Source organism: Battus philenor, unplaced genomic scaffold (genome assembly GCF_028537555.1).
Source record: "Battus philenor isolate CCGP_79_NKW_IND1 unplaced genomic scaffold, ilBatPhil1.0.hap1 SCAF_15, whole genome shotgun sequence".
In the NCBI taxonomy this organism is placed as follows: Eukaryota; Metazoa; Arthropoda; class Insecta; order Lepidoptera; family Papilionidae; genus Battus; species Battus philenor.
In genome coordinates, this window is record NW_027181677.1 from 8633243 (window position 1) to 8741303 (window position 108061).

The 108061-nt window shown below is 32.3% G+C and overlaps 3 protein-coding genes across 3 annotated transcripts; all 3 read right to left on the reverse strand.

Moving 5' to 3' along the window:
- Positions 1 to 246: 246 nt before the first annotated feature.
- On the reverse strand, positions 247 to 69290 carry LOC137919052 (uncharacterized). The gene is made up of 4 exons (XM_068762016.1): positions 69135 to 69290; positions 6056 to 6174; positions 1776 to 1869; positions 247 to 408 (listed from the first exon to the last, which is right to left on the reverse strand). Exons 1-4 carry the CDS (start codon positions 69288 to 69290, stop codon positions 247 to 249), a joined length of 531 nt encoding a protein of 176 aa, XP_068618117.1.
- Positions 69291 to 81040: 11750 nt separating this feature from the next.
- Positions 81041 to 82919, reverse strand: LOC137918811 (uncharacterized). Its single transcript, XM_068761724.1, has 3 exons — positions 82702 to 82919; positions 82506 to 82610; positions 81041 to 81360 (listed from the first exon to the last, which is right to left on the reverse strand). The coding sequence occupies exons 1-3, from the start codon at positions 82843 to 82845 to the stop codon at positions 81262 to 81264; spliced, it is 348 nt and encodes a 115-aa protein (XP_068617825.1). The 5' UTR covers positions 82846 to 82919; the 3' UTR covers positions 81041 to 81261.
- A 20728-nt stretch (positions 82920 to 103647) lies between these two features.
- LOC137918754 (clavesin-2-like) lies at positions 103648 to 105659 on the reverse strand. Its single transcript, XM_068761642.1, has one exon. It carries the CDS (start codon positions 105585 to 105587, stop codon positions 104595 to 104597), a length of 993 nt encoding a protein of 330 aa, XP_068617743.1. The 5' UTR covers positions 105588 to 105659; the 3' UTR covers positions 103648 to 104594.
- Positions 105660 to 108061: the final 2402 nt, after the last annotated feature.

Sequence of the window (108061 nt, forward strand, 5' to 3'; positions counted from 1 at the left end):
ATTAATGTCTATTTGTTAATTAAAACCAATTAAATTTGATTATTTACAAAAGCTTAATTCTACAATACACGTTTAAGACACTTACATTTAATACATAACTCCCACTTAAACAGTTTTACGAAGCTCATAATAAATATGACATAAATACTAACAAGGACAATTTAGCTTTCTGCCAGAAATTGAAATACTACTACAGTATACGTAACAAAAATATAATAAATAAAACAAAATTACACTTTTACAGCTTTATGAAGTCTTCAAGTGATGTGATTCGTGGTCGCAGCGTCTGAGCACCGCGAAGTGAGTGACCTGGAACGTGTTTGTGGTTCGGCTGCCACGCTCTAGAGTTCCAGTCATTGTATATCCCATGTTAAAATCCGCTTGAGTCACATTCGTAGTAAGATACAACTGAAATTGTAAACAAGTGTTTAGATACATTCATATAATGATATTAGGGTCTGTAAAAAGGATTTTCGCTGATATTTGCTAATTCTAAATTATTTGTCATCTATAATTATATTCGTTAGGAACCAGATAATGGTATAACGGATCTAAAACAATCTAAATCTTTCAGTACATAGGATTTATACATTTATTCATTCATACCATTATTCCTTTTTAATCGTTTACAGTGATCATTAGTGAGAATGTGTAGTTAAGCAGTGGTAGACCAGCGGCAGAGGACAGAGACGCGATCGTAAGTCGCAGGTTCGATCTCTGGGATAAAATTTCATATGACTTACACTTTGTGCATTAATTATATAGGCTGCCACTACACACTAACAAGTTTTCAGAGGATGGGCAGCGGCGTCCACTGCGTACCAGAGTACCATACTGGGATCGCCAACTGGCCTGCCAAGCGTGGCGATTATGGAGTATGTTGACTCATAGATATCTTTGGAGCAGATCTTTGCAGTGGACCTCTATGTGCTGATACGACGACGCAGACGATCACCAGTGTACGTCAAAAGAAGGATTCCAAAAGAGTCTAATTTGAATGAAGCTAGAAACAAATGGAGATTCATATAAGGGCATTCTCAATTTAAAAGTAGGCCAAGTAGGTTATAAAGTTTGGGTCTGAGTTCACAATAAATTCGATTGGTTTATTTAGTGATACTTTATATCAATATTACACTGAACATATTACATGTAAAATACGAGTAATAATACATGTAATCATTCCATAAGAACACTACCTATGTACTCCTAGAGTTATTCATTTTATTTCTAATAGTTATTTGCTTCAATATATAAACATATAATATATTTAATAATTATTTACCAGTTTTAACAAATGACCATTTATGTTTTATATTTGTTTAATTAAGAAGAAGTAAATAAATGTTTTATGTTTAACATAAAAAAATATTATTGCATACTTAAATTGCATAATCAAAAAAAAAAACAAAGTTATGCAATAATACACGAACTATTATTATAAACTGCAAATTTTATTTGAAACACAAAATATCACGTTTAGATTATGATAACAATTGTTTTCCTTTTTTTACTCATATAAAGTATAACATTAAAGAATTTTCGATGCTTATTCTTATCCATATAAGTAAGTTGTTTTACTTAGTATGTAAGGGAGACGATGTTGAAAAGGTGTTTTTAAAGGCTAGTAAATTTTTTAACGCATGTTAAATATTTTTATGAACCTTATTTGATGTTAAACCTCATTTAATTTAAAACCCTATTGAATTATTATTTATTATTAAGTTATTACAATGTAAATATTTGTGATGTGAAAGACACGTAGACATTCTTTTTACCTTAAAATCAGCGTCGGATCCGAGATGCTTGAAGGTTCCGACGATGTAGACTGCATTCGCTCCGCTGATAACCATTCGCGCTTGTGTGCTGTGCCTAATTATCAGAAGTAATAAAATATTCTATTATTAAGAATGTCAACTTTACTTGATGTACTCCTGGTAAGTTTTATGTTTAGTAAATAAATGCCTGAAAAGTTTTTTTTTTTAAATTCTACAAAAAAAAAACAAGAGCGCTATATTACCAAGTGCGTGAAAAACTAACGATTTAAAAGCATGTGTAAATACATAATTGAATGGAGATGTTTTAAGTTTTTGAAGCTATAATATGCACAAAGATTAAAGATAGGAAAACTTGTGTTATTTCTAATATTTAGAAGTAAGCAAAAAAAAACGCGTTCAACATTTTCAAAATTGATAGACTAAGTTATAATATTCAAGCCTTATTAGCAAGCTCAACGAGTCGAATCAGTAATGAGGATATCCGTAGATGAATGAAAATAACCGATATAGCCCAGAGGATAGGCAAGTTGAAGTTGGAGTGGGTAGGCTATAACACGAAGAACTCATGAACTTTGGGGCCTTAATGTTCACACAAAGTGGACAAATAACCTTGTCCAAACCTATAAAAATTAAAGGAGTCGGTTTTACCACTAAAACGAGGTTGATGACGATGTATTAGGTGAATTTTTAGTTCTTAAAAATATTTCTTATTTATTAAAAAATTAAACTGTATTATATATGGTGACTATTCAATAAATAAGATTAAGGTGTATTTTTAATAACCACGATGTCAGGTAGCAAGCGTTCAGGCAAACGCAAAATCCGCAAGGGCGAGCGACGTTACTAGAAACCACACAGAGTTCGTACGCCCCTCCCTGCTACTCATATTTTAGGGCTTAACTATCTCGTTATTAATAGCTGGTTGTTGAAACTAATTTATAGTCACTTGATAATATTGATATGACGAGTCCAAGTTGGCTGTTATTATATAGACAATAACTTAACTCCTTGAGAATCCACAAGGTTCATCTCTATTATGTTATTAATGTTCATAAATTTATTGAGAGAAAAAAATACAGTTTATAAAGTTGCTATAACTAGCATTGCATTCTTTCGGGTGTTCCTTCTAGCCTGGCAGGCTTTTGTAGTTTATTCGGACCTGCGTCCACAAAATTTTAAAATCTACTGACCCGATCTTATCCTAGTTGAACGTTGATGACCACATGTAGGTAGGAGGCTGTACATATGTGAGTGTAGAGTGCAGTGAGTGTAGAAGTGCGACTGGAGATGACAGCAAGGACTATTTGGATACGGATTCCATCTCGGATCGCACTTGCTATACGTGGAGGCGGGGGTGAGAAACCGTTCTCGAAAGAGAAGCAATTTTATATATATATATATAGCTTTAGCTATTAAACAAATATTGGTAGAGGTCTCATTAACTCAATGCTGTCAATTCGCAATTATTTGAGCTGTCGAGAGATGGACCTCTTTCTCTTTTTTCTCTTTATTGGGTTAGTTATATGCACCATGTTTAACAAATGTGTAAAATGAGTGCAATGACCATAAGTATGATGCTCTCTGGAACTTTGAAGGAAACCGCTGTCGTTAGTGTGGACAACCCTTTAACTACAGGAGACAATAACCTACAATTATTACAAATACACGCCTTGTTGGAGTTTCTTTTGTGTTTTTTTTTCTCTCAGCGCTAATGTTTCCAGGAGTGTATTGTGAGCCAAGTGCAGCATCAGCCAACAGCCATCTCGGGCCCTCAAATCTAGGTGCTAAATACATACCTAATGGATTTTGGATCCAATATGTTACAAGGAACCAGTTTCAAAATTTTGTCAAAATTAACAAATTTACTTTAACCTTTACATAATATATAAACAAATGTACATAAGTGAGCATTTAAATTTAAATTATTAGCAAAAAATTAAAAGTATTAATTGAATAAGAATGGGTAAAACATGGGAGTCTATTATTGATCCAATAAAAAGATTTTTGTTATGTATACGCACTGACCTCGCTTCTCTACAGAGACGCGTGGGCAGTGCCTTTTAATTCGTACTGCTTTTTAACGAAGAGACTAACAAAGATATCGAATCGCTAGTAAAGCTTCGTGAATAGTAGGATGACTCCCACTACGTAACACACTTCAAGGCTTCTACATTCGCTGCACGTCCCGTCCGCACCAGCGCGTGTGCCCTGCACGTACTGAACCCGGCCCTAACGGCTTATGTAATGGCAGCTTGCTCTTTAATAGCCGCAAACATCTCTCCGAGGCCCTTAAACATTTCCCACGTACAAATTAAAAACGTTTATGAGCTTCTCTGAAGCACTCTCTTCCTCGTTATTGGCATTTAGCGCCTGTAAAGATCTGAAAATTTTCACGGAATAAACTCAGATATTTTTGCTATTTTTTGCGCCTGAAGCATAAATGCTTAAAAAGTATTATTAATGTTATAAGAAACATCGAAATAAACACTGAAGTTATGTTTTAATGAACCTGGGAGAAGAGTTTAACTTGATGTTTTTCTTTTACTTAATAAGCATATGATAACAACTTTTGTTAGGTGATTAATAATGATCAGCCAACGTTATAGCATCTTGTGTTAGAAGTTGGATCTCAGGTCAGTTTTTAGCATCGCATGCGGTGTATTTACTGCATATGCTAGAGTTTTCCCTCCCCTTCTACTCCAAGTGCTAAATTTTCTCCATTATTCCGAAAAGTTATAATGGTAGCCCCGCAACAGTATTAAAAAAATGTAGGTTTGGATTTCTCTAGCACTCTTGGATCGGAATGCTAAATACAATTCCCGCGTCAGCCCAAAATAAGTTTTACTCTTGCGAGAGGAAAACTTGGCTTACTTAGTTGTATTCACTTCAAGCTAGCGCCAGATCTAAGAGCTCAGTGGCCTTTTGGAAAAAAATCAATGTAACATGAGATACAAAAGGGTATGAATGGGTGATATTCGGTTCTTCCTCATGGAAAAACCACTAATTTAAAAAGTACACAAGAATTAGAAATAACAGTACTTAACGCTTTAACCTAAACTACTTTTTTGCTGGTTGCAAATCTTCTTGACAACGTAATTATTACCTGTAAAAATATCGTGGCGATATATTTTTCTCATAGATATTTCTTGTGCATTTGCTACCAACAACATATTAATATATATTTTAAAAGCATTAAAAAACGATTTAATATTATGTATTTATGATTTCTTATCGCGCATCTTAAATAATTTAAGTAAATTCGTTAAAGTTGGTCAAAATATTCAGCTAGACAAAGTCTTAATGTATGGCCGCGTGCTTATTTACGAGGCACTTGCACCGCGCCCCGGCGGCGGCGCTAGTATCGCGTGCCGGCGCGGCCCTCGCGACCTCCGGCCGTTTGTCAGCCGACGATGCGCTAACCTGAACCGGGCGTTGCTTAATTACGAACAGCACGGCTAATGTTTCTTCCAGGTGATAAACTGTTTCCTTTCGAGATACTTATGAACATTTTCAGCTTTTTAAATTCCTCTGCTGGAAATATAATTCATTTTACCGTTGTAGATAGACATGATTTAATACATTAGGCTGTACATTATGTGTTAGAATAAACAAAAATATTTATCATTTAAACATTTGTATCTAACGATTTCTGATAATATGTGGCAGTGGGCGGAGCACATCGCTCGTGCACATCGCGCATCGACGGCCTTTGGGTCTCAATTGGCGACCAGACTGTGAATACGAGCAGCGCAAGAACGGTCATCGCGGCGAACGTTGAGGGAGGCCTACATTACAGTAAGTGTCTATCGGCTGATATGATTATGACGAACTAACAATAAAGCCATTTTTTAATTAACAGTGGACAAGCGGTCTTACATGTTGAGTGGCCATAAATCTTTCGCTGATAAAACGTACTTTTATATTAAAACCTCCGTTAACTTTTCTTTTAAAGATGAAAGAAGAAAAAAAGACGTAGACAATAATCAAACGAATTGCTTCATTTCTATTCACAATTTCTTAGCATTTTATTATACATGAATATTTTAAAGATTTTTAAACGACACATTACAAAGAAAAATTAATTTTAATTTAACTTTTTTATTATTTGTAAATTCTTCATTCTCTTTTTTTCTATGATGATTGGTCATGAAATTTTTAATATTTGTTAAAACTTTTAAATGACTTTTTTAAGTGTTTCTTATCATTATTTAATCTGGCTGTGAGTTTACCTAAAATAATAAATAAACGTATGTTTATTTATAAAGAAAATGTTAAAGCACCTTTTAGTTCCAGCAACTTCGATAACCTTGCACCGTGATCTGCGCCACCAGCAGGGTTGTAATGTCCAGTACGAAGAAGAAGCACTTCGAGCCCAGCCCTCTTCAGGGAACATAAGTACCTGCAAAATGATAACAATCTCACTAAATGTGATAAAATATATCTTTGATTTTGATGACTATTAGTCGCTTTAATTAATTGTAATTATGATTTTAGAGAGCTAGATCATGTTTCTGGTTATGTTAAAAATTACAGATAAGTAAAGGCTTAAAACATTTCAGACATAATTATGAATTTGTAATAATTATGTTTCAATTATACAAGTAATCAAAACAAAATGAAATTCACAAAAGCCAACTTAAATCGAATGCTTTTACAACTGAATACAATTTTATTAAATTAGAAAACTTTGGAGGTTTTCGACGGCGGGTTGAAAAATAGCTTTTTGGCTAAAACTAATATAACAGGCCAGAAACAAAACAGAGCGGAGTTGTAACGAAGTTGTTCCGAGCGCTCGAGTTTACAACCGCGGGCGATGGGAGTCTGTAAATCGTTCGTCTCGTGTTTACGTTTCGAGCCCGAAGTACTTCCCGGAGCAAAGTCAGCGATAACGTAAACGCGGAAGCATATTGGCTGCTAGAGCTCTAACGCTCGATTGCTTTCCGGGCGTACCGTCCTCTCATTCTGCGACGCGATTCGGGAAATATTTTTTTTTCTAAAGAAGTTTTCCCGCTTTCGTCAATATTGCTCTGGTTTCAAAGGCGCAGCCGTTGAGGGTAAAATCGCTTTCTCGTTGGGTGAACACACTAATGATAGAGTTCCGGACACGGGGACGTTTCGCAAGGACAATGCTCTCAGTCGTCGTGCGTCCCTGGTACCCTTGACGAATCTGACTATAGTTTAATGGTTTTAAAAGCATTTCTATGTTGTGAATTTACATCGCTTATGGGCTTACAAACTGTTCTAATTTATTTAATAGACAATATCGTTTATATCCCGGAATGCGTTATTGTATTGCTCTATCATAATAATGCTTAGAAAATGAAGATTAACAACAGGGACTAAGACTTGAATAGCGAAACAAATAATTAAATAACATTTACTCCACAGATGATTTATATTCATAGCTTCCAGACGAAATCGCTTGACTGTTTTTGCTTTTTAATATTCAACGGTGCTTGAAGTCCAACGCGCCCGTCCTCACCTTTTGACAGAATCGATCTATCATTTCGCGCCCTGTCGATGATAGAGAGTTGTCCAATTACGACGCATCCTTGTCACGGTTTTTGTTTATAATTGCTTTGCTTTTGAAATCTTCTGAAGCGATAGATCGCTCTCGATAGAAATTTCAATACAGCGCACTCATCATATTCTACAAATAATAAGTTTACAAATGTTAATAGAATAAAATGGGTTTATACAAATCACTGTCTTCTGATAACAGTAATTAATATAAACACAATGATTATTAAAAGTGAAAATATAACCTTAATCTTTTCAAAGGTGTAGTAAATTATAAAGATGTTAAATGCTGTGACAAGTGTAAGAGGTCAAAATAATAAAATTACTTAAAGAAATTGATAAAGAACGATTTGATATGCGCAATTAAATAAACAGAGATTTTCGGCAGTTAAGGATAAATAAAAAAAAAGAAAATCATATACACCTAAGTTATTTAATTAAATTAAGATTCCTTTTAAGCACATCTTAGTAGACAAACTGAGATGTCAATTCTATTTTTATAATAAAGCCCTTTATTCTGAAATTAGTATTTACAAAATAATGTATTGCTACACATTTTAAAAAAACAAACACGAACGCAACTAAACACAAATCAAGTTTTTGGAGAGGCCTATGCCAATAGGCACACTGAAATTAGAGTTACTTTAAAAATAAATTTAGTTTTAAAATGTGTAGCAATTATATTTTTGCGAATATACAATTATTATGATATTTAATTTTCAATACGTAGTCGGCAAAAATTTAATATAAATTATACAATTTCATCAGATATGGATTTTTTATAAAATATTTGTAGCAAGGTTTAGAAAGAAACAGGATTTTAATTTCAATTTTGCTGTCGATTCGGGATTACGATGCTGTGAAGTCGATAGTCACGTCCTGGCACTCGACGCCACTTGACTGTTGGCGTTTGTGCCCAATGCCTCCGCGTTCAGTCTGGACTCACGGGACTTTTACGTTAACTGGAAAAGCTCTTAGATAGAAAAATACATTGTTAATTTATGTAAATATTTTTAAAATAATATTTGAAGCGAATTATTGGATAAAATAAGAGAGACGTTTCTGTATTTTTCGCTTTTTATTATCTGTTTATCAAGTAGTATAGTAATAGCAACAAAAGCAAACAGCGTTGATTTCTATCGAAACCACATAATATATAAGAAAATTTCTTTTCTCATTCAATTATTCGAATGAATATGATACTATTGGAAGCCACATTTTATATTGTGTTACAATAGTCTGACCCGTTGACTCATTAAATTATTTAATTCTTACGCAATGGCTAACTCAAAACAATTTTAGTACTAATTTAATAACTAAACATATTTCATGTTGACATTATATTCTAACTATTTCGTTTGTTTCATTTCGTGTCTATGCATAGTTAAATAATTAATATCATTTATTTCTAAAAGAATTGATTTTCACTTTAAATTTGAATAACCTATCGATACAACATATCGTCGGCGCGCACTCGATACCTAGAATTATGTCACTTTCAGTCGGCGAGCGGTAATTCCGCGACCCTTCCTCGGAGTTGGTGCTCTTCGCTTTAATTGGATTTAGTCTGCACTATGAATACGAAGCGAGGATTGCCGCTTTACAGATTTACTAACAAAAATAAATAGAACAACTTGCTTTTACAATTATCAAAAATGTTTACTTGTATTAATATTGTGTACGACCTACGTTTCCGGGAAACTGACAATTTTTTTTCTGTTTTTTGTTAAAAGTATACCATAATTATTAATTGACGGTTGAAATTACCTGCAAACACTTTATATTTTAAAACCATAATATGTATAAATTGTAGTGAAAACATTGTAATTTTCGAACCATTGTACCACGGATAGCAGCAGTATTGAGGTCTTCCAAAAGAGCAGTAAAATTAGTCGACAACGGTCACTCCAACACTTTCATATTGAGAATGTATAATATTCATATAGTATACTGTGATGGTTTAAAATTGAAGACTCAAAAGAGTTTTTGACTTGTTTTGGATCTGTACGTACTATTTTACATCTAATAGACCAATCAATTATCACTTGAATAAAGACGATTTTCTTTGTATTAATAATAAAAGGATTAACATTGTTTTATATGACACTCAAGGGTTGATGATATTTCTGTAACTAAGCAAAAATATGTTAAAGTAAGTAATAATATGTTTTGGCTTGTAGGGCGCCATAGCAAATTACTAGGGTAATGAATATTAATTTTATGACGTATATTTGTGGGCGAAAGGTGGCATTTTTTTAATTAGGCATTTAAAAGGCCTGGGCAATATGCATTGTTATGAATAGATATTAATGCCGATAGATTAATTTTAGACACACAAAAAAAAATTGGACCTTTTTGTATGGATACTTCTGACTTTAAACAGTACCGCGATTCTCGAATTATTGTTCATTAGATTCTTATGCGTTTTTTGCGACAACCCAACCAAGGTTTGGAGAAGGCCGTGTATTTTAAATTCTTGCAACATCAGAGTGGTCGTATGCGTGTGTGTATGATGTATGTGCATGACCCTGAAGGAATTTTACATGCACTTCTTTAAGAACCTAATTCAGGAGCTCATAGAATAACAAATTGTACGTACTAAGAAAGGAAATAACTCTGGGGTCTTTGGCTATATACTCGTATAGCGGAGATTGTTTGTGTGCCCGGCGTACTCTACTAACAATGGCTTAATGAAACTTTTTATTGTTTAATGGCATGATTAGAACATTATAACGCTAATAAAAAATACACGAGGAAACAAATATTTAATATTTTCCTCTGACGAATTATACATATTGAAATAATTCAAAAACTAATAACTCTACACATAGAGTAATAAATATTTATTACACATAGTTATTAATTCATATGAATTGTTTCTTTGAGCCGGTAAAGTTAAAAATCGTGACAGCTGTACTTATTTTTAATTTTGCGACGTAATTATTTTATTTATTTTTGTAATTACCAGTCATAATTTAAGAGCGCCTAATTATTTTTCGGTTAGCGCAACGTTTACGCGATACAAAGCAACATGTTTGTGTCGGTTATATTGAAAGTTTTTTGAATTGGCCAGTTTAATAACAACATTAAAAAATATTGTATTATATGCTATAATATAATTTTCATGACATTACACGTTTTTTAAATTATTTTAACTAATTAGCGACATGGTTTACCGTTACATATATTGACAATAATTTATAAGTTGTACTGTGTTCTTCAGATGACAGATAATTATATAATTTACTTATTAGACAAGGCTACTAAATAATTTATTCGAGAAGAAATAAAAGTCTGTAAATCTTATTAAATTTCATTTCTTATCAACAGCAAAAGTGACAACTAGTGTAGCGTGTAGTTGATCTGTTTACTTTCTTTATTCTTTACGATATTGTTTGCTCTTTTAAGTGTGTTTGCTTGGGGCTCTCTTGTACAATTGATTTATGATAGCGACCGAAGCCGATACGTGACAATATGATGTTGTAAAGCCTTTTGTTTACCCGATTGTATACTGTAGACAATGAGACAGGGGAAAAGTATACGAAAATACAGTTCACATAAATTTTAGGTTCTTAATAACGTTCCACTAAAATACTATTAGCGTACACACACACACACACAAACATATATATATATATATGTATGTATATAAATGTGTATATATATATATATATATATATATATATATATATATACAGCAAGTCTGTATGAATATGACGGAGAGAGCAGTGGCTTCCAAGGAAGAATGAAGGGCCAGCTTTGCCGACATCACTAATATAAGTTCGGTGATTCACAGACACACTTCCAATGCAACACATTTCCCAAAAATCTTCTTTCAGCGCAAATAAAGAGACAACTCTTTCCATAGTGCCGACGGAACGTCGTTATTTATGTCGTCATAACTAACAAGAAACTTATATTCGTCCACCCTGGGTAATTACTATTCAACAATGACTATCATTTTCGTTTCAGTCGTAACCAACATAGCCATGGATTTCAGATAGAACTGGTTGGAAGCGGTCCGCATCTTTCGACGATCTTAACAAGATTGTCTGATCATGGGTATTGGATTTGTTGTGCTGCACTTTAATGTTTTTACACCTATTTACAATCACCGTGTATAAAGTGATCACTTTGAAATATGTTTTGCTAATTTCTTTTTTATGTTAGAATGCAACAGGCTAATAGCTTCTGCTAATACAAAGACTGCAGGGACAGATAGTAAACAATAATTAATATTAAAATATAGTAATTCGAACTTTAAGAAGCTTTTTCTTATATTCTTATGATTACGATATTTATTATTTCAGAAACCAATATTTATGAATAGGGTGTACCACAAATTAATTGCTATATATTCACTACTTTCGCACTTTTACACCTATAAATAGTCATGCTGTACAGGCTTCCGAAAGAGAATAGACATATTCATTCCATTTGTAAATTGTGTAACTTATATGTTTGCTTAAATAGGTCTCTGATGATTCTAGTTTAAGCAAATAAATGAAATGGTGGTTTTGTCGTTACAGCTCGTGCACCCTCTTCACGTAACGTCCATGCAAAATAATTATTTCGCTTGACTGACACTTAGCGTACGTACAGAGGACGCGGCGCCGGATCTAGTGTCAGTATTTAATTAACTCGAGCGCGGCTCGCTGGCTAGCTGCTAGGTTCACTTCGTTACCTTTCATTAACCTTTGCGAGACGATACCGTTACACCTTAATTATCGACACTTTAAGTAAACTATTTAATATTATTGTGATTATCGTTATATCCGGATCGATTTAATAAAAGCGGCCAATATATAAAGCAGTGTAGAGATATGTATATGTAGGAAGATGTGTACATCTGATAGAAAAAAACACAATATGTGACTGTGTGTGTGTTAACTGTTTATTAGATGTTTAAAATATTACTAACATAAAACTAATTAAGAAAAAAACCGTGTAGCAAAAAAGTTATCAGTGAATAATTTTGTAGCGTAATTGTTAGATGTCATTTATATTTCTCCCTGCTTATGTAAAAAATAGACAAGTCATCGTATTTTATCCTGAGAGGACGGCAATAACCTTAGTATTTTTTGAAATATCAGCGGGGAGTCCATCGCCTAAGGCGAGTCGGCGACTAAACTGCCAATTTGTAGGTTGATGACGCGACAAAGGGTCGCATCGCGGACGTCCGACACCGACATAACTCAATTCCGTGCGCGCTGCAATTCAGCCACAAAGAGTCGGTACCATTTCGTCGGACATTTCCGCTATGACTATCCTCTTCCTTTGGATATCATGCCATACAAAGATAAATAGACATACATTTCGTAATACGAATTCCATTATTAAATGATGAACATTTTATTTATAGTTTCGGATGAAACGATGGTGCTTTGATATACGTGCTATGAAATAAAATAGTGTATAATAAAAAATATGTTTATTAAATTGAATTTTAAGTTGTAAAAATATATAACAAAGCGTAAGCTTTATATCTTTTGACGAGTAATTTGCGATAACTTTATAGCGTAACAAGTAAAATATATATGATACAAGAAACTTTTACTGAGCAGATCTCTTAGAACGTTGTTACCCTGTTAGTCGAATATAAGATTGTCTGAATCTGTGTTGTATTGGAAGTGTAAAAAAGAATTTTACAAAATCAAACACATAACGTCACACGGTGATATTAAATTATATTATAAAACGTTATCGGTTAATAAATAATTTGTTGCCTCTGCCTTTTTAAAAAAAAAAAACATGTTTGTATTACTTACTTCGTGTTTATTTATTATTGCCTAACCTATTTGTACCATTAAATCGAAAATGTTTCACGAATTACATGTTATAACCCACTAGGAGGGAGGACATAAATTGGAAATTTTGATGAATGTGCGGGGCACCCGTAATTATATTTACCGTTCGATTGAGAGTTTCTTATAGAGGCGTTTCCATGGAAACAGGGATGACAACAAGAGCGTATACGATGACGAAGGGGTGATGTGGCTTATCAGATAATTGAGTGCGGGTTCTAGTATAGCGAGCAGTAGTAGTCCAGCGGTAGAGGATTGACACATGCGATCGTTGGTCGCTGGTTCGATTCACGGGACACAATCTAATCGCGCACTGGGATACAAAACCCACAAACTTCCTTCGCAAGAGATTCAATTAAAAATATCGTTTTTGGCAACACAGACAGAGATGTCAATAATCATTAAGCAACATTTATTTGTTCTTAAGACAAACTCCCCGTGAATAAATAGTTATAGTATATATTTTAACGTATTTTTTGTATACATAGACATAAATAAATTTGAAAACGCATATTAACCAGCACTTGCAGCCTGTGTATAGTTGAGCAGTAATAGACCAAAGGACTGATACCTGCAAACGTAGGTCGTGTAGGTTTTATTTCTGGGATATATTTTCGGCAATACACATTTTGTGCATATTAACGATTGTCACAAACAAGTTTCAATAGGATATGCAGCAGCCTCCTTTTCGTGATATAATACAACATTGCTAATCGTGGCGGTTATGGTGTACCCCTCTATAGCGACGTATATTTATAACGACAAAAGCGACGTGTATAGTATAAATGTTTATTTACCTTGATAAATATAAAAAAATATGTTGTAAATAAATTATACTTTTCCATATTGATTTTCAGTTGAAGTAATTCTTATCTGTTATTTATCAGGTGTTTGAGTGTGACAATGGGCGGGAAACGTCGTTGGATGACCAATAGACTTTGGGGGCCGAATGTTTCTCGAGTGGCGTGGGTAAAGAGAGTTTTCATTAGGTGGATTGACGTCATAGTTAAGGCCGGGGAAAGCCGCGGGATACGGGCACCGTAACACCACGAGTGTCTCGGGCTAATTCAAGTCCGGCGAAGCTGATCTAAATTGACCAATGTACTCTGAATATATGTTTAATCCAAATGAATAGCAAGTATCATAAGGCTTGTTAGGATAAGTTTACGTAAAGTTCCTAGATTTAATTTCTCCATACCAAACAGGACAAAACGACAGGAAAAAAACATGACCGATCTCATTCTGTTAGTTTCTGTAAAAATTAACACTCGTATTTCATATACATTTATTCATTTTTTTTTATAATAATTTTGTTCATATAAACTTTTTTCTCCATTAGTCGCTCGATGAAATCGTGTTCCATATCGAACTATTCTCTGTGGACAATAGGTGGGAGGATAAGAAATTCTTTTGATGTGCTATTGTCCGTAGGTAAGACTATCCGCAGGATGACTCTATTGTACGTTTTAATGGGGCGCGTCTCTCATTCCAGAGATGTCTTTCGAATATCACCATTTTATTCGAAATTTCGAAACATGAGTCAACGCTTGTTTTATTTCATACTATTGTAGTTAGAAATACTAATCAATCAATAATTAATAAACTATTACAAAATCAACATCACCATGTTAGCCGATAGAGGCTTACTGCAAGGCATAGGGCTCGTCCAAAGACCGCCTCGATGAATGGCCTTGCGCTGCCCTTATCTAGTAACCAAAGGTCATAGAGACCTTGATTATCCGTTTACCGTCGTCGGTCCACCCAGTGTATGGCCTGCGCACGACGCATCCACCGGCTCGTCGATGCCATTCGAAAACCTTTCGATCCCAAAAGCTTGCGTGAGCGATATGCTCCGCCCACTACCAATTATAAATTATGCCATAAAAATTATTAAACCAAATGAAAATACAAAGAATTCGCTTTTATATTTATTTTCAAACCAACAACCATACTAGATATTACAACGTAAAAATTTACATAGTTGAGTCATAATACTCGGTAAAAAAAACATATATGCATGGCTTGTTGGCTTCCTATCATTTATTTTATAAAGTTGTACAACTTACGAATGTCCCATATGGACAATTGGTACAGAATGGGTTCAATTAATACGATCAATCTTATAAATTATAACTAGTTTAAATAATAATACCATTCTTTATTATGCCCCAGAATAATAAAAAACTCGCAATAGAACGAAACGGTAATGGTCTGGGTCTAGTAGCGCTAAATGGCGCATTCGTGTACTGAAAAGCGACGGGTGTTGAGTGAATTTGTGTGCAGATGTGTGTTGCGAGTGTGTGTGGGTGTGAGCATTGCGCCCGCGGCAACATTGGCACAGCGTAATGCACAAAGGGCGTTAAGTGCTGGCTGAACCTCGTCAGTGAAACAAGGGAGCAATCGAACGAATGCCTAGCGAAATGAACTGCTATTTTCGTTTCACTTCTTTTTTGTCGTTATTTAAATTCTCATAATAATCATCTTAGATAACACTTTTTGATGTTTGTTTTACTGATTTTTTTAACATAAAATTTGTTTTACATATTTATAAGAACAACTATCTCAAGCAAAAATTGCTCTAGAAAATTTATCTCAAAAATCAACGCAAAGCCGAAATTGGGTGATAGAGTGAGTAGCAGCTAACCCCAGAAACGTAATTAAAATCTAAATCACATTTTTATGGTCGGTTAAAGTTAAATAATATATCATTTTCAATAATTTTGAATATCAAAGTATAGTTTTGTCCTTCATTTACAATAGGTTTTTATACACACATTAATATTAAAGTGAAAAAAATTGTAAAAGTTAGAACTCGTAGTGATGGAAAGAATATTATTTATTTACATGGGAATAATTTTAAATATAGAAAACAGTTTTTAAATAAAATTTCAGAGCGGTGAAAGACGTAAGGTGAAAGGCCATGTTGTGGCTAACCACAACCTGGCCTTTCACCATATTTCACAGCACCTTGAATATGAGACACCTCGTACAAATCGATCGCAACGTTTTCTTTAAAATTAACAAACATATCTCTTAATTAATATCCCGCTAAAACCTAGGCTGCACCACAATAATTGGTTATATTTTTAATTAGTGCACATAATATTTAACCAGAGGTCTGTGCACGACGTGGTTAAATGCGCATCGTAAAGTTAAAACAGCAACGGCGAAACAAAAACATTAAAAGCGGTGTAAGTACATTGTTGTCCGACGTAAATAGAACTAAAGCGCCGACGTTGAATTTGGTCTCGCGTGCCACGATCCTTAGATGCAATGTTACCTTTAATCTTAGATTTAAAACAACAATTCTCTAAATTGGTGCTTTTTTTACTGCCTTCCTCCTTTAACAGAAATCATATAAATTGTACATGTTGTTAATTGTTTCCAAATATGTCTTTTTGGTCTGTATTTTAAATTACTATTTTATTGAATTAAAATAATACCTACGATTTTCTTGTATTTTTGCGCCATACATATTTTAAATTCTTGCATTTTACTTAAAAGTGTTTGTAGAAATCGCAATACCTTTTTTTATAATGAAACCTTGAAATCCTTATTAGTTTCGTTATAGTTAATTAGAAATTATTCTCAATCGTAATTTATATTGTATACAGGTATTAGATTATAGTTTGCCTTGTTTAATTAAGAAATTAGTAAAGTAAATCATACTCAAAGAATCCGTAAAAGAGTAAAGTAAATGAAGACACATTGAATAAGTAATGACCCAGGCATAGAGACTTAGCGATTGCATAGGATATTTCGGACTGTTATATAGATAGATGTACCGCTTTATTACATCATAATCATCATACAAGTTGTTTTCTATCATCGCCTGTAGACGAATGACGATTGCTCATCAGTCACACAGTGTTTAGGCGTTTGATAAAACTATTTGTGTATAATTTTTCAATTGGTTTTTTTGTTAATAATTTATTGGTACAGAGTTAATCAAACTTCATTTTAATCCCCTACGGGAATGTAGCGAAATTTTATAAATTGTCAATTAAAATAATTCGATGTCACGGGTTAACACCTGATCGTTTTTCGAAACTTCCCGCGTACCAATGGCGTAATTGACGCAGTAATCCACCTCCATCGGCGGCTTTATGTTGCACATCGTATAAATCCCAATGCTAACAAGCGACGGACACCGTAGGCATAACGCGCTCGTTTGGTATGCGGGTTTAATAGCTGCACATAATTCAATTGTTCCGGACTACCGGCCTGCGAAACTATATTCCTTTTGCGTCAGGGGCCTCGCGGATAATCGTTCCGGTTTGTGCAGGGCTTGTTCATTTAGAGCTTTCAACGATGTAAATTAAAAAAAAAACCGCCAAACACAAATCTTGTACAAATAAAATCATTAATTCATCATGTAGATGTAGTTACGATTTGTTTAAGAAAGGGTATAAATTTTTAATTGCTCTTCCTTTTTTTTTAATTTACACAACTTTTTATCTAATGAGGTATACATAAAAAGATTATGAAAAACCAAGACATGTAGACAAACAGCTTTAATGGTAAACAATTTCTCTTAGGAAAGATTTGTTAAAAAGCTCTAATAAGAGTTTTAAGATAGTAAGTTAACCAATAAACCGCATTTACTGCTTATTTGATAATCTGTTTTTAACACATAATGATACTAGCTTTCTCGTGTAGGATTGTACGTAAAACGGTCAATGTAAGTTTTATCTCTCTGATAAAAACCAGACTATAATAATAAGAAAAAGTATTCATTGATGGTTATATTACAACTCATCTAACTATTAAACACTAACTTTAGAGTGTTGTATACTAATAAATATATACTAAAAATACTAATAATAAACCTAGATTTTTACTGCCGATTGTATCATATATCCAATGCATATAGTGTAATATTTAAATTCGTTACACAAATTATATAATTATATGTACTATTACTGAGTTGCCCTAAAAACAAAGAGATGTGGTGACAGTTAATCTATGCCTATCAATATAGGAAAGTTAGGAAAGAATCTCCTCAATTAATTAAAATTAACATAATCATCTATGTTTCTAACGGTATTAAGTTATGAGAAAGTATGTATATAATTAAAAAAATTGAAAATAAACGAAAACAAACAACGAGTTTGAAGAAAGGAAGCTTGAGACCGCCATTTCCTGTTTCAAATACGTGCCTACAATAACATAATGAATGCCATCAAAATAAAATTGGAAATGATTGTGCGAGAGTATTGGCTCGAGGGTCGCTTTTAGATATATTTAATACATATGACTCCTATCGTGTACTCGGGGTAAAATCGCAAGGAAAATAAATTTTAGAAACGAAAATATTTTATAAAAATAAAATTTTGTATAATATATTTGTTATAAAATCCATTTTAGTTCCATCGTGATTATTTCTAATATTTCATTGTTACGCAGTAGGGACCTGCCTGGAATCTAACATCAGAATTTAAAGAAAATTGTACAATTTACAATTCATGGACGAATAATTCGATTTATCCAACCCGTTGATGCCGGGGCGATAATAGAACGATTCCGACAAATAAATGTCCAGGACAAACCACTAGAATTTCAATGTTATCCTTTCACCGCATGTGTTGTGCTTTAAATATAAAAGAAACCATTGTCACAGAACTTGGTCTTTGTAAATCTTGAACATATTATGTCCCTAGCCTGTAGATTACTTTAAACTTATAGTGTTTTGTATTAGTTGGTGTATAGTTTTAAAAATGTATTGTTTTTTTTTTTAATTTATATTTAAAATACATATCCTATTTACAAAATGAGCGCGCTATTTGATTCGGTGCAGTTATAATCTATTCATATAACTTTTAGTGTACTGCGATTTTGTGTTAAATCCATTTAGAAATTGTTTCGGTGTAGTTTCATATTTTAAAAGTGTTGAAATTTTTTTATGTTTTCATCAAATAAAGTGCTAGAAATGGATGTTTTTTCCCTAAACTTTTTCGGTCTGACTAACAAAATATTATTCGCATTTTTATTGATGCTTTTGTTATATCTTGAAGGTAATGTACATAAACTAAGATTGCATGGAATTTTAGGATATATTTGTGTTTTCTAACAAACATTTTTAAGAGCAGTTTCAGTTTCATTCAACAGTTAATTTAGAAGTTAGATCGTTTAAAATTAAGGTTACTAACCTAATTATACATAATAAAACTAATAAATGTACGTTTTATGTTTATGAATTTTGTTTTTATTTATATAATACACTTAAACGTGTTTATCGATTTCCTGAATGCATCCAAGCGTCTAATCAGGCGATATTTTTCACAAGCGCTGGCGTGCTTCTGTCAGTCAAAAAATAACGCGCTTAAATACGCACTCGAACACAAAAACAATACATCCATGAAGTGCAATAATTATTTTGTATTCAGTCAACTTTAACTTTGTTTGTTGTTGCAATGAAAACGTGTAATCATTGGGAAGATTAATAAATTATTTAAGTTCAAAAAGACTCAAAATACACATTGATGATTAATTCGACTGCGACTATTATTATTTTAAGGATATTTTACGAAAATATTTTTTCTGTTTTGAGAGGAATAAAATATTTGTATGCGTGGGCCATGAATTTGAAGATTTTCAATGGTTTTATGATAACAATATCATAAAACCATTAAATACATTTAACTATATTATCTAAATGACCTTCATTTTGATTATTTCAAATACACGAGTATATAATAATTTCAGTAAAGAGACCGCGAGAACCAAAACAATTTTTTTTAGTTGAGGTAGCGTATTTGGTTTACGGAGTCTGTTAGGGATAGATCTGGGCTTCTGAATGGCCATGGCATATCACCTCGTCTGGAAATCAGCTTTTCCGCAAACATTTCTTTGACCACCGACAAGGGCTCGTTAGATATGTGTCATGTGGCTCCATCCTGCTTAAACTATGTATTATAATTTTAGATAGCAATAAGTATAGTCTAATAGCATCGGTGCCAAGAACTCGCTGGTTAATATGTGTTACAAAAGAACTGGGCAGAAACTGTTCAATCGATCATTTAGTCGTACACAGAATTTTTAAATAGATCATTTGAATTATGCTATAATTATATTTACTTGTAACAAGATTCATATAATATACACTTAATAGTTAATGATTTTTTTTTGCTGTAACACAAAAATTTGGAAAGAAAATAAATTGAAATTTCAAAAATTTTGACATATGAATGATGAATCCTGCGGAGATAAAATAACCACCCATTACTAATGTTCAGTGATAAATTAATCTAAATGAAAGTGAAACGTAGTCAGGTTGGCAGGAGGCAAAATGTTTTGCAGTGTCATGGGCCGCCAGTTCGGAACAATTAAATTATGTGCGGATATGAAATTCGCCGAAGCATCGGCCTGCGCCGAGTCGTACGGTACTATGCCCGTAGAGCACGCGTAACATTTCTCAACGTTATGAACACTAAATAAAAAAACTTAAATACTAGTTGAGACGAAATTATCACTTTTTAATGCAAAAAAAATTGCTGTAGGTTTTATTAAAAGATTTCCCAAAAAATAATCTATATTATCGATATTCATAACGGAAATAATTAAAATAAGTGAATATTACAGTACATGTTTTCGTCGTCGTTAGTATTTTGCGTTCAAAAATTTTCTCCATAGGGACAAAAGCTATTTCAATTCAATTCAGCTGTTAAACTCACACATTCTTTGAATTTTTGAGCCCAAAATATGGATTTATAATTGCGTAATCGCAAAACTTTTCCTCGTTGATTCTTATTAATCGAAATACATTCAAAAAGTTCTCACCTCATTCCTCTTTCACTGTTTTTTACAATTTATTAATAAATCAATCTAATCTACTAGTCATAAGTTATATTTTATTTAATCTACTCGGTAGGAGAGTGCAGCAGGTACATGTAGGTATTCATTGCGTATTTAATTTCTAAATGAAATTATTGCATCCTAGTAATTTATATATTATATACTGATGCCTGCCTTGTCTAAAAATATTTCACCTTTAAGTATTTTTTATTTTTCATTGTTTGTCTATTGCTGCGTAAAAAATGTAATTAATGATGATTGAGTACCTTTATTGTGTCATCAGTTCAGAATATAAAAGACCCGTATAGTATAGAAATTTTGTGTTATCAAAATGGTCATGACATACGTTTTAGTTGGTATTTCATTCCACTTTTCAAAACAGCAAAAAATTTAATACAAAAATTATAAATTAAGTATATTTGTATAAACATATGTACATATATATATTAATGTGTATATATGTATATATTTATATATATATATATGTACATATAAATATAAATAATCCATGTTTTGGGCTCAAAAATTCAAAGAATGTGTGAGTTTTACAGCTGAATTGAATTGAAACAGCTTTTGTACCTATGGAGAAAATTTTTGAACGCAAAATACTAACGACGACGAAAACATGTGCTGTAATATTCACTTATTTTAATTATTTCCGTTATGAATGTAGACAAATAGTAAAAGGTGCATATGCTGCTCATAACCGTCTCCTCCGTATACTACTTTTAATTTTTATTCAGATATTTAAGGAAACAAAGCGTCGCTAATGAGGAAATAATTTAAACATGAACAGGCTGAGAAGTTCTAAATGTAATTAAGTCCATCTACGAAATTTATTTTGGCTCGACTAAAGTGGAAAACTTCAGACTTGTTGAAGACTTCTTTTTTGCGGCAAAGCTATCTAAACTTTTACGCCTTTCATGGCCGTTATTGTCATTTAAATGATGCGCCCTCGGCTCTGTTTTAATTAAGCGAAACGTGTGTTTACTATTTTTCTCTCTATAACTCGTTGATAATAGATCATTGTTGAATATGTTCACAATAAGTCATACGTAATTAAGAGGACTAAATAAAGCGGTAATTACCAACTAATGTGTACACAAAATTAAATCAAAACTTGTGTAATTTAAAGTAAAAAAAGCCGAGCAGGAGCTTATCTGTGTAATAATTAAAAAAAAAGCTCGGAGGCAATTTCTCCGCACTTGCCGGCTGCCGGCGGCTTATTGGTGATTTTGTGACAAAGCCTGCTAATAAGCGGCCATTGAGAGGAGAGTAAAAGTTTTCATTACATTTTCTATAAAAAAATCGTGGAAGTGCAAAATTAAAAACTTTGAAACTAGTATTTGTGAACAAACAATGAAAATGCTAACCAGTGATATTCATCATCATCTTAGCCGTAGAAAGTCTATAAATAAGCCTCTTCCATAGATTTACGATAGGACCTTAACCAGATCGACTGTCCATCTTGTGGAAGGACGTCATACGCTTGTTGGTTCTCTTGTGCAAGCTATGTGGCCTGTACTATCACTTGAACTTGCCAGTCTGCTGAATTATGTTAGTTACGTATTGATTGTGTTCAACTTGTGTTCCAATTTGAAGATGTTTCGCGCAGAAGTACAACCATAGAACTAATGTTTAGATCGTTTTATTTTTTATCTTCAATCCATAGATTTCCAATAGGGCTAGCAGGAAGCGGCTAGCTTCTAGCGTCTTCCGACGGTTTTAACAAGGTCGTCTGTCCATTATAAATATTAATGATATCGAACAATCATTCATAATTTATTTATCATTTTGTAAAAAAATATTTTTATCTTGATTATTATCACAGTGATTGAGGCTTAGATAAAAAATGCTCCCGCTCTTGTGGGCAGATATACAATATGTTAAAATATGATATTACAGTATAAAGTTTCAGTTTTAAAGTTTTGTTTTTGAATTAGGTTATGAGTGGAACGTGAATATGTATGTGATATTTTAATACATTTGCATTTCGTACCATAACAAGCGATTTCGCCTATCACAAATAATGTAAATTTTGAAATACAGTAATGTCTGTAGGGATTTAAACTTTTGAAGTGGATCATTTGCAAGTTTTGTACGTACTAGCTTTTCTCTTTTCGCATGTTCCGTCAAAAATAATGTAAGAATATTTTTAAGCTTCGAATAGCACTGGATGGTATTTGCTTAAAATATTTAACGAACCGAGACAGAGTTGTTATGCAAAATGCTAATTACTGTGATCGACATCATTAGCACGCATTCAGTTCTGTGGTCATCGTGCTCTTTGCAATAATGTATTTTAAATATGATATTGTCAATAGAGATCGATAAATCTGATACTTACAAGGCTAAATTTTAAATGTGTTATTTTAGATAAATTGGCATGAAAAGTATGGCTTTAGTAAGTTAGCTATAGGTGTATTAAGAAAAAGAACTATTGTCTTAGACTTTACTTGGCATTCGTAAGTGTTGTTGTAAAAGCTATTCGTCTTACTCGCCTTTTAGCGACATACTTTTAAAAAATGGTATTTATAATGAAGTATGTATCTAATAACCAAGTATGTATGAGACACAATTTATTTCCACTTGTTACAGATTTTTTAGTGTTTTTAAAAATCAATTTTAACAAAATTATTTCTATTGTTCGCGCAACTTCTTTAGAACTGAGTTCCGACAAAGTTGTAAAAACCCGCGGATTAACAGCATCTACTTCAACCGAAACTAAATAGCGATTATGGAGGTAGCTAGGGGAGAAAGATAGGGAATAATATCTAATATTAATTACACGACATTTTTCGACAATTTCTCTGACAAATACGCAGTCGGTTAACGAGCCACGAAGAGAGCTATGCTCTGGATTTTCTACGGAAGCTTATCAGTTAGGAGATCCACAAATTAAAGTCACCGACCTTGCCTAGCTGATTGATAACTTGAAGTGGCAGGTCACATAGCACGCAGAGCTAATGGCCACAGTTACCTTAAGGTTGAGGCCTCCAAGAGTGGAGACTATAATAGCAAGCGCAGCGTAGAGTATCCACAAGGTAGACAGACAATCTTGTTAGTAGTTGGAAGATAGTTGAAGGGAGCTTTCAACTGGTCCTATTGGATATCAAAGGCGGAGACAAATATCGAGTCGACGTTTAATTTGTTATTTGTTAAAAGTTAATGTAAGTTATAGAGCTGTTACAATAATATACATAAAATAGTCTATGTTTACAATAATAGTATAGCTATGTTACAGTCAAGTAGATACCATTAGTATGTACAAGTATTGTAATGGCGTGAGCCCGTAGCGCTTGGCCGCCGGCCGTAGTGAATAATGCTCAATTTACAATTCGTGTAGCTGTAATTTGATTTATCCGACTCACTGTGACTCCCCATTGCTACCGAAATGATCACATTGCGTAAGAAGTAAATAAGGAAAATGAAGGAACTTCTTGAAAGTCGTATTTATATAACAAACATTCTTAAAATGAAAAATAAATGTATCTACATGAACAGGAACGATTCAATAAATGTTTTGTTGAACGTAAAATTTATAAACGGCCAATCGAACCTTTTTTTTTAATTTCCGTTAAGGCACGAGGCAGGTTCTTATGGAGAGATAAAAGGTAAAATTGAAAGAAAATTAGTTGAAACGCAAGAGAAGCATTGTCAAATATTTGATGTCAATCAAAACTAAAAAGGCGCTTTAATATGTATTCAAACAAGAATATTATGTACCGTAAAGAATTACAATGAAGACAATCATATGATAACTAAAATCACTAAGTGCAATTTACCTAATAGAAGTAATGTTTTTGTAAGTAATTGTTGTTTATTAAGACTAAATTAAGATTAAATCGACAAATAAATTGATTACCCTAAAGTACAATTTATTTTTACTTGTACGGAGTCCGACGAGACTGTCAATTACAATTTACTGGCATCATTTTGAAAGCAATTTTCATTAGTAATTAATGTAAAAGTAAATTTCATTAATTTTTGATGAAAATTACTTTTAAAATAACAAGCAGTGACGGGTTTGTGAATTTTAGCACATCGCAGCGGCTCACAATAGTAGACAGTTAATCGGCATTTTTGAGAACAAAAACTCAAAAGACACGTGAGTTTCGATAATTCACACTTAGCCCATAGTGTATTACGACCCCTACTCTGTCTTATTTTGAAGGCTTGTATCGCAGCATTGTAAATATTAAAACGCTTTTACAGTACAATATATACTAACAAAAAAGTGCGGAAAAACAGAAGCGTGTGGAATTAAATGTTGATTTTGTTTTAAATGAAATTTAACATTGAGCTCAACGCGAAATTAGTGGGATGTAATGTTGGCTTGTTGCTAACATTGGACATTTGTAAAGCCGACACAACAAAACTACTAACATTTTGGATGTGCACCATGAGAATAGAATTTGTGCTATTTCGGAGTAAATAGTTGTCCTCGTCGGTGAAATTGCATTGCGTCGATAGCAAGCTGACAACAGTCAATGATGGAGACTTAATGAGATGATATTCGTTTTAATGTACAGTTATATACGTACTTTACAATGTAAATAATCCAAAGTGTGACTACAAGTAACCCTCAAAATAAATAATATTTGCTGTAATTCTTATTCGTATTATATGTAGCGGTACAAAATATATTTTTAATTTATCTGACTTTATAAATACAACTCCTTTTGATGCTGGCAACTTTGGTCTTGGTGGGAAACTTTCTGTGTAGTACGTATCTAAACTTTTATGCTTTTTACGTTAAAATGAGCCATTAAAATGGCACGCCTCAATATGTTCTTATTTTTAGTAGTTTTAGACAGCAGTAGACTTTATTGGAATTATAATGTGTTTAGATTTTTTCCACTGTTACATATGTATTACATGTTAGCAAATGTAGGTCTTTTTTACTAAACGCCTGTGTCTCGGAGTTATACATGGAATATTATTGCAGCGCCTATTCAGTTCATTTATTCTTGTCAAAACGTCCACTGCAAGACATAGGTCACTCCCAAAGATGGAAATAAAAACCAGTCTTGACCAGTTACCAATATTAAATGGCAAATTTTGAAAAAAGCTAAATACGTAGTTAATAAGTGGTGGTGGCGGCGTTAATAATTTATCTATGACTTATCAAACCGAACGCCGAAAAAGCTTCTTCCTTCTTCGTAGGTTTTCCCAAAGTCAAACCATTGACTACCTATATTTATGCCAATATTCCAAAATCAAACTGAGCAACGAATGGGCTCTAAGTATGAATTATTCATGTAAAAAAGATCAAAAAGGGGTTTTTCATTCTTAAGTTTATAAAATTTGTGACTGAGGTTCATGGAGAGTAAATGTTGATTGTTGTAAATTTAAAACATTGGCATCTCAAAGCCCATATTACCACTGTCTAAGTTTGTAGTTTGGGAACTTCAGAGAGGTGTAAAGATAATGTTCAATTTACAATTCATGCGGCCGTAATTTCATTTATTTATCCTTCAATGCCCCCGGCACGCAACGGAGAAATGTCTTAGGAAAAATGTTTGGAATTGTTTTTCTTTTGTTGCTTTTGTGTAAAGTTATAAAATAATGCTCAAAGGTACATTATATCGATAGAAATATACACAATATTTACGGTCCTTTTTGCATTTTCATTCTACTCAAAAGTTAATTATAATCAGTAACTTTAAATTAACATTTGATTTCATTGATACAAATTTACTTAAATAGGTATGTATATATCCATTTATTGATTCTAATCTATAGTAAAATACATTCTTACAAGCTCATAATTAATATTAAAATAGTTATCTCTTCTGGTTTATTCATATTCATCGAATATATAACACATACTCGTTACTATCTAAAAACTAATTCAAAGCGATAATTATTGTAATCTTGTACAGACTGCATATTTTATTTTTGTTTATTATTATATTTATAAGCTATTTAAAATTTTATCTTCTGTAATAAAGGAATTTTGTAGCAATTACTTGATTAATTATCTATGATTAAAAACGGTAAATAACCGTTATCTCGTAACAGACTTATTAAGAAAGTGATTATAGTTAATTTGAATTACAGAGCTGCGGCCTTGCTTATCTGCAGGATTATTCAGATTATACTCGAAAGCTTTTTCTTTAGGATTTCAAAAGGCTGTGTCCTTATTTAAAAAAAAAAACTTTATTGTATTATTTTGACAGTAGTTGGACTGTACTAAAGAATTCTATTTAGCTAGGTAATCAAGAGCATAGATGTGATATGCTAGACGACGAAACCTAAATCACATCTCGAAGACCATCACTAGAACTAAGGTGGTCTGCGAAAACTATGGGAGACTGTAGCATTATTTACTTAAACTAAAAGGAATGTTCACGTAATCTCTTTCTTTGCTTCAGTAGAAGTATAACTCTTGTAATATTTGCCTGTGAGGAACGAAAACTGGTTAAACTCCCACTGGTTTCTATTTGTAGAGCTAAGTGGCCATTGCCTGGCCATGAAAGAAACAGTCACTAAAAATAGTCTATCTTGGATGCATAATGAAGTATAGCTTAACTATGGTTTTCCCTGCTCGTAAGGCAATGCGATAAATGAAAATAATATACACTTTTAGTTTGATATTATTCTGTTCATTTGTATCAACAACCATAGTGTCACAAAAAATTCTCCTCTGCGATATTAAAACCGAAAGTTACTTATAGATGATAATTACGCAACGACTTGACACGCAAGTGTTGCATATAGTTATGAAGTTTCACGATGTATGCATAATGAGTACACGCAAGTAAATCTACATACGAATTTAACTTATAAATAATTTGCATATCACTGATCTACTTGCCTTACTATTTACATGAAATTATTTCTAGTTATGTTATGTTTGAAAGTAGAAATTTGTATATACAAACATATCCGGTGTTTATTAAATTTAATGAAACGAACAAATGTGGATATATTAGGGGAACCAGAAATTAATGTCGCTTTCTTGAGTTAAATTCACACGACTACATTTTTCACAAGTTTTTATTTTTATTCAACAATATATTCACCTTTGTTATCAACAACCTTTTGCCATCTGGTATACAAATTTTCAATGCAGGAGCGGTCTTTCAAATATGTCGATAGAAACGACATATTTTTCCGGTCTCCTTAATAAATATATAACATTTATATCTACAACAATTCATAAACATTAAAATTGTTAAAATAAAATCGAAATAAATCCGTGATAATGACTCTCTATCTAATTACTTCTATACAACCATACGTAGTCGGGTCATAAGTTCAGCAACATATTGTTTAATTGATATATAATCGTTTATCGAAAAGAACATTTTAAATAAAGAAATAACAAAATAACTAAGGACATATTAGTAGAACTACGATAATTTATCAACGATCTTAGTTTTGACAACTTTGAGAAAAAGTGCTTGGGAAAACTCGGTTTCCTGTTGATCGTCCGTTAATCAATTTTGAATAAAAATCATTGCTGTATTCAGAAGCTCTGATAAGTTAAATCACATAAACAACTATCGACAATAGGTTAATCATAAATTAAGATTGATTGCCCTTTCGGAAACTGTGGGTTGATCATAAAGCTATGTTAGTTTAGATGGTCAATTTATTGAACATGAAACAGGGAAGAGTAATACTGTAATGTAAGTTAATATATAAATTCGCGACAGATGCGGAATATTAATTTACTTATAATATAATGAACTTATTTAAAAAGAATCTTCGTCAACAATCATTAATGGAAGCTTATTAACATTTGTGATAGTATATGTAAGAAACATTTTTGAATAAAATGAGTCCCACGAACAGATAATCCTATTTTTCTATACTTACGTATACATTTATTATGCTTGCATTCATCACAATAGCAAATACGTGCGTTGATTAAAAAACAAATTGGTGGCTATAATATACACTCCATGCAAATAGTTGAAAAGTTTCATTGTTTGCATAATAAGCTATCAACCGCTACATCAGCATTACACAGACAGCGAATGCAAAAAGTTACAAAAGGTTAGTTATTATTTTCAGACTCTTCCTTTGCCAGATAATGAAAAAGTTAAAATCCATATTAATTCGACATCATAAGAAGTTGAAAACGTGATGCATTATTTTATACATAAATATTAAATATTTGAACATGCATTTTAATAATTGAGCAAGTTTGCAATACTTTATGGTGCTACAGTTTTTAGAATATTAATAATTTGCTGTAACTGTCATTTTGACCGCTCCAATTTTATTTACGTTATATCCAACTACATTAAAACATTTTTGATGTGTTAAGTTTCCTAATCCGTATGATTGTGTATCCTGAATTAAAGCAACGTAAAATTTATAGAAAGGAGACTAAAAGTAAGCACATTTAAAATTTACTTTGATCGTCCGCGGCTCTCTCGATCACTTACGTACGCTAATATTGGTTGAATCTAACAAAATTGAAGCTTTCATCCCAAAAATTCACAGTTCAAAAGAGTTTTTTTGAAATCCTATTCACAATTGCGAGTATTTAAATAATTATCGCAACTTTTATTTATTGGTAAAGACAACTCTCTGAAAGCAGCATATTCAAAATTAAAGCTTCATACAGTGAAGGACACTGTGTGGTGTAGTAAGATTTGATTTATTACTTATAATAGACCAGTTTGTCTATAGATTTTTCGAATGCATAGTCCATGACGTACTGTTGTAGTTTTAAGATAGCTGATAGGATTCTCTGTAAAATATAATTAATCTCCTTAATTAACTAAAATAAACATAAACATTCCTTAAAATTTATGGTATAAAACATTTAAACCGTGCTTGATTTGATGAATAATTCGTAAGTTAATTAATATTAAAATATACAGTTACAAACCAGATTTGTTTAAGATGAAAAAATATATTACGTATAGTATTTTATCCAATTTTGCTTGGTACTATTTTACAATAAATTAAAATATACTGATGTAATTCAAACTGCTCGTTTCGTTAAGAGACACCAACAGTTAGTGTCTTGAACACCCAAGCACTTGTAGTGTTTGAGAGCAGAGGGAATGACAGTAACGTATGAGAGCATTAGCCTTCACCCTATAAACAGTGGAATAATAACAATGGCAAAACGTCGGACTGGTCTTGAATAAAAAATATTTTACATTCACACAAAGCCCCCGGCCATTACGACTGTGCAAGTGAATAGTGTCATAAATAATATAATATGCATGCGATGCACTGTCTCTATACATAAGTTACAACAGAAACAGCGCGAAATATTTTCGGCTCTATTCGAATAAAATATATGTCACGGTCATATTGTACGTGCAAGTGATAAATATTAATAATATTAAAACACTATTTCACTAACTTTTTAAAATTTTTAAACTGGTAATTTTATAATAAAAAAAAAACCTATTTCCTGATCGATGATAGATACGTTACTAATAATAAGTACCATCAAGTTCAAAATAAAAAAATCGACCTAAAAACAAAACACTTATTTGGTATAAGGCAGGAAAAAATACCTGCTTTTGCCAGCAAAAAAAATCTCTTCTCGTTATACATTTCATCCTATAGACGCCTACAATAAGGCATAGGCCTCCCGAAAAGATCGCGCAATGATCGGTCTTGCGCTGCTCAAATCTTGCGACCTCCCGCGTCGTCGGTCCACCTAATCTATTGTCTATTGTCTCGTGTGAAGTTTTTCCTGTCACCCTTTTTCTGCTCCATCGGAAACAAGTTCCAAAACGGAAGGGTCCGTGAGGAACCTAGTAAATGGCCTAGCTACGCCCCGTCTCCCGGCTTATGGTCGCCACTTGAGAATGGTTGCACGAGCGATGTACTCCGCCCATTGCTACTTCAGATGAGCAATTCTTCTCATCATATCTTATTCGATCTGGTAGGAAAACTCTGAGCATAGTTCCGTCCATTGCTTTTAGGGTGATCTTGAGCATTCTTGAAAAGCCTACTGTACGCGACCACTTCTCGGATCGGTAAGCTATCACCGACAACACACGCTGGCCAAAGTCCTTTGTCTTCAGGCATTGAGCTTCCCGAACACTGTCTATTCGAGTTGGATTCAGTGAGTGATTTCTTTCTCAAAGTTGGACTTACCAAGCTGGATGGTTTGTCCAAGGTATATATAATTATCTACAACTTTGAGCATAGCATATCAGACAACTACTACAGTAGCACGACATGGACATAAGACATTAACTTCGTCTTGTCTATATTTATTTTAAAACCAACCAGTCACTGCATTGTACCCAGGTCTGTCATAGTTTGAACCATTATGACTATTTCATTGGCAAATCGAAGGTGAGAGATGTACTTGCCGTTTATGTGGATGCCGAGCAAGCACCAGTCTGTGGGCTAGAAGACATCTTCCATTGCATTGGTGGACAGTTTCGGAAAGTATTTCATACAACAGTTAAATTATAAATAATTAGAATACAACAATTTATTTATTAACGGTTAAGGTATGATGTACCGACATCATTTATCTATCGAACTGATTAACTCTTCTAATTTCTTTATCAAAACTGCTTATTTAATCATAATGCAATTTTAAAATCAGACTTAATTTGAGTGTCAAAAATAAACGACAGTATTGTACATTTTAATAATATTATTATAACATTAAAACCTGCTATATATAATTAAAGTTAATTACCGTACGTGTATAAATGTTTACATATTACCCAGAACAAAAGTATATTCAGGGTAATAGTGAACGACAATAAAAAACATACATTCGCTATTCCCATTAGTTGGGTATGATGACTCGACGAAGTATCCGCGCACACCCACGCAAATGTGATTATACTGAGGTCGTACCCGGCCGACTAATGTTTGAAAACAGACTAAGAAAAGGGTACGCGTACATCAAACATTTTGGAATGAAAATATGACAATATGCAAATTATAAAAAAAACTGTCGAGATTACGTGACTTGTTATATATTTAAACGACTAATGATAGGGGTCTTACAGTCATTATCTTTCTTTTTCCCCAAACAATCCCCTGTACGCGACATGTCTGGAACAGGGGGAAATAGCTGTTCACGTAAGTGTATAGGGTAACATCTCTCAGGCTCAAAATTGGGCTGGCTAGATTAGCTAGATAAAGCTAACTCAGAGATTGCTCTGTTAATTAAGTCAATTATAACTTACACACATATTTCAAAATAAGAGACCTTGTAAAGTAAGTACAATTTTTAATCGAGACTATAAAAAAGACTCACAAACAAGCGTCCGTGACATCTTTGGTTATTTGACTTAGCCCGAGTTATTTCATTGCAAACTACATATTTACAATCGAAACAAAATATTTTTGTGAATCTAAGGTAGAAGAACTGGTTTTTTTTAATGGCCCCCGCTGTGGTAACCCTTCGTACCCCTATCTATTGTGGGACAGGGACTTTGTTTTATTTAAAAAAAAATCATGTAATATTTTTACTTTCGCGCTCTTCTATTCTTCCTCCTATGATCTTTCATTCTTTTATTTTCTTTCTTTCCACAATTCTTCTACCTTTACCTTTCATATTTATTTTTCCTTTTATTCGATACCATTCTTTTTTCTCCTCCTACCTTAACTATTACAATTTCTTTGTTTCTATTCTTTATCAAATTTTTTATCTATTCTAGGTATACATTTTTATATGCATTAGTTTAATTGCCTATTTTTACACTTTTATTTACAATTTTTAATTTTAGCTTAACTTTTGTTTTTTATCACGTTTTTCGTAATTGTTGATTTTTAGGAACGTTGGTCTTGCCTCCGTGTCTTTCATTAGCGAGGCCATAGAGTCCTCACTAACCTTAATGCTTAACCGGCATTCGGAGTCGATCCGGAGTCCTCCGAATGCGGGACAAGGAGAACTGGTTTGACGATTGGTATTTAAAAGTTTGGGTACAAAACTTACATATGCTTACAATTTTACGACAGGAATGAATTACTATAAAAGCTAAAGGAAAAGATAAGCAAAAACATTTAAAAGTTTCGTTTAAAATTGTCGTTCGTTGGGAGGCTATATGTTTACGCGTACTATCAGAATTATTATAACAAGTAACCGATGTCTAATGGAACATAAAATATGTATTAGTTTTCGTATATTATGTGGAGGGTTTTATATCAACCTTTCATAAAAACTTATTATAAAGTAGAAAAAATACCTGCAAAGGTCTTCTTATTATTTACTGTTCACAAAACACGAATCAATCATCATTCAAAAAGTGTAAGTTGTTCACAGAGAGACGTTTATCAAATAAATGCAAAGACGTTGAGGTACCGATCAGTATTCAAAGAAGTGCTCGGCAATTGCAGAAGGGTCTATAGAAGCGCGTGTACAATGTCTTCGAAATTTTGTTTAGGTATTGGCAGTTCTATAAGAGAAAAAGTAAAAGTTGCGCTGTTGCTAGTGATATAGTCTCGCTTCAACTTCTTTTACTTAGGAAAATACTTTTCTTAATATTGTTATCGACAAAGTATTACCTGTAATTCTATATGACGTTGAAAGATAATATGAGTCTTCGTTGATTAATAAAGATTTCTAAACCTCTTTTTATATCACCAACAAAATGTTCGAAAAATCATGTGTTTCCTTCAAAGATTTAATTAACAAATTATTTATAGCAGTATTTGAAGGAAATATTAATATATTAATTTAATGTAAGTAAAAAAGCCGATGTGAAATTTTTTGCCCGCATGCCGCTAAAGAAAGGATGTAGGTTTTCCTTATCTAACAAAATTATGATATATACTCGTGTAGAAAATGTACAAAGATTTATAAAGATTAAAAAAATTAAATGGCCGGCCGTATCACTTTGTTTATGGACAGACATAGTATTGAAATAGTAGAAGGACAACTAGCGTGTAGTCGTAGTGTACATACAAACTTATATATATTTATTACTATACGTATACATTTATAATTCGTTATAATACAACAATTTGTACTTGCCAAAAAAAGGAAAACTACCATTATTAATCTATTTACTAATTTCTTCAATGATAATATTATTTAGGTATCAATTAAGTCTATAAGATAATTTGCATCAACAATCAATTAATTTTATTTATCAGAATCTAGTACAAACGTGTTCCAAATATCACTTGGTTCAAACTAAGACATTTCAATGACTTTTTTATTATTTACTTTAGTGTAAAATATTTCGGTCGTCGATCACGATCAAGATTTTATACGTACGTATGAAAAGATTCTTTTGTTATTTGATGGATAGTTACATATAAAAGAGAACAATAAATACATAAACAAATATCATCGTGGTTTTATAAAAAGGATCCTTCGTCCATTTCTTTCGAGGGGAAATTCAGAATACAATAAAACTCACTTTCGGCACGCTACGCGTCAATGCAAAACAGCAAAAAGCGATACATTATACTTAGACACATGTATATATTTTATACATGCTACTTTTAAAACTAAAAGTGGTCAACGCTAAAACTTCGTTGTGATTTTATTTATTTATTTTTCATGTAACTCTGTAATTCCACTATTAGATCGTAACCCCCATATATAACCCCATTGATATCTTTGTGGAAGGCCTATACCTTCCAGCAGACGTCTATAGGCTGAAACAACGATGTAATAATTTACAGTCACAATCTCTCATTTACCTGAAAGGCAGGTAACGAATTTTCGACCACTATATCCGTCGACCGCAATAAGCTTATAATGATTTCTGGATAGTTTTTTTTACAATTTATTTGTTATAATTGATCATGCTCTGTTTTTGTAGGCCCCCGTCTTGCCGCGCTTTCCTAACACGCGGTACATCGGCTTCGGTATCACTATGCTAATTTTATTTATTATCGTTCAGTTCAATGTTTTGTGTTTGTTACTTTAGGTTATATTCAGATAATTATTTTACATACTGAAATATTTGACTAATATTATAATATATATGGTAATAAATTATTATTGTTAGAGCACTAATACTACAGCGCTATGGGGCTGAGATTTGCGATCGCAAGTCGCTGGTTCTATTCCCGGAATTCAATTTTATATAATTCACACATTGTGCATTATTTATATAAAATCACTACTAACTCCAATCCTTGTACTTGTAAAAACAAGTTTCCAGAGGATTGGAAGCAACGTCCTCCGCGGACCGTAATACCAATTGGCGATCGCCAACCCGCCTACCAAATGTGGTCATTACAGTATATTCCCCATTGATATCTCAGTTGGAGGTCTATGCCATCGAGTGAGCGTCTAGAGACTGTAACGACCAGATTTTTGTTATCAGTGTCATACGGCGCATGGTAACTCAAATTTCATTTGCAGCGCTCTCAATTGCGTCTTAGAATTTAACGAACTGCGACGAAATCGATTTATGTCTAAGAAGAAAGATTTAAAAATGTGAATAACCTCGTGATGAAATTACGTTAACATCGCAGTGAGTAATGTAAACATAATCACGGTATAGCAACATTTTATCCTATAAGAATTTTGTAGACTATAAGTTAGCTTCTAATAAAAAAGGGAAAATAAATGGTTACTTGTTTTCAACAAAAGGCACCGTGAGACTCGATTATTTTTGATTTCTTCTATAGTACTATATAGATGAGATCACACTAGAACTACTATCTAAATAGAAGCATTAATGCGATTTAAAGTAGTGGTAATGCTAGGTAATACCAACAGACCGAAGCGTCCTTGAGTCGGAATCCTAAATGGGTTTTATTGATGAAGGATAGCCCAAGCCGAGCCTGAGCCTGGTCACTCCATGGTGCGTCAGCCGAAGCGGCCTCTCATTACGGTGAAATTATAGTATGAATTGAGACAACCTTGGGGCCTTTCAAGCTTCGCTACCTCAGCGTACTATCGCGACATACCTAGGTCTTAGTGAACCTGGGCCATAATCATTACGGACCGCGAGGAACGCCCACGCGTCCCCTTACTCTCCAAGCTGAAAACGCTTTGGTATAGTGCGATAAGGTTATGGTTTATTAGGTTAACTTTATAATATATTTGAAATTTTTTAAGAGATCTTTCGTTTTGTATGACTTTAAAAAGTATTGCTTGACTTCTTTAATTGTAGAGTAAAATCATATACAGATTTATAACTCATGCAACATCAATAGCAGAATAATTTTTTTATAATAAGTAATAAAGTTATTTTGAATCGATAAACATATGAAATCGAGTGTATACAATTCCTAACATTTGCAGCCAATCATAGTTGTTAGTCCCCGCTGGGCGCCAATTACGCTTCGGAATTGGAGTGATTGCTCGGAAAATTGCTCGTTAAACCTGTATACAAGTATTAATGCCGACGACTGTACTATACTGAACTGTAATGTTCGATATTTAATTTTAAATCCATCGATATTTGAATATAAATATTAACAAATACTTCTAGGCTGGCTAATTATAAAAAATTTTTATATCGGAACCATATATTTAGGGCGCAGAGACATAAACGTGCATGATGCTTGAGCGACTACTGTTCACGTCATCTTTTCATAGATGTATATATTAAAGAAACTATAAAATCTAAGACATTGCAATCATTTTCAAATATAATGTAGTAAGAATTCTTGATAACCCAAACGAAGATCAAGTATTTGAAATTCGAATGTCTAGACATGTAAATTTAATCGAATTTATATTTACTGGATGTTCTTGTAAAAGCTTTTCAAGGGTGAATTTTTAGTTTACTGTCAATTAATGCTTTAAAAAACCAAAAAATCAATGGTTTTAGAAATAATATATAACGAAAAGTTAACATAGTAAGAAAAAGCGTTTTCAAAATTCGGTTTGCTATATATTGTTTACTATCTGACTGACTATGCCGATTTTGTACTGTTAGAAGTTATTAGCTTGTAGTGTTCCAAATCAAAAAATATATAAATGTAACATAATATATTGCTTTTTGCTAAGAAATTTGCTATAGATAAATTGGTGCTCTATCGACGTGTTCTCCCAATTGCATTATTAACAAGATAAGATTTAATGCATATTTTTGCATTTACACTATCCGGGCAGAATTTGTTAACACCATATAAAATAAATATGATATCAAGCGCTAAACTTATTTCAAGTAGCACGATTATTGTTGTTTTGTTTCATCAGCTTCTACATAAGTTAAAACTGTATCAATATTTTATCAATAATAATGACGATCGATAGGGGTCGTGCAAAAGTTCCAATTTTCAATGAATTATTTTTATTTTTATCTTTATCACGTATAATGATGGTGCTGATATATATCCTACGTATTATGTCATATTTTTTGTTTGACTAGAATATATTTTTTTATATATTGATGGTGGAGCTAAGTAAATAAATGAACATTAATCGTGAAAGGGGAAAGGGAGGATTCGATTCTCTTCAGACCGCACAGATACAGGACAGGAGAAACTACAAATTAAAGTGGCGCGATTGGCCATTATTCCAAATGATCCGTAGCTTCCAACAAAATTAATTACCGTCGGGTCATTGTCCCCTTATTGGACGAAGGGAATCAATGAACTGCGAAGAAAGGCACCGAGGAATTGGTTTGATTTAAATCTCTTAATATATGAAACGAATGCAGGAAACTTTTTATGTAAAGAATTTATTGTAAATGAGAATCACTTTATATACGAGTTAATTCGCCAACTTTACAATTAATGTATAAATATGAAGAATTATTTTTAGTATGGATCACAAAATACAGGTTGATTAGTTATAGGTGTAAAAGGTTGAACGTACATATACACTTTCTATTAATGTATAGTCCACTTTATCTTAAAATTAATGGTTTTAGAAATATAAATAACATAATGATAACACAGCAACAAAAAGCAGAGCAATTAAGATTACTACACCTTAAAATTAATTGTTTACTATCTGTTTTAAGCCTGTTGCATTCCTACATAAACAAATGAATATGCCATATTGAGAAATTTCCCGTTTATACAAAATGATCGGAAACGGGTATAGAAGCTTTAAAACTTTTTACTCACAAATGGACTATACGTTCAAGCCTTGATAGCTTTTACATCTATATCCAATTACCTTGTATACTAATAAATTCAAAAATATTTGAATCGATTGTAAAAAAATAATTCCATTAATTGTGAATTTAAAAAAAAATATGTAAAAATAAAAATTATGGTACATATCAAAATGTAAGTATGAATCAATCAATGTTTATTGAATAAGGAAATGGTTGCATTTTCCGGTACGGTTTCGGTACGTGTATATTTTGGGAAGTGATTGAGCAGCAGAGGCAATAGACGCCCCTAAGTGTTTACCCGGCACTTCAACCTCCGATGGGATAATGACAGTCCTCGATTGGCAACGAGTGCGGCCAAATTTCGTATTGGTTGCAATTAAGTCTGATCAAATGATTTATATCCTCCATTATGATCGACCGTATACATATCTTAATCTAAAAATGTCTTTGTTGATAGAACTTTTTAATAGAAAATATTTCTGATCACATTTTTAATTAATATATGATTATTAATCGTCTTACTTTTCCGTTAGCCGGGCGCAAGTCAAATAATATGTAATTCTCCCAAATTTCTTACAGTTATAATGAGAATGTTTAATCAGAGCTGTGTGTGTTATTTTCTGAATTCATTCAAAACAAATAACGTTTTATTTTTTACGCTTTTGTTTTTTTTTTTAAAAAGGCAAATATTAAAGATTTAGTTAAAACTGAAATAAATGCAGAAGGCTCTATTTTCAAGGTACATTGGCAAAGGGTGCCACATGCGATAAGAATCAATAGGTTGGGTTAAGTTTTAAATAAATGTTAATGTATTATTTTCAAAATAGTTTTCCCGAAAGAGTAAGCTAATTACGCATTATTGTTAAGTGCACAATTAGTGAGGTTGCGCTCGGCTAACGGAAAAGCCTTTATTGCGTTATTATGTTTCAAAATTACCTCAGCTATGTACACCTATGTGTTTCAATTTATAACACAGGATTAAAAAATAAATTTTCAAATTTTCCATTTGATATTATATGTCTACCCTTGTAAGACTGGGCTAACTAAACAGTTTAGTAATCCATTTGCAGACTTACGACTCGACAAATACGTCTTGATACACATATCTTTTCTTAAAAGTTTCTCAGCGGAGTTATTATTAAATATAGCTCTGAGTATAGAAAGAAGAATTAATTGTTCATCATTATAAAACAACTATCTCTTTTTAAATCAACTGATGTTTCAAAATGGCTTTCAGTGTTACCAGGAGGATCTACGATGACGTCTAAGAAGGCCGATCGACTCGTATATAGTAGGTTCAGGTAAATCATTGAATATTAATTTATAAACAGTCTAAAAAGTTTCAATCCAATTATTTTGATAAAGAAAAAACCTCTTGAAAGTCCCTATTAGTATTCTAACGAAAAACGAGGGACGGTCAAAAAGGCGCGGAAACATTGTTTTAGAATTTTTGTTCATTGAACCTATAAAGTTGCGCGACTTAGAATTCAAAGCACGCGGAGACCGCTAATGAAAGACTTACTTAAGTAACGGTAAGGATTAAAATTAAGAAGTTCGAAATATAAATGAGCGATGAAAGACGTAGGCAAAGTGTAATTTTGCGTGGGTTATAAATTGCCTCATAAAATTTTGTTAAAAATTTGTTTTATGTTATACTCGTACTATTAGAATAATTAGTGATAAAATGAATATGACGAATTAGTAAAAGGATTTTTTCTAAAAAAATTAGATCAATGTCAACATTTGCCAGTCTTTTTAAGTCCTGGTTTATATTATTTCTTTCTGAAACAGTAATTTGTTACAAACGAACTCAACCAAACTCATCAAAAGATCAAAAAATAAAAAATGGAGCTTCCTATTAGCAACTCTCGCTTCACTACGTGCCTATCGAGGTGATAAAGGAGTAGTGAGATTGTTGGAGAGTTTGATATCTATATTATATATACTCCCAGTGCCAAAGTACCCACGTCCGGTATGGTGATGATGAAGAATTAATAAACACAGAAAATATTGAAAATAGACTTAAAATTTTAATATGTTCTATCATAATATTATATTTATATATTCACACGATGTGTCTCACCAATATGAATGTGAGCGAGAATAATATCACTGGAGCGCCAAGTCAGACAAATGAGAAGGTCAATTTAGTCAGAGGAACATATCAGTCATATCAGTATATTTTATCATCATCCAATCCCTATACATAACTATATTGTTATCACCAAGGGTTATCAGGTGAACATCTTTCCGTCTCTTAAAAGCTACTCTGACTTAAATAAACATGGCATGCAAGACATTTCGCAACAAATTTCTTCGTGTTCTATTATTCGGCTTTACGGTTAATCTAATTTAAAGTTATATAATTTAAGTCAAGAGAAGTTAGTAATTCTTGAACAAGCTGTATGCGCAGCCGCGATCCGTAAACATAATATCTCATTTTCTTAACATTCGTAATCACGTCCAATAACGTAAATTTTAAGACATAAACATTTATATAAGTTATAAATAATTTTTTACTGTATATAATTTTTTATTACTTTATCTGTGCTAATGCAAGAATATTTATTTATTTATTACTACATATTTATTATTAATAGTACCACGGTAGTTTATCTACGCAAATCTTTAATAGAACTGTAGTTCATAACTAGTACTACTAAATTACTAAACGGACTTTCATATTCATCTTATCACTATCTAATACAAAAATCTAGCCTTTCAAATATTAAACGTCTATATCACACATGTTTTTTAACTCTTGTGATTGGACTTGATATTAAAAGACAGTTCTTCGGAAGATTGAAGTGACAACTTGGCGACTTACAATAGGCCAAAAGGGCTTTTCTTCGAAATTTTTAATTTAAACCATCTGTACTACAGCAATTTTATTAGCTTTTATGTTTAGTTATAGCAGTCATGAAATATAAAACGTTTGGTTGAAGATGTAACCCGTAATAAGGACTCAATGGAACAATTGGTGGTGCAAAGCAAAGTGGAAGGCAAGATCTCGTAGACGGTGTCCAATAAAATGGACAGATCTCCTCAAAATTGTCACTAAAAAGTCAATAAATGAATGCTCTCCCTCCGAGAAACACCGAGCAACATAGCGATGCATCATGAGAGCAGTGGGGGCACCAGAACTGAAGCATGAGCACCACTCTGACAAGAGTGCGTGAATGAGAGAAAGAATATAAAATGATGATCAAGAACGTGTATAATATATAATTTTACTTAGTTATAAAAAAATAATATATTGTATTTTAAGAAATGTGAAAAATAAATGCTATTATCTATATAATATTGATATATTATCTGTGATATATTAAAACATACAGTTCTGTGATCAGCTAGTCCACTTGTGTTTGCAAGTCCGTGTTGAATAATGGAAATATTTTTCTATCTTCAAACTTACCGAGGTACCTGAAGAATAAACTAAGCAATTTCACTTTAGAGAAAACGATGTCTGGAAAGAAAATAAAGGCAACGAGACCACTACTCTGGTCAAGGTAAACATCGCTTAGGAACTTCAAAAATATTTTATGTTATTCAAATACTTGAAAATAGATATACGAGCCAACGTTGCAATTTAGATATTTTTATGAAATATGTTTAGTTACTAGATGTTCTCCTAAACTATGTAAGATGTTCTATCAGTAGGAACTTGTATAGAATGTAATAATGTAATAGTGTCGAAGAGAAGGAACCGATTTTTCCATAAATATTTCAAATCTTCATGTATAACATTTTCACTTTTTTTGTGAACGCATTTTAGGTAATAATTGATAATTTTACCACTTTATAATTTAACTTCGAAAATACCTTAGTATTCCTTCGTTAAGAACGATATAAATATAATTAACATTGTCATTATCATTTACCGGAGTTATATATAGATTTAAACGGAGAATTTTCAAAGTTTTGAATTCAAAATAGGAATGTTATAATAATACAGGCTAGTTGAAAATTTCTTAATAAAGTTCTGTTATCTAGATAGGACTAATGTCTTTAGCCTTATAGCACCTCTAAGTGTTTCCACTTTAGATTATTCCAGTAGATAGAACTTTAAACTTTAGACTTGAGTTTCTTAATGGAAATAATTTCAATTAAGATTTTTTATGGGAATCATTAAACAAAAGCACTTTAAACAATAAACTATTATGAATCAGTTTAGTTGTGTCAATTTAATCATTAAAAGAAATTCTATCTATTCTACTACAACTTTTTGTTAAGTCCAAAACAATATTTGCGCGTTTCATTATGACTTTCGCGTTTCATTTTGACGAAAATTCAGGACTTGGGTACTTTATGTAAATAAATGATTTTTTTTTCAACGGCGGTTTTTAACGGCCATGACAATAATAACGTATTTCTTATTAGGTTAATCATTAATAATAAAGAAATACAAACGACACGTTTTTAATGGAAAAGTGCTGTCCGAGAGTTGAATAGTGTTAGCAGTTCAAGGCTAGGCGTATAGTAGATTACTATAAGCAAAGCGTTCTATATTTTGCTTCGGTGTAATAGCAACCAAGGTTCCCAAGGGGGCATAATTACTAATGAAAGGTGTAGGCATAGCGTTCTTAACATTCTGCTGCCTTCAATCTATTGATACTGTAAATTTTGACAGGACAAACAAGAAAAAAAAGCTTACTAAACAAAGAAGCAATGTAAATGCAATATTCTGACCAAGTTGGTGAATAAATGTAAATAGAAACTTATACAGATGTGTTAGAATAGAAGGGTACCGTGGGGGTAATGTAAAACACTTTTATCCCGGCAAGCGCCGACAAACAGGGGTGACGAAATGTATATAAGGCTTTCGTATTCTTTTACTGTGAATACGGAGACCTCATTATATAATTTATTTATTACATACAATGAAGTCAGCATTATATATCAGTTTTACTGTGAAAGCTTGTGCATCTCACAATTCCTTCTCTTAATAAATGACATTTATGTTGCATTTATACTGCATATCACATACATTGTTGTGAGATAACACATAGTAACTTCCCTTGTGTGTCCAAAGTTGCTAGCGATAAGCATGGTAAGCACGTTATGTGCCGGTATGTGCGATAAATAAGCTTGTGTATCTTTTAAGTTATCTGAATATTATGTGTTATATGTGTTTATACTATGTAGCTAGAAACGTAGTAGGATTTCTGCACTTTATTTAGCTCTAATATTTCTTTACAATAATAGCGAAGAAAACTATAGTTTGATTTCACATATCTTAAACCCCTCAAGATTTAGTAGTTATTAGATTATAATTTTATGTCTCGAATCATGAAAATTAATATATAAAAAGTTTAGTTTTGACATATTTCAATAATATTTTGTAAAAAGTAGTCAAAAGTGGCATTACTATTGGCAAAAAGATTTTAACTTAAATTTTAAAATCCTTGAAGAAACAACCATGTGAAATTTCAACTGCAATAAGTAATTCAACGTGGAAAGATAAAAAATTACATATTGATTATTAATTATTATTTTCTATAATGTTTATACACCTGCCTACTTTTATCTCTGCACCACTCTAGGACGACTGATAGAGAATGTCTATAAAGCATTATGTCCGCCATTGTAACCAGTAATATCGTCATCATTATGTCAGCCGATAGAGGCATACTGAAAGATATTGGCCTCCCCAAAGATATTTCTAAGCAACTCTCTGAACGAATTTTTAAAGGCTAAGAATTGGCCATATTGCAATAGATGTTAAAATTAAAAGGATTAAATAGCAGTTTTTAACGACCTGTATCGGACTTAACATGTATCTAAGTCTAAGCGTCTTGGATTTTTGTAATACTTCAGTTGAGAAGTTAAAAGTATGTAAATTTTTAACTTGGACATTAAAACTTTTACAAATACTGATGCCTTTTTTGGGATAAAGGGTTATTGGAAATGCTCGGGTAACTTCTTATGTATATGATTATATCTTTAAAAGTATTTGAACACTGTGTTCGTGTTCGTCAATGTCGTTAACATAAATTGTTTATACCTTGTCATTCAAATTCGTGACACATTTGTTAGATTTTGATATGCCGACTGAAGTAATAAAGTTTTAAACGCTAGAGTGTTCTGAAAAGACAATTTTCCGGCGAGACGGGAAAAGAACTACAGCAAACAACGCAAAGGAGCCTGTTCAACTAAAGTTTAGCCGCAACGCCAAGCCAAGGCTCAGAATTAACCAACTATATATAACCGAAATATCCTTATATTTACAGTTTTTTATTTCTTTATTTAAGGAACAAGTGGACAGTTACGCAATATTAATTATAACAAGAATAAGATTAAAAAAAAACAGTCGTAACCCACAACTTTGACCACAGATCACATATGTAATTAACATGCTAAAAGCGGGTGAAATTAATATAAGTGAAAGTCACAAAATAATAAAAAAAGAAAAACTTGACGCCGAATATAATAAAATAAGTCCGCCATCACATTCTAAAATTTAGCATAATATTACAGACCCAGATAATTAAAAAAAAATTATAAAAAATGATTAAACATTGAAATGAAATCTCACATCTTTCTGTTTTGTATTTTTCTCGTAAGATTTTTCAATGATTTGACTATGATATATTAATTGATAAAATATCATAGTCAATATTCAGCATAAAACGGATGCGATATCATGTAAAAGTAATGCAAATTAAACTACGAAAAAAAAATTGTCAACTTTCTAATGAGATATTTTGTAAAGATTATACATAGCTATGATCCAATAGTAAAAATTGTCATTATATCAATTAAATAAGGGTTACTCTAAAAATGAATCATTAAAATAAAAACTATTAAATGTTTACAAATATTCTTACGAATACGTTACTTAAAGATTTCTACAAAGATTAAATGATATACATCAAGTAGTTTTACTTTAAGTTTTGTTTTAGTTAAAAAAGCTACGAAAACTTTTTATGGTCATGATATTTACAACACGTTTTGTACATTTTTAGACTTTTTTATCAACAAGTCAACATATGGTTGCAATTCTGACATTCAATGCCGATACCTTATAATTTCAGAAGTCAATAATAGTTAAACATTGTTTGTAATAATCTTTTTTAGAAGAAATAAAGAAATGCATGATAACAACATAAGCAATTTTGCATAAGCTTTGAGTTCCTTTATTAAACAACATCTGCTGGGTGAATGTTATAAGTGCAAATAGAAATTCAATCCAATTTAATTATTAGCATAGCAGTTTGTAGTACAAAGAGCTTCATTTGCACTACACCTGACGTGACACGCGCCTTTATTAAAAGGAGGTGCATTATTTAGCACAAACGAGTGGGCCATATTGAAACTGCAGGCGTGCTTGAGTTTGTCGACCATAACGTATATTAATATATTTTTAATATTAAGCAATTACGATTACTTAATTTATATAATTATTCTCTTAACTATTTATTTTAAGCTCATGTAATTGTTCTTTACGTGTCTCGGTGTATTTTTATACAATCTAGACTTTGCGCTTCATTGACAAGATCACAGACGCTTAACAATCCGTGGAGAGGGGATTTCCCTAGACCAAATTAGGAATTAGGAGATTCGACGAACGAAGGTATGCGACATAGCGGATTGCAAGCAAGTTGATAAGGCAGTTGGCAGTGACAGCTGCTGTGTGACTTAAGGTTCTGGAGAGACTACGGACATGAATATTCGACGTAGAACGTTCACCTAGAAGGTGGACAGACCTTGTTTAGGCCACCGAAAGACGCAGGATACAGGCCGCTTCAAATCCGTCCTAATAGTAACTTATGGTGCATGACCTCTGACCAGCAGTGAACGCCTCACATGATTATAACTAGCATTTAATATATCAACATTGGAAACTTAAAGTTAACGCGCAGATGATGGTCTACCAATGTCTAGAAAACTTTATAGTTGACAGTAAACGTTTTTAATCAGAACATTGTATTCTAATGGATATAGAAAACATAAACCTGTATTTTTGTCAAAACAATTAATTTATTACAAAACCGAAATTTCGTGTATGAAAAAGTATTACACTTGTTATTATTATTAGGAAATATTTTATTTTAATGTCAATAATAACATATTCACTATTTCATTAATAGCTTCATTTGAAACGGGTTTTTATTCTGTTGAATTAAATACGTAACAGTAATTAATGTGCTACGTGGTTACTTATTGCTTTCAAAAAATACCTTATAAATTGTTTTCTTTAACAACAGTCTGCTTTTTGTTTTTCACTTTTTCGTGAATTTGTTAGCCTCGGCAAAAAATCGAGAGCTTTTAATTTTAAATGCGGTAACTCTGCACTTATCCTGCTAAGGGATTTTTTTTATTATGCAAAGCCTAATTTAATGAGCGTACTTTTAAGAGACTGGCTTGACTCTGACTTGATTTTAAGTTATTTTTAGGAAATATCGTAATATTTACTTTATTATTATTTCTTAAATAGCTCTTAAATAGCAAACACTTAAAATTGAAAAAAAAATGTAAATATATCGTTTTCTTTGGTATAAAATAATTGTTAATGTTTTTGTCCTATAAATGGCGATAAGAAAATACCGCTAAACATCGCGAGCCGTTGACACTTGTTTAAAGTTGCATGATAATTTGAGAGTTTATGCGAATCAAATGTTATGTATAAATTATACTTCTGTGACGCTTCGTTGTTTTCACTGGCTTTTTATTTATACACTAGCTGTTATGACAGATTTTGTACTGCAATGAAGTACTGTTCTGTCACATTCCAAGATAAGAATATAAAAAAAAATTGCATATTTCAAAGGGATCGTCTATTTTGATTAAATGTTATGTAAATTAATTAATTAATGTTGCGATCATTACGTACTGACAGGTAAAAGCTGTTAAATGACAATATAAGTTTAACCTGTTCCCTATATTTTCTAAATTTTTCTAGTTTTTGCGTAATTTTCTATTTATTTAAAAACAATCTTTTATAAAGTATAAATAAAAAAGTAAAAAATAAATGAATTTTAAAAAAACGTTCCCAAATTATGGCTTAACCAATGGAAGTAGAGATTTTTTTTATATCCATACATGTACATACAAACAATATCATTTTTTTAATATAATTTTATTATTGTAAACAATATCAAATATTGAAAATTTAAACGAATTCTTGCATGCCGCTAAAGATCTAAAATTCTTATTATTAGAGTTTGGTATCAGTACATTTGGAACACTAAATATATAAAATATTACTTAATATTTGTAATACTTTATCGAAATATATTCTTGGATAGTCGTTATTACTCAACTGCCCAATATTAGGACCGTGTAGGAAAAGAGACGCTACGAGAAAGTCGGAACATGTCAAAAGAATTGAAAGATATTATAATTGCATACAAAGTCAGTGAATTCGAATAGAGGTGCGTGGTAGAGTTAGTCTTTATCTATCAACCCTTCCATTAGACTTGTTTGTTTAAAAATATTGCTAGAATAGATTTTTCGACTTGAATTCAATAAAGCACATATAATTTTACTGTTATATTTCTGTTCACTTATTCGTTAAATATTTTTAATGTATTATTATAGGACATTAAAGTGGAAAAAAAAACACTTATTATTTTTAATAAACATTCTTTTGGAGATGCAAAGCTAATTTGTTATATACTTCCATGTCACAGTTGAAAATCAATCAATCAATATGGCTGCTCGCTGTACTGACAAACGTGTGAGTCACGGGCTATAAGCTACAAAATTACAAAGCGGTTGAATTGCAAAGAAACTCGCGTGGCGATTTTAAAGTGAGATGAAAGACGATGACATGAGGTCGCCAATCTACAAATACACGCATGTGCTCGAAAGTATGTTTGCCCCTTGAGAACTTATAAGGCCGAGCAATGCAATATGGCGCGGTACAGCGGATTGAAAGTTGAAATTTTCGATGTAATAGTGAAATAGCTGCATTTTGGCAAAAAGCGCTTATAATTATCAATTAATTAATCGACACCTGTGTGCGTAGTTTGTGGCGGATTTCAATTCGATATTAATTTTATTTTTGAATCGTCTAACGTGATTGTTTACAATACAAAAGAATGTTTAATTTCGTATTAACAATTTCTAAAATTTTAATTTTTGAAACTCAGTTTTGTTCCATAAATTCTCTATTACTATGAAATATTTCTTAGAAATAGATATATGAGGAAAATAAAATTCAACGACGCTTGACGCCAGAAACGGATGGCAACTTTGTATGACGGCATGACCTGGACTTGTGTTGTAAAAGTGTTTACAATAGGTTATTACATTTTATCCTTATTTCAATACACATGTATGAGCTATGTCTGACCATAAACATTTTTCTTTTTTTTGTCCAGCGTTTAAAGCAGTAGAGAAAGTTAAAGAATATTAGTAGCACATAATTTACGTCCCAAATAGTACCCGCAACATATGTTTAGAGGTTGCGTTCGTGTGAATAAAAATCACACTCACACAAAATGTATAACCAGGGCCTTTTTAAATGTAACTTTCGCTTAAAAGTTTTGTATCTTGTAGCTAGTTGAACCAGTGTTCTGGAAAATATGCTCCAATAGTTTATTTTAAGAGATAATTTAATAATTATTTAAACGATGATGAAGTTGAAATTAGACTTTTTAGTTATTGTTAAACCTTTTTTATTTTGAGTCGGAAGTAAATGAAACGACGCAAGATTTATTTTTAAAAACCTTTTTCAGCTTCGAGAGTCGAAATGAAAATGGCTCTGTAGTACTTAATAACACAAAGGACCTTTCTCAAACAAACATTGAACTTTATCGAAAACATTTAGAGAATTATAAATCAGCTTGTTCACCTTAAAGGAAATTCTATATCCGAGCTGTCCACAAGAAAATATTTGATTCGAAATTGTTTATAACACCCTGTTATGTATGTAGGTATGTAAAAAATTATTTTAATCGTTCAATAAATTTCAAATTCTAGTAGATTAAAGAATTGATGTATTAAAAATTAAACAATGAATAAATGTTTATATCATCATCTAATAAATGTGAGTTCACAGTTAATGAGAGCTTGTTTAGTCTCCTTTTAAATATATATTGTACATTTGTTGTACTTGTTTTAAGATACTGTTTTTCCTTAAACAGACACCGAAAAAAAAGTCACGCATACATTTTTGACTATGTGACCATTTATTTGATGTTCATTAACATAAAATGATATGAAGTATTGTTTTTTGATTGTCACTAATTAAATATTAAGAACAGTTCTGTTTCTTAATATCATGATTGTTAAAGTTACGTATTTTTGACGATGCCGTGAAGGACTTGAGCGTACCAACCATTATTCGAAGAAATAACCGACATGTTTTTAGAATTCTACCATAGCTTAAGACTATATTGGAAGATACTTTTTAATTTAACCACATTAAAACTACCAAAAAGTACATATTGATAATAATTGTAATAATTCGACCGCATCCGTCTGCGGCTGTGCATGTGGGAAACCACCTTGTTATCAATCACGCTAGATATGAAGCAAATTGATACATTATATTTATGGTAATTTAAATTTACATAAATATCTCTGCGCGCTGAATGAATACATAAATAGGCTAAAATTATTTTTGATAACTTGAAACTATTTATAATTAATATATATGAAAGCATATAACTGATGATGATATTTTAAATAACTATCCAGGTAATATGTTTACCTGTCAATGTCGAGTTCCACTATTAAATATTACATCTGTACAACATCACTGTAATCTAATGAATATACTTTCTTTCTTATACCTAATTTCAATTGAAAAAATAATATAATATGAAATACAATATGTGCCTTCGTAAACAGAACCAGTGATGCGATGGATAATCTATATATATTTATTTTTTGAGAGCATATTATTAAAAATGGAAAACCTTTATTGTAAAATATGGCGTCAACTGTAACACTAAATCTTTGAATATACTTGCTTAAGTGGTTTTCGATTGTAAGCGAGATTATACACTATAGTTTACATTATAATTTCCACTCATTTCAAAGACAATTACAGTAATAAACATTCAGACATATTTCTAATTTATGATTATAATCTAGAAAATCGTTTACTATCAAGGTTTTAATTAATTATTATTACATTCAACCAAAACAAACAACGTTGTAGAGTCATTTTAATTCAACATTTGTAATACCTCATGTTGTATCTTTCATTTTAAATATATTTTGAGCGTTAATTCTTTAAAATTTCTTCGGTAAAAATCGCAAAGTTGTTTGAAAAGCTTATAATTCCCCCTTTTAATAACAAACTAAAACACAAATTCTTTAGGGTTGTTTAATCATATGCAAAGCTTTATTAATTGGTGTATTGATTTTTTTACTAAGTAAACACCTAAGGAAAAATTTAAAAAAAACTTCAGTTCCTAATGATAACGAATAAAGCATAATTAAAAGATTTTTCCCTGAAAAAATCCAAACGTTTACCATTATACTTCTTTTCTTTTAAAAATCCGTAACAAGATACTCTATAGATAAAAGCGCCCGTATTATTTGCACGTAATATGATTTTGAAATTTACACACACATCTTAAAACACAGCAAGGTGGTTCAAACTGTAGTCAAGCTGTAACAAATGGATCAAAGGATTTAAGTTTTACAACGACACGCCATTAATTAAAGCAATTACAATTGAAACAAATTTTATTGGAGATTAAATGTAGCGATGTGTAGATTTATACGGATAAAACTTGCCAGAACAACTGGCATGTTTATAGTCGCTGATTATTGAATAACTTATTCGTTGAGAAGTCTCTTGTTAAAATGTATTTATTTATTTAAACATTTTTTGACATATCAAAGCAACGCTGTTTAACTTTTATAATGAAAGATATTTCGTAGTGCTTACGTTATTATCACTACGTATTAGAGTTTGGATAAAAAAATATTCCTCCTGCTCATCATGATCGTAATATTATTAAGCGAGACATCTTTTCAAATTCCTACTCGTTCTACTTTTAAATTTGTTAATTTTAACTAAACCATGACCTTCTGGATCTAAATGGATTAAAAAAAGAGCTAGCAAACAGACAAATATTTGTATTGGTTTTCTATTTCAATTTCATTGTTGTTTTAGAGAGACAATTATGATATATATATATGAAACTCTAAAAATTTTATTAATCGATATACATAAATTGGTAAAAACTTTCTTTAATTTCAACATTCAATTTATTAACAAATTTGGAAAACTTGCTTCGAAATTCTAGACGCAAATATACCAATTTATCTTTGGTCGAATAAAGAGGCCCACCCAGGCTACTCAATAAACATCTATTTACAACACAACAGACAGCCCGATTCAAAGAGGCAGTCTAAGTGAAGAAAATCGCCGACCGAGAGTAGCAAAATACAGAGCACTAACCTTCAAATCACGGGGAACGTTCCCAGGAGCCTATGAATATGCTAGAGACTTCTACGATTCAGGCGAATAAATAGGCTGACTAAATTAGACGACATTTTGTGTACCGTGACAAATGACTGCTTAGAGCTTAAATGCGGATAAATGCTAAGCAAATCCTATTTAGTTTCTTGTCACCACGTGAAACTAAATACATCCTTTTGCTAGATTCAGAATAAATTTCTAAGTATCTGCACCATTTTTACATTAATAAATTTATGCAAATATAGCGGTTTTCTCTATCTCTGTTTATAATATCTTCGTTTCAGCCCATAGAGGCCAAGGCACTGCAAGGCATTGGCCTCCCCCGAAGATAAGTATGAAGGGATATGCCAGAATCGCCACATTTGGCTGGCAGGTTCGTAATCGCAGTGTGGTATTATGGAATGCACGGAATACAGCTGCCCCTCCTTCTGAAAACTTGCTTGTGTGCAGCAGCAATCCACTATAATTAATGCCCAAAGTGTGAAATAAGATCCGGGGAATTGAACCCGCGACCTACGATCACAAGACCGTCCTCTACCGCTAGGCTACCATTGCTAAATAAAAGTAACCTCATGTTATATATCAATTCTATTCGTAGAATTTTATATTTTGTTTGGTAGGTTACATAATGATAAATAAACGAGTGCTAGCACTGTTAATATACTTCTTTAGATTTTAATGTAATAAGATTTTCAACTCTGGATTGAAGCGAAATTCATACCTGTCTGAAAATTTATCATGTGTCATCTGTGCGCTTTCTGACCACCAATTGACAAATGACTTGATAAGGCGAATCACACGCACTATGCACATGCTTAACCTTATTGACAAAAAGTATTTTTATTTGTATATTCTTAGTAATGTAATTAAGATATAATTTTATAATATTTGTTTAAGAATTGTAGCATAAATAAATAGCGTAAGTAAATCAATACTGCCAAATTATGGCTAATCTTGTATAATAAGTTAATACCAATAATTATGGATAAACGAAGGAACCCAACGTATTATCTTTTTAGCACGACCAAGTTATATTGGCGACGTTCCTTTTTTGTTTAAATTTACAAACTTTAGCCAGCTTATACCTTTTCAAACCCATTCGATTGATTTTCAATGATCATGATTAAAATCAAACATTACCTGTAAACTTATTATACGTATTTTGTTACTATTCATTTCGTATTCCAGCTATAGAATGACTTTAGTGCGGTTTTATACTATGCCTTATTCGAAATTGAAAATCTCGGGCTCCTACGTGACTTTTAAAGCGAACTGTGTTTAAGGAAATTTGAAAATGTTTGCTCTGGCACAGATTTTGGACGGAGTTTCCTTTATTTAATTTATCTTTAGTTTAATTTTCTTTTGAAAATAAGGCAAACGATCGAGACTATTCCAATATGAACCATTTAGTTATTTCTTAGTTTTATTGAAATAATTGACTTAAATAATTAGCTAGTTTGTTCGTGCAACTGACTGCCTTTAGGGCGGTAAGGTTTTCGAGTGGTGACCACGAACCAATAGACCCTGCGTGAGTAGGACCTCCTCCACTTCCCCTAAGTGGACTTAAGACAGTGAAGGTTGCGGCAAGTCACTTTTCATTATTTGGGGGGGGGGGGGGGTATATCTTGCAGGGGGCTTTAATCTATAATAATATATCTATACATATCTCGGACGATGACGATGAATTACTGAAACCTAATGTATTAAATGAATTTAGCATTCCTTAAAAAGGTTTTTTTTTATCATAGATACCAAATTCACCGCTATACCATAAAATGTTGATAGATTTTATTTTAAAACGTCTCTGAATGCAAGTATAATTCACTTTAAATATATACAGCATGTGTTTCTTTGAATCAAAGCGCATTTGGAAGTAGTGGTGGCGAATGTTTTGCAATTCTAAGTTTCGTCGAGTGGTTTCAATCCCGCTAATGTAGGCGTCGGACAACTGTTTGAATTAACACGTATCTTTATGTTGATACTTCGGCGTAAAATGATAATGTAAAGCGTTTCTTTCTTGTATATCTGAAAAGACAGATCTTGCGATCAAGTGCCAGTAAACGACAATACCGCGTTTAATAATAGCTACAAAAGTTTTTATAATACTAACAGTTTCATCAATCAGTATCAGTAACGATTCGAATCTAAAAGACGTAACCACGAGTAAACCTTATGTGAAAACCTTAATATACCTCCGTTCAACTTACCGGACCTTCTCAAGAAAAAATCTACAGCAGAATTTTTTGATGAGTTGGCCCGGCACATTGGCCTAAACCTCAAGCCATTTAACGGTCTATAGCGCTTGGGCAGCAGGGAGAAGAAAGATCCGTATCAAATAGCGGCAACCCTCTTCCAGCTGTCTGCGGTTAGTGAAAGAAATATTGTAAAAAAAAAACACTAGCGCCACAAATTAGAATTAATAAAAAAAATACTAACAGTTGTTTAACACCACAGAGTCTGCGTTTGTTACTTTAAGTACAGATGATAATACACCAGAGACATCTCGTAGCATAATATTTTTTCCGTAAGCTGGGTTTTTATTGTTGGCAAGTAGCAAATTGCTACGACCTAGAGGGGTGCGTGAAAGAGCGCTACAAATAAAAGATTAATGGGCTAATGAGATTGATTATATCAGGTACAACGCGGCGAATACAAGCACAATGCGCAAGATTTTGTTGTTATTTTTATGTTTTAAGCACGTTTGCGGATAACCAAAATAGATACGAGTATTTATTTTGCTAGTAATAGTTTATTTAATTAGTAAACCATAATATTTAAAGAACTAAGAAACTTTCGAGACCATTATCAAAAACAAACAAAGTAAATATATTCAAAAATTAACAATGTTTTTTTTATATTTAAGTAGACATTATTAACAATTAATATTTTTTGATATAAAAAAATTTAACGCTGCATCGCAAAATTATTAAAGCAAAGCAAGATCTTATCTTAATCTTAACATCGTGCTATTAACCGAACTGGACTTACTCTCTAAATTTACATTTGTTTTTTATACATAATAGCAAGAAATTTTTTAATCGATTCAAATTGCAGAAATCACTTTTAATACAATAATTGATAATAATTTTTTTCCTATCACCTGTAAACCTCTGCCAACAATTGGCCTTTTAAATTGGATTAATTTTTTGTTATTGTTACATTTATTTAGATTTTTCTTACAGTTAATTCCTTACTATTTTTGGTCTTTATGACCGATAACAATTTACATTAATCGTATATTTAAAATTATTGTGAAGCTAAGTTATTTATTAGTTTATTTTAATTTATTCGGAACACAATCAAGGATTCATAGAAATTACAAAGAGGATTATCTTTCGGTTAGATACGGTACGATTCAATGTTTTCACAGATTACTTCAAATAAATTATAGTATAATTTATTCTGAAAGAAAGAAAATGCATTTATATGATGCATCATTAAAACATTCATAATTAGTTTTGTTAATATTTTTTTTTTAGTAACGGACTAAAACAAAAATTATGAATAGGGCAATGAACAGGTAAAGCGCAACAATACTTTTCTTCGAGTAGGTATGGAATGAGAAAGGCAATAGCTAAGTGTTTACCCTTCAGTGCGGTCCAACGTGATATTGGCTAAGAGTACAGGTGACAGAGCTTCCGATATTGCACTTCGATTTGGTTTGATGAAAATACCCCGCACGCTCGATCTGTTTCCGTAACAACTTTAGCTTCGTGAAATACAACAATTTCACGTGATATTGGAATCCTTTTGTAACCCATACTATGAGTGAAGAAAACTCAACAATGTTTTTCTGAAATTTTTGTATATTATCTCGCAAGGCAAAAGAATTCGATTTTCTCTCATATTTTCATTGTTAATGTTCAGTTTGATAATTATAATTGATACATATTCAATACGAAAAAGTAAGAAAAATATTTTTTAGCGTAGCCATACATGTTCTGTAACTTATAAACTGACTGAATTGACTGAAGAGAGTACGAAAAATTTGGCAGCGTTACTGGGCACTCCATCTTAGTCGACGAGTGACAGACAACGCATTTGCATCTTGATTCATTATTCGCAGATGAATTTGCGAATCCATCTGTATTAGTTACGTAAGTTTACAAGTGTCAGTATTTATTTATTTGAGGCTATATCTATCCCACAGACTTTATCATCCGCACCTTTGTTTGCTAAAACTACAATTTTTTATTACTTTTTTTCTCTTCTTGAATGTCACAGTGTTTACTTTTGTTTGAAGTTACCCAAGTTCCTAATTAAGTTATTTATTAACTAAAATTTTAAACTAGTTCTTAATTAAACTAATATTGATTATTTTATTTTTATGTTAATTATTGTGCTCTTGATTTTTATTCGGTTTAGGGATTGTTGAATAATTTTTTGAGATGCCAATTTATTTACAACATTTATTTATTTAAATAATATATTTTATAGGTAAAAATTAGGATACTTGGCAAATCAAATATGACATATATCTTGAGACATAAACTCATCATGGCTCATACTTTTATTACAGATACCTAAATTTTATAAACAAAAATTTTGAATTACTTAAAATTTAGTGTTAGCTGAGCACGTATATCAAAATTGTCACATTGCCTGAGATAATACGTAGTTATTTGATGATATGATTTATTTAGTCTGAATACTTTTTATTATAAGTAATCTGTAATATGTATGTGCATTTATTTGGGTTGAGTATTCACTGTATTTTACCTTATTATCAGGGTCCATTCGTTAAGCCAACCCTTCGTATTTCATATTTTGACCATTTCATCCAATTTTATTTTATTTCTTGTGTTATATCTAATAACGGGTAATTAATAAATAAATGTATTAATTAATGAACCCGTATTGAATATCGAAAAATGTATTACGTGCGTACAAGTAACAAGCTTTATACAATTTTTTTAATTATTTAACAAAATCAAAATCGCTAATGCAAATGTATATGTATCGCTAATTTTATATAACTTATTAATTTTATAATTCTCTCATGTGATATATGGTATAGAGTCTAAATTAATTTTTATGTTTTATTTACTCTTTATATAAAGTATAAACATTTTTTTATTAACTTACAACTTTAACACTTCCTTGTGCTAGAATAAAATGTCACCATATAAAACGTTATGTTACAAAACTCTGTATATTATGGAGGAAATTACTTACGACTAAGGAGTGAATTGAAAGACATTAGAGATTTAAAACAACTGCTAAAGTTTGTAAAAACTAAAAGTATTGGTGCTGCGAGTGTGTAACAGCTGCATGCATAAGTTTGTAGTGACAGCCATTGTTGCGCACTGCTGTTTCACGTCACAACGTATACTTCGAACAAATCCATTATTAATACTGAGATGATGTCAATAGATCAGCGTTCCAAGCCGGTGGTAGCTTACTACTTATAGTGTCAAAATAATCGACGGTTAAAAAGCGCATATAAATGCCAATTGTAGTATAATTATTTTGAAATTAAAATTTTATTAACAAAGTATGTTAGAGTAATTAATGATGGTTTATGGATATTTAAGCAAAATAATGTTAAAACGATGATTTGTATATTAAAGAACAATATTCGTTATTTGTCTTCCTCATCTTATTCATTATTTCAGCAATGTTGCCCGTCGTCGCACCGTCCACTTTTGGCCTCTCATATATTTCCAATGTGACTGGTTAGTTGCCTGCATTCAGTCTTTCGACGAGTTTAACAAGGTCTTCTATCCACCTTGTCGGTGGATGTCGCAGCACTTTCCGGTTTGTAATCTCTATTCCAGAAACTTAAGACCACAGCACATCACCTTGGTGCTATGTGACTTGCACACTTTCACTCCAACTTGCCAATCCGTTGGTCTACGTCAGTTACGTTCACCTAAGGATCTCTTCGTTCCTGATTTGATATTTCTAGAGAAATTCCGAAAAGCCCTGTCGAATAGCCGTATCGATTCACGTTTCAGTGACGTAAGTCATCACTGGTAACATACATTATTCGTAGACTTGTTAAAGCACTACTACTGGATATATTTATTACTTAATATATATAACTCCCGTATCTTAATAAGATCAAATGGCAGAATATTTATTCATGGAGTTCTATGTAGCACTCGGGCAATCTAAACATTAACTCTATTCAAGCGATAACTCAACTTGAACGAAAGAGCCGCTTAAATACCGCTCACGAAAGTAAATTATTATTCTCAGCTTCACAGTTTTATCGACCATTTAATTGCATAATAAGATCATTCTTATTTGATATAAGCATTTATGTGTGGTAAAATTTTTAATATAAAAGTGTAAATAATGGAAGCATAAACGCAATTCAAAATAGATTATACAAGTTCTGGTACTAAATACAGGTAGTGATAAATAATATTGTTCATAATATTGAGGCTAGGTTTAAAGATTTTTTTTTGCAACCATTACTCGAATATTTTGCCAAAGGTAAGAGACGTAAAGACGTAAGCAAAGTAAAGAGACGTCACTTCTCAGCAATCAATGGATTCACTGCTGGTTTCGGATCTACTGCGTTGTAGGAAGAAGAGTCGGGTGCGATCTTCGTAGCAGGGGAAATCAATGGGCGTACACCTTCACCGACCAGACCTTTCTTCGATTGTAACAAAGTATTCAAAAATTCTGGCACTGTTGCTTTAAAGGTACGTTATATAATTGAGCTGATCCGGTCTTGACAGGCTCAAATCCTGCAGCGAGTTATAAAAGTATGTCGCTGTTATATCTCTTCCACCTGCCTTAACAGCATAACAAATTTACTTCATATTTATTCCTGTTTCCAATAGACAGTACTTGTTCACCTCACTTGTTTGGTTATCAGGTATATTTGTTCCCATGAAACATACAATTTTATTATAACTACATACATCACTTGCTGTACTCACTTAAGGATTTTTTTCTAATTATTATGAATTACGCGAGAAGCAAATGTGCTTTCTTTTCACAAAATCTAATCACTTCACAAAATGTGCGTAAAATCGAGCGATAAGTTCGTGCACTTACTTTTCAATCGCAGGATAAAAGAAAACAAATAAACGATAATCTGAAAGTTTAATCTTATATGAGGGTTGAGTCCCAACTGGACTGGATGGTTTTATTTGTGTTAGTAACTCAGAGACGTTTTCATGTATAAATGTAATTAATAGCGACAAATAAGTAATAATCAAAAACTTTTTTTTATTTTTCTTTTTCAGGTGAAGAACAGATAGCTTAACTATTAGCTTTTTTGTCACTGGTAAATTCTGTTTGCCTATAGGCGTTTACAACTTCATCGGAAACATAGCATTAAAGGCTGTTGTATCTTTTCTTTGACTAAGCTCGAGAGTTCCCGCGGGAGCCTTATTACAAACCTTGTAGGTAAACTCTGACTGATTTTTGTAAAATTTACAATCCACTTTTATAAACTTAAAAAATATGTCTTTATTCCTTGAAAAACTTAACGTTGATTTTTACTTTATATTTTAATGAAGTTTACGTTATAATTTTCTAATTACCGATAAGGACTATGACCTATTTAACACTGTACCAACCACAGATGTCGGGTAACTGAACACATATTGTTTAATATTTGATCTATAAATTATGATGTAAAATGAAATAAATCTTGATTTACTAAATTAATCACGACTTCCTCCATTCCCCACATTTTTGTTTATTTCTGTTATTCATTGTTAAGGTAGTATAGCGGCGGTTTCGACCAGCAACTAATTTTTAACAATTTTTGCATTTTCTATCCACGCACAAACAGGTGAAGTTGGTTCTCTCTTGCAAAAGTAAATTTATTTATACATTTGTCCCTCCCACTAGCAAACTGAAATCTCGCGATTTTTTTTATAAAATCACTTTAGTATAGGGTTGTTTGCTTAATTATTAATCATATAGTCAATATTTCACTTTTAATATACGCAGACATTATTATTTACACCAACAGCTGCTTCTAATATTGTACTCTCTTTAATCCTTCCTTTTCCACTGGCGATCGCTAAACTTTGAACTTCTCGAGAAGACTTAGATCTATTATCTCTATAAATTTTGTTTTTATTAGCGATCTCACTGTACTATGTCTTTCTCATGTATCGTTCTTAAAAATGACAACATAAATTAAGTATGGTACTTAAAATGTATTTTGTAAGTATATTTAAAGTATTTAATGCGCTAACTCAAAAGTTAGCTCATTACTGTTTGATTAGTTTTTTAGCTTAAACCTCTTTAAGCGCCAGCAGTTTGTACGAAGTCGGTTAATTAAAGCGGGCAAAGCGCTGCACGTCAGCAGTAGCTAATTTGATGTTAAGTTAGCGATTCGCGGCTATTTTATTTGTTTTAAGTAACGATGTGACGCTCGTGTTTGCTTAGCACTATCACCTAAAAGTTTTATAGATAAGATTAACATTATCAACCAACATTATTTTATATTAATATTAGCCATAACTTTACTCTGGGTCTCATTGGTAGATGATGGATGCTTTTAACCTATTGTAAATCTACGAGTGAGACCAATGTCCAGCTGTGGACTTCCTCAAATGATGATGATCATTTGATTTTATTTTGCAAGTTTGCTAATGAACGCGCTTATCTAACTTTCTGCTATTTATGATTCATGCTTATAGAAAAGATTTCAAGGGTAAAATGTAATAAGAAAAAATACACAATACTGATAACAGGCAAGATATTTCTGCATCCATAAATTCTTCGTCAAATTATGCAATACAAAATAAATAAGTTTTATAAGTTTTGCACTATGAGCCACGCATACATCTAGACAAGGTAAAAACTCTTCAACGACCGGTGTGAAACAGTCAGAGTAAGAAAGAATCCAGAAGTAGTTAGTGATAAGTTTCGTTTGTTTGAACTTTTATGTGAGTTCAAACACTATGTTGAATTTTAAAATATTTCAACGTAGTTTTAATATATTCGAAAAATTTTAGAGAGATCTTTGCGTTATCAGTTTACTACTATGTGTTTACATATAAAATATCATTATGTAATAACAATTGGAAAAGACAAGTATTTTAGTGAAAAGCGACAAAAACAGATTTTGTTTTAAGAAAATAGAGATTTATTAATTTTATATGTCCTTTTAAAGAACGTCAACTACGTAGACAAAAACATTCACATATAAAAAACATTGAAGCAAAGTATACATTAGTAATACAAAAGCACAATATTTTGATTTAAATTAGAAGAACCAGTTACACAGAACACAGATTGGTCATCTCTAACACAGGACTATCACCTGTTTGGATGATAAATACTTCAGATCTGAGAATAGGCGAAAGAAACTCTATGACTATGCAGTGTAAAAATAAAATAAAATTGCATGTTAAAAAAAATGGAAATAGGTTAGAGGCACACACAATTCTCAGGTTTTATGAAGTTTTATGGAGTCATGTACATTGTAGTTACCCCTAGTTCACAAATGTTCTTTGAAAATTATTAGATCTAACAATAGATGCTTTCTGAGTTTTATCTGGGATCCTATTGTAAAAGTATATACATTGCATTACCCTACAAAAGTATGCCCTGCGAATTGATTTTATAAACTAAATTAAAAACTTAAAGACAATGACAAAGGCAAAACATACAGTAATTAAACATTAGGGCTTATAATAACCTGAACTTACATTAATAAGTCCCTTTTTATAAATTAAATAGGGAATATATATGTTCCGTCGTCGTCGTTTCAGCCTATAGACGGCTACTGCAAGGCTTAGGCCTTTCTCACGGAAATCTATGAAGAGATATATCTTAATAGCCACGTTTCGCAGGCGGGTTGTCGATTGCAGTGTGGTATTATTGTGCGCAAAAGAAACTAGTGCCTATCCTCTGGAAACTTGTTTTTGTAAGCAGCGGCAGTCCTGTATAAATAACAAATAGACAAAGTATGAACTACATAAGATTGTATCCCGGTAATCAAATTAGCGACCTTCGATCGCAAGTCACAGTCACCTACCACGGGTCGATATGCGTTTATACACAATAAAACTGTAAAAAAACAATAATTGATAACAGCAATAAAATTTGATACAATTGCTTTTTGAACCCTCCAGACAGTACCGTTGATGCGATCGAATAAAGATATATGAAAATAACTAATATCGATTTATCGTTTGCAATACGTGCGTCAGTTTTATCGTGAGTATTATCTAGCGGGGCGCATCTCTTACCGTATCCGCTACAGACACATTAGCAAGATTGAAACCACTCCGCCGAACTTGGAATTCTTACTACATACTCTCGACTACACTCCCTCTTTATATTCTCTATTTTCACTCAATAGGTAAATCGAACTTATATTAAATACCATTCTATTTTTCCGATTATATGTTTAAAAAAAGGTTCACGAACTATTGGCCCAAAAATCGATGTAACTCCGCTTTCGTTACATATTAAAAAGATATGTAGCATTTTAAACGTTTTGCATTATTTTTTTATTACATTTACTGGCCTGCCCACGCAGCGGCTACTGGCTCGTGAACTTGGAAACCTTTCGGTCCCAATGGCAACTGGTTGCATGAACAATGTCCCCCGCACACTGCCATTTCAGACGAGCAATTCCTCGAGCTACTTCGGTGACCTTAGTTCTTCTGCGCTGCCTTAATTTTGGATTCGATATAACCTTCTTTCTCTACACCAAACAATGACAAGTAAGATATTAAATAGTCTAATAAACGAGTGGTCTATGTTTTTTTATTCATTTATTTCAATTTAAGAACATTACAAAATTATTAATCAAACACATACGCAAATTCAGTATACACATTCCGTACACACTTTCATAATACTATTTCCCCTGTTTCGTCCTTATTTGTCTACTGTTGTAATTTAATTTGAATTTGTAATAAAGTGTATTTCGTAATAGGCATACGGTGAAACATGAATAGATAAGTTTCCGTGAAGTGTTAATTGTCAGCTGTTACGGACAGAATAAATAAATTTCTTAAAAATATTAAATTACAGACTTTCTCTTATCATAAATTAAATGTAAATCATTATTTGTAATACTATCCGTATTAAAAACAGTGATTTTTCTGCCGTGCAATTCTCATCAATTTCCTCAAGCCAAAATGAAACTACCAAAGAAGTTCCATGATCCAGAACCAATTGGTATATGCGAAGGATTTCCAATGCAATTTTGTTAAACTAACCAACATTGAAGATATCAGAACTTTGATTAAGTTTGACGCACTCTACCATGAAATATGAAGGAAGCCTTGCCGCACTGGAAACCATAAAATGTTATAATTAAATATATTAATTATAATTAAGGACTGTATCCTTGTCACTAATGACCTAATGCTTATAGAATGTTTTATACAAATATCTATATTCATGTGTGTATCCAGAAAACTTCCACCTACGTACAGATTTATCATGTTATTTAGAACAATGAAAGTAGGAACTTAAAATTAGGTTGGAAAGCTCCTTTTACCGGAATTTCACCAGCAAGAGAATCGAGGAGACGTTCATGAAAAGAAATTTTTCAAACAATAGCTCCAATCTTCATCAGGATTTTTTTGGCATGTAAAAAATTACTGTTCATGTATTTTATGGAATTGCACCCACAATAGAAAGAGGGGATGTTAAATTAAAAAAATAAAACCTTTTAAAACAACGCGAAACGGGAGGGATAAAGGATATTATAATATAAATTGTTATAATATTTCTATTCCACTGCAGCCTACGTAATTATTTTATTTTATGCTCATAAATAGGGTGTGTGTGTGTGTGCATAGTTATTATATTACAATCAGATTAAATAAAAGTGATATGTTGGGAAAAAATTAAACGAAATTCAATTGTTTAAAGCTAAGCTTGTGATTAAGAAGTTCACACCTACAAAAGTACGTATCTACGCTATCAAAGACTATCTTATAGTGTAAGAAACAGGGTACTTGATGTAAAGGCTTCAGCTCTCTAATATCTAGTAAATATTTCATGTACGTATGTTGGAGAATTTAATTTGTATTTGATAATGTTTTAAGCTGTCAACTCATACAGTTTTTTCAGTAACAAAATCAGTACTCATAGATCCTGAATTCACAAACCTAAGCAAGGGAGAAGACAACTAAAAATAAGCATTGGGTTTGCGAATCCTAAAGGGAAATAAATGGTGAAATAAAAATAATGCTCCAAAAACTGCGACTTATCAGTTTTGTTCATATCACATGGCCATCGTGTAAATCGACTTAACTTTAATGGATTTCATAGGGCTACTCCAAGGAGAGAGTTTACAATAATAATCCCAAACTCATGTGACTTTAAAAGAAAATATATGACGAAAAATCAGCTTAATCAGTTTCCTACAGCGTGCGCTGCAGAACATAAGGTTCCATTTTGAATAGTGCGTGCAACTCGACGGTAGACATTCGGATCATATACTTCTTTATAAATAAAATCCGCATTTTCATTCTATCTCCCAATGTTTTTACAAAAACTGTGTGTTAAATATCACATTTTTTACTTAAATTTGAAAATATGGATCTGCCACCAGACACCGTGTACATAAAGCATTTCTTTCTGTTTGAGAATATATTAGGAGATGGAAGGGCTCCGCTTAAAGTATATATAAACCCGACTGAAGTTCCGACAAATCATAATAATGCCAAAGAAATGTGTTTTTGCACTTAAAACAATAACTAAACTCAAACGCTTTACTTATCGGATTTATATTTGTACAACCTGCAAACCGACGAATATAAACCACCAACTATATTGAAAATCTACAGGAGAGGACTATGTCCAGCAGTACACGATCTATAGCTGTAAAATCATGTGATGATGATACACAACCTTTCGGCTGTAGATGTTATTCTACAACATGGATGCACAGACTGCGGCCCGCGAGCCGCATGCGGCCCGTCGGTTGAATACTAGTGGTCCGCCGACAGCAAAAATAATACTCTCGTACATTCAAAAAATATTGAATTCTATTCCAGAATAAAACAAAAAAAATAATTACCTATACTTCCGGCGGCCGACCCGCCATCAGTTCATAATTTGCCCGAGTGGCCCCTAGTTTTAACAAATCTGTGCAACCATGTTCTATAACATCTAGTTGTATATTACTCGTTTTTTACAAGTTTTAACATGTACATCTTTTTAAGTGTTCATTAAAATTGTATGTAAATATATAAAAATATTTAATAAGATCTTTCTGACTTTTTCATTTTAATTATTAAAATCGTTAGTATTGTCAAAAAATGTGTTTGTTAAATTTAATTATTTCAAAAAAATATCTCACAAGAATAATTTGAGGCGCTTGGTAGAACCACTAAAATTTCTAACTGTAAAAGCTGTGAGAGGAAAATGAACCGGTTGAAGGAGTTAGTTTCCGGCATCTAGACTCTGTTTGAAACACTCGGAATACAATCTGGGAGAATATGAAAGCTAGGCTGTTTAGCGAAAGCTTTTATGGCGTAACTTCAATCCTGCGTATATTATCATCTAAACTTCAAGCATAAAACTGAGAAATAGGGTAATTTTTCGCGTTTGTCTACGGAACACAGCTTGGAATATTTCAGTCAGAGTGATACACGCACATTTTTATTTTTACTTTTCATAGATATTATACGACTGGTTACTTATGTATAGTTCACACTGCTAATGCTTATAAACAAGTTTCCAGAGTATGGGCAGTGGCTGCGAGCTCCGTGATTATGATATATCCAGCTATCTTTGGGCAAAGACTATGCGTTACAGTGGGCACCAATAGGCTTAAACGACGACTTACGACGGTATGAATTTTTTATTAAAAAAAAACAACACGAGCATGCTCTAACTAGATGGTAAATGGTTTCCTTTATCCATATTATAGTATATTTAGCTAGTCGCAAATTGGAATACAAAGTACAAAGAAGCTTATAGTTTGACACAAAGCATTCGTATATGTATAAAAGTATATTTAGCAGCATAGTATGAAAATGTAACAGGTTATTAATAAAACGCAACTATCTATGACTATCGCTCGCTGACTGTTATTAATAAATGAAACAAATTAATATTAATATTTGAAAAAGAAGAAAAATTATCCTGAGTGTAGAATAAACTGTATAAACAACGTATGTACGGTATTGCTACTAAAACTACACACAATTTAATAAAAAAAATGTCATCACTGTAAATATATTAAACATCCTCCTTACTGAGAACTTTAATGCTGAAAAGCGGTTGTATATATTTAACTAAATAAGTACCTAGAATATAAATTGCAAGAAAGAACACCAAAGATCTATGTATTTAAACAAGTTGTAATAAATATTTGAGCATCTAACAAAAACTCGTAAAAAGAATAGTTGAAATAATATGTGACCACAACTAAGTTTTCTCAATGCTCTCTATGACAGGATATTAAAGTCGCACAAGAACGCGTGAAATCTAGCACGTTAATGAAGCTCGCTCCTGCACGTCGAGGAGCCTGCACTGAACATTAACCAGATATGCTAGGGGTATGTGATCTTTACGTTTACATCACAAAGGCAGCACTTGCCTGGTGAAATGTTTTTACTCACTCACTGTAACTTAATTAAAATTTTAGAACTTCTTGTTCCGTCTCGGTTTAAGCCCATAATAGACATCAAGAACAGTGTTAATCTATTTGTTAACCGTGATTTAAAATTGAAAATTGTAAGTTCGATGTCGGATAACCACATAATTTTTTTGTAAATTATATTTATATATTCATATTAATATTAACTTTGTATCTATAATAGTTATCACATAAGCGGAAATAAATACAAAAAATTAAAATGATTTATTTAAATAGCAGCACGCAAAAAAAAAACAATTGGTTATTCATTAACATTTATAACCTGCTACTTATTTTTCTTCTTACGTTAGCAAATTGCTGTACATTGTCCCACTGAGCGTTGCGGAAAGCAATTAATTGACTACTAAACCAAAGCGATTTGTTTTTTTAATGGTAAATAATACATTTAAATAAATTCAAGAACCTTGTGTACAAAAAAACTTTTATTTTTCATTTGTGTTAATAAACAATAATTTTATAATAACTTAGTAAAATTTTCTGTGGTCTTTGACGTGTAGTATATCATGTACTACATGTAAAGAAAGCACTTAGCTAACAAAGTATATAATACAAACAAATTAGTAATTTAAAAGCTGTAGCATATATATTATACAAATACATATTTGCTACATGCCTGGACTAATTGAGATGTTTTCATTTTAAACATTAGATATAACAGCTGAGCTAGATTGTGTAACCTAGTTCTGTAATCAAATTTAGTGCAATTGAAAAGTTCAAAGACTATGTATCCAGAAATGTACCTGACTAACCAAAGAACTGAAGCAGACACTGAAGTTGGAGCTGTTATAGCAGCAGATAATCATAAACTATAAGGAATTTGAGCTCTTAGTTGTAGCTGCAATATTTAATAAAAATTTTATTATAAAAACCTTTACTTTTGAAATAACATAAATTGTACTACATTTTTAATATTGGCAGTTTTCATATTCAAGCTAAGTATCTTTTATTTGTGAAGTTAAACTAAAAGCATGAAATCTTAGGCATTTGCGCCGAGTCTGAGAATTATTTCCACTCGGGGAGCGGTTAAACCGCGAACGGAGCGCTTAAATACTACTAGCAAAGGTGAGTTATTGCGCTTAACTTGTTTGCCTCACGATTTATTGACGGGCAAATTCTGAATCCAAAAGTTGAAATAAGTTAGCTTTGTTATTACACATTGCGAGAACGTTCCACCGCGAAATGCTAAGACTTCTCGGAAACGGGTGTTGTTCAAATTATGATATGCAGTGTCGTGACCTATATAAGCTTCTAGATACGTCCATTACTTAACACATGTGAATGAAGGATTAGTTACAATTAATTAACATTCAAGCTGGGAGCGCGCCCAATTTCGTAATTTTGACAACAAAATCAAAGTTTTTTAATGATTCTATATATAAAACAAAGGTAAATATAAAGAATTGAAATAACGTAAATAACAACATTATAAACATGTAAATTATGGAAGTTGAACAAAAAAATGCATGTAAATTGCACCTGAATTTTTATTATATAAAATGAATAATGATAAAAAGCATTCATGAAAAGTGGAGTTTTTACAATTAAAGGATAAGTGGTAGTCCGGTAAATCTAATTATCTAACACGCGGCACAGCGGTTTTGGTCGGATTATAATTTGGAAATGTGACAACTTTCCAATATACTAAAAGTCCACCCTATAACGTTTGCAAGGTAAGCTAATTGATAAAGTAAAGTTAGTGTAACTACAGAATTGGAAACTGCTGTCATTTCAGGAAATGACGTTGCTAAGTGTTTTTTTCGTATGAAGTCAGTGCTGGTAGCCGTACCATGTTGCAACTTCCACGGCCTCGGGGCTCGCGGGTCGGAGACCTTTACGGAGTTACTTAATATTCGTGGAAATTATGAAATGGTTATTTCATTTGGTGTATTTATACCGAAATGGTACAGCAGTAGAGAACTGAGAGTTGAGATCCTAAGTTGCATGTGCGATTCTCGGAATTTACTCTTATATATAATTCCCACTTTGTACATTAATTATATAGGATCGCCACTGCTCACAAACAAGTTTCCAGTACAGTAGCGATCTCTTCGTAGTATAATATACCACTGCGATCGCCAACCTGCCTGCTAAGCGTGTCGATTATTGTATAGATGTCTTTGGGCAAGGCCTAAACTTTGCAGTGGGCACCTATGGGCTGAAACAACGATACTCGAACCGCTGCACCGCGCCTCAAGAAAAGGGTTGGGGCTGAGGAAATAATAGCATGAGCGTGTCGGCGGACAGGCGCTTCGGCTGATGCTCCAGTCTTGGTACAGCGGTTTCGGTACTATTATAGTAAAATATTCGTATAATTTCTTTAGGTATCTAATTACATTTATGTGTCTGATCATAAATATATTGTTTGTCTCAGGCGATATCAAAGAAGAGCCCTATTAATCAATAGCCCTTCATCAATTAATTTATAATATAAAACATTCTTCTAGTTGAATCTGTATTATATGTAGGTACACTCGACCGCCCGGAGGCAACCAATTAAAGTTAGAGCAGCGAACCACGTCAGCGGAAACTAAATTGATGTAAGGTTAAAGTGAAACGAGTGAATTCGCGAATGAGTTGTTTAAAATGTTAAGCGTCTAGATAACCAGGAGTACTATTAACGACAATTACGTCCGACTTCGGTGTGGTCTTTGCGATTATAATATTAAAATCTACAAAAAAATTGGTTATTAGTATATAGTCTTTGAAGGGATAAAAGTAATATTAATTACCTGCCTAGTAATGCCTGTGCACAACATTATCCAAATATCGATAGTTTCAGAAATTATCAATAACTTAATGATAATATTGAAAAGAAAAGTGGTTTCAAAATTCGGATCCTACATATATTTAAATTAAATATGTTTACCATCATGCCGACTTTGTACTGTACCAAGCTATTGACCTGTCGCATTCCAATAATAAATTAATGTAACATATTTCAGAGTGATCATTTTATGTAGGAATATTGGAAAAAAATATAAAAGCTTTAAAGTTTTTTGCCAACAAATGAACTGCGCATAGGTTGACCGCCAACAAAGTAAAATTGCTGGATACGGAGCGCAAGACAGGTCATCGTTTCGAGGTTCTTTTATGGAAGGCCTATGCCTTGCAGTGAGCGTCTATCAACAGCCATGATGATGGTGATGTAGAAACCCGAATTTTGAAAATGCTTTTTCTTACTTATTATTACACATTACGTTATTTATTTTTACCTAAACTATCGGTTTTGCATAGGAAATACTAAAGATTAATTGACAGCACATGAGATATACATTCACCCCTTAAAAGCTTTTACATCTGTAATTGATCACCATGTTTCTCCAAGAAATATTAAATAATAATCAGTAAAGGTGAAGAGCATACCTTTTTCGCTTTCCCATTTTTTCTGAGCAGTTTAGCGCAACAGAGGCCCCTGGTGTCGGGCAGCGGCGCGGGCGGGCGACGCGACCAGCATAGCCTGCGCGGACTCGGCCCCGCCGCCTCCGCCTCGCTGCGAGCCTCCTCTTTATCCTCACACATCACCAACAAACTTACGAGTCCGTCCCTTATTCTACGCCCGCGAAACACTAAGATACCAATGCTTTACGAGAACGTCTCGCATTGTTTTCCCCTATAAAGCTAAGGACGGCGCGATAACGCAATCTCGCTCCAATATTTTATAGTAAATAGCGAGGATTCGCACAAAATGCTCCTTTTTACTTTCAAGATCCAATGTAACTAGCGCTGAAAACGGCTATAAATGAATTTGGATCGTTCTGTCTAAAATAAGATCGAGGCGTTTGTACTATTTACGGTTTTGATTTTCTAATTTAATTTGATTACTAACTTATTTTAAAAAACGATCTTTGTAACGTCCGATTAAGCATCTGAAACAAGAAGATATATCAATGTTAATGTTTATTTTTGAAAAACTGCATGTAATGATTATGACTAGTATGTATATGAACCATAGTTCGTTTGAAAAATCTGATAAATTTCTAATAAATTAACAAGTGGGATTATCTAAACGATAATTTAAGATAAGAAGAATCAATGCCGTTGCTAAAGTTAATTCACAATCCAAAAAATGCATAAAAATCTGCTAAAGCTTATTTTATTATATCCTAGATAGATAGCCTCGTAGATAAAGGTGGATCTACTCTTACTCTAATATGGCTTTATTAATTTTTTTGTTCTCCTCGCCTAATGTTTGCTTAACAAAAACGATACATTTTTATTTAAGTGCAACACTATTGATATATTTGTTATCTGTCCGAATTTCGTCTAGTAAACCCAGCTAAAATAACTCCAAAAGTTTAATAAAGTATACATTTATATGTAAACCATAACGCTCACATCATACAAAGTACATATTATTATTTTCAAAGAACACATAATGTTATTTCTAATACGACATGACAAATAAATCTGCTTGTAACTGCGGGCCCAATCTTTTTCTTGTTTATTTTCAGGTCGGTCACATCGTTTCTCGACAAGTAGAACTGCAGATGCTTCCACCCCGGAGGACAAGGGTGTAACAATTCGTTACAAATTATCAAGATGCCCGTTTCTCCAGAGAATGCAAGGCAAACTTCGAACTTAAGGTGGTATTCTTTAGTTCTTATACAGATTATAATAGCACACGGCACGCCAAAATTTTGTGTATAATATTACTTTAACATCTTTTAAGTATATCCTATAATATATTAATCACTGAATAATTAATCATTTATTACTTTCATTAAATTTTTGGAGGGAAGTTGGCAAGGTGATTAAAGATCGTGAATTTGATGATAAATAATTGATGGCTAGTTGAACGAAAGTTAATATTCGTGACACCTCAGTGGCTATTTTTTATATTTTAATATATCAACCACTTCGAATGCGAAACCAAACGTAGAATTATCGATGAAATAGTACGTCTCTTCACAATTTAGATCAACGTAACATTATACCTATACTCGACGAAACGAATATTCATGTCAAATTTTAATTCTCTAAGCCTTATGATTCCGAGGATATCGTGATGAGTCAGTACATCGGAGGAAATCTTTTGTATTTTACTAAATATATACCTATTTCAAAAATTTTATACGTTTTCATTCCTATAATCAACGACCCTTTACATATTCGTATATTTCGACCTGATCTCGTTGTATAATTTTATTGGGGGAGTGTTTTATTAACCGAAATAAAGATAATAATGTCAGAATAACTGATAATTCGCTTTTTAAAAACACAACTGCGGCTAGTTCTCTGACATAAACTAAAAATGACTACAGATAATAAAATAATTTATAATTAAATGTATACGCAGGTTTATAAATCTATGATAATTCTACATGTATTACAGGCTGACTTTAAATTCCGTCTGGTAAACTACAAAGTCCGAAGAACAAAGAAAATAAATATTCTATATTTAAAATAACAGCTAAATATTCACAACTTTAAGTTATTTAACATGTTTCACGAATGAAATTTGTTTTTAAAACTATAAAGAATAATTTGATATCTTAGGTGACACGCTATAACAGCAAAACGAAAGTTATTAGTGACGGGTGGGCGGTCGCAGTTTCACCTATCCTGACAGCTCCCGCGTAGCTGGATCCGTTCCAACAGCTAATATTCCATTCTGTTTGTCTTTCGAGGCAATAAAATGACTTTTATGCAAATCATACGAATTCTATACATTTTTGATGAGCTACTCCCCGGTTCATTCACGCCGTTTAATTAATAAATTTTTCCATCAAATGTTAAAAACTTGCAACCGATTTTATCTAGAAGTTAAGTCAGCTGTGAAAATGTTTGTGTTATACTTTGTCTAACAAAAGGCAATGCATTTTTGACACAGCAAAATACATCGATCAACACGAGAAGTTTAATAGTATCGAATTTACAAATTCGTAATGAAACTAAAAACGTTATGAAAAATAATACTAACGGTTAATAAATACATGGAAGATGTAATAGCAAGTTTGTTTAACTCCGTGTTATTAAAATCTTTTAAATTGATGCCGTGCAAATATGTGCAAAAACTTCTAAATAAAATATTTCAACAGATGTAATAGATTCTTTAAAAAAATTATGCTTTAAAAATGTTTTCGAAGGTAAATCCATATATTTAAACATAATATGCCGCCCGCCCGTGCAATATGTTTACAGAAATTTCTCAGCTCACTGGTTCAAACATAAATTTTATATCCGGAACAAATAAAACTTTTCGCATCACATTCGCTGGGCATCGAGAAAACTAATAACGTCATATAAAAAGGAAAAATATGAAAGATTACTTCATATAATTTAGCCTAGTATATAAAGCATCGCACGTAATTATTAAAATTAATTTCTGCAGATAACCCTCAGAAACCTATCTACTCTAAAGCAGACCTTGTTATACGAGAAGTTTTTTTTATCGCTTTGTGTCGAGTGAAGTGCGTCTCGGCATCAACAGCGGGTAAACTGCTTTATGTTATAAAAATCAAGCGCATTGCACTCTATGCGACGTTGTCGGTCTTTGAATAACATAAAAATTAGAGGCTGAAAGATGAAATTAGCCCTCACTCTAAAGCAGAAGTATGGTTTTTAATTAGTAAAAATTTAAATGAATTTGGTTGCTGTATTTATAACCATAAACGTACATTTAAATAGTTTTCTTTTTTATCATTAACGCATATTTTATATTACCATTCGTACAATTAAAATGAATATTGGGATCTAAACTGTGACAAAAATTCATCCTTAATATTTTATTTATTTGGTACTCTTTGTATACAACGTGTGTTGGTGAATTTAATGCCTTATATTTTTCCCTGTCAGTCAACCCACATATTTTACTTGAATTTTTAACAACTCATCAAATATATATATATATATATTTGTATATATATATATTTGTTGCAAAAAACTTTAGTGAATAGTTTCTTTGTCTAGTTAATGCTTGTAAATCGAAAAATTTACAATAATTTAGTTTATAACTAAGCCGTGATATCCCATTTGTGTATATTTTTAATGAATTTGCTGTTATGTAGACCAAATTTTATATTACATGTATTAAGTAAACATTATGAACTTAAAGAAAACGGCGCGCAATTATTGCGTGAATTTATTTTCAATTACCCAAGTACTCTCTCGGACTAACTAAAACTATTATTAGAATTACCTGGTCTAAGTTCACAGATTGGTAATATTAAATAAAAAAAAGATTTACTTAACGTATTAAAACAGGTTTTTCTGTTTGCAATAGGTACTACAAAGAGTTCATTTTTACCAAAGAAGTTCTGTAAGCTTGATTGATCTTTTTCTAGCACAAACTTTTATTTGCCATTATAAACTTTTTTTATTTGCTAGTGTTTTCGATGCCAGATGCAAAAAGACAACAACTTTCTTACTGTACGCTGAGTATTACAGCCTAGAATCACTAATGATTCTAATAAATTTAAAATGTTTAACATTCAAAGAAGTACAGATTTATTGATTATAGGTGCAAAAGTTTTACAGCGGTGAAGGTATGGCTTATTTGTCAGTAAGAAGCTTTAATGACCACTGTGAGAAATATAACAATGAATGCGATGGACCAATAATTTATAGCAGTACAAAGTGCAGAGACGGATAGTAAACAATAATTAATTTTTAGATAGAGTAATCCGATGTTTAATAACTTTTTTACTTTATTATCATTAGGTTATTATTTTTTTAAAACCATAGATTTTCGAACAGGGTATATAATACAATAATTAACAGCAAAAGTACTAGTAATAACTATAACCAATCATCTTGTACACTGACGTCTGACCTGAACTCTATACATAGAGTTCCGTACGAATTAGTATAACTAAATTTCAGTAAATTTTTAAATTTAACTGAAACAAATCGATTGCTGCTGATTGAAATGAACTAGTGGGATTATTTCAATAGTTATCAAATCTCCTGTTATTTGTAACAAAACAACAAGGGCCAAAAATTAACATACAGATAAGAAAAATACTTGTGTACCAAGCATAATTTCAAAATATCTTTTAGTCTCAATATGGAGTTGAACTTAAAAAGTGCTACATATAATAAACACCATAATACATTTCAATTAAAATTATCCATCTATTCAATAATTTATTGTAAATATTAAATGATGTCACTAAGTAATAAAAACGTTGTTATGTAAAAAATACTGAAAATGTTAACTTCCATATTTTCGCTTTTTTATACATCTTTTGCTTTATTCAAATCACTTAATTAATGTTTGTGAGTTATTTCATTTAAAAATTTAAATTATAATAACCTGTGATCCTAATGCGAATCTTATTACAACATTATATTGAAACAATACACAATTTTTATTATAAAGTGAATCTTCTTTCTTCACCCCTGCCCTTCTATAGCTATTGATTCTTTTCTGAACGTCATTCACTTTTTACGTAAAACTAAAAAAAATATTGCATTTGTTAAATGGTTATAAATATTATTAACTATTTATACATACAAATTAATCATTAATTAATAGGATTAAATTGGTGATACGATAAAAAACTGTACATAATGTTAATATCTCACTACTAATAATAAACATACTTAGTAAATGAAGAAGATTAATTGTATAAAAGAAGAGTAATAAAAGAAAAAGCAGATACTAAACGTATTATGAACCAATAGAATATTTATTTTTAAAACTTAAAAATAAACCAAATAAATAAAGGCTGTAATTTCTTCAATGTAATTCTGATATTAATCATCTTACCAAACTTCCAGAAGGCAGAAACTCGAAGAAACTTTCAGTAAAACGACAAGACTTTTTACTGAAATTATTTGCCTACGAAATCGAGGGAAGTTTACTCGTAGCACGGTTACGCGGCGACAGCGAAGGTTCTACGCTACCGCTGGGAGAGACGCGGGCTCTCTGGCCGTACAGCGGACCAACGTTGCCTTATATTGTCTGTGGAGGCACCCTCGCCCACCTAAACTTACCCTTCCCGCCGAAACGTCGCCCGTAAACTCTCTCCAGTAAATTACGCTACGCAGCGAAAACGCAATGATGTTACCTTTTGTGAATAAGAAAACAAAAGAGTGAAAGAGTCGCTCCCATTGATCGTCATTTATCGAAATCTTTTTTATCTATAAATATACCGGCACTTTAAAAATTAAATTTGTAATATTTGTTAGATGGCCATAAAAAAACTAAGGTACAGCAGTGATTATATGAAATAATAAATAATTATAAATCTACGGATATGATTCAGTAAATTTAAAATTAAATAATAATTAAAAAATAACTATAATATATATTTTCTTATTTCTGCCACATAGTTGTTTTTAAACTTGTTTTCAATTGCAAGCTTTAGTGAATGACTCTTATTACTTTCCCATTACCAACATTGTACTCGAATGAAATATAAAAGAAGGATCTCGCCCCGAATGTACACATAAAGGTGAAATTTATCAAAACAGCAAATTATTGGAAAAGCATTCTTATTTATCAATAATGATATGTTATATGTGTGTAACTTACATTGACATTCTTCACCCACAGGACATTGTTGTCTGGATCACAAATCACATATAAGTAAATTAGACAACTTTAAAAGCACTTTAACAAAAACGAATTAATTAAACTAATATTTATCATACAAAAACTATAGTTTGTTTACGTTTAACTGTATAAATTAGGATATTACAACGTGTTGTTGTAGGGCGGGCACACGAGCGCCGACTAGCGGCGGACAGATAAAGCCGTTGCTAGGGCGGCGGTAGCTGGGGTCGCGAGGGTGCCGGCTGCGAGTAGCCCTTTCTCTTTCCCACGCCCTTCTTCTTATCGTCAAGAATATTGCGTTACGCAAAAACGAGGCTTTTATCAATGACATAGGTAATATAACATCCAGCCGTGTACGCCGTACGCTGGAGCCGTCGCCCCCGAGGCTGCGCGTAGTGGCCTTGATCGGTGCCTGATGTTTTCATCCCGCGAGCGTAATAAAGCGTTTAAGGAGGGGACAAGTGACTCCTCTACGAAGATTTTCGGTTGAATCTATAGAAGTACTACGCCACGATTTCAGCGCCTAAATCTGTCTGAGGACGGGTAGAATTAAAAAAAAAGATTTCATGGGCCTAAAACGTAGGTTATTTTTTATTGCAATTTTGAATTTTCTAATAAAACAAATATCTTTGTATTCGCAAGAAGATTGAATAATCGTTTAATTTTACACACAAAAAAGTAAATAAAGACTAAACATTATAATATTACAATAAGCTTGTTTTAAAAATTCGCTTTAATAAATTACTAACTGCTACTCATAGGGTAAACTACTGCCATGATCGCATTGTTCTAGTGTACAATAAGTATTATCGTTGCAAAATAAAATGTACATAGCGTAGAACCTCTTGCACTAAATATTAACAATAGGGTTTGTAGAAGGAATATAATATAATAAATGTGATTTTCCTTTAAGGGAAATATAATTAAGTCTGTCTTTCTGTTGACAAACATTCAGATTACAAACAAATGATTCAAAGAGTTTTTATGATAACAAAAATTAACAAAGTATTAAATTGTAAAGAATTTATTCTTTTCCAAAATACTCTGCCTAATAATGCCTAATAATCCATGTACAGTGTGTACATATCTTGGCAAACCATTTTGAGAATCAGTGGGCCTACTCATCTTCAGGGGTCTTTTTCACAGCGTTTTGCTACGCAACCTTTGCTTTTTCGTCCTCTTCAAACCGTATTCCATGGAGATGAAGAAAGACTCTGCTGACTGGGTTATCTGTCTGTCGATTTTATTTTTATTTTTTTTTACAAAATAACTGACAAATTCTGGTGTACCACTTTGCCGTAACTATTTTCTTGATATTGAGAAAAAAAAACTTTGTATAATCAAAAAACAAGCCGATCATATTGTTTTCCTACTTGTCTATCTGGCTAAAAGAATCATAACAATAAATTCGACTTTCGTCGCCTGTTACAATGTCAAACACAGCCTTTGGAGCACAACTGCCTCACTTGAGTATCATTTCACGGCACCTATCAATGCGAAGACATTTTTGAGCTTCGGTCAAAATATCTAGCATAAGATTTTCGAACGCCTAAAGGGTAAAATATTTAGAATTTTACTCATACTAATGTATAAGCTTGACCATATTTCTATGTATGTTACTCTCTCGTTAAACTGTATCGTGTGCCACAAAATAAATTGATTTCGGCAGTCGCAGTTAGACCACGTCCCTCACAAGTATCATCACTGATACGAATACATATTTTTTTAAATTAAAAAATGTTATTAACATTTTCATAACGTATAAAATTTAATGGAGTTAGTGACATTCTATAAACTCTTTTCTCTACCAAATATGACTATCATATGGTTATCATATCTATATGTAATATTTTATATATTAAAAAAATATTTTTGAAAATAATCTTGTCCATGCAAAAGCAAAGATATTTAGCAATGTCCATATTGAGTTATGTCAGAAACATTAACAACGAAAACTTTGAACAGTTTCATTGGCTCTAAAATGTGAAATGAATCAGTCATTTCACATCCTGGAGTTTAACTTTACGTAAACTTCGTACTGTTTTATTTGTTATAGCCAATGATCTAAACATACTTTCAGCTGATTTAAAAGAAAGAATTTCTGATTTAAAACAAAGTGATCATTTTCCGGATGATGCAGTCAACGTTAGTGGACTTGACTGATATATCGAATACGCAGTATCAAGAATAACTCGCAAAATTGCAAAATGATGAGTAAAATCTTTTTTTAATATGAAAGGACCACTGGCACGGCGTTTTTAAGGAAACAAATCAAGTAACCAAATTAAACCAAATGTGTTACAAACGTATTACTACTACGTTTCCACCTTCATTTTTACCTGAATGAGGATTTAGTGGATATGACCCGAATATAAAACAACGAGGAGGCCTGAGACTGAAGCTACCCAATTTGAACCTAATATAAAATCTCTGTATAGCAAGCACCAAGCGCAAGGATTGCATTAAGTTAAAAAAAAAACTTAATTTAAAAGAAATCATTATTAAATTTATTTGAAATCTGCATTTCAGTTTTTCGTTGCACTTTATGAAAATTCATTTACTGTTTCGTTACGAATTATCTATTGATATCTTCCTAAAACCGATCATTTAAGAGAACAGTTCAATCTATATATATTTAAGTTGTATATGTTACAAAGGGGGCATAAGAATTTTAAGCTAAGACGGGGCACGGAACAAAATAGGTTGGGAAACACTACTCCACACCAAGAATCAGGTACACGAGGCACGCTGAGTACAGAAATAAAACATGATTTATTGACTTTTTGAAGTTTGTAAGCTTATAAATTTAATTTCAAGTTTTAAATAATACAACACTAATAAAAAAGTTTTAAATAGTACTATTAATAGCAAGAAGAATACAAAACAAAGTGTAAGAGTAACTAACTTGTAGCTGTTCGATTTGAACCGTCATATGTTATTATCCAATTTCTAACCCGCGAGTCTCGACCAACGACACTAAGAACAGAGATAATGGTCTTGTGAACAGAACACGAACTTCGGATAACGCCTAAAGTGCAACAAGATATGGGTTGACAAACGTCGCTACAAGGACTGACTCTGACTCCACGTGACTGTGGGTAACCCTTCATTTTTATTTTTACTTGCTGAGGAAACTTAAAAACTAATTACACTATAGCATGCGACTTATACAACAAAGGGTCATTACAAGGCATCATGATATTATCACCGCATGTACATAAATAGAGAAATGTAAGTTTGACAATACAAGCATTCCGTAATAGAATTTCATGTAGAATAGTCGTGCGATTTAATTCACATACCGTAGTTTTATTTCATTTAGGATAGAACTTCAGGAGTAGAAAGAGTTCTCTATTCCTAAATTTTTGATCTCAACATGATGCCATCGTGATCCCGAGGCGGTGGTTAATCGACTTTCTTACTCATACACCGGTTATTATTATGCAGTAAAGAAAAAAAGGTAATATCATCGTCAACCCGTTCTTCCGCGTCTGTAAAATTCAGTCCAAACAGCACTACGAGTTGGCAAACGTACGACGTAAGACGAAGATGAAGCTTTAAAAGTAGACAATTTTAAGAGTAGCTAGAAGCTCTCTGTCCTAAATGAAATGAAAGATTGATGTGTGAAGTACACCACATGGCTCTTCCTTACAGATTGCTGTTAAGCAATACTTGTATTTGACAAGATTATTGGATATTTATACACCTGCGGAAATAATATGTTATCATGAAGACAATTATTTTTTAATTAGGCGATAAAATACGGAAGATTAAGTGCAACAGCTGTTTGGCAAGTCTTCGTACCCGGCTCCCATAGAAAATGTACTGCTAATGTTCTACACTGAACATACGACTGTACCTACCGCTTGCCTTCCGTCAACGAGTCTTCACCGCTGTCCATGGAAAAACATACATTGACCGTCATACTATTTACACAAATACTTTAGCAAAATATATTAAAACAATAAGCTCTTTAAATAAAACTCTACTAGACATTTTCAACTGGCGCGCACGAAATAATGTGTTCACTGGTAAATCAAGTTCAAATGCTTCAAAATAAAATATACACACTTTAAAACACTACCTGATCCTGTCTGATATATCTCTCACAGAGAGGGGGCTATCATAGCCATATATTTGCGAAGGAATATAAAAAAACTTGTTACTTGAAAAAAACACGTTTGTAAAATAATCTAAACCAGCAAAATGAAAATTTTCTAAATTAAAATCATACGTACGTAGAAATGATTACCTTATATTTTAATAAAATTATTAAACATTGAAGTACAGATTATTACGCATTTTCAAAATAATATAATACGATAGATATTCGTATCTATTTAAAAAACAAACCCCAAAATAAACAGTTAACGTATAGTATGCACTAGTCAACTTTTCTAAACTTGATAAAGGCGATACCGTTTATACTATTAAATTATAATTATTAGTACATATTTATGTGTAAGTTATTATTATATATGTTCTATTAAATTATATGTAAGTATGTCTTTTCATTTCGTACCTAAGAAAACAACAGTGACTAATAAAAATAGAAACTATAAACTAAACTTGAAGTCCTTCTACTGATAATTAGATGACACTAAGACAAGCGACATTCCGTTATTCCAATAAGCATTTATTATATATTATAAATTTTCTAAATTCGTATTTGTTTCACAATTGTCAACAGAACATAGCGTTTGGTAATAAAAATATTAAAATAACATAGTATTTAAGCACAGAATTATTTTCGCCGCAAGATTATTGAAACTCGTGTGATCCTAAAAGCAAAACTGAAACCGTCTTAAATTTTAGATAAAATGCTGATTAAAAATACTATTGTGATAATTATGGAACGATCTACGGGCTTCCTTATTAAACGAGAATTATAACCCAGTCCTCTTCAGGGTTATAAGAGAATAGGTACCAGCTGACACTGCGTGCGTTCGTCTTCAAACACATCGTCGTTTTCCATCAGACGAATTGGTGTTCAAACGCCGACAAGAAAGCGTTAAACAAGATATTCAAATTTTAGACTTATTAAATATGAAAGTATGGTTATAAACAATTTTTTTTTTCATTGAAATGATCTCACCATTTGCTAAGACAAGCTTATAGCATATTAGTACATTTATACTTCAATGGGTTTAAACTAGTTTCTTTTTATAATCACAACAAAATTAAGTTTTTCAATCTTGATAAAATTTTGTATAAAACTGATGTGATATGTTATCACCCAAATTTTTAATTGCAAAACCAATGTCTACGTCAAAAATACATACATTTAGACAACTATTTATCTAACTGGTTTTAAAGCAGAAACACAGCTAGTAACAAATTATTTTTAATTTAAAATATATTTTTAGATTAAAAATATAGCACTAATTCAGTTAGGCCAGGACACTTAAGAACAACAGCTCAATTTTTGTTATTGTTATTGTTCCTGTAACTTATTTTTTTTCTGTAATAATATTAAACATTTTGTTTGTTAACTGGTATAACAGATAAACCATTACTTATAAACATAAAATTTATAATGTTATATTTATAATGGTATATAAATTTATAATGATAAGAATATATCTATAACAAAATGTGAAGTAGCTATCTTTTATTTAAAAATTACAATTTGTAAGTTAACAAGCGAACAGTAATTTCAACATTAGTATACAATATTTTAGTGTGTTATTTTATAACACAGATATACATATCCTCTGCTAAGTCGGTCAATCAAATTACATTAGTCACATTGCAAACATAAAAACAGATAAACAAACAAATAATTTTTATTGGTCATAAAAAATAAATATAAAATTAAGTCATTTTGTAGTTCTTCTGTGTGCATACACAATTTTAACCATACCTTAATAAAATGTACTTTTACAGAAATTATTTTAAAATTTACCAAATATAATTAAGTAATTTGCAATCAATGATAAATTAAATTTTTAACAATCTTTCATGTTGTGCTTTTTTAGTTTTAAAGTCACATTAACCAATTAACAATGGTTCCAATTTTCCAGACTCGTGCAAAGCTTTGACATCAGATCCACCACCCACACAATTTCCATTGATGAATACTTGTGGCACCTGAAAATATTTTAAATGGTATTTGTAGTATCCCAATTTAGCATCAATAAAAAAGGGAATAACTGAGATATTTTTTTTCCTCAAAGACAACAGATCAAGAACAAGAAATTATCCTGATATTTCTTTCAATAACTATTTTAAATATTTCTGTAATGCTAAAGAATCATGTCAATAATGAAGCTGCTCTAAACTTTGTAACCATTATCCTGCACATTCATCATCACTTTATCTAATTTTAAACTTTCTTAATATTTTTAAATTTTCTGTGTACATAGGTTTTGATATTACCATTAACACTGAAAAGTAATTGCCTCTACTGTTGTCCAAGGAAGTTGTTCATAATAGCTCCAAAAAGATAGTTGAAAATAAAAATTAAAACACCCACATGTTAAATAATAAATTAAGTAATGAATAGAAAGTTTAAATTTAAAAAAAGAAAGGACTGCACACTTACAAAATATGCTGCATTTTAACTTTAGTAACAAGTTATATAAGTTATAAATAGGATCAGAAGCGTAAATATATATTTTATTTGTCAACAAACAGGTTTAAGGTTTGACACCTTTTCAATCATCCTAAAAAATGCAGTAATTACAACAATCAATGTAGTGCGTAAATTTATTTGTGTTTTTAATGTTTTTTATTCAATGGAATTAAATATATGATGATGACAAATAATATGTAGAGATATATCTTGCTTAAAAACATACAAGATCCCATATTTTAATATCTCAAATATTTCTGCATCATTTTGGACTATCTTACCATCAGTTGAAACATTTATTTAATAACTTTATTGAATAATTAACATAGTTAATTAAGTATGCAATAAAGAAAAGCATTTAATTATGTTAAATCAGAACTAAAGAAACTGTTAAACTAAAGAATTGCCCAGAATTTCAAGGTTTTATTCTCATTTTTAACACCAGTTACACATCCATTTATTTTAGACAAGTGAATGTATAAGAAAAGGAATATTTTACTTCAGTAACATATTTTATCAATGTATAGCTTAGTATAACGCTACGTTCATTTTTTAATTTCTCAGCAATGTACAATTGTTGTTAAAGCTTAAGATGATGAATTTTATAACATACACCTAGAATTTTCTACAGAATTATTAATTTTTCTAAAATTGTACTTACCGTTCTGAATCCTGTAATTTCTGCCAAATGAGACTGAATTGCATCACCATCATCTCGTTCATTTAGTTCGTAAACTTTAATTGGTTGCTTGACCTTTTCAAAAACCTATAAAATAAATTGTGACAGAGTTGTGCTGGGAAAAATAGCAGTAAATACAAATAAATAATTTTATGTTAAAAAAGTTGGATATGCTTACATTTTTTGCTAAAGTACAATACGGGCAGTAGGATTTTGAAAACACTACTACTTTGTCTTGTGCAATAGCATCTTTAATAAATTGCTTAATTTCTGTTGAATTAACCATTGTTGCGCCTCTTGCTCTTGTTAATATAGATCCCATAAAACGTTTTGCTATCGAACTTAATTTTGAAAATGAGTAATGGAGTGTGATCTTGCAGATTTTATAACAAAATGAAGTCATCATACTATTTGACAACGTCATATGTCACAATGACAATGACATTGTAAAAAGAATAGTAGCTTAATTAAATACTGTTTCCATAATTATACAATCATATTATATTTTTAATTTAAAACAAGTTTATAAAATGTTTCAAAATATTTTTCTCTGAGAAACCAGGTATTTCCCACCATACAAACTTTAATTGTGAGATAACTTTAAAGTTATAAGTGTTTAGCTTATTTTTCAGCAAAAAGCTTTAAAGCAAGTATGTTACAGTTGTAAAAACTTGTAATATACTCTGACCCCTAGTGTATATAATTATAACGATGTTTCGGCTCGCTTGTTACAACAATATTTTTGCACTGTATTTCTCTACAACAGAATGTGTCCCTCCACAATTATTGTTGATGGTTTCGCTATTAGCCCGAATGGCTTTTACAGCTTGATCTGAGCCGAACTTACAAAAAATGAATACTTGATTAGATGTATTCCTGTTTCAGAATGACGTTTGCATGGAAACACCAACTATACACGTGCGAGTGTGTAGTGCTATTTATGTTAGTGTGTGGCTTAGGATGGCAGTGAGGACCATGCGGCAATCTAAGGCAGGATGTGGATCCTACCTCGCATAGCCATCGCTGTTCGTCAAGGAGGAAATGGAGGCCCCCACCGGAAACGAATTGTGTTGTAGGTTGTGTGATACCTGATTTTGTTGCACCGCACGTTTTTTATGTTTGTTGTTTTCATGTGTGCAATGTGTGGAAGTTTTTTTGTGTCGCAGGTTGAGTAGATGCTGTTGAAGTGAAATCGACGCTTGCAGTACCGTAAGTGTCTGCAGCATGTACAGCGTGTCGCTTGGGTTGAGGAAACGCTGAAATGGGAAATAGCGAGATGCGTTCGCTATGAGTGGATAGGGGCATTCGGGGGCTGTCTCAAAGTCTTTGAGCAAACCTGAAAGAATTCCTGGGTCAATGGGAGGTTGAGGTCGCTGCGGAGATCTACGTAAGGATAAAACCACGCCGCACTGGTAGCAGTCGGGGTGATAAAGTTCTGAAGTCGACGGAGTATTATCGCCGGGGCGTGAGCGAAGACAACACTTGCTTAGGAAAATACTGGTCTTACGCAAGTTTTGTAGAGGTGGTAGTTTTGGCGGAAGGAGAGTTGGAAAGCCTGCTTAAAATATGGTGGGCTTTATTCTTTTATTTATTTATGACTGCGCAAATAGTCTTGAAATCAAGCCTAGAGTCAAACGCGATATCGAGGTAATTGACCGAGTCCTCCCACGGGAAAGGACGGTCGAAAAGGGACATACCCGAGACGACAAACGGAAATAATTATAATTTTACCCTTACACTACAACACTTTTAACCAATCACACAGCATAACACCAATAAATATAATTACAGATAGTCTACCAAAATTACTTAAAAAATGACTAAAACTAACCGTTAATAAAATTGTCATAACAAGAACATATAATATAATTTAATTAATTTTCATTATTGTAATAATTTTAAACTCGCTTGGAGAACATCTGGCGTAAAGTAGTGATACAACATTCGTTATTAAAATATGCTGGGCTAATAGCAGTGTTATACACGAAATCATTTACCAAAATTAAAAGTTATTGATAGGCACCTATCTGTTTTTCTTGGAGTTTTTCATAAACACCTTGAAGTACAAGGTAAATTTATCGTCTTTGTACCTAGTCGGAGTACATGACAAAGAAACCTGTACGGGCTTTTTTTCGCATAATATTTTATTTTCTAATAAGTGATTCATCTCTGTTTTAATAGATATGTACATAATTATAAGCATAAAATAAATACATGATTTATATATTGTCACTATTTTACTACAATTAAACCTTATTATAAAAAGTTTTATAAATAAAATATATTAATTAATATCTAACATAAGTTGATGAAATTTTAAATTATCCATAGTGCCTTATTTTAGTGATGGAATGCTTAACAATAATATAAGCGCTGTAATAAGTACAGATCCTGTTTTTTTAATATTACTATTGCTTATTTTCTATTACATATATTTTAGTCATAACTAGAAAAAATTGAAAATGCGGGGTTCTATAGTACAAGTATGTATGACGATTATAAATATTTATATAAAATTTTGTAAACATATATATCAATTTTACACATCCTAAAAAATTTAAGCAATTAGTAAATGTGAACTTATTTTGAGCTAAATACATATTTATTTATGTTAAAGTTGAAGTTATTATGTTGAAGTATAAAACATATAGCTCCTTTTATTGCTTTGCGTGATAAAGTAATATTTAAAAAATCACCAATTTTAATTAAATTTAAGTATTGGTGTCAAAAAAGCTGTTCATGTTTGTTAAATAGCGTAATACGTCGTGTTTCTTCTGTCTTTACTCAAGAGTTGCACAGTTTGTTTGCGCAGAAAAATGTAATCAGATCAATCTAGTTTCCAAATTGCTTGACCGCCATATTAATGCTAAAGTTTTGCTGGTTGGTTGAATTGCAATCTACGATACGGATTTAACGACATTACATAAATCTTTATGAACAACAACCAACAATTTCCGACATGAGTTAGCGTATTGTTAAAACTGTATCGTTTATCTATAGTTTCAACCATAATAGTTGGTATAGTTTAGTGGCAGTTTTTTTTCAGAGGTTTAAACCAAACACTACACTGATTATTCACTTCTTTAAAGTCACAATCTAGATGACAATTTATATTGATTGATGACAAAAAATAGAACAAATATGTTATTAAAAAGTTTTCGTTCAAAATTTTTTATTGACATTTTCATATTATGAGCGTTAGTAACTGATGGTAATAAGGAATGAACTGTAAACCACCATCGTCTATTCGCTTATAGAAGAAAAGCTACATAACATGACTTAGTTTCAATTTACGACATAGTGGAACGTCCATTCTACATCATTTTAATACATTTATTTCTCCAAGCTCCGTATACAGCAAGATTGGTTATAGATATATATTTTACATTTTCTGTCAGTATGCTACGCCCCATTCAAAAATCAGTTGTTTTGGTAATTAGAAATAACGTAGTGGTTATAGAAATTAATTATTTATACAACAAAACAATAAATTATTTATTGCTTACTATCTGTCCTTGCAAATTAATTCCTATAGAAAAAAAAATAACCTAGGATGATCACTTTATACAGGTCGATGGAAAACTGAAAACTTTTTCCTGGCCAATGCATAAGCAATCGATCTTTATAAAACATGGATAAAAAATGTACGTGAGTTCTTATAAAACTTTTCGTCGTTAAGTCTAAATAGAAAGCTGACACTTACAATTCAGTAACCGTTTTTAGCCGACATTTATTAATCGTAATAAACATTCGCTCTGTGAACGCGATAAATAATATCCATCCATAGAAATAAATATGAATTGCCAATCGCGTTGCTAAACGCAAAAATAAGAAACGACTCGAATGATTCGTACATTTTTTTATTTTCGTTAAGATACAAAGAAGTTTCTTATATATAGTGATAAAGACAGACAAGTTCACGACAGTGCGAGTTAAATACTAAAAACAAAAGGTTTCTTTTCCATACTAACCACAGAGTAATTATTATTTATCCCTAGGTGTCAAATATTTAACGTCTAAAAAATAGCATGGTAAGAATGTAAGCAAAAAAATATAGATACCAAAATGTATAACAATAAAAAAAAACATTATTATAATAAGTCTTACAATTTACAAATGCTTATTTATATAAGTCAACTTTTGTCACTATGACATTAAATCAATAAATAGAATCATCTTTTGTAACACGTTGTATTAGTCATTGGTTAGGCAGCCTAACTTAGGCTGCAACAAAACATTACCTTTGACAGTACAAAGTCAGTAAAGTTACATAAATTATAAATATGTTTAATTTTTAATAGTCATACTTATAGAGTTTAGAATAAAATAACGGTTACTGTAGTCTTCAATATAATATGCTATTTAGAATTCTAGCCGCTATATAGACGTACAGCGTATATATGTTATGAGCTAGAGTAATTAGCTAACGGTATATCCCTGATTGTACCGTACGAGAAAATGTTGTTTGCAGCACAAGCTCTATTTAAAACCATTGACCACCAATGTGGCTGTAACAGTAATCTATTACACGTATAAACTGTTTCTTATGGGTAATTCTAATTCTTAACCTTCAATCATTTAAAAAAAATGTCTTAAAGTGTTTTGCTTACAGCGTGAATGTAACTAATTCGTTGAAGGGGGCTAATAAGTCAATACATAGCCTCGCTCTTAAAAATTCGTAAAGTGGTTAAAGAAAGGCGCTTAATTCTTTTTTCTTCCTCCCGGTGTATTCCTCACTGCTCAGAGTCGTGACCATTTTTGCAAAGTTTATAGCGCACTGTGATAGTATCTGTGTCGTTTTTCGGCAGTATGTCTTGCTTATGCTTGGCGTGTCCTCTCGCGAGGCTTATGGTCTCGTGGCCACCGTTCATATACCTATCCAGTGATCAAATAGAAACAAATTGGCCTTTCCCATGGATTTCCAAATAGATCGTTTAAAAGCTGCTTTTATCCAGACTGTTCCAACGACTTTAACAAGTTCATCTGTCCAGCTTGAGGGCGGACGTTCTGTGATGCGCTTGCCAGTCACCTATGAAGAGCCAGTTTTTTGTCTGAATGTAAAATACAATATAATGATGATGTTTGGACATTTCAAGAACTTGTGTGCTAGCGTAATAAAATATATATTTTTTTAAATATCGATAAAAAATATTCACAAAGATTATTCGTTTTTCATATAATTAACATTATAAAGAAGATTTACAGTTTTTGATAGACGATTGTACAAGAACCCGGGATAAACTTTGCTAAGAGTTTACATTGACATTAAACAATTAAAAATTAAGTTAAGCTATAGCAATGAGCAAAAGAGGATGTCTCTGTTTAGAATGGCACTAAGAGACTTGATTACATACAACATTCATTTAAGTTTGTTGTTCGTTAGATTAATTAGAAGTTAGATTAAATGGAACCATTCTTAGTGATTCTCTACATTGTTCATTCTTATTTTGTCCACATCCTTACGAAATGCCTTACAGGTTTTGAGTAACTAAACATCAGTGTGCAAATTTACCGTGTTCCAGTTTAAAGCTAATGAAATGACTCGGTTTACAAGAGGTGTGTTGCGCAACACTACGTCTTGTATTTCGGGCCCCTGCTTAAACCGCATTGTCAAAACGTCAGCGTATTGCTTTCCTCGCTTTGTCTGGAAAATACTTGTAGTACGATATAATGAATATATTCTTAGACTATCAGCCCCGACAGAGTTCATATGAGAGTATTTGGCCAGTCGCAGTCCGATGGAAAAATAAATTGATTAAATGTTTTTCAAAGTTTATGACTATTTAATAATACAATGTCATATTAATAAACAACGAACAATTTTAAAAAAATATTATCCATTACTGCAAGTCTTTAACAATAATGTCATTTTATTTACACGATATTTTTTGTTTCATATTCAAATACGCTTTAATGGATTCAGTTAACCTCAAATATTTGGAGAATAGCTACAAATATTTCAATTTACTCTTTGCTTATAAGGGAGAAAAAAAGTTTATATTTCATACACTTTTTCTCTTCTTTTTTTCTTTTTCTCTCTCTTCTTAACAACATTCCTCATAACTTAACGAAAATATGGAATAAAAATTTTATTCAAACTGCTCCTAAATTCCGCTTAATAATATGTTAGGCGGTTCTTTTTTATTTGAATATATTTCTTTATTTATATCACAAAAGCCAAATATATATTTGGAATGGGTAATATGAATACGTATTCCTAATGCATGTATATGCACAGTTCATTAAAACTACAAAAATGCAGTACTTTTTTTTAAAAGTAGAATGTTTGAAAAGGTAGTTATTGACAACATTATATCGCGATGACTAAACGAACATAAATGAGATCATCGTCAGCAGACGATGCATGTGGATAAACAAATAATGAGATACTAACACTAACAAATAAATATTCCAACAGCATTTATAAAAGCTATCTTAAATCGATCTTAACGTCTCTTTTATATTCCTTTACTAAAAGAATATATCTCTGTAACAGAATAGTTATAAGCAACAGGATTTATTCAAAAAGACAAACTAGGGACACGAAGTAACTGTTGCGTTTGATGTCCAAAATAGGCATATTCTATTTGCTCGTTGGTATGTAGTTTTATCGGGTTTACCATGGCACAAAGCCGAAGATACTTAACCTAGAACTTTTTTACTCTAACTAAGCTGTGAGTAAGATATCAATTTACGAAACCAACTCGGTTGAATAGCGTTCGAGAAACTACACAACATCTTCTCTTTCGACATCCCTTTGTGCCTAAAGACGTAGGTAGGTCTTCAAGAAAAGTGTGTCACAAATGATAAATTACGGCACAGAAACGTGGTTTCTCACTTGAGGGAGCCATAGAGGGGCTTGAGACTTTTCTACAAGCTCGAATCAGGAATGAGGAGATAGTTATAGCGTAGACTAACGAAAGTAACTGACAAAGCCCAGCGGATTTACAAGTTGAAGCGGCAGTAGGCAGGCTACTGGGGTCTCAAGGTTCTGGAGAAGAGGCCACGGTACGACCAGCATAGCGTAAGTCATCAGAGGATGCTGGATGCAACCCGCTTGAAATTATCCAGCGGTGGACATCCCACAACTGAAATAATAATGATGAAGATCAGTGCTCCTTAGAGAACCCTAACTAGTGCTGTTTATTTCGCAGGGTTTTATTTTATGTGAAATCCTTAAAGGAATTACTACTAAAAAAATTTAACGGCTATAGAACTTTTTATTTGTACATTATGTTTAATCATTTTGAAGGACTACTACGAGTATCATGACTTTAAATATTAAAAAATACAGTTTATGTAAATAGATTAAATCATTAATCATTAAAATATAATATTTAAGTATTGGGTGAACAAATTCGTTAATTGTGTAATGACTATATGTATATCTATTTATGAGACTATACATATCATGAGATACAAAAAATATTTTTATTGGCAATTTTAGGAGATAATGGTTTATTTCTTAATGCAATATACCTTTGTAAGGCAAGAAAGAACAACAATGCTTTGTTAAAATTCGCCTGCGCCGTGCCTCGGTTTGCTTACTCGTGCGTGTCTGATGCACACGACTATTTATAAGATTAATCGTTCTATAGCTATAGCGGCGCATGTGATAGAATCGTAAGATAATTGAAAAATGTTATGCGCTTCTGACACGTTAATATGCACTTACGGTGAAAGTTAATATGTACCATTGTTTTTAGATTAACCTTCTTGCAATCACAGTCAAAACTTTTTTGGTTAATGTCTTAGACTGAACTTGTCTTAAACTTCCTAACACACCTTGTAGTAAGTGATACCGTAAATTCAATAGAAAGACTATTCCCTTTAAATAGTTTGTCATTCAATGGTTTTTGTTAATTATTGACATAAGATAGCATGTCTTATTAGTTCAGTAATTTAACTGAAACCTGGTAATATCTTTTGAATCATTATCTCTAAATGTTATGATCAATCGTAACCATCATCATAATTTCAGTTGTTAGTTGGCCTCTCCTATAGATTTCCAAAGGTATCGGTTGGAAGCATCCTGCCTCCAGCGTCTTTCCACGACCTTTACAAGGTACCTGTTCACCTGACGGGTCAACGGTCTGCGCTATTAAGCCCCAAATAAGATCAGTACCAAATGACATTAATGTCTGACTTTTTTAATACATCGCATTCATTTTCTTTTTCTTATACAGTTAACCTTCGCTTTGAAATATTATTATTTACATTATTTAATTTTCAGAATACTTACTATCATATTGATTGTCAAGTGATAAACAGAAGACATGGAAAGATGTAAAAATAGCGTAAAACGAGTGACTACCTAGTGTCTTGATTTTAGGTTATAAAAGTAAAGGTTCGATAATATCATATTTATGTGTTTATATACATATATATATATATATATATATATATATAACAGGTTGTCAAATATCTCCCTTCCGCTTTTTTGCTCTTTTTTCAATGCTTTATAGAAAGCGTTACAGTGATCGGATTTAGTTCAAATATGCGCCATTTTTTTTCGATAATCTGTTTCCATCAAGACGGCAACGTCATAATACCTCCCTCGTAGAAGCCCCCCTCCTTATTTGCGAAGAACTCGGACAGCCACTTTTCACAAACCTCTTTTGAGTTCAACATTACACCACCAAGGGCGTTCGCCATGGACAGGAACAGGTGGTAATCACTTGGCGCTATGTCCGGGCTATATGGTGGATGTGATAAAACCTCCAATCCGAGCTCCCGTAGCTTCTGACGAGTCATCAACGAAGTGTGTGGTCTGGCGTTGTCCTGGTGGAACACTACACCCTTCCTGTTGGCCAATTCTGGACGCTTCTGGTCGATCGCCTGCTTCAAGCGGTCCAGTTGTTCGCAGTAGATGGTAGAATTAAGCGTCTGGCCATATGGGAGCAGCTCATAGTGGATGATTCCCTTCCAATCCCACCAAACACCCAGCAAAACCTTCCTGGCCGTCAATCCCGGCTTGGCCACTGTTTGGGACGATTCACCGGCCTTCGACCACGACCGTTTTCGCTTGATATTGTCGTATGTGATCCATTTTTCGTCGCCAGTCACCATCCGCTTCAAGAATGGGTCGAGTTCGTTCCGTTTCAGCAGCATATCGCAGGCGTTGATTCGGTCCAGAAGGTTTTTTTGCGTCAAATCATGCGGCACCCAAACATCAAGCTTTTTTTTGTATCCAGCCTTCTGCAGATGGTTTAAAATGGTTTGGGGACTAACTCCCATCTCCTGGGCGATGTTACGAGATGCCACATGCCGGTCTAACTCGATGTAGTCCATGATTTGATCGGTATTTGTCGTCACAGGTCTTCCGTCGGCTGGCTTATCCATGGTGTCGTTTTCGCCGGCTCTGAATCGTCGAAACCATTCCTCCGCGGCTCGAAGTGATAGAGTACCATCCCCCAAAACACCATTAATCTCACGGAACGTTTCTCTAGCGGATTTGCCTTTAACGAAGGAAAACTTTAAAATAGCGCGAATTTCGGCGTTAGTGAACTCCATGTTTACACGTCTATAACTGTTGAACGCAATATCCAAACTAATCATGCATAGCGTCGTTTTGTAGGTTATGTCAAGACCTTTCAAATTATGTATAGTATTGCCAGATACGACCTCTGTAGCGCTTTGTACATAGCCGCGAAATTCAAAAGACAAAAAGGCGGAAGGGAGATATTTGACAACCTTTTATATATATATATGTATATATATATATGTGTGTGTGTGTGTATACATATATATATATATATATATATATATATATATATTAATCTATATTGTACCAATGTTAAGATTTTCGAAGTTAAAATAAAGCCCATTCGAAAGAATAAATGTTTATTTCATTGTTTAAACTAGAATATCGACTACAAGTTTTTAAAAAACACGAATCAATTAAACATTTTAAAATTATACACAGAGCTACGGTGTTTTGAAATTAGATTATACATATATTTTTCGTTTATACTTTGTAGAATCACGCGGAAGCTGTTAAGCCTGAAGTGTAAATGGGAGCATAAGCCGAGCAAGTGACTCGTTATTACTTAGTAAACATCTCAAACCGGATTCTTTACAGTTACGAGTACAAAGAGCTGAACAGGAACCACTCTCACCTATGTTTCAATTGTTATTTACAGCACCTTTGCAATATTTTGGTAGAAAACATGCAGAAACAAATATTCAAATTAATCTGCTTGTATTTTATACAATATACACATTACATCTGCATTACGCACAACTTTAACGTCTAAATGTTAAAATTTATTGAAATTGAATGTTCAGTTTCATTTATCACTTTTAATCTCCAATCCAAATTTGTTTTTTTTTTTCTACAGAACATACACTTATACTACACTACTTAAACTCTACAAGGCTTTTTCAAAATTATAAAAAGCAGCCAACATATATATTATGGATAAACTTGCAATATTTGTATTAAGAATAAATATGTATGTCTGTTAAAAACCTTTAAGAACAAATGTTTATTATAACTATTAATATCGAGTAAATAACAATACTAATTCTTGTGTTATGAAATATTCAATAATGATATTTTTAATGCAAACAAAATAATAACCTACTTCTACTAACATAGATAACATTTTGTTGAAAAAAATTGCGTTAATATAACATAGGAAACATTATGTTCATGTGTTTATAATCGTTACAAGCATTATGAAGACAATAGACGACTTAACACTTGACTTGTTAACATCCGTGTAAGGTATAATGCGTTCGTTTGTTTTGAAATTAACACTCGCCACCTGTGTAAAACGCCATGCTGGAAAAGATTTGCAATATTTTAAACAAACCTTACATAAAATTGCTTGGTTCACACCAGAAAGAGTAATGGATAGAGCTATGCCCATAGCCTCGCTACGAGATCTAATCAGAAATCAGGAGATCCGCAAATAATTAAGGTCACCGACGTAAATCAAAGAATTGCTCATCTGAAGTGGCGGTGGTATGGATGTAAGAATAAAATAAAGATTAGAAATAAAATTGTACCTAGCCACCTAAGAGTAAAAAAGATGAGGAAAGGAAGGCGATGAAAGCAAGAAGTAATGAAAGAACAAAAAAAATTGCAAGATATTGTGAGGGATAAAAGGAAAGAATAAAAGAAAGTGAATAAAAGTGAGTGTAGAATAAAGATAAAACCCTGAAAAAAATTATTTGTAAATAAAGTTCCTGTCCCAAACAAAATAGGGATACGAGAGGCTCCCAATAGCGGGGGCCATTTTTTATTATAAAAAAAATGGCGGTGGACGGGACACATCGCCCATGTAACCGACTGCCGTTGAGGCCGGAAAGAGGGACTCGAGTAGTAGCAACGAGTCTGAAGATGCGGCACGGGCCTAGGTTGACTGATGACGTAGATAAGGGCGCGCGAAGTTATTGGATGCGGGCAGCACAAGACCGGTAATTGACGATCTTTGGCGGATATCTATGCCTTACCGTGGGCGCCTATCGGCGTACATGATGACGACGATTGTAATACATCACGAGATTTACAAAAAAATATTTAAGATTGTTAACAATATAAATTTAAAACAGACTTGTACATTAATCATGGCGTGGCAAAAAACTCTTAATATTTTCTACATTTCCATTCCTTCCTTCCATAAGTGTAATGGGAACATTTATATGCAAAGATGAATTTACTAAAAGTAATTTAATTTAACATCATAAATCTTAAAAATATTATTATATATAGATATATTATTACATATAGTATTGTTTATAATATACTCTTATAATATTTTGGAAGAATGCGAGTATTTATTCGTCCTCAGCGTGTGCAGACTGAACAAACAAATATTTCACAGGGTTATATATAAATCATTTTCTGGTCATTTTGTGATTGTTGACATATGTATCAGTAAAAAATATATTCTTTACTTTTAAGAGGTGAAAAGAATAGAGATTATCATTTTATAACGCCTCATCAATCTCGTCTAAAAAATACCTTATCACGCACAATGTTGTCAAAAGATTAAACCAGTCAGATAACTTTTGGTATAGTAAACATAGATAACCCTAGAAATATCTTAACAAATGTGTATTTTTTTACATAGAGTTGTACCATTACAGAAAAAAAATGTTTTGCCACAAAATATATACCTGACATTAGTCTTCACCTTATTTTTCCTTTTTTTAGATATGTGAAATAAGCAAAGCAAGTACGCTGTCGCGGTAATAGCAAGGCCAGCGAACTTTGATTTCGCTTAATTTTTCACTTTTTTTTCGACTGTAAAGTTTACACTGCTGTAGCATTTGCCCATCCTGTGGATTCGAGTAGGCAGGGCATAGAAAGCGCTTGTCCTAAAACCTGTTTTAGGTAGAGAAGCTTGTTGGCACTTTGTTGTACCTCGGCTGTTGCGGCAACTTACTACAAGTTTACCAGAAGCTGCCGAGCTCTCAGATTTCCTCCTTATGCGGACGCTCAATTTAGAAAAGTCAAAAAGTCAGTAACAGGTTTTTACTTACTCGGAAAAAGACTGGGTCGCGTGCTCAAGGCAACGAAGCTGTAACTACCTGCAAGGCTTTCATCGTTGACTTCATAAACACGCTATAACGTTAACGGCCTCCTGCAAAAGGACATAGTCATGCTATCATCATTTATTCTTATGTTCCCGAGATGGGGACACAGTATGTCGCCATCCCGAGCAGCCTTTACTTACTTACACTTCTGCAGTGATCGTCCGCCGCCAGGTTTGCTTTGGGCCGCCGCGTCTTCGCTTTCCTTAAGGATTCTCTTCTAGGGTTTGCCTCGGTACGTGACCAGGGTCCCTTCGGAGCGTGTGTCCTATCCAGTTCCACTTGCAGCGTTTCATCTGCTGGTTGATCGGCATCTCACCGCAGCATTTCCAGAGATCTACGTTAAAAACTTTCTCAGGCCAGTATATACCGAGAATACGTCGAAGACAGTTGTTAACGAAGACTTGGAGCCGACGCGAGATATCTTTACTAACCTTCCACGTCTCACATCCATATAACAACACGGTTTTCACATTTGACCGGAATAATTTGAACTCTCCTGGTCAGTTTCCGTGATTGCCATACAGAAAGGAGCAGTGCGAAGGCTGCCTTTCCCTTGGCGATTCTCGAAGCGATGTCCTCTACGGACCCTCCTAATTACAACACTACACTACAAATAGTCATGCCATAATATATGTAATTATTTTCAAATTTTGATATAACGTTTCCCATTTTAAATCTGGAGCAAAAATCTTTATATAGATATCTAAAAATATCTATATATAAATATCTACTCTTAAACACCTTGGTAATGACTTTAAAGTATGTATGCCAGTACAGTCCTAGGCGTATGTTGTTACTTTCGTAAATTCGACTAATAGACACCGGTATAAATTGTTTTACCGCTATAGAATTACTCTTTGTTTCGGTCAATATAACACAAAACAATGGAACATCGCTTTACGGCTCAGGAAACAAAATTGCAACGCACTTGGAAGGAGACTTATGCAAACTCTCTAATTCGTTTTATAAAAGTAAATGTTTATTTAAACGATTCGGCGATTTTTTTTTATTAATAATTGTACAAATTTCTTGTAATTACGATAGTGTTAGTGAGTTGAATTTCTTAATTATAAATATAACGCACGTCTAAAATTTTCATAAATAAGTCATCGTACATTAAAATTGTTCCACGATTAATTATGATAGGTATTAAAACAAAATAGAGACAATGTACTTTAAAAAGGAACGTTCACATTAAGCAAATTCTTCCTAAAATAACTCATTTTTTGGTAACTATTGAAGAAAAGTCTTTACGAACAGACACGGATATTTAGGAGTTAACGGCGCTTGTGTCAAGTTAACACTTTGAACCTTAACGAATTGCTTACGCGCATACATAATAACGGTCTTGCCATTAGCAAAAACCTTCCACAAGACTTTTTTAAATAAAAACTTGTACACAATGAGCCCATTTCATAACGACTTGAAGGCGATATATTCAGTTTTATAGTCATAATGAGTCCTATCACAAAGACGCTAGCGATTCACGTTAAAGTAAACATTTACAACATAACGCTGCCAGGGTTGCATTTTAAACGATTAGGACCAATCTAGACCGCTATTCAAGGACACTTTATCGACAAAATTAAAAAAAATATATTATTAAAATTTACTTCAAATTTCTCTCATAGATATAAGACTTAATAATAAAACATGAATATATATAGAATATATTTATATTAAGTCATAATTGGTGGATGAGATTTATTATTATGTTTATTATAATATATTTGGTATTGACATATTTAATTAATTGGTCTGCGCACTCACATTAATCCTTTGACATTAAATTTATTTTATTTATCAAAATGAGGTGAAATTTACATTATAGAAGCCCCGCATAAAACCCAATCACACAGCTGCTTGGATACGGGCCTGTTCATTGTCAAACAACACTGTTGTCGCAATAGTAAGGAGATTGTCATTGTTGCTGCAATCAATGTCATAGTTTCTGTCATCAAACGAAACAAATATTTATGATTGTTCAGTCATCAGTCAGCTGGTTACTACATTTATCACCAGTTTCCTTTTTCATTTTGCATCAAAAATAGGCAATTATACAGTTTTAACATATAGCATCAATGTTTTTATTTAGTTTGACAGTCAGCTATGTATACTTTGTTTCTATTGTACTAGTTGCCCCGCCCTCTCAACCCAATTTTGGTAAAAATTCATAAAATTTATTCTTAGCTGAACTTTATTCGGTGCTAAACAGTATTCTGATCAAGTTACAAGTTTGAAAGCTGTATGGTTTCAGACTTGTAACTTGTACACGGGCGGAAATCTCATATTATGTGTATATACACATAGATATAAAAAGATATAAATTAAAATATCTAAAATTATTAATAGTTAAAAAATCCACATATGCATTAATTTTGTTTTTACTCTGTCGGGTGCGGAAGGTCGTTCTTCAGGTAACACATAGGTGCCTATATACTTTACGTAATATTTGCTTATTAGTTAATCACGCGTTAGTTACGTTTACTGTAAAAGAACCGCATGCGTCTGTCGTGCGGTTTAGTAGCGAAGCAAGATATGGATCACGAATCGACCGCCGAGCTACCACAATTCCTTGTTTCGAGTTTCTCGCCGGTTTATTATTTCGTTTTTGCAATCGGACTTTATTTGCTTAGAATTATATTTTCATCATTATGATAACGCGCGAAAAATTAAAAATATTTACGTAAAATACTAATTATGAGGTTTATTGTCTAAGGTATGCTCGATTGGTATAGTTTTAGTTATTTTCATATTATTTTGCCTTACGATATCTTATTAGGGGATTGTGTCGCCGAAATTAATTCATTACTAATTTAAAAAAAGAACTGCCCTGGCCATTTATTACTTAAAGACTAGAGTTTCCCTAAGCGATATTTTTATTGTATTGTATTAGATATTTTGACAGTTGGTTCCCAGTGCTTGTTCAATAACATATTATTAAACCGCCAAAATTTAAAGACATATTTCAAAAAATAGTGTCACACTCGATAAATACAAGAAATAAAAATTAGAAAAAGTTGCCAAATACTTTATATAATAAAGTTCCATCAGCAGATATCATAGAACTTTTAGCGTGATCAATATTATAAAGTTTACATAAAACTTTGTAGAATTTCATTTAAAAATAGCTACCGTGAAGTTTCTAGCCAGCTCTTGTCAGCAGATCAGTATTCCGTGGCAGTGGTAGATTATTCAAGGGCTGACTACTCTGACCATTCTATAATGTTACAAAAAAATTAAAAATTCAAAAGCGTGTGTAAATGCCTACTTGAATAAATATAATTTGTAATTAAAGAATATGTATGTAATTCAAAGATATTCATGAATTCTTTAAATTTTTATTAAAAAATAAATTATTATTATTTGCGAGCGAAACAATGACATTATACAAATAACAAACAGTGATGCATCAAATAAAAATGAATTGCATCATTGTTTTTATAATGTTACATAAATTTATACTACCATTATTATCTTCTATGAAATGATATGTTATCGATGTGGGAATATTACTATTGATTATAACAAAAAGGGCTATCTAAAGGGCCAGATAAGACAAGCAAGGTATAACGTGTACTCGTTATTCGTTCACAAACTGAAATGGACTTACATTTAACAAGCTATGACATCAGCTAAGCTACATAAAATTTCTCATTTTGTACGGCTTTCATCCTCTGTCTTCCGAGAACCTTAATATCATCTGTCCACTTCGCTGCACTTGCCTGTACGTGGTCTCCACTTCAGAACATTATGGCTCCGGCGGCCATCTGCGCACTATGTGACCTGCCCATTGCCACTTAACTTCCCAATCCGCTAGGTTCTACAAAACACAAGAATTCGGATACAAAAATTAGGAGAGATATATTTTTTTATTACTTTAGATATTAACATCATAAAAACAATTATAATGTTAAACTTAATCGATCCAAAATTTTCCGGATTGTGCCGAATTATGTAGTCTCTCTAAGAGATATAAAATAACAGAGTATACAAAAAATCTGATCTACTATTTCAAGCATCAGTCCGTACAACCGTCTAGAATTAATTTCGCATCAATTAATTGATTGTCAGCAGCTTAACGGGCAAGCAGAGGAATACACTCAAGTTTTAGACAATTCTAACTGGTTACTCGAAGAGTTTTTGAGAGATTACTGAAGTATAAATATTTAATATTTCGCGGAAAAGCGGCAAATTTCCTTTTGTAAGCATACATTTATATATTAATTGAGGAATCGTATAAAAACGCATTTTCAAACAACAGATTAAGCTTCAAAACAAATGTTTATTATATGCATACTAATTTTTTAGGAATAAATCGAGGGTTTTAATACTTGTATAATGTAACATTTAGAAAAAGAGTTCCCAAATGTGTCTCATAATTTAACAAAGAAAAAAAATTAATTTCACATTATCTATTTAAAATAATTAATAACTTTTAGCTCAGTCTTCAATCAATCAGTGGTATCTATAGGAATATGCGTCATTCTTAACTTCCTACTTTCTATTGAATTCAAAAGTAATTAAGCCAAAAACGAAAGTTCTTTCAAAATAAATATGTAAAAGGAACAAAAGAACCTTTGTAACTGGCTCATAAAAATAACAAAAATGATTTCGCAATTTTGCTTAGTGTGTCAACAGTCTTTTCGTGGAAGTTAATATGTTTGGCTCTTCGTTTAAATAACTTGGACAATGAAAAGTAAGATTTTGAAGCAATTTTCATAATAATTATTTTGTCATTACAGTAGTAGAGAAATTTTACTGCACAATTTTGTCTATCAAAAGATTTTTTCTTCCAAGGTTATGTTAAAATATAATTCAAATTCAAAATATTTTTAAAAGTTTCCTACTGCAGCCTCACTATATATTAATTATTAATTATCATAATTAGAAGAATTGAAATAAAGTAGGGGACGTCTACAGTGTATTAACAGGATATACGGTATCAACAACTGACCGTATCAAAATATCGTCTACTAAAAATCAGTAATTTATTTGTAATAAACGGCATCAGATTTTTAAATAAAATTTCATAAAACGACGATTCGACTACTAGTTGCTAAATTCAAAACGCATATTAAAAGTAATTTTATAACAAAGGAATATTATTTAATAAGCGAATATGTATTTAAATGACAAGAATCCTTGGCAATGGTATCACTTGATTATTTTATTTTCATTTAAGCTGTTAGAAAGTTTAGTACATAAATAGGTTTTTTAATTGTTTTCAAATGATGTTGTGGAGTTTATTCCTTCTTCTTCTTCACAACTATAATATCTTGCAAAGCAAAGTGAAGACAAGAATGAAATAGAGTTGAAAAAAAACTCGACGATCAATGGAGTCCTGTTAAAAATATTCAATAAAATAACTTAATCTTTTTTATTCAAGTAAGCATTAAAGTGCATCCATGAATAATCATATATTTTAACATTATAAGTAGTGAGCTACCAACGGCTCCGAATGTTGATCTGCTGAGAAGAGCTAGCGAAAAAATCAATTGGCCTTTTTTAATGAAATATAATCATGTCTCATGTATAGGGTAGGCCAAAAATTTTTGCAAATAGCAATATAATAGAATAGAATAGTCGATTACAGGAGTGCCAACGGCGAGACGGAGCACATCTCGACGATGTATTTTTGACGAATAAATTTTAATAAATGATAATTACGGTAAATAAATCATAAACAAAATAGCATTTGTACTTTTATTTCTGCACATGTTTCAAAAGTGCAAAAATTTATGGCCCACCCTATATATATATATAATACTATCAGCCATGTTCCACACATCTCGTTCATCTATATACTCTTAAATGCTGTAACAAGTTTTATTTAATAGTATTTTTAATTCAAATTTAAAACTAAGTAAAGGAAGGTCTCAGATATATTGTGGAACTTTAAAATATGGAAGTTTAAACCATAATAACTCCAGATGTGTCTTAAGTACATATTCATAATCCGATATACTCGACCTTGCTGTCGAAAGATAATACGTGTTCTTTAAATACGATAACTCCCGAGCATACTCACAAATATTATAGTTATTGTGATTTTAAGGCCCAAAATGTAGCTCGAAATTTTAAAGTTTACCCAATACAAGGATTCTGTACATTAGCGTAAAACTTTTTTTTTTAATTTTTCATAGTTACAATATTCATTTTAAAGTAAATCATCATGTTGTGATCATCTCTTTCATTTGTTTAAGTAGCCTTTAAATGTTTTTCTATATTATCTAACATAGACAGTACCAAATGATATCATTTGCATATTTTATATGTATCGTGTGTCGTTCTTATTTACTGATTCTACTTATAATCTAACGTAGCCTGTAGTGGGTCGAAGATGTCGAAAAAAAATTCCAGTTTGAACTGTCTTGAGCCTCTCGCTTTACATTGATCCATACTCTGTAGTTTTGCTTTTGTTTCAGTATGGTTCTGCAACGGTAATTTTTTCCTCAACGGTTCCAAAAATTGCTTGCATTAATGAATGATCAGATGCCTTTTGTGAGCCGAAGTCTGTATCCACTTGCGCTGTTCGATCTGTAGTTAGATTATTCTTTAATGGTACTTCTACAGGACATCAACTATGAATATTTTACCAGGCCTGAACACTCCAATTATTCATTTATCAACACATTGTTATCTACTTATTTTATGTTTACAGTGATCATTTGTGTACGTAATGAAAAGAATACCAAGAGTCCAATTTATAAGAAACTAAAACTAGATTGCACTCAACTAAAATGGTTTATTCAACTTATTCTCTTCTAATGAGTCTTGATCTATAAAGAATCCACAACAAACTCTGATATAATTTAATATCACTTAAAAATTCTTCTCACTGTAATTGAATATTTTTATATGTTAAAGTTTAACATGGTAACTCAGACATTGCATGGAAGTATATAACACCGTCCGAATTTCTCCATAAAAGGTTTAGTAATTTTAAGAAGCCTGGAGAAAGATATAACAAACTTAAGCTTTTAGCTTCGACGATATCGCCAGTTGAAAAAGATTTTGACCCCTCTCGCGAATTTTCTGTTTTCTTCCACGTTTTACTCCCTAATAGTAGGACCGATTTCCGTTCGGATCGAAAGTTCTTCTGCATACTCCATTGACTTAGTTTACATGACTGTCAGACAGGACGAAGATGCGCGAAGGCCGCCGTGGCATTGGTTTTTCATTTTAAACAACAAGCAATAGTAAATAAGATTTTTTTAGTAAACAATAATACAACATTTGCTTGCTGAGTTCCTGTAATAATTGTTTTTCATTCGTTTACTTTTGTGGTAAATAAACTATTTTTATCACAATATTTCAAAATAATTTTAAGCGTAGAACAAATGGCCGCTGTAGCCCTAATATTGTGAAGTGTTTCTGTTATTGTCATTGGAAGACAGTGGAACCAGGCCGCTTCCCACCGACCCTATTAAAAATCTATAGCGGAGTCCGACATCCAGTGAACCTCTTACGGCTGAAATGATGATCATGATTATTTCCGTTAAATGTCTGCTGGCGTATGTCGGCCTTATACGGTTCGCAAATCAATTTCGCCACCAACCTTTTGCTTACTGTCCTTCTTTAAGCAATACATACTAAAATATAAAAATTTAGATTACATTAGCTATTCGATATTTTATCTAAAGAGTTTTCCGTGTCTGTTTTTGAACATTTTATAAAACTCTTTGTACCACCTTTTGCATTATTACAAACAAGGGTTTGACCGATCTATCCTGAATTTTACTCTTTGGTCATATTAATGTTGTGTTAATACAAAGGTTGTCGAACTAACAAAAATATATTACAACTTTAACCAAGAATTTAAAGTGACAATCGGTGGTGGCACCTTCCGTTGCAGCGACGGAAGTACCACGTGACTCACATGCGGCGTGCGCGTGCGCCGACTCGCCCATTGTCCACGCATCGCCAAGTGTGACGGCTGACGTGATCTGTATGAACCAACCCAGCAAATTGAACTAATTGATCTCTTCTATACTGCAATATTTTACTGAAATAAATTACGGTAGCTTGATCTCAATTTCATTTTTCCATAATTTTTAACTATACCTTGAATGGACATCCATTGGATGTACTTTTCATCAACTTTTTAATTTCATTTCAGATATTTAATTATCTGTTAGCTATAAAAGTATCGCGCAATAATTCAAGGCCAAATTAGAGAATAAAAGTTTCTAATATAATTCAAGTCTCCTTAATACTGTCTGATAAATATTTTATTGTCATAATTATTTTGGAAACGTTCATGATATAAATATCGAAAAGAATAAACTGTTTACATTATATTCTTTTCGACATTTTAAATAATAGGTGTAGGGTGCTAATTAACACAAAAGAGAGTTTCATAAAGGTTAAGAATCCAAAATTTCTTTGGAATATTTTAACTATATTAAAGCAATTTTATTGAATTCGTTGCTGTTCATTAATACTAATAAAAGATTGATTACGTGATTGTTAAAAAATATGGTTCATTAACTTTTTAATTTTACTACTGAATAATTTTGATGTAATTAATAAAATACAAATGATTTAATCAATGTTATAATTCATAATATCATGTTTCAAGCGCCAGAATTTGTTGTAATTATATAGTAGGTGTAACATACACATAAATAGTAGTTCACAGATTGAGATACATGGAATATATCCAACTTTTAAACAAGCTATTGGAGTACAAACTTAATCTAAGAGAGCATGATAATTTAAGACACATATTCGATATTTCTTCACTAACAATACGCCAGTAAAACAAAACAACACCCGATATCAACGGAGTCAAATTAAAATAATTTAATACTGTTCCATTTGAATGGTCGGACATACACAGAATTTAAATCACTTTGTACAATACAACGTCCATTTGAGTCATACCACATTGACGTTTTTGGAACTTAAACAATAGTAAATGCGCACAAGCCTCACAAAAATTAACAATTTCTCAATACACCAGTTTACCAACAAACTACAAGATAGATAAGAAGGTTCATAGTTTACTGAGTAATTATTTAATTTAAATAACGACATATTGAAATGAGTATAAAGGTGCTTTTAAATATGGTTTGGCTATTGGAATTTGCATATAAAATCGATGCGATACTGTAGGGTATTTATACGGATGAATATCTAAAACGAGAGCTCAAAACCGTTAGGCCCATGCATGCGGAAGAAACAAATGTTACCCAACATAACCAAATGACATCAACGAAAACTTAATTAATGTTTGTCATATGCACTAAGCGAGGTCATTAAGTTCTCCAATATTAAATGTTAAAGCAAATTGATTAAAGTCAATACTTAAAACAGAAACCTTATATATAAAGTATCATATTTCGCGATAATACCATGCTTTCGAATAACTAGTTTGGTCCCCAGCGATACAAATCATTAAGTATCGTTACACTCGATATCACAAAATACGTGCACAATAATACGCGAAAACACCGTAAGGAAGGTGATCACGACTCATCTGTCCTTCGTATAGCGTAGCAATCACGATGCACCAAAAGGTCAGTCTTTATCACGCAATAATTCTGACTTTGCGCTCTTTTCGTTCCCGTGAAATGAAAAGTTTTGATTGTCTTTATGTATGTATGCTTTGTCTAATTTAGCAGCGGGTAAATCATTATCAACCGGTGCATTTGCTGTTATTGTAGGTACGGGTGACGGATCTATATTCTCACATTGACAGAACTCTTTTAACCAACGTTCCGAATTATAAGAAGGTCCTTCTCCACCCAATTCAGCAGGTAAGATGTCCAGGGGTAATGCATCATGCAAAGTCGACAGATTGTTTCCATGAAGAACAATCCTCTCTCTTGTCTTTGCTTTCAAGTATGGTTTAATAACAGCTAATGCAGTTTCTACATACCATGGTTGTCCAATGAAATGTATGCTTTTGAATCGAACAGGCATACAATCTTGGAGGCAGTCGATCATTAGTTTTAAAACTTTTGCTTGCAAACTGCAGGATTGTTTAAACGTGAACTCGGTCCAATCAACTATAATAACATAACCGTTAGCTTGATTTTGTACATCAGTTATCGTCCGTTCCAAAGTGAGTAGTAATGCACGGTACACAGAAAGCAGGGGGCATGCGTGCGGCGTCCAGTTGGAGGCAAACATGAGGAGAACGCATCTGCCGCGGCGATCACGTTGCGCCAATACACCCGGCAAACCATCAGCCAAGGCACGTAACACGCCTCCGTCTGCAGCCGCCCAAAGTTCGGGATGCTCACGTCGGTACTGGTGGTACCGAACTAATAGTTCAAAACTCTGCTGCACGTCGTGTTTGCGCGCGTATAAAAACCGCCGTAAAAAGTTGTCATCTTGACATCGACTCTTGTCGCGCAGGGCGAGGTTGAGGCTGGAATCTACGGCCTCCTTCAATCCGTCGAGTGCTCGTTGTCTATCTCCTTCTGTGAGTCGCTTCCTCGATACGTCACAAAGGCGCTCGTTCTGCATTTGTTGCAGCCTCCAATCATATTCGGCGTACTCGTTCATGTCTGGCGTCGCTATGACTCATGCGGCCTTTCACCGGCGTGGCGTGTAGTTGCGCGCGCGCCGCGAGCTGCTCGAGGCCGACTGCGCAGCGCGTTCGGGGCGCGCGCCGCCGCCATCGCTGCCCGTTCATTAAACCACGCCGTGTTCCCTTCACAAACAACATCTACGCAAGTTACTTGCACAATGACACTTGACTTTAAACGTTGAGCACAAACTATTAGAAACTTTTATTTTTCACGATTTCATACAAATAGTATACTGATATTTAATATGTAGGTATCAAATCGTAGGCAAAAAATTATCGCTATACTATTAAAAAATTAACCAAGTATTAAAAGCATATATATTGTTTCTGAAGATGTTAATGCTGTTAGCCCTAATGCTTTTACAGCTTCGTCGGTACTGAGTTCACGGAGCGGAAGGGTCCGTGAACTAGATCAAAAGCATATAATTTGCTTTATTTTTCAAAGTAATAATTGATTTTGTTTTCAGATATTTTATATCAAATTAGCTATGATTACGATTCAATAAGATAATTTCATCACGTAATGTTGAATTATTATCACGTAAATTTTGTTGTTTTGTTTTGAAATAATTTTTATCAAAAACACTGTAAGTCAACCCAAATAGATTCTATTATTTATTTGAATAATGCGATTAATTAAGAAGTCGAAAGTAATAATTCATTGTATAAACATTACTAAAAATATTTATATTAATTGAACTGCTTTCAGCATTATTCCTAAACAAGTGTTAAGTATTAAGTAGATTGGCAAGTACGATCCGGCGTTCAAATGGAGCACTACTTACCCAAGCGAAGCGAGTTATAAATAAAAGAAAAACTGAAGGTTGACGTTATACCGGTCAATTGGCTGGTTGGTTTCTGCGATGACGACGAGTACGTGAGGGACGGACTACATGCGGGTGAAAGAGACAGATAACCTCTTCGTACCACAGTTTCGACGAAGCCTTATACGTAACGTATAAACGGATGGCCGAAAATCGTATAACGTCCGCCGCTTTGTTCACTTTATCGTACGCCTCGTAACCGTAAGCGGTTACATTTATTACATGTGTAGCATTTTTAAAAGAAATACGTCAATTAACTATCTAGGATATCATATAAGGCATGTCTTTAAACATCGAACAAGAAGCCAAACTATAAATTATTGAATATTAACAATACACCACGCGGGTCTGAACACCTGAATGTTTTTAAGAATAGCTGAACGAATATATAATCTGTAAACTTACATACATTTATAATACTATTTTTAAAGTAAGAAAAAATCTGCAATTATTTTTGGACATCGGTAAAAAAATAAGTCTTAAAAAATATTTATTGTAAATGCGTTTTGAACGTTGCAAAGACATCAACGAGACGTGCAGCAATGTTTGTTTGTTAGCGAAGTAGTCCCTTAGCTTCACTTTCTCCTCTATATACAGGCGACACAGCAAACATTATTTATTATAAATAATATATTTTCAGTTTATTATAAATAATACTGGTTTAAATTATTTGTAAGCTTCTAGGACTTATGTTTAAAACATGAATTAGAAATACATTATAAACTTCCACATAAACTAAATGTCAACAAGTTTTCACGATTAATTCGAAATAGGTTTTATTTATATTTTCTATTTCAAAAGCTAAGTAGAAAAGAACAATTATGATTGTTTTTAAATTTAATGCCATACTATCGGTAAAACGGATGATGTTTTTTAAACACTAATGTTTATTGTTGATTGATGACCGTACATTAGCTTCAAGGGCAATGACTTTTAAAAAATTAACCGTGTCGATGCATCCCATGGTCGTTGGCCCCGTGCAGTGACTAGGCATGTCGTGCTCGATGTAAAAATAGACCCGCAACTACTGACGAGAAGCAGCGAAGACACTTCTGCTCATGTAACCCCAGTGTGCATTTAAATTTGAACTTGATCATGAATGTTCGTTTATCTCGCAATGAAGGAAAACGTGTTTAAAACATTTAAATTATATTTTGCGTTTTAAAAAATAAGTTGGAAATTGCTTTGAAACTTTACATATTACCTTTTATTAATTAACGTAGATATATAAACATAAAGATAATCACATATCTTAAATGAAGTATTCATTTTTATAAACTTTTATACCCTACTAAAATAGAAATTCACACAGTATAAATATCATTGATTATGTAATCGATATTTATAGATAACTCGCTATGCGAAAAGATATATTGCAAGGAGATTCTTGATAAGGTAAATTATTATGAGAATAAAAACCTATATCTGCCAAAGTCATTGAATTACTATCTCCTATATTACTTTGATATATTTAAAAAACACAGTTAAATGTGGAATACAATTGCAGAATGGACTACATTAAAATAGTTTCTTTGGCTAACTCAGGTAAACCGGAAGATATCGACAAATCAGCTATAAAATTATGCATATTGAAACAAAATGCTTGCCGAAAACTACATAAAACA

Bases quoted from the DNA above. Each gene is read 5' to 3' on its own strand.
- LOC137919052 (XM_068762016.1), bottom strand. From the start codon at position 69,290: ATGTGTGAGGATAAAGAGGAGGCTCGCAGCGAGGCGGAGGCGGCGGGG. The intron at 6,175-69,134 runs GTATGCTCTTCA...ATCATTTTGCAG, and splicing joins AAAATGGGAAAGCGAAAAAG to GTACTTATGTTCCCTGAAGA. The intron at 409-1,775 runs GTAAAAAGAATG...TTACAATTTCAG, and splicing joins GATCCGACGCTGATTTTAAG to TTGTATCTTACTACGAATGT.
- LOC137918811 (XM_068761724.1), bottom strand. From the start codon at position 82,845: ATGGGATCTATATTAACAAGAGCAAGAGGCGCAACAATGGTTAATTCA. The intron at 82,611-82,701 runs GTAAGCATATCC...TTTATTTTATAG, and splicing joins ATTGTACTTTAGCAAAAAAT to GTTTTTGAAAAGGTCAAGCA. The intron at 81,361-82,505 runs GTAAGTACAATT...AAATATTTTCAG, and splicing joins AAATTACAGGATTCAGAACG to GTGCCACAAGTATTCATCAA.
- LOC137918754 (XM_068761642.1), bottom strand. From the start codon at position 105,587: ATGAACGAGTACGCCGAATATGATTGGAGGCTGCAACAAATGCAGAAC.